The sequence below is a fragment of the Pholcus phalangioides genome, unplaced genomic scaffold (assembly GCF_987345545.1).
Source record: "Pholcus phalangioides strain wild (caught in Gottingen) unplaced genomic scaffold, Ppha-v1.0 ptg000003l_1, whole genome shotgun sequence".
NCBI classification, from domain to species: Eukaryota; Metazoa; Arthropoda; class Arachnida; order Araneae; family Pholcidae; genus Pholcus; species Pholcus phalangioides.
In genome coordinates this window covers 47,437,084-47,543,454 of record NW_028301596.1, presented here as the reverse complement: position 1 = coordinate 47,543,454, position 106,371 = coordinate 47,437,084, and the positions used below count along the sequence as shown (strand labels likewise).

At 37.9% G+C, this 106,371-nt stretch overlaps 1 protein-coding gene and 1 non-coding gene across 2 annotated transcripts; both read right to left on the bottom strand.

Annotated features, from left to right (window-relative positions):
* Window positions 1-251: 251 nt before the first annotated feature.
* On the bottom strand, window positions 252-93,835 carry LOC149088722 (reversion-inducing cysteine-rich protein with Kazal motifs-like). Its single transcript, XM_089249301.1, has 22 exons — window positions 93,333-93,835; window positions 70,920-70,972; window positions 48,585-48,671; window positions 25,050-25,086; window positions 20,583-20,665; window positions 17,265-17,346; window positions 14,303-14,497; window positions 13,275-13,408; window positions 12,276-12,428; window positions 11,964-12,060; window positions 10,825-11,098; window positions 10,065-10,201; window positions 8,645-8,782; window positions 8,357-8,542; window positions 7,055-7,141; window positions 6,267-6,348; window positions 5,966-6,055; window positions 3,417-3,481; window positions 2,389-2,516; window positions 1,225-1,351; window positions 994-1,092; window positions 252-898 (listed from the first exon to the last, which is right to left on the bottom strand). Exons 1-22 carry the CDS (start codon window positions 93,412-93,414, stop codon window positions 468-470), a joined length of 2,847 nt encoding a protein of 948 aa, XP_089105427.1. The 5' UTR covers window positions 93,415-93,835; the 3' UTR covers window positions 252-467.
* On the bottom strand, window positions 6,625-6,696 carry TRNAA-GGC (transfer RNA alanine (anticodon GGC)). Its single transcript has one exon. It is a non-coding gene; the product is annotated as a tRNA-Ala (tRNA).
* Window positions 93,836-106,371: the final 12,536 nt, after the last annotated feature.

Sequence of the window (106,371 nt, the reverse complement as noted above, 5' to 3'; positions counted from 1 at the left end):
GAGTCACCCACCATTATTCCGCAACAAAGATGGGACTCTTTTGACAGATCTTCGTCCCTCCTTTTTTCTCCTCATGAGGGGGGAAAAAAAAGTTGCCATACAGATAATAATCACCAAAGCAACCCCCCTCCCAATCTTGCACATGTAAACGGGGCTTATGTACTAATTTGTTAGAAGTTCCTCAGACGAATATGTCCGAAGTGCATGTGTGGTTTAATGGTAGATGCTAAAAAAAAAAAAATTAATACAAATTGCAAACAAACATGTTTTTCTTTAATAATAATAAAAACGGCAGACTAGTATAAAAGAAAATTGTCAAGCAGAAGATTGCTCTTTAAAAAAAAACAAACATTCGATTATCACGCACATGCCAAGAAACAATTATTTACAATTAAATTTCTTTTTTGACATATTTACAGTATTTACAAAAAAAATTTATACAAATAAAATTAAATAACCAACACTCATCATAAAGATGATAATAATCTGTTTGCGAAGAATGCTATAGACATGTACACAATACATAGATGGATTTTGAATACTGATTGGACAGAAGCACTGCCGAAAACCGGTTTGATTACAGTCGCTGTCGTCATGAAAGAAAGCGGCAGTTCAGTTAGTAAAGTCGGACTGTGCTGCACAAGAAGCGCTTGAATTTTCTCAGCTTCCCGTATACAGGCCTCAATCTGCAGACGTGTTGGACTATCTGGGATGGTGGTGAACAGCACGATAATTTCTGATTCTAAACTTAGGTATGCAAAAACTTCACATTCAGTCACTTTTACGTGTTCCCGGATTTGTTCGGCTATAGTCTGGACAACGACTGGATTAACATCTCGCACTGCTTCTACGGACCATTCCGATAACTTCCTGCTGTAGAGCAATCTCAAAGCCGCACCTGAATGAGAAACAAAAATGAATTTTAGCAATAGGATATATACGGTAAAATGATGCAACAACAGTTTGGATTCAACATGTCTGACTAATATTTACCACAGATAGGGCAACAGCCACCTGGTGGGAAAACTTTTGGGCAGTATTCAGATGGAAGTGGTGCACATTTGATGCCATAACATTTCGATTCAGCGCTGTCTGAAATTTTATGACACATAATGCAATAGTTAATTAAGAGTATAATTTTGGAAAAACTTCAAAAACATCTTCAGTTAATCATCCAATTAAACTCTAGACCAGAAAAAGGAACAGGCAATCGACTGAACTCACAAGAAGAGCCGACAGCGGCACAGGCTCCTTTATAATCGACTGACACACGCTCAGCCCATGCAGCACATTCAGTTGCGTATGTCTCTCCATTATGACCACAGACCAAGCCATTCGCTCGACAGTGAGGCTGGAAAATAGATTGAGAGAAAAAAATATCATTATTGTTCATGGCTTTCCTGCAACTTACTTTAGATGAATAAAAATTAAAACAAATTTACGTATGCTATGTCTAACATGGTGAATTCGTTGCTTTTTTCAGGCAAATACTTCAAGGTTCTCGAGACAAATGGCTCTAATCGGTATGAGTCAAGTTCCTTTAATGACATATCAAGTTGAATTACTGGACACTGAATTTAAAGATTGGTTTCTAACCACAAGTTCAAGACTTTCCAACAGTTGACAGACTAAATGATCGTAGTACATGTCCTGCTTTGTTCTGATTGGTTGTTGTGCATTTTGAATTCCCATGAGTGTCATCACCATGTCTAGACCCTATTTTCCCAAACTTTTTGTTCCATCGCCCCCTTATTAGAATTTTTTCTCTCTCGTCGTTCTCCAGCTCAAGTGAGCCCATAGGATCCTATGTTAAGTCTGTAGGTTCTATCCCCCCCCTGGACCATTCCATTGTCTATCCGGGGCAATAATATTGCCCACTCTGGGGGCACTGGTCTAGACGGACATGATTGGACAAGAGGTGTGTGCCAAACAATCCAATCGGTTGTGTCTAAGATTTCATTGTTAAAGATCCACGTCTTTCTGAGCTTTCTCTCCTCAGTGAGACTACCAGTTAGATTGCTCATTGTACAACCAAAAACATTCTTCTAGACATGGATGACAATCACATGAGACATCAACATTCTCAAAAAAAAAATCAGAACAAAGTGGCACAAGAAAGCATAAGTTGTGATCATTGGTAGGTCAGTTTTTGAAAATTCTTGGACTTACGGCCAGAAATGAATCCTCAAATTCAGAGTATCTGGATATACAGACTCCCAGTAATGCTGACTGTAATATTGGGAAGACATTCAGCAAAAAAACAAAACAAAATTGTACCATTGAAGGCCCTTTGCACCAGAGAAACATTTTTCAACAGACAACAGCGATAAAAATTCCCATTCAATTACTGATGCGATTGAATAGATCTCGGACAAAAAAGAATAATACCATGCATTTTCCATAGTGAGCGATGGTTTTCCCTTTCTGCAACATCCAGCAAATGTTTGGATGTTCGACGTTATCGGTGTCGCATACGGGAGCTTTCGGGTGCTTGTTGCATATCTTCTGCATGTCAACTACAAAAGAGAAATTTGAACATATTCAAAGGAAAAAAATTAAGCAGATTATCATAAATGAACAAAAACGCTGAATGAGAACAAACAGTATAAAACAGTTGAGTCTTTGGTCTTTACGGAATAAGATTATCAGGATTTGAATATCCTAATAATTGTATCATCATTATTATATGTATACCGGCAGAGGGCGTGACGTATCTCAGGACCGCAGATATCGTCATTTGCATAGGTGTCCAAATACTTATTGATAGATAGTGTAGACAGTTTTCATATTTACAAGGGTGAGGGAGGGGGCTTAGTGGGCTAAATAGTCCAGGGGGCAAGTTTGAAGGGGGTGGCAAATTTGAATGGCAGAGAAAATTAGAATGGGAGAAGAGAGTGGAAAGTTTGTACAGTGCACCATAGATTCACCTCTGCCTAGAGAGCAAGGGACTAGGTCAGTGAGTAATCAAATGAGTGACCTAGAGAGTTTGCAAACGTGTGAATGATAAAAGAGTGACCTAGAAATATTGCAAGCATGTTAATGACATGTGAGTGACCAAAATAGTGTGCAAGCATGTCAACTTGACAAATAGGAAATAAAATTGGGGGGGGGGAATGAAATGATGAGTCACTCATGACTCAGTTTGACTGATGTCAGAGCCCGGCAGTTGAGGAAACAATGACATAGAAGGTGTCTGACCACGTGAATGATTTAGTGACAGGCATATTTACAGGGGTGGGACAGAGCAGATTACAGCACAGGGCAGCGAATTAGAGGAATGAGTGATCAAGAAAATTAGACTGGAATGGGGGTAGAAGGGTGGTAAAATTTGTAACCCACAAGTGACAAAATCCCTTAAATCCACCTCTACTTATACGACACATTCATTGTTTCTTTCTTTTTTTTTTCCAACTCACCACAGTCATATTGCTTACAGCTCCTATGAACTATGCTCAAGCAAACTCTTTTTCTCGGGACGCACCTAATAACAAATACATGATACAAAGATTTAATCAATTGATGATCATTAATGAATAACGTATAAGAAACAATATATATATATAATCCAGTTTCAGTGACATGCATAAAATGTTAATCATAACAGCAGTTGAACTCTGATTTAATGAATCAGATAAAACCAACAGCTTTATTCAATGAATCAAAGGAAATAATTTTATCTGGGTTGAAATTAAAACAAACATACAGTGGATCCAGCTTACAACATTCCCACTTGAATGGGTTCCCGCTTTGAGTGACTTATTTTTGTGGTCCTAACTTTTACTAATACTCAAGCTTCCCCCCTGAAAACATTTTCCTGCTTATAACGTTTTTTCCTAACAGTTTTATGAAAAAAGGTTATAAACGGAATCCATCGAACATATTTCTAAAAAGCTGCTAAATTGTGGAATTTCTTTAAATATAAGTCGGTTATGTTAGGGTCTGATGTATATGTTTAAGTCAATGTTTTAATATGCTTAGTGCATGTGCCAAAGGGTTCTTGGGGCGTAAGACAGTGGTTCTCAAAGTATGCATCACAGCTCCTAGAAGTGTTGCCAACCTCAGTCATGGGCGTATTAAAAAGTTGATGTATTGATGTGTGTGCGTTCAATGCTTTGAAATGATTCTTTTTTAGACTGTTCTGGGAAAGCTGCAAATAAACTATGACAAGGCAAAGGGAGTCACAGGTGGAAAAAGTTTGAGAACAACTGGCATAATGCCTTATGTCCTGAGAATTTTTTCTGAGAAGGACGGCGAGAGCCTTTTTGTAGGCTGTTACAAGTTTTCCTGGGATGAACTGGTCCAAGCCTGCGATGCGCGATGGTAAAGCTGTTGTGTACCTCCTGAATCTGAAGTAACTAATTCAATAGTAATTTTCTGGATATTATGCCGACGTGAACTTCGGAAAGAAAAGTTATTTATCTTACTGGGAATTGAGTTCCAGACCTCGTGCAATACAGGCAAGTGCACTGACTATTATATCACAGAAACATGATTTTTCTTCCCTTGTGTCAGTGTTTTAGTCTGGATCGCAAGAGGACTGAGATTTGATTCCCGGCAGAGATAATTTTTTTCACACCTCTGCATAATATCCAGAAAGTCTCTTGATTTGATGTGTTGTGAACAGAAAAAAAACATCTATCTAATTTAATGTTAAGATAAAAGTATTTTTTTGACAACTGCAACTGTAGAGAAAATTTATAACTGATTTTAAAAACAGATAGTTTTCTATGCAGCTCTCATAAGAGATGCATGAAGTACGTTCTAGCTGTAGGACCATCTTAGTGCCATCTCTTCTTCATAAGTAAGTTAACATCTTTTGGTACAATGCTTTCTTTCTTTCGAACTGAGCAAGATTGGTCTCTGTCATCATAGGCAATTTACTGCCGGAAGTATGCATGTTTACCTAATAGCCTAAGCTTGTATTTAGTGTTCATGGTGTCCCTAATGAGTTTCCCTACATTGAAATTAGTATTGTGCCAACAAAGGGAATAATAGATGTCTTGTTATCCAGATAGTCGAGCTATCCATGTGTCGAGTTATCGAGATTCCAATGTAGTACATCGAATGGTCACTTTATTATGGCCACCTCACTGTTTTAAGTAAACGAGCTATGGGGCTCCATAGTTCTGTAATTTTGGGCATGTAAACATAATACTTGAACTCACACTTTTTAATGCAGATTCGGTCATTAATTTTTAAGGGGACTGGCTTTTTAAAGAAAAACAATGTGTTTGACCAACCTTGTACCATAAAAAGCTGCAAATGATTCGTAACTTTCACACAACATTTTACTTGCTCTATGCAAAGCTTGTATGCATTTTTGTGAATATGGCAATGTATATTCACGAAGATGTAAATATTTCTCATAAAATTCCAATTTTTATTGCATGTTTTTTCGTTTAGCATGTTTTTTTTTCTTATAGCATGCAGAGTTTTAACTAACTTTTATGAAACTTACAGAAAAGGGGTCATTCAAGTATTACGTCAACATCGGGGGGGGGGGGGAAGGGGGGTTTGAATTTTCTTTCGTCATTAACCACTCCCCTTTTGAAGATATGAAATATTCTAAGCTGCTGACGAAATTTTACTGACAGGGTGGGGTGGGGGGGGGGGGTCAAAAATGGCTGAAAATCTGCTTACATAATACTTGTGTGAATGGCCCCAAACTGGACACCATACATAAGACATATTGCAAAGAAATTTAAAATGTAGCAATTTAGTATTAGATGAGATGTGAGTATTTTAATTTTTTAATTACGCACGTGCAGGAGTTATGATGTACAAGAACTAAGACATTAAACTATGAATTTCAAAAGCATTTTGCTTATTCAATGACAATGGTGCTCATGTAGTGGCTTCATGAACTGGAAGAAATGTGGCATTCTGCCAGTCAGCAGTTGATCTATACACTGATCTATACTACCCTGAATGTGATTCAGGTTGTAAATGAGATATTATCTCTTACCTATGATAAGGATGGCAGGAATTAGGGCTGCATGGATCCGAGTCATAGCATGCACCAAATTCAAACTGATCTTCTGACAGACCAGAACACCTGCAGAAAACCAAGATAATTATTAGCAATAAAATAGAAGGGATCAATAAAAATAAACTCAAAATCTGTATAAGAAACATTGTTTTGCTTGTCATGTAAGATAAAACACACATCAAAATGAGCAGTTCTAAATAACATTGCATCAAATTTCAAGAATCCGGCAAGAATTACATGCTTGTCACACATAGAAAATGACAAAACTGCTTCTCACTTTGCCAGACAGACACTGGGATATGTTTTTCCATTCGCTCCACAAACAGGAACATAATGGTCAGGACAGTTGCATGGGAGACCTGTTCAAAGACAAAAACAATGGCTTTAGATTATACTAATACATCAGATAAAACCAGCATAACTGGAAGAATTAAATTTTAACACATATAGTAACCCCCTGCTATATCACACATGTTTGGAGACAGAAGGTGCTCGAGCAACCACAGTAATTTTTAGCATGATGCTAAATAACCTCATAATTAATTCACATATTGAAATATCTTTAGTAAGATATACGGAAGACTGGATGTTGTGAAGATATTTATTATTTTTTAAGGAAGGAAAAAACTCATCTCTGCCTCTACCGGGAGTCGAACCCGGGTCCCTCGTTTGCCGGACGAGTGCTCTGACCACTAAGCTACAGAGGAGATAGAGATTTTCCTTCGCTAGAGCGTATATATAATAATAAATATCTTCACAACATCCAGTCTTCCGTATATCTTGTATTAAAAAGTGGAGAGCGACATTCATGTCATCTTTAGTAAGGTTCAAGTCGAATACTCACAGTTTAAAGCACTTCTGACTCTCACGCCTTTGACAACTTTATCTAGTTTCTAATGTTAGTTAAATTTTTAACAACAGTTCCAGTAAAAGGCACAAAATATCTGAATGCACATTATAGCAAAAGGCTCTACTGTATTATGAAATGAGGGTTTTTAATTTTTGAATGCTTGGATATCTAGATACATCAAGTGTAAACAAAAACATGAAAGAAATTTTCTTCACCTGATCCACACTGTTTTTTGGAGCATGTCACTTCTCCAGCATAACAGAAGCAAGTAGCACATCCAGCTGAAAACTGTGTATTGTGATCTGGAAAGGAAGCAAAGTGAAATTAAAACCCATGTTCAGAATCTGATAGAAACTTTCACGAAACATAAAATTTAAAAGAATGTTTTAAAATTTTGACTAAATTTGACATACACAATGTATATTTGTCAAACATTGCATACAATCAGACAATGAGACATCAAATGATACTACTCAGTACAAGGTTTGTTAAAAAAGTATTCAACCATAATTTTTTTGTGCAGAACCAATGAAGCTAGGGAGACTTGGTTTGGTGCATGTAGGCAGTCTTAGAATGCTTGAATTTTTTCCTGCCTGCAGAAGCTGCAAGTCGCAGGTAGATCGCCGATGAGAGAGGAAGTGTAAGTAAATGGCATCACATTTTTGTTTGACAAAGTGGAGAAACTTGAACAACACTACTGCATTTATCGTGATGGAGCTGCAGATTGCAATGCAAAATCTGTTGGTAGTACACCTTGATAATGGTTGTGCTGTGCAGTGCATACTCATGATGAACCACGCCACTGGAGTCATAGAAGGTGGTCAGCATGACTTTGACATTGCATCTCCTGAAGACCAAATTGTCAGTCAAAATGGAATGATTAGATCCAATGTTACTGCTCACCTTGTCTGAAAGTTCTCTGATCGTGACATTCAATGAACCTGCATCACCAGCATCCTCACCTGGTCTATATAGATCTCATTGGATGTTGAGGGCTTACCAGAACTTGCTTCACTTTCCATTGATGTTTGATCATCTGTAAAGCAGATTTAAAACCAGCAGATCTGTAAAGCCACTCCTTTATCGGTGTGGTGCCCATTTCTTCATCTCCTAAGGTCTGTTTAATTTTGCGGATTGTTTCCACTCTCGGGAAACACCAAGCTTCATGCAAAATTTAATGTAGGAGCATTGTTTAAGTTCTTCCTGCCATTCTGTTAGAAAAGAAAATGTGACGGTACTGACTTACACTTCCTCATTCATCTGCTGTCTGCCAGTAACTAGCAGCTTTTGCAGGCAGGTAAAAATTTAGGCATGCACACTAGGATCGCCTATATACATGCACCAAACCTTGCTTCCCTAGCTTCATTGGTTTCTGTATGAAAAATTATGGCGAGACATTTTTTTGAACAAACCTTGTGTTCAACATGACAGTTTATAAAATTAACTTTCTCATACACGAGATAATAAAAATACAAAACCTAACTACTACGACTCAAATTTCATAAATGAGCACTTACTGTATTTTTTACCTTCGTACCAGCAATTATCATTGCTCAAACATTTTTGAGTCACACAGTCTTCTAGAGCTCCATTTTGGTTGCAGTAACAGACCATATGACATTTTGGCCCATGAGTATTGCTAGGGACTCTAACGAAAGAATTCCTTGGTACAACTAGCTGCGATATGTCTCCCATTTTACAACCTATTTATGAAAAAAAAATTTACTTGTGTGCATTTCCATTTTTGAAAAGAAAAAAAAACCAGCTACAACATGTTGGTGAAGAAATAAAAATATTTAACAAACCTGGGACACAAGTGTAAGGCACACATGGTTGACCATATAGGCAACTTCTATTCACCATACAAACATGATTTGGGCTACAACGATTTGGTTTGCATGGATGTGTAACTTCAAGAGCAGTTTCAATATTTTGACTTTCGACTGAAATAAAAAAAAAGTAAAAAAATTTATTTGAAATAACATTTATCGTTGATGAAATATTAATTACCACCAATCGTTATAGAATACTAAATAAAGATGCACACAAATCAGCCCATTCTGAACATATGCTGGGTTTCTGTGAAAATATGCAGCTAATTAAGAAGTCGTTTCTCAATGATAAGCTATAGAACTTTCAAGAGTGTGAAAATATAAGTGTGCAATATTTCTTTAACAAATATTGTTGAAGAAACTTTATGGACAGACATGCGAATTAAAAGGTACTGGAAGAAACTTTATGGACAGACATTTGAGTTAAAAGGTGCTGGAAGAAACTTGCTGTCTATTGAATTATGGGGATGCCATGCTTCACTCCAGATCTCGTATCCCTACAGTCTGCACATTTTCACTGCTGAAAAATTTCAAAAATACATAAATTTTTTTTTAACTCACAAACTATACTTGCCATCTGCAGCGTAAAGAGCAGGTGCTTTAATGACTATCACTAGCATTGCCACCTTTCTTTCAAACAGAAGAGGCAGATCATTAAGGTGATCATTAACTCGAGGAAAAGACATGATATTAAGCCAATCATTGCAAACTTTGGTAATCAATGATTAAAAGAAGGTTTGAAGTAAGAGTGATCTGATTAAATTTTTATTGAATACATTTATTTTGAATTGCCTTAATAAATTTTTGGACCATTTAGATAAAACTATTTAAAAATATTTTTTATGCCTATTTTTACAGTGACTTAGGCTCATTAAAAGCCTATTTACACTAGTTAAGTGATTAAGTAGTTAACTAAATGAAATATTTAGTTAACAACTACATTACTTAATCTTAATTAGTAAACAGCATTAAGAAATTCTTAATGCTCTTAAGTTTTTGATTGGCAAGTCTTTGGAAAAATAAAGCATCTTGAGATATGCAGTAGAACGTTGATTAACTGGGGAATAATAGGTTGAGGGTTATCTCAGATATTGAGAAATGGTTAATGAAGATTGAAAATGTGCAAAATAAGAGTGTACTGAACACCAGAAAATTAACAGATAAATAAAAATCAAACTTCTACACATGATGGCAATTGTAAAAATATTTTCAAATCAAGGGTTTGAATGGTTTTCTCATGCACAGCCTGGTGGTAGTAAAAGGTATTGTGCAAGTTGACCTTGATGTGGTACAGCGCCCCGGTTGATAGATGCTCAGTGAATTGAGGCTCTACTGTAAGTTGTGCCACTTAAGTGTAATTCAAACAGTGAAAATATTTTAAAATGCAAAATACCTAGATATGGGGCAAGAGAAATGCAGTGTGAATCATTTCCAGGAGGAGACAACTCTTCGCAAAGAGTTACTGGAGTTTGTCCTGGACTTAATCTATCCTTGTTTACACATTTACTCAGTATATTGATGCAATCTGATCTGTAAGATAAAGAAAAAAAAAAAAAGAATTATTCTATGATTTATGCTGGATAGGAGAATAGTGTTTTTTTTAAACATATTATGAGACAAATGGGTGCATATGAAGTTTAACTCTATAATGCCCAGATCGCCCGAAGTCGGCCGAGTAGGTTAATGCCCATAACTGCCTCAAGTCGGCCCAGCTCGGGGGTATGGGTATGTTTTGATGGGCTTTTGTCACCAACGGGGAAGAAGATGAAAGCTCTTGTCAGAGGCGGGAACGGAAAAGACAACTGCAACGCCCTATCAATGTGATTTTAAAAGCTGATGTACTAGAATGTTCCTTGAGAATGGACTAAGGGTACTCAATGCATTTTACAAAGAGATAATACTGTGAGGAAAGGGGTATTTTCAATATATATATAGGCAAATTATCTCCCGAAAATCCATTGAAATGAAAGGGTGAACGTCAATGCAAAGGGTGGCATGAATAGAAACTCATAGAGAAAGGGTGGGGAGAGGGAAAGTGGCCGAAATTTGGACGAGTCCACTTCGAACACAAAAAACTTGGTATTTTCATGACCCTCCCAGGTTTTCTATCTCGGCGTTAAAGAGTTAAGCTGCAAATCAAACATGGGACTCACTTGCAAATCAAATTCACATGGGTTTCTTTATGACAAGGCTTGATCTGTAAAGCACACGCTATAGCTTTCCAAACATCTGGATGACATTCTGCTATTTCTCTTACAGGAATTGTCATCATGGGTAATCGGATTTCTCCACCTTCCCATAACTTTATACTCTCCTTGGCTGCTTTATCTGCATGTGGATTGCAACTCCGAAACAATTCAGTAGGTCGATGATTGAAATTCGTGCAATAACTCAGTTCCTGGCAACCGAGCTCACATGGTTCGTCAACTGAAAGTATATAGATAATACATCTTTAAAAAATTATTTTCTCTAATGATATATTCAAAACTTTGTGAAAAAGCATTGAACTGGCAACCCTCAAAGGTATTTGAAAACATAAAATTCAGCAGAACCTCAATTAACGTGTGATGAACCGAGGCACATGAAAAGATCTATGCATGCATCTATTTCATTGATGCTGCGTGGTGAATTGAAAGAAAATCTTGCATTTCAATTACAAATGGGAGAAAAATGTAGAATCAAAGAAAGAAAAAATAGCTATAATTAAAAGTCTAAAATGTAGAATTGCTATAGAATGTGATGTTGGAGAAATAGCACCATGCAGAAATAGAAAAGCTTTGGGCTGAGATAGAATGCAGATAGGCTTTGAGGTAAAAAAACATGTTATGTATAAGAAAGAAACCGAATTTGACAAACTTTATGAAGCTCTTTTTGTTTGGTTTATATAGCAACATGCCCAAGGAGTTATCTCATCCTGGTGCCATTTAATAGGAGAAGGTGCTGTGAATGGTCTTCAAGTGAAAAAAATTGGTGGTGATGAGTTGTTTTGGGCAAATCAAGATTGGCTAAACAAATTTGAGAGAAGTAGTGTAAGATTAGACAGCTGTATATGTGCAGAGAGAAAAGACGTTTTTAGGAAAATCCCCCCCTCCATTAATAAAGGTGACCCTTGACCCCCATTCCCTTTGATTAATAAAGGTTTTACTGAACATCACTTTATGTGGAGAATAATTAAATTTATAAAAAAAAACTAAAATAATTTCATAACCATTTTTTACATCAATAAAGATTCACAATAAATCAACTATTTCATAAAATGACATGAAAAGGTATGGGGAAGCGTAGATCCTACCTTCTGCTAAGCATCTGCTCATTTCAGACTCTGCCAGCTGATACCTGCATAATCGGTGAAAGTCATTCCAATGATTGATCCACTGGTAACTGAAAGCCTGCAAAGTTCATAACAAGCATCTGATACATTATTTCCACCCAAAAACTATCATGTAAAAGAATATAGGTGATGCTTAAAATTTATTGCAGATTTCAATCATCATCACAAAAGCTAAAACAACCATCAGGGAGCTTATAGATATAGCATAATTCAATGATTGTACCGCGTTACTTTATGAAGTTAAAGAATTATCTGATTTAATCAGAGTTTTACCTCTTCACATAACCTCTGACAGTTGACCGTGACAGCTCTGTAACAGCACTGAAGCTTTGCACTGTCCATTCCCATCTTTTCAGACTGGATAAGAGATCCTCCAGGTTCATTTACAGATGCAGAATTCGCTAGAAAACACTGCCACAACTTATCCTGAAAAACACATTTTGAATTCAATGATTGTGATACATGAATATAAGCAAGTAAAAATTGAAATGAATTTTATTTTTCTGATTACAGTAGGACTCCAACTAACTGACTTAGGAGGTATCCAAGGTTCTTTTCATGAACTCATTTAAAAAAAATTAGGTGCAGTAAAATGATGTGCTAAACACATTGTGACAAGCTCGTTCAGAGAATGTCACAGTTTATAAAAGAGCTCCATACATTGTAAAGGCACAAATGTTTCTAATGGATGATACAATTGACTGGTATTTAATGATACGAACATACATGGCATAATGAATGCATGAAAACAGGTGCTACGGCATGGTGCGAACTGACAAAAAAGTCCATAGTGGTGACACAAATACAATGGCACAAAAGTGCCATCTATCAGACATAAACACAACCAATACAACATGAGATCTTATGTGTTAGCTTAGCTGTGTGTGGGGGCAATAATTTGAAGGAGTACAATTACAAATATAAATTTAGAGCTCTTGAATAGATAAACATCTTAAGCCTATCGCTTGTGAACACCATGGTAGTGCTTAATGACAGAAGACATTAAAAGACTATTTTTCAAAGCACAGTGTACAAAGGTATATATAGGGAAGGGCACATGCCCCCCACCAAAGACCATAAAAAATTCAAAATATTTTTTAATATCTTTGCAAAATGATTTAAAACATGAAATGTATATATATTTATATGCTATTTTATAATCAATTTATTTTAATTCAAAATTAACCAGACCACCAAGCCCCCCCCCCTCCCCCGCTACGCCCTTGGGTCATAATATACCTCAATATACCTCAAAAACAAAACTATACTTACATCTAACCTAGGCAAGCCACAGCCTCCTTTGCCAATGTTATCGATGATATCCTGAGTTATTGTGCCAGTTTTTAAAACCTCTTTACACGTTTCACGGCACTGGGGATCCGGGGATTCATCACAGCAATGCATGTCTATATAACATAGAATAAACAAATTGTAAAAATTATATAATTAATTTTTCTTGTAAATATTAATTTCATTTGGTTTAATAGCTTTAGTTAGTGAAGCAACTAATTCATTGGAAATATGTCGGGAGGAGAAAATGTGACTCTCAATGTGGGGGTCCATGGGGGGGGGGGATAATATGATTTTTAAGGGGGAAATTAGTTTGTTAAAAGGAACAATTATTATTTATGAAAATTCATATTTGGCGGAAAAAGTAATTTCAGAATTAATGAAAAGCCATATTTAATGAAAAAATTTCTGAATTAAAGAAATTCATATCCAATGAAAAAAATAATACACAAATTAATGAAATGCCATATATTTAATGAGGAAATAATTTAAGTGTCATTGAACATCCATATTTAATGAAGAAAAAAATGATCTCAAAATAAGTAAAATTCTCCAATAATGCCCTGCTGGGTTTACACGTTAAGACACTACTGTGAGAATCAAGATACCCCAGTACAACTTACTGACCATTGGGCTTCGTGGGAAATTTTTTTCTGGCCTGCACTGTCTCAAAGATTGAAAACTCTACCAATTCAAGTTTTAAGTGACTAATTATAAGCTACTTAATACATACATTGCACCTTGCATAAACATTCCTCTGAGGAATTTTTGATTCCTCTGAACCAATTTCAATGAGTTGCGTGTATGATTATTCAGTAGCAATCAAACCCATAACTTTAGTTCTGATTAAATTAATTTTATGATCACACACAGAATTGACATTAATTTTCATGACCACATGTTGATAAACAATTCAATGGAGCATTTTTCTCTTGGGAGGGGAAAAATATGAGATTATCTAAAAATTTTGAAAAAAAAAATGCAAATAGTTTCAGCAAAAACGGCTTTACTTCGAAATGGATGATCTGCGGGAGTAACTTGAATGTAAATTCGAAGGCACTGGAAGACTTGAGGACTGTCCTGAGTACAATGTTTGTTAACAGCATCCCGAAGTTGCTTGGAAGGCGTGAAAGGTCCCGAAAATACCTCTTTGCAAACTTGATGGCATGAGCTAGTCTGAGCACTGCGACAGCATCTTTCACCAGCTATATACAAGTATGAGAAAGTTATTTTTAAGAGCTGGAGCCAGAACTTGCAAAAAATTTCACTAAAGCAACAAAACAAAATAAAACAAGACAAAACAAACTATATTTTCAAAATAATCCACACTCAACAGATGAAAGAATGTAAAATGATATTGCAAATTTTGATTCAGATTCGAACTTGATGCTGAATATCTGGAAATACAAGTGACTTGATTTTCGAGTGCCTCTGACAGCTTTATTGGCTGATATTATGTAGAGATGGAATGAAAATATTTGGTTACAATTCCGTATTCAACCTATTTGCCAAATAATAGGTTCAATCAAATACAGTAAAACCCTGATAGGTCATCACCTCATGTTATCAAAAAATTATGACGGCTTAAGAGGAGTGACGACTTATCATTTCCATCTGTGTGTGTGTGTGAGAGAGAAATGAGCTGACTAATATCACATAGCACATCACCTCATATCATAGGCGCGGAACCTGGGTCCTTCCAAAATTTATTGGAAGGGCCATTTGATCCACTTCCCAATAAACTTTGCGGTGTGGGGGGGGGGCTGAATTCCCCAAAAAATTCATGAATATACAATGGAAAGCAACATTTCACCTGCATATGGGCTTGAGTCCCATATATATATATATATATAATAATAATTCAATGAATGGCGGTTTTAAACCCCCCCCCCCCATGTTTACTTCATGTCAGAGCCTCTGCCTCACATTTTTTTTTTTATCACTATGGCTAACAAACTCAACTGCTTAGTGCACATAGCGTATAATAGAAAGATGCTCAGTTTTTATCATTCAATTACCATTTATTTAATTGTGAAGTTGTTTATCTCAGCCTTCATTAGTATTTGTCTTTTTAACAGTGCTTCTTAGTGTTTTATGAAAGTTACTTTGAAATTTTGGGAATTTCCTAGAACAAATTAAAATATTTTCCAAAGAAACCTATAGAAAATTGTTTTTTGGCTAACGAATGTGATTCTGGAACAAATTATAATTTGTGATACCTCAGCTAACAAAGGTATACCTTTGTTAGCTGAAATATCATTGTATTAAGCTACTGAAAGGGGCAAAGATCTGAAGGGGGAAAACAAGAAAATGCATCGTAAATTTTATGATGCTTTACTAGTTGGGAGTAAATAAGTTAATGGTTGACATTTTCTTTTAATCAGATGTAAAATTGTAACAAGTGTTGGAAAAAAAAATTGATTCAATTAAATCAAAATAAGTAATATCAAAATACAATATATCGTTGCTAAATTTAATTGTCAGTATCATGGCAATAAAAATCTTTCAATTATTTGTTTTTTAATATTTATTCAAATAATAAATTGTATAATTAAAATTCAATTTCAATTGTTTAAAGTTATCAATAACGTTATTTACAATTGAAAACACCAATTTTATTTTACTAATTCTGATGTATTTTTAGTAAATTGATTATCGACTGTCAAATATTTGGCCAGTACATTAACCAAAAATTTGATATTCGGAGAAATCACTTTATCTGTCCCCCATCCCCAGTACTATGCACTACAACTTTACATGAATCTTATAAACATTCCTATGCAGAATTTCTTATGACATGCCGCAATGTGTGGTCCCCTAATATAGTTATGTTTTTAGAGTTGGGCTTGATTCGTATTCTCACTGGTGCTGCCACCTGTTTTCCACATTTTGAAATGAAGATAGTAAAAACGCTTGAATTTTTGTGATATGTATGTCATGATGTTGGTCTGCCTTGCACTCTGCGGAGAGACTTCTTCAACACTATGTACTACTACTTAACCGAACATGCTCCTCGTACACATGCCTTTATGGAATTTCTAATGATTCGGCACATACCAGAATGTGTGTTCTGAGTGTATGCTTGGCCCCCCCCTAACATATTTATATTGTCGAGTTGCACTTGTTTCGTGTTCATGCTGCCATCTGGCTTCCATTTTCGGAAGTAATTTCCATCTTCACTTCATATTCTTACTTCAGAGAATATACTGTCATACAACCCGTGTCTAAGTTAACAAATATGGTGACTTCCTGCACAAATCATGAAATAAACAAACCTAGATTTGAAGAAACATAGAAATGAATATTTTTTCCCCTTTTTAAAGGGCACTAGGTATTTCCCCCCTGAACTTCAAGTTATCCATCTGCCTATTTCTGCTTCAAAAAATGCTTAGTTTAAAGCTGTGGATTTTCTTCGATATACTTTACGGGCCCATAATTAATTTTAAAACAACCTAAACTATATCAATTTATGCAGTTGAATACTAAAAGACAATACGGAGACATTAATTTTCATGCTTGAGGAGATATAACTAAAAAGTTGAAATTAATGTTATTGCATGGATATCTAAATCAAAAGTAGGTCCGGCTAATTACTTTCATATCTAATTTTCTGGGGGCTTCGTATCTCTAAGTGAACTCAATATTTCAAAAATTGAGAATTCAATACAATTTTTAAAGTTATTGATGTGGTGGAAAACCCCACCAAATTTCTGCATTTCTACAGTAAAATCGTCAATTTCAACACTGATTTCTATGGGGATCATCCTTAGCCTGATCCTCAAAGAGATGCTGATGATGATTCTGACGTCCATTCAAAAAGCCTCTCATTACTGGTAGAACCCCTTTATGTACGTATGTGAAGGCGTCTTAATTATTGGGAGGATGGCAAACCATTATAAAGGCATAAACTATTATACATATATATACTGGCAGCATTAGAGAAGTGATAGATCCCCAAAAAAATCGTCATACCTTCCTGTTTCTCAATACATGTATAGAATGCTATTTCATCACTTTTGCGGCAAGAGTCAGTCAGGTCTAGCATCGATTGCGCCTTCATAAAAATAACAATAATGAAACATCACTCACTGTTTCTAAAAACCAGAAATTGTAAAAACATTTTTTTTGTGTGAAAACTCATGAGGGGATTATAAAGAATAATTTTTTAAAGAATTATGTTGATCACAAATCTGTGACTATCAATTAACTCATAGACAATGCATATATGTGTAAGTGATAACATATGACCAGTAATTACCACTGTATGAGTGAACCAGTCACTGAGTAAGTGAGTGAGCCAGTGACAATTTGAGTGAGCCAGTGACAATTTGAGTGACCATACAAATTCATAGCTGAAAAAAATTCATGACAACAATTTATCAACTCAATGCCTCAACCACGAGAGTGGCGAGAGATCACTGAGGTGAGATTGCTGCACACATTCCACATGCAGTTCACCAAAAGGGAAATTCAGACAAATAATTCATCTATGAAAAAACCACCACTGGGAAGATACACAGACAAACAATTCATGGATAACAGTTCACCACCAGTGAACAAATGAGTGAATGTGTGAGAGGGAAATGAGTGGGTGAAGTAGAAATTCCATAGAGGAATGTGAATAAGTTACTACTACTACTTAACTGTACCACACCTCGTACGCATTCCCCTAATGGTTTTCTAATGAATTAGCACATGCTGGAATGTACATTTATGTGTTGTGAATATAACATGAAGTTTGTTTCTGTGTAATGCTTGTGATGTATAGTGCTGCCATCAATTTTTGTTTTCCGTTTTCAGTGAATAAGCTAGTAAGTGACTATATGAGTAATGGAGTGACTAACTGCATGAACAGGCCGCAACTAGAAACCAAAACTAAATCAGTTGCCTGAGGCAAGTGTTGATTTTGATGCCTCATGGAAAAAAAGTAAACACAGCGTACCAACCCCACACTGTCCTTTTCTAGTTGTGGCCCTGCATATGAATGATCGATGAAGTGACTATGAATGAGTGGGTGAGTGAGTCAGCGACCACATATGAGTGAATGAAAGAGTAAGCAATTGAGCAAAGTCAGTGATCATATGAGTGGGAAAGTGGCAGTATGAGTGATTCGCTCATTTGCTGCTGCTCACTCACTCCCTGACTCCCTTGATCAATCACCCACTTGCTCATCCACTCACCGTCAATGGATGTTTGTCTGTGAATTCGTGAACTGCGAGGCAATGAATTGTTGGCGATGAATTTTCCGCACACATAGAGGATGAGCTTATATTCTTTATACATAGACGATAGGCCTTATGTATACATCAATGCCAGGCATCTTCAACCCGTTGCTCATGAGCACCACAGTGCTCCCTGAAACACCCAGGATGCTCGATGCTCCTGTCCGATTTTGTGCTCGTGAGCACTTGATCAATAATTCCAATTAAACAACTTGTACACATTGCATTGAAGGATTGAAATCATCCTAATTTCATGCATCAGTATGCCAAACTTGTCATAAGGGTGCTCTTCTTTTGATGATAGGTCCAGGCAGAGTGCTCGCGACTAGGTTGAAAGACCTCTGATTTACGCTATAGGGAAGAAAGCATGAAATTTTTCTCTTGATATAGAACTCCAACTATTTGCACATCTGTCATAGAAATATGGAAAACTAACAACGCATTTTGAAATTGAAGAAAAAAAATGAAATTAGTTAACCAAAGTTAACTGCAGTTATTGTCTTTCCCCCCCCCCCCATGCTAAAAGTTTACTATACAGGAGCCCATGAAAAGTATAGCCTGGGGCCCCGTTGCAGGATGTGGGGGGGGGGGGTCCACAATTTTGTTAGTCACTCTTGCATATCTGCTGCTCACATTTGAGATTACAAAAAATGATCTTTTACCAATTTCTTTTAGCTCAGTTCTTGAAAATTTAATTTATAAACATTGAAATCTCTGGTGCCATCTATTGACACAATGGGAAACATTATAAGCAAAATGAAACCAATCACGTAACAGCTGCTGCCATTTGATATTTATAAAAAAAGAACAAACCTTATATCTAGAATCATCCTTGAAAACTAGATGGCAGTAAACCTTTCATCAAGGAAATATTTTTCATATTATGAGGGCCAAAACCGTACCCCCCTTCAGGAGGAACTCCAGTAAGTCAAGACCGACAATATTTATAACATCCACCTCTATGGTTGCCTGTATCAGCGATATCGTCAGGAACATTCTTGGACTGGCTGCAAATTTAACATTGACATTAAACGTTTTTTTTACACCAGCCAAGGATATTTAATGTCAATGTCGAATTTGCAGTAAATTGAATATGCGCGCCACCATATTTGTTGACAGATAAAAATTCGGACGGCTTTAACCATAAGTGGGAAAAAAGAACCCCCCGAAATATGAATTTGCTGCTATCTACAGTTTTGAAATATTGCTACTTACGATTTTTCGTTCGCTTTCTAAATAATAGATGACAGCCATGGAGGAAAGAATAACGTAATAAAAGGAAAAGTAATGTATTCTTTCCTCCATTGATACCAGCATAATTTTCCTTTTCGTGATTCACAAATGAAGTTTTTAAATTTTTGAATAGATGGCAGCATAAGTTCTGTTTTCTGTTTGATTCATTAATGAAGTTTTCTAATTTCTAGATAGATGGCAGCAACACATGCAGTATCAAGTCATGGACTTCAAATCGAATTAGCACAAAACTGACCATATTTTCGCGGAAAACGAGCGGAATTCGGAATCCCAAATATGTAAAAACACGAATAATTGCTAAATATAGACAAAAACGATGCCAAAAAAGTGATCAAAATCCCTAATTACAACATAACTTACTGAAAAATTGCCAAATGGTGGGAAATGAAGCGTTCGTAGGGAAAGGGGAATGCGAGGGGGGGGGGCACAAGTGGATAAAAAAACAAAAAAACGCACCAGCTAATAGGAGGAGGTAGACTTGAAAGTCTGGGGGGGGGCACGGTGATTGCTGGGGGCATAATGATGATGACGATGTCAATTCATAAATACGCAAATACGTTAGATCCGTCGGTTTTACCTTTGACGCTGCTCCCCCCCCCATGGCCCCGTATCTCCTCCGCCCATGTCATAGGCTGAGATGTTCTCAGATGCAGTCACCCCTCTTTTACAGCCAAATAATAACTTCCCATAATAAAAGTATGCATTTCAAACCCCCAATTAGCGATCACTCTTCTTTTACAGATGATTTTTTTTCAACTGCCCATGTCCGCAAAATAGAGGTTTTACTGTACATAATTTATATCGATTAACTTACTTGTAAGCAAGCCATTTTACATTTTTCTGATTGAGGCATATGACAACATGGCCGTCCAACCCATCCAACACCCCTGTCGATTTCTACAACAGAACAAACATTATTACCAGAGAGAGAGAAAAAAACAACACACATACATTTCATAGCGTTAGTTTCAATGAAACAACAGTTCACGTTGCAGAAGACACACTTTTTTTTATTATTAGAAAAACAGTAAAAAGTCTGAGTAGCATTAGAACCTGGATAAAGTTATGGGTATATCAAAGATAGTTTTCTGAGATGCACAATACAGGGCGATTCAGAAAATATAGGAAAAACTGTAAAGCCCCGTTCACATGTGCAAATTATTGCGATAGCATTGGGAGTTCTAGTACCCGCTTGACGACTTTCTTCCTTCGTAAGGCAAGCAGTAAGGACAGCAGTTATTTTGGTGAAAATTCAGGAAGCTGGTTTTAAACCCGCTTTTTCCATTTCCCATATGAACGGGGCTTAAGAGGTGATAGTACACACCAATACACGCAATTGTCATTAAAGAATGCATGGTCTAACCAGGGCCTTCGTGATGTTAGTTTGTTTCTCTCTTACACCGGGCCTAGAACAGAATCTCCTAGAGATAGAAGGTCTCCGCACTCAGCTTGTGACGTCAGTAAGCAGTCCACCATTTTCCCTCAGAATATTCAGGGCAAAAAAAATTCCCTGCTCAAGACAGTATCATCGTTGTGAGGAAAAGAAATGATCGGGTTCAGAATTGGCGATTTTTATGCACCATATCCAATCACTATGCGGTATTTGTGAGCCAATCAGAAAGATTCTACGCCAAAATAAGAAGAAACGAAATAGGATGCTGTGTTTCAAAATGTGGCAAACTTGCTAGGTAGTGTGAATGACGTTTATGGCAAACAGTGCAGAGGCCTTCGAAACGTCCGAATAGCGTGTTTCGAAACGTCCGCTCCGCAAACGTTAAAACGGCATCCCTGTTGAAATTTATCGGGAGAAAAAGAACACCATGCATGCAAATGTAACCTGGGGAAGAAGGAGAAGAAACCGTATGCAAATCTGCGTCACAGTGAATAAAAGGAGCGGACGCCAGCCCTGTGAAGTTATTCCAGCGTGCAACCGTACCAACAGTTGCAACGTACGGGATAATGGCGCACTCTAGTAATACTGAGTCCGCGCATTTTATTCACTGTGACGCAGATTTTCATACGCATAGGTGCCAATTCCCATACTTGAAAAATCTGTAGTTTATCATGTGATGACACACTTCGGCATCAAAGGAAACTTACTTTGGGATTGTAACGGGTGACCCATGTATAAATCCCATTTTCGCGGGATGCATCATATTTGGCAACAATTATCGATTTTTCGTTCTTGAAATCCTGAGATTTTTCATATTTTTCTCAAGGAAACGTGGTCAGCCTAGACTGAAGGAATACTTTCTTTAGGGATTTTCCATTCAAACGAAAAACAATTGGAGGACTTATAGGGATCTTTCCACGAAGATACGAAAAATCGGAAGAATCTGATATTTCCGACCGGAAGATTTTAATAATGCTGAAAAATCGGAAGGCTTCCGGGTAAATCGGAAGCATTACGGGTTCTTCTTCTTCCCCCAGGTTACATTTTTTCATAACCAGGTTACATGAATTTCAACAGGAATGCCGTTTTAACGTTTGCGGAGCGGCCGTTTCGAAACGCGTTGGCGTTTCATGTTAGACCATGCATTCTTTGATGACTATTGTTTGTATTGGTATGTACTATCTGATCAACCTGTATAATGGCGGGCGTTACTGTAATTTGAAAATAACAACTTTTACTGCTTCAAAACCGTACCAACGGTTGTGTCTGTTTTGACAAACACGTTCAAAAATAGCATAATGCCAATGTTTAGGACTATGAGTCGATTTTCAGTTAAACTGTGCCTTCTGTCTGGCTGCAGTTACATGTAGCCAAAACAAAGGTTGGTGATACTGATAATGAACCCAGCCTTACTATTACGAATGTGAGCTGAGTGAGCAGGCATACCTTCAACACAATACTTAAATAACATGAAAATTCAGAGGTTTGCCATTTCACTAAAAATACGGAAGACCGGTGGCACAACTCTCTGACAACATAAATACGTTAGGGGCCACAACACATTCCTGCATGTATGAATTTGAAATGTTACAAATTATTCAGGGAATGGTTACGAGGTGCGTATACAATTGAGTTGCAAATTAAATTAGTGATTCTCACGTATTCCTAAGAGGTCCGTAAGATCTGTCCAAGGAATTTGTTAGTGTTAGTAGATACCCAGTGTGTGGTCCGCTGGTTCCTAGACCCACCGATTAAATAAAAAAATCGCGGTGGTCCGCGAGACCAGTATAGCGCTGGTACCCCTCCTCCTTTAAAACTTCGCCCCCTCCCCGCATGATACATTGATGTCCGCAGTCATTTTATACTGTCTCAGCCGTTTAAATGTCCAATGATGTCATAATGTTTGCAGACCAGTAGTTCTCGTATTCAGTAGATAGTGACTTGTGTTTCTCAAAATTCTAATGCTGACACAGACATGCCCGAACAGGGATTCAATCCCAGACCTGCTTAGTCAGAGGCTAGCTCCATAACCCCTGGATTGCCAGGTGGCAAAATACGTACATGATTATTATTACTATTACAGCTCAATTTAATTCAAAATGGCATAACTTGCAATCATGGCTTCCACATCCTAAAGCGAGGCCCAATAGTCTGGGATCTTTTGCGAGCCCCTTCTGTAGTTAATTTATAGCGCAAAAAGGCAAAAAAATGACAAGAACTGTCCTTGGCCCCATTGCTAGAGCCCCTGTCAGCCCTTCCTTTGTGGGGCCATGCTTGTAATGTAATATTAACAACATAATACTAATAATATTGCGGTGTGTCTAGAAAGTACAATTTTCTGCTTTCTAACACATTATTTGGTCCGAATTTCCTTTTGAAAATTTTATAAATATCGCCAATAGACATTTCAACTCCGGTACTTTTTTCTTTCTTTCAAACCGAGCACAATTAAGGTCTATCGCCACGGGCAATTTACTACCTAGTGCCGGAATTGTAAGTGTGTGTGCACCTAACAGGCTGAATGCGTATCTAGTGTTGTGTTTGCTTTTTCAGTGCTGCCATCTATATTTCAGAAGTGAAGTGTAATTACTGAATATTTGTACCGTTTGTAGGCCTGTTGCTCTCTGCGGTGAGACTTTCTAACGGGGGGGGGGATCGGCTTGCATTTGCGCCTCGAAGTTGGGAACCACAAAAAATCAACTTCAGCCGATCACCACTGTGGCGGGGACGGTGGGGCTCGAACCCGATGCGAGTCCGCCACTATGACTACTCGACCACCACATCGGCAGTGTACTAGACAACAAATCCACATCTAGTACTAGACAACAAATTTTGAAACATTTTCTGTGTCCTGAATAAAAACAGCCGTAATTTGGCGTAATTCTGCGTTATTTGGCGTACTGAACACGAATCTGACCCATGAAAAGCTGGATTGGTTCAGGACCTCCTCGAGATAGAAGGCCTCCGCAGTTTGCTTGTGATGTCAGTAAGTAGCCCGTTTTCCTTCAGAATATTCAGGGAAAAAAAATTTTTCCTGCTCGTGCCAGTATCATCGTTGTGAGGAACAGAAATGATCGGGTTCAGAATTGGCGATTTCTATGCCCGACATCCAATTACTATGCGGTATTTGTAAGCCAACCAGGAAGATTCTACGCCAAAATAACAAGAGACGAAATAAGATGCTGTGTTTCTTCAAAATGTGGCAAACTTGCTAGGTAGTTTGAATGACATTTATAGCAAACAGTGCAGAGGCCTTCTATCTCTAGGAGGTGCTGATTGGCTCCGGCTTTCTTTCTAATTGCATATCTAACACATACATTGAAGGGTCAAAAGTCACGGGACACCTCTTAATATTGCTGCACTTCGCCGGGTAAAAGAAGGTCCCACACGATATTAAGAGGTATCCCATGACTTTAGGCACTTCAGTGTATATTGTAGTGCAATGCGAATACATCGAAGCAGAATAGAAAAAGTAATAAATGTGCAGACGGGGGTTTGAGTCCCAATGAGCGCAGATATGAATTTTCTTCCCTGTAATCATCATCTCCAAAAATAAACCAGTCTTTCGATGAATCTTGTATTAACATGTGGAGAAGAGGACATTTCTACATAAACAGAGAAGTATTTGCCAGGGCCATCTTAAAAGCATCATGGTCCCCCCCCCCCCCCCGCCAGGATCAAAAGTGATTTTTTGAGGCCTTAAATGGCAATTTTACATGCTTGCTCTTGAAAATTTCAAGCAGATATAATTTTTGTGTGAGCACCACCTCTTTTTTTGAGGGCCTGGGTCTGGGTGAGCCCCTATGCCCCCATGCCTTAAGATGGAACTGGTATTTACATGCATAAAAATTAAAATTATATTTTTTTGGAGAAATAGAAACTACATACCATTGAGGGTTTCATTGAGACAACTCCAGAAAGGGAACTAAAAGCAAAAAAAAGAGAAGAGGATAAAGTAATTACCATTTCATTTTTGGAGAGAAACCAATAAAATAACAGCAACATTCAAATACAAATACAAATACAACGCCACAACAGGCAAATTGCCCAACGAGGTGGCTGACTTAAGAACATCATGGATCCCCGAGCCATTTTTTGGAGGCCCTACCTACTACTGCTACACCACACATGCCCCCCCCCCCCGCGGAACCCCCCAACGAATCGGTACATGCGGGAATGTGCATGTACGTGTAGTGCAACCTGACGTAAAGTTTGTTTCTGTGTAATGCTTGCTATGTGTAGTGCTGTCATCTGCCCCCAGTTTTTCTAACTATGAGTGAAGTGTTATGGTTGAATGATTTACCGTTGTAGGACTGTTGCTCTCTGTGGCGAGACTTTTTAACGGGGAGATCGGCTCGCATTTGCGCCTTGAAGTTGGGAACCACAGAAAACCAACTTCAGCCGACCACCACTGTGGGGTTCGAACCCGGATCCTCGCATCACGAGTCCAGCACTATAACCACTCGACCACCACAGCGACACCCGGGACCTCTCGCATTCATAATAGTAGTACTACCATCTTGATTAAGTGATGTCCATGACAGCAGTAGACAAGAATGCTCATTCACGCTAAACCTGACGTGAATGGTAACCTAACACCTAGGAATGGTGTTGATTGAGTCAAACGGCAGTGGGGTTTATGATTTATCCACCACCATCCTTTCCCCATTCTAGTCCAATTTTCTTGGCCACCATTTCTCAAATTCATCGTCTTGGGCGGGGCCAGTATACAATTGCTTTCGTGGCCCCGGGGGATTTGAGGGGTATACACTCATACTTCCGGCACAACTCAATCAGTAGTAAATTGCCTATGGCGATAGACCGGAGTTGTGCTTGGTTGGAAGGAATGAATGAATGCCTTCTTCTCTAGGTGGCGTTGGTATAAGCCAACACCCACAGTATAGAGGGAAAAAAAACAAAAACTTAATGCTTACGTCATCAATCACCCTTTATGAAAATATGAGCTGGATTCATAGGGGCAGAGCTGATGATGAAATTTTGCTAACAAGGGGGGGGGGGTCAAAAATGGCCAAAAATTTGCTTACGTAATACTTGAACGGCCCCTAATAAAGATAAATGAACTTGGTTTACTATGGTTGTAAACCCCTTGTATATAGGTCATGAAAGTCAGCATCAAAATAAAGCCATAACATTAATGAGGTCCGTAACTAGGATTTTTACCACCAACTTTAAAATTCGATAATTTCATAACGGTGTTCTTTGCTCCCACGTACATTTGCATACCCTTTCCGCCCGGGGCAGTTGCACCCATCCCCCCCCCCCGCTCTAGTCCTGGCCCTGCATTAATTAAAATATAAAGTATGGGTATATATGCTGAAAAATATCTATTAAAATACCGTGTATAAAAAACGTGAATAAATAAAAATAATAAAAAATCAGGATTGATGAAAATTAGAAATTAACGAATAATGATTATTTTGATGAATTTTATTCCTTGATTGATGAAATATCATAATATTAATGAAAATTATCCCGTAATTAAAAAATAACAACTAAAAGGTAGATTTACATAAATTAGTGAAAATTGAAGGTTGATAAAAAATTAATACAAATTCAGAGTTTATGAAAACTAATGGAAATTCACACAGAATTTACGAAAATTCAAAGTTTAGAATGAATCACACAGTTACTAAAATGAAATAAATATTATTATACATTAGCATTGTACAGAGAGAGAGAGAGGGTGTTTCAAAAAGAATCACCCGATTTGAAATGCGTACATTACGAAAAATATTGAGCATCGACACTTAAGATTAATTTTATATTACATGGCTAATCAAAGTTTTTTTTACAAACCAAAGTAAAGGTGCTCAATGTGTCCACCTTGGGATGCACGACATATGTGTATACGGTAGTCAAATTCGTTCCAAATTTTTGCGAGCATGTTTGTGCATCTACTGCTGCTACTGGAGGTACATAAACGTAGTCTTTTATAACCCCCCCCCCCCCCCACAAGAAGAAACCGCACACAGCAATCTTGGAGGCCAGTGATGCTTACCTGGATCGACAGGTCTCGTACGGCCGATCCATCGTTTAGGAATGCGATTGTTCAAAAATTCCCGAACGTCCAAGCTCCAGTGTGGTGCTGCCCCGTCCTGCAGAAAAATGAAGTCATCCGAATCGGTTTCTAACTGTGAGAAAAGCCAATATTGACAAGCACTGAAGTGGCGGCCGATGGAAGAGCGTTAGCTCTACCTGTCGGCAACTGCGTTGTCGGCAACAACCTCTTTCTACCTATACGTTATTCGATCAAAACGGATTAAAAGCTGAAGATTTTTTTTAAATCGGATGATTCTATTTTTGAAGCACCCTGTATAATTGTGTGTGCGTGTGTATGTGTTTTTTTAATATTTCGTTTTTCCGTTTTAGTTTGTTGATGTTGTTTACTAATAAGTAACCGTGTTCCTTATTATTCATTATAAATTTGCAATGTATCATTTAGTATGGGTCTCTAGACCACTTGGCTGATTTTTTGTTTCATCTTGTATTTATGTAAAAAATTAAAACAATAACAATAACAATAAAAAAAAATTAAATAGAAATTGGAATGAATGAAAATTCCGAAATTAATGGAAAATAATCCCATAATGAATGAAACTTTGGAACTGATGAAAAGTCGCCCTGGGTTATAACCAATTAAGCCCCCCCCCCCTTAAATAAGCATCTGTATATACAGTGTCGTGTGTTTTGGTGCTGGAACGTCTTTTACACTGGAACGTCTTCCACGGGTCGGATATAATCCCTTGCTGGCTGTATTCGGCCTTCGGGCCGTAGTTTGTGCGCTCTTGCTAAAGTGTGACGCGGAGAGACCTTTTTTAAGCATAAAACCGAACATTCCATTCATTTATTTTTCGATTACCACAGGGTAAGGTTCAGAAAACCTAAGCCGCTCATCAATGAACATTCCCAAACCAAGACCAGTGACATCCGGAATAGTTTTACCATTACCTTAACGTGGAATGCTGCTGGAATCAAAACGATCAACCATGCATCAACACTAATGTAACTCACGCTTCATTCATCTGGTCGCGATTCCATCATTTTTATTTTTTTAAAGTCGACACCATTAATTTTAAGTCACACACATCACACGCCGACTTCTATCACGAGGCTTGAAAATTGAGATTATAATCGCACAACAGGGAAGAATTTTTAATTGAAAAAAACGAGAGAAAAAAGTTATAAGTATTTATCCGTGGAACATGATAAATTGGGGATTCCTGGAATTTAAAATAAAGAGGAAATTGACGATCCTTATCGTTGTTCCGAGTAAATAGATCGATGCGTTGTTTTCCTTCGAGAAGGTCGCTTCACACGATCTATTCAATTATTGGAGCACTGGGAAGTAAGTCCCCACTTTTTTTTTTAGTCTTTTCACACTTCAAAATGCGTCTAGCGAGTCATTACTTCTAACACTTTATCGGTGAGGAAGATCTTCCAGCAGCTCTTCTTGGGGTGTCCCTGTGCGTCAAAATAAGACTCTCTCTCTTAAAGAAAAAGAAAAGAAAGTGAGAAGAGAGAAACGACATGTAGCCCACCCCGAAACTAATACTAGTAGTTGTTATCAGGTCGAGCATTTCCATCATTTGTCATTGCTTTTGCAGTTAAAACCAATAAAACATCGAGACAAGATGGAATGAATTTGCTGAAAAAATACATATCTACATTTTTGCTTCTCTCTCTCTCTCTTTCCCCCCCCCCCCAGTCTCTCGTATTATCTGTGCTCGGCAAGACATTTTTTTTTTCCTGTTCTGACATTTTGTTCTAGATCTTTCCTTCCAAGGAAAGTTTGTTTTTTCTTGTTTCCGTATCTGTACTATATGAACCCATTCATATGATTTCGATCTAGTCCTGAAAAAAAACATGAAAATCGCTACAAAAAAATTAGAAACTCGAAACGTAGAATTTTCCAGGTTTTCAATACGGATCGGAAAGAAAAAATAATTAAGGGATACACAGTAAAAAATTTCTCAAACGCCATTACTCATGTAATGACCGAAATATATATAAAATGCTCTTACAGTGATTATTATTGACATAAAAAATACACAGAACTTTTAAACAGTTATCTGGCAACGACGGTATAGAATAGGCATCTTCAACCCGTTACTCGCGAGCATCCCGGTGCTTGCTCCCTGAGGAACCCAGCGTGCTCAATGTTCGTGTCCGATTTCGTGCTCGCGAGCACTTGATCTCATTGTCCAATTATACACGTTGTACTAATTGCATTCGAAGATTGAAATCATCCTGATTTCCTGCATTAGTACGTCAAACTTGCCGTAATGGTGCTCTTCTTTTGATGATAGATACAAGTAGTGCTCAGGACTCTAGAAAAAGGTTGAAGACCTCTGGTATAGGCAGTCGTGCCGATTTCCGGTATAATTACTGTATTTCAGTTTTTTTTAAAAAATAATTGGTAATTATTTTAATTATTATAATTTTTTTTATTGTTGGTGATTTAGTTAGATGATTAATTGATGATGATGATGATGATGACAAAGTTAAGAATATACAGTTTCAATGTATTCATAAAACATTTTAATCAGGAAAACGTATTTCATATTAGCTTCAAACTTTTAAAAAATGGAAAAGAAGGAGAAATCAATTGCCAGATGACTGGTTATGGAGGTGTCAAATTCGATTTTTCAGAAATGACATTAAAAAAAATTCTACTTTCCGACGCAAATTAAATGCAGAAAAATTCATATCAATCATCAATTTTTTCTTTTAAAATCGAAAAGAAATGAATTACAGTGTAAATATATATCTACTCTATAATATAAAATCACAAACTCGAAAAGGGCCTGTTGCTAAGCAACCGAGTGACGGAAGTGGGTGAAGTTTTTGAGTGACGGAAATCTGTTACGTTTTTGTGTTACGGAAGTCGGTTACGATTTTGGGGCAAGTATTCATTTAACTCTAGCACATATTGGGACCCATTTGACCCATCGGGATCATGTTATGTGCATGTACCGAGAGGCTCCCATATCCTACAGCAGGGCCCTTAGGCTGGAATTTAGATGGTGAGCCCGCAAACCAGCTTTTCAGGGGCCCCTCTGTGGTTAATTTATAGTGTGAAAAATCAAAAAGTGATAAGAATCGTTCTGGTCCTGTCAGCCCTGCTTTTGTGGGGGGGGGGGGTCATGCCGAGAGGTATGTATATGTATAATATACATATAACAACAGTGCTCCTAACACACAGGGTCGGGGTACCCGGGGGGGGATTGTACGTATACCTTCATAGGAAAGTTAAAAGTTTTCATTTCCAGGGGCCCTTGATGGATCTCATTGTTTTCTTGCTGCTTTAACGTTGAAAAATTTGCGATAGCGGAAGCACAAGATATATCCAGTCTGGGGGCTCCAAAAAATTTGCGAATTCGGTCACGGGTAGTTGTATGGGTGGTCCTGGATTTTATTCGTTGGTAAAACGAATACAAATGAAAATGTTTCACGGCAATCGCAGCGGGGATGACCGACAAGCTTCCAAGTCGGGGGCCCCATGTTTACAGGTTTCATTTTGGGGGCCCTGGATGAATCTCATTATTTTCTGTTGCAGAATTTGCAACAGCGGATGCCCGAGGTAAAGACAGTCTGGGGTCCCACTAAAAGTATGCGAATACAACGGGCAACTGATTGGGGGCCCTAGCTTTTATTCATTGGTAAAACGAATACAAATGAAAATTTTTCATGGCACTCGCAGTGGGGGATGACCGACAAGCTTCCAAGTCGGGGGCTCCATGTTTACAGGTTTCATTTTGGGGCTCTAGATGAATCTGATTCTTTTTGTTTTTTAACATTATACAATTTGCAACAGCGGAAGACCGAGATAAATCCAGTCTGGATTCCCCACTAAAAATCTGCGTATTGTGTTCCGGCTACTGGATGTGGGGCCCTGGATTTTATTCGTTGCAAAATTGAAAAAAATGAAAAATTTTCGTGGCCCCCTTACAGGGGTGTGTCCGACAAGCTTCCAGGTCAGTGCTTCATGGGAATGTTGATAGGTTCTAATTCGGGGCCCCTGGATGTATCTCATTGATTTTTTTGTTTAACGTTGTAAAATTTGCAACACATCGGTAGCCCGAGATATATCCAGTGTGGGCCCCACTAAAATTCAGCGAATTGAATCTGGGGCCCCAGTTTCTGGGGATGCTTGATGAATCTCATTTGTTTTTTGTTGCTTTATCATTAGTTTTATTAATATTCGCTTCTTCAGTAAGCTGGTGCTTTCACACGTCTCTTTCCATAGCACGCTGATGAAGTGGGACGAAATAAACAAGATATGTTGTGAAAAGAAGTGGGGGGGGGGGGGGGGTTGGCCGCCAAAGGCGGCAGGGGGGCAGAGCCTCCCTAGTAAAAAATATATTTACAGTGTAAATACATTTAAAACGCGATTTTTGATATAAGTTTCAAAAAAAAAAGAAAACAAAATTTCGGGAGTTAATTTCACTAACAAGTCGAATGAACATTCCTGCAAAATTACGAAATTTTTGGTGCAGTATTTTTTTTTTTTCAATTTCACGGATGACCTGTAAAAACTCAGATATTCCATCTGAGAAAAACAAGTTTGTTTCTTGGATACTTTTACATTCTCTCTCTCTGTCCACCATTTCACTTCTTTCTCTCATTAAAAAAAACCAATTAACCGATTGAAACGGATTTTTTTTTTGCAATCGAATGAATATTTTTTAAAGTAATTTTTGAAATCAATATTTTTAAGCCTCAGAAATCACGAAACGCCTCAAATTCTTTCCAGTTTTCACGCTGTACGGTATTTTATTACGTCGTTTACGTGATTTGTAACTTTTACGGAAAATTTACCATCGTGCAATTCACCGCTAGGAAAGTTCACCGACCAATAATTCATCGACAACAGTTCGTCATGAAGCTACCGAGTTCATGAACGAGCGAAATATTGAGTGACGGAGCGAGTGAGAGAACTACCGAGTCCGTGAGCGAATGAACGGGTGAGTTTGTGGGTGAAAGTGGGAGAGCGAGCTACTGAGACCGTGAGAGGGTAAGCGAAGGAGTTATCGAGCGAGCTACTGAGTGCGTGAGAGTGTAACTGAAGGAGTGATCGAGCGAGCTACTGAGTCCGTGAATGAGTGAGGGAGTGGGCAAGTGAGCGAATGAACGAGCGAGTGGGTATGCGAATGAGTGGGCGAGCGAGCTACTGAGTCCCTTGAGTGGGTAAATGAGCAAGTGGGTGGGTAAATAAACGAGCGAGTGGATGGGTGGTTGGGGGAGTGAACGGACGAGTTTGTGGGCGAATGAGTGGGGGAGCGGGTGAGAGTGAGTAGGCAAGTGGGTGGACGAGGGAAATAGTGAGTCAGGGAGCGAGCGAGTGGGCGGGCGAGAGAGCTACCGAGTCTGTGAGCATATTCCCGACAGGTCAAAATCCCAACAGGTTTAAAATACCGACAGGGTCGAATTGAAAATTTTAGTTTCATCGTATACGCCACACTTCGCAATTTCTGTCGAGATTTGCATTTCTCGCGGCGAGGGACGTTGAGGGGCGCCGATCAAGGTAAATTGCGATCAAGTAAATTTTGAAGTTTTAATTTTCATCACAATAAACATCACTTTGCCGTATCTGCCGCCATCACCCATATCCTACTATTGATGCTGGAATCAGTAGTAGGATATGCTTTTTAAAAAGAAATTAATGGAATAAAGGGGAATATACTGTATAAAGATAAGTTTCATTTTCTCCAATCAGCTCGACAGGGAATAGCCTCAGCTTCTTATTGGTTAAAGCCATGCTTGAGTTCAAAAATTTTGTAAATTTTTCTCGTTTCAAACATCCAAATTGTTGCACATAAAACCTCTTGGGTGACAAAAAACATTTTTGGAAACTGGCTCACGAAACTACAGTAGTTTCAAAAAATAGCACTCCTTTTCGAGAAATGTTACAGGAGAAATGTTATAATTTCCGACAAACTTTTCCTAACATTGTTTAATTGGTATAACTTTTATTCAAAACATACAGTACTTAGTTAATAATTTGACATAATTTTCATTACTTACATATTTATAATTGAAGGGCTCCTCGCTCACTCATGCCCTCACTATTTCGCTCGCTCACCCACTCGCCCACTTACTCACCCGCTCATGGACTCGGTAGCTCTCTCGCCCACTCTCTCACTCGTCCAACCATTCGCTCACTTATTTGCTCCCTCACTCATCCAAGCACGGACTCAGTAGCTCGCTCGCCCACCCACTCCCCGTTCACTTACTCGCTCGCCCAGTCACTCATTCGCGCACTTACCCACGTTGTCGGTGAATTTTCTGTAGATGAATTGTTAATCGGTGAATTTTCCTAGCGGTGAATTGCATGGCGGTGAATAGTTATCAGTGGATTAGTAATGCAATCATAATGCACCCGCTAATAAAAATATCTTTGTATATTCCATGCATATTTTAGCACCTATTTCATAACAGCATACACCTGAAAAATTTCATTTTCATGAGCTTATGTTTCTTCTTCTTTGGGATAGACCAATTTTTGTAACGACTTTTTTAAAATTTTTTCCTGGACTGCCTTGAAGAAAATAGACTGAAATGTTCTTGCGGTAGCAAATCAAAGCGTTCATTGACTTGCCATACACACAGAAAAATACACACAGCAAACGAATGGCTCCAGCTAGCTTTCATTCCTTCAAACCATATGTTAGGAAGTTTATGATAGTTTTCAACCATAAAACTCTTTCACATGCGTATTTTTTCTGTAAATCTTTATAATTATAATACGTCTCCAAATAGCACTTATGGGAAAAGTGAATTCGAGAGGGGCGTGGGTACACACACAACCGCCATATTTAAAAAAATAGTATAATCTTATTACTATTCAAGTTCTCTACTCCTTCTTCCTGTTTAATCCACATATGTTATTCTATTTTTGAAGTTAGGGGTGGATTTATGGAACACAGACGCGCGTAGCAGCATACCACATAAACGGCTGGTGTGGAAAATGGCAGCGAAAATGGTAGGAAAAACGCACGCGCCACATGGTACTGAATGGCCTCAGCACTGTTTTGTGTGTGGATATGTTATTTAAAAAGACATTTCCTCCAAGAACATGGGTATGGCCGATTGGTTTCGGCAGAAAAGAAGCCGGGAGTGGAAAATTGAGAACGCCGCGAATCATTAGGACTAGGGGGAAGAGGAATCCTCTCCATCTTAAGAAGGAATTTCGGGATTCCTCATACTCTTAATTTACTTCAAAACTAGGAGAGGGATTAATATAGGGCTTGAATTTCACCTTAATTACCTTCAACTGTAAGCATTCCTCCCGAGCTGAACGCTGTTATATGAAGAAAACTGCTAAATATGTAATTATACTAAGTCAATGCAATCATTGAAAACAGTGAAAGAAAAAAAAAACCCTTTTGTAATACGTATATTTCCTTAAATTGTCAAAAATACTGCAAAAAAAAGAGAAAATTTTGAAATTAAAAAGTGAGCGATAAATATCTATAAAATTTTCAAGTAATATAAGAAATCTTCCAAATATGAAAATTTTTATAAAACATGGAAAAAATAAAGGAAATGAAAATGCAAAAGATTTTCTGAAAGCATGTGAGAAATCCTTGCAAGAAGAAAAATATAAAAAAAATGATCAATATAAAAAAATATAAAAAAATCATGCATTTTTTTTTATTAAACATATTTTTTTTTCAAAAATATTTCCTATACAAAAAATATGTTTTCTTGAACTATGAAAATTTCTTAAAAAAAGTTTCTAAAACGAATAATTATTTTCTGAGAATTACTATTTTTTAAACATTTTCATTTTTACTCCAAATTTTTAATATAAAAAAGCAGCAGAGATAAAATGAACAGTGGTCTGTGGACACAGGGTTCGTGAATATCATGATAATTTGATAAACGAATATCCATCCAGCTTATATTACCCTTGATACATAATATAATCTCGATGAGTATATCCAATATTCGCGTGAATAGAATAGACAACCTATTGTTGATTATACATTTTTTTAAGCATATATACAGTGGAACTTCGGTTAACAAGCTTAATTCATTCCGCCAGCGTGCTCGTTATACGAATAGCTTGTTATTCGAATCAAACTTTTTCATAGGAAATAATGGAAACTCTTATGATTCGTTCCACAATTATTCATTCACATAAAAATGACTAATAAAAACGACATTCAATAAAGAATAAGTAATACAACACAATAATAACAAAATATAATACAATAAAATATATAATATGAATAACATCATAAATAAACATACAATTTTCTCAGCCACCTTGTTGGGCATTTTGCCTGTTGTGGTGGTGTATTTGTATTATGTTTACAAACATTATTGACTATTAACATACTCTAAACGACCAGAGAGAGAGAGAGGAGGACTATCGTTTATAGGTCGATTTACAGACTCACTGTTGTTTGCAAACTTATCCTTTTTGCGTGACTTTCAAAAAGAGCCTATGTAATCACACTATTGCTTTTGTTTTCTTTTTAGGATTTCTGGGAAATGGGCAGTGTTCGTTGGACAGATTCATTGCTCGCACACAGCTTTATTTGAATGGTTCTTTTCTACAGAGTTTTGCACAGATTCTCACACATTCTACACATCTCTCTATTCTCATTTTATGTGAGGGATTTCCCCTTTTTTTGTGATATATTTTTTTTTCAACTTTTTCTTACTTCTCTCTTCCTCAGATGAGATACCATTGATAAACTCTTGCTGGTGCGTGCAAAATAAATTCATTACTTCATCTACCGTCAACTCCTAGACATTTTTCACCACTAGTTCTTGAATGCCCTCCTCATGCATCTCTAGTCCATGGTCTTCCCCAAGCACACAATCTCTTCGACAAGTACTGACTCCTGTTCATGAGCTAGCCCCCTCAAAGTCCCGTTCAGTAATGCAAATCAGCCTACAGTTTTCTCCAAGCAGAACTTGAAGAAAACGTCATGTGCATGTACGCATGCCTACAATCTAGTTTCATATCGTAAATATTCACACTGTGTGTTAATTTTCCGAGTGAGGCACGCTTACCAGAGACTTTAGGGGAGAATATTATTCGAAATTCCATAACACGGGTGTGGGCGAAAGCAAAAAACCATCAGCTCAGTTGTGATAAGGTGAAAATAAATAAACAAAAGCGCTTTGCTCGTAATGCGAATCATCACTTGTTAAACGAATTTAATTTCTTCAAAATTTTTGCTCGTTATGCGAATTGCTGGTTAACCGAACCGCTTGTGAACCGAAGTTTTACTTATGTAGACTGAAAATTTACATCTACATTTCACTTAATGTAGAAACTTTCACGTTTGATGTTAATTAATAACAAAATATTTTAATTCTTTTCACTTGCGATATTTTGATTATATCCGATATTTTCGACAACCTGTTGTTAATTATAAATGTTTTCAAGCATATATTGTGATATTTGTGAATTAACTGTTATCTAAAAAAATATAAATCTTAAAGTAGAAATATTGTGATTATAAATGAAATATTTTCATCTACTTATCTATTCATTTACAAGTGAGCTAATTTTTCTCTCGTAACTTTGATTTATACATATACAGGATGTTTCATATAGAATCATCCGATTTTAAAAAATCGTAACTATTCAGCTTTTAATCCGTTTTGATCGAATAATTTATAGGTAGAAAGAGGGAAATCTCGAGTTTCATGCAGTTTCCGACAGATAGTGACAAAATCGGGCCGCACAAAATCACTTCACGGTCCAACAGCTGGCCCGTGAAGTGATTTTGTGCGTCCCGCGACAAGGTACAGTGAAAAAATTAAATTTGTGATCATTATTTGAACTATCGGTTCCAACAGCAGATTTCTTGATTAACAAACTGCTTACAAACTTATTTATAGTGACGAAATTAATTTAGTAACTAACTAATTAATTCAATTAATAATGGGGCGGCTTATACACCGAAGTTGCACCACTGATGCGGCCCGCGACTCTATAGCTGACCATTATGTTGGTCCGCGAACAGAAAGAAGTTGTCCACGCCTGGTAAAAACAATGCCGAGACACGGGATGCCTGCGTAAAAGAAAATCCCCTGGCCGTCCCCGCATGTCAGACGAAGATGTGGAGTAGAATCCGACAGAGTTTCGCCCGTAATCCACAGAAATCCACTCGCAGTGGATGCAAACATGCTCGCAAAAGTTTGGGACGAATTTACTGAGACTGTATAGACATATTCTGTGCATCCCAAGGTGGAAACATTGAGCACCTTTAATTTGGTTTGTAAAAAAATTTATGATTAGCCATGTAATATAAAATTAATCTTAAATGTCTATGTTCAATATTTTTTGTAATATACGCATTTCAAATCGGGTGATTCTTTTTGAAACACCCTGTATATTTAGACATATTTCAGATCAATTAATTAATAATTGGACATAATTGCCATTGCTGCATTTTACTGACGAACCATTGATCGTAGAGGCATACTTCCAATTAGAAAAAAATTAGTATCCAAATAACGTGCATCACTCAGATATATTATTCATGTTGCAAGGGGTTGTATAGTTATTAAAATATAGAAATTAAACTTTCATAGGAACAGAAAACAAAGTGTCTTCAAAAACCTAATTAGAAAGTGTTGTTGTTGTTACCCTGTCTTTCCTGACGTGTGTGCACGTATGTATGTATATATGCGCGGCCCTAACGTATTTACGATGTCAAAAACGTATTTTTTTCTTGTTCTTGCTGCCATCTGTTTTACATATTTCGAAATTAAGATTCGAAATTAAGATGCCAAATGCGTGAATTTTTCATACTACGTAAGTATCGTGTTGGAGGTACGAACAAAACGAAGTTCACGTGTAACGAATATTTTTATTGTTTTTTCCGACTTAGTCCGACTGTATTTGTACATCTGTAATGATCTGGAAATTGAATGCACAGGCCGTCTTAACAGCATCACGTTGAACCACAGGCAAAAATTATGTTCTAGGGGGCCCCCCACTCAGCTAGAAATTTAACATGCCAACTTAAATACTTTCGAAAATTGTTTCCAGATCTGATTATCACGAGACCCTCATGCGATTGAGGCTCTCGGGGGATAATACTATACTGGCCCTATATACAGCGTGAGTAGATTCATTTGCGTCATAAGCAACTTAACCTTCCAAATTCTTAGATGATATATTTTACTCGTTTAAAGTTTGTAGGAAATTTTATTAGTCTATTTTGTTTACATGCAAGAAAAAAAAGGTATCATGTATTGCCCGCCTGTCCAACCCCAAGTGAATAATAAGGAGGAAGGCGTCCCGTGTCTCAATTTTTTTTCTCCTTCAAATAGCAAGGGGGAAAAAGTGTTAAGACAAAATTTAGTGCCCGACTTACCCCCTTGTGTCACCGGAGCTCGTGTGTCATGAAATTCGAGTGTCACATCAGACATGTCATTCAACGAGATCTGGAGCGGGGGGAGAGTGACAGACAGCAGCCGGATGAAGTTACTGAAATGTGTTTTGTTTAGACTGACTTTTTTTTCCAGAGCAAAAGATTTGATGATGGTGATGATGATTATGAGGAAGAGTGCTTTCTCCTTAATCCTGTCAGGAGGGAGGAGATCGGGGCTGTGATTTTTTTTACCACCCCTCAACCAGCTCACAAAACGTCATAAAGTTACAGGAAGTGTTTCGGAAAGAATTTGAAACTACATACGCGTCTTTTAAATATTTTTCGGGACCTGATATGAGAGGATATGCAGGCTATTTAAGTTTATCCTCCCCCTCTCAAATATTTATAGCGTTTCTTATTTCCATTATTTTTCTCTATATTTCCCCCCCTCTCTTCTTATAGAGTCCAATTATACCTCCGTTAACCGACTTACGTTCACGTTGAGAGAACGTTAAACGACGAGGCAACGAAATTATTTCACTCAGGGTCAAAGTTCCCGCAGGACTTCAAAAGAAATTTGTGATAGGGATAACTCCCCCCCCCCCCCGCACTCAAAAGTTAATTATGTGTGTTGGGATTGATTTTTTCTTCCTTCTCCTCGAACGAGAGTACTTTCATCAAGAAGTTCTTTGAATCACTGAGAATAAGAAAGTCTCCCTCGGCTTTTCAGCGATATGCAAGAATTCTACGCCTTTCTAATAGTATACACACACCTCTCACGCATTACTTGAGAGTTTCAAGCAACTGGGGTTTTTTAAGAATTTCGCACGACGTCTATGCGTCGTATATTCACAGTTCTCACGCGGCTCTAAGGATGTACAAGACTCTTACGCATTTCAAGGATACCGCGCATCATCCCCCGCATTTCCAGGATAACGCACATCACAATTTTAGGCAGTATAGGAAAGCCTCCTATGAATTGCAAGAGGAACACGCACACACATATAAAGAATTGCTAGGGCAGTGATTCTGAAACTTTCGTCACCCACGGTTCCCTTGCCCAATTCATGGTTCATCTGAGGCTCCTCAGAATAGTTTGGTAGATATTTATCCACATGAAAGAACCATTTCAAAGCATAAATAGATAAACTAATCAATGTATTTAGCTCGGCGCGACGCCCCTAGGAGACACGACGCACATTTTGAGAAACACTATACTGGAAAGGGGGCTTTTCAAGCAAGAGGGATTATCAAAGCTTCTGCGCATTTCCAGGGATACGCACTCAGTTTTAGGGCTGCACAAGCCTCCTACGCACTTCAAGGATAACGCAAAATGTCAATTTTTAAGGAGTGTACGAAAACTTCCTACATTGCAAGAGGAACGCACACATCTGCGCATTTTCAAGAGTACGCACATGGTCCGAGCATTCCCTTGAGGGGGGGGGGGGGTTTCAAGCAAATAAAGGATTTCCAAGGATATGCGAGTATTGTCCGCATTTCTAGGCGTACGCACATATCACATGCATTTCCAGGGGTGTATGCGCACTTCGCACGCATTTCGAAAGACTTTCAAGCCTCCTACGCGTTTCAAGGATAATGTAAATTATCCAAAATTATCCACACATAAGGAGTGCGTTATCCATTTTCAGGAATAACGTACATCACCCACGTATTTTAAAGACAACGCACATCGCTTACTCATTTCAAATAGGTATATGAAAACCTCGTGTACATTGAGTACGCACGCAACAAACCCTTTCACTCTTTTTCTAAGGGCGTGCAAGCCTGTCACATATTTGCAGGGGATACTCGTAGCATGAAATCCCGAGAACTGCTGATCAAAGTCAATTCAAGAGCTGATTTGAACCTCTACAAAGACATCCATGCCCGAATCTGCACTGATACAAAAACTAGCAAAGCCAGAGCTCATATGTGGGCGAAACAGCTATTAGACACAACGGAACTTTCATTGTGTCTTCATTGTCAAGAAATATCGAATTATCTTCCATAACCAAAATCTGTTAATGTAAACCCATCAAAGCTCATCTTTAGATGTTTGCCGCAACAATCGCGATACGATTACTGAACCTCCTCCGTATGAACTATCAAGTTAAATGTTAAAAAGAATCATCCAACCGATAATAACAGATCAAAGTCTTCGTGGTCCTCCATGAACTTCATTGAAAGAAAACAAAATCAAAGCAAACTTTACGGGAACGATTACAAGCAACATTCCAAATGTTTTTCCAATAGCTCCTCAGAAGCTTAGGCTAAAACTCAGCTCACTGGTAGAAGGTTACTAGAAGATCAAAGAGAAAAAGCCGCCGTCACAGATATTTTCTCATCCATTGCAAGTTCAAGTTTACAAACTACTAAAAAAACCAAAATGGACGACTATAATAACCTTCGAAAGTTTTCTTGTTTGCTTCATTGTCCCCCCCCCTCCCCAAATGCTGACATTGCACAAAGAACTTTAAAGATTCATTCGATGACTTAAATGCCGCTAAATATTCGCTTTGTCTGGAACATTTTCACAGCTACCTCTCCTCACATAAGGATTTTCCTGTTTTACCTCAGAAAAAATTCTTTCTTCTGTTTCCAGATAAAAGAAAATGTCGCGAGAGAAGACACGCGTGACTTTTAACTATTCTTCTCACATTTATCATTTAACGAGAAATGTCCTCCTCATGGATGCGTGGGATGTTCAAGAGCAAAAAAAAAAAAGTATAAGGGATGATGCCTCGTGATTTACAAACGAGATTCATGTGCCTAGACGGAAGAAAACAGATGTTGCAAAAAGCACTAAAAATAAATGGCCATCTTTCCTTTCTGTATATGTGTGTATGTTGGAATGAGAGAAAACTAGGGAAAAAAATTGGATTGTTGAAGATGTGGAACGGAAAAGATGGCTTCCCTCCTAAGTTTTTCTAACTAGTTCTGTTTTTAGCTGAAATTTTCAACCCAAGAAAGTCTATTTCTAAAAAATGTGATCCAAGTTTTCTCCCTCTTGTCAAGCTAAGGGAAAGAATTTACAATTAAAAAATCCATTTTTAGAATATTTTTAGGGTAGTTTAAATGCAACCGGGAAAAATATTCCATTAATTTTAGTTGGAAGGAATGTTGCTGAATGGAGGAGAGAGGATGGAAAAAAAATGGCTCTTGAAGAGAATGACTTTTCGATCTACAATCTTAACAGATAGAAACTGTGAAATGTGTTGATAAAATCTGTACGTTCACTCTTGACAATGGTCATGATTGTTTCAAGAACAATGCTGACGTGTATATACTAGGTTTTTATTCCAACAATACCAAGTTTCTTTTCTTTTTTTCATTACGTACGTTACACAGATGGTATTCTTAGACTTAGTATGTAGACAATTTTTCTGTGACCTCACATACAATAACCAACATTTGGTAGAAGTGAAGCATGGAAAGCATTGCATCATAAATCTCAGTTACTTCAGAAATCACGTTCCATTCAGTTGAAACACTGAGAGAGACTGCCTTTTTCAAGTAGATCATAATTTTGAAAACGCTGGTTCCTGCGGATAACTACCGTAACTATATCAGAAACGATGCTTCATTCATATCAAAAGAGTTCCAGAAACTCCCGCTTCATCATCATCAACTAACTCTGCTTGATCCGTAATCATTTAACTCTGCTTGATGTGATAATCATTTAACTCTGCTTGATGTGATAATCATTTAACTCTGCTTGATGTGATAATCATTGAACTCTGCTTGATGTGATAATCATTGAACTCCGCTTGATCATAATCAACTAACTCTGCTCTGATCATAATCATATAACTCTGCTTGATCATAATCAACTAACTCTGCTCGACCACAACCAACTATGCTTGTTGGCAATCAACATATTCTGTTTGATCACAATCACATAATATGCTACATGCATATAAAAATAATTCCAGAAAACTATGGTTGACCACAATCTTTAATACAGAGTTAACCACTTCACGTACAAGCTTTTGGCAAAAAAATTGTATTATCTCTATTCGAAGAATCAGCAATAAATCTGGTAACCTCGTCCTAATCTAACCGCACGTTAGAAAAAAAAAGGGGGAAAGGGGGAGAGAATATAAAAAAAGGAAATAAATGTGATAGATAAGGGAAGTTTTTAGAGTCCTCTTTTTACCTTCACCCTTCGTGTTCGCTTTCGCTCTTACATGTATATAGTAGAAAGATACATTATACGTGTGAAAAAAAAATCATTTACAGGAGTATAGAAAGAAAGGAAAGAAAAAACCACTTCAGTTGAGATAGGGGTTACTATAAAGCTTCGTGACGGTGGAGAGAGAGAGAGAAAAAGAGGAACGAAAACACAGAGAACTTGTTTGAATTTATTCCACTGGAGTTTGGATGCAATATTATGGTCATGATCGTAAAGGACTTAACTAACTCTCCTTGATTAGAATCAACTAACTTTGCTTGATTACAATCAGAGTTAAGGCGCGTATACACATTAGCGTGCGGATCATGCAATGTAAGCAAATACAAATACAAGGCCACAATAGGCAAAATACCCAACGAGGTGGCTGAGAAAAAGATGCCCATAGCCTTCACAATTGGTTGTTCAGTTAATTTGTACATTGTTGCGAACGATTCTTGAGCTGTTTGAACTGAATCCACCTGGAATCGGTTTTTTTTCAACGAACACAAAGAAAGTTCGTCTATGCGGATTAGAACGGATTCAAATCGCTGCAGGGGGTCGTACGTTACAAGATCGCGCGCTAATATATAAGCGCCTTTAGTTAACTCTGCTTAACATAATACTTCATACATATCGAAATAATTCCAGAAAACTATGGTTGACCACAATATTTATTACAGAGTTTACTAGCTCTGCTCGATCACAATCAACAAACCCGGCCTGATCACAATCAACTAACTGCTAAATCATAATTTCATAACCTCTGCTCAGTCACTATTTCAGAAATACTTCGCAATTTTAGAAATTATGTAAGTAGAGATAAGCTTTTAATATACTGATCGAAAAAAAGAAATTATGTTTAATAATGATCAAAAAAAATTTCAGGATCTCCCATTTACACACACACACGTACAGATCACAATATCAAAAACTGTGGATATTACTGGGTGTCACGTGTTGTGTCTACCTCAACTGGCAACTCTGTCAGAATGCACACACTCACTCGCATGGTACACGTTTATTTCCTGAGAGTCGGGTGTTTAACGTACCATGGACGTTAGCAGGTGCAGATGCGAATATTGCGAAAATTGTTGACTTCACAGGAATACCCTCTATTGATGGTTGAGAAGTGTTGTGCAATTCCTACGTGTGGGATTATAGATCCCCAGCTTTTATTAATTGTACCGACACAATTAACGATATCCTGACGACATTTAAACATACGCAGCAACTGCACGTCCGATATCATCTGGTCAATTCGGGTGTAGTAGAATGTTGCGAAAATGAACCGTTTATAATTTTTCGACATTACTGAGCTATCGAAGTGTGTACTTAAATACTAGGAGAATGAAAGTTCTAAACAGTACTATATAAAGTCCTAAGGATTCAGAGGATTCAAAAATATAAGGGTCAAAGTTGACTCATTTTTGTTTCAATAGGTGTCTCGGTAATTCATGCGTAACATCGCAAGTACTGAACGTTGAACTAATGTTGAAGAAAGCAAAGCCCATGTTTCATGTATGCAGATGTCACGAAATAAATAAATAAAACTGCGTTGGCAACTGCTGAAGATAAGAAAAATTCATATATATATATTTTAGAAGTATATTATCCTAACATTTGTATGAATCTTCCGTAATTTTAGCCTCACACAAAGAAATTTATTATGGTTTAAAAAGAATCAAAACAAACTCAACCCAGCTTTAATTAACACGTTATTATACATTTCTTCATGACACTATCTTACAGGTAATAAATTTGGAATACTAATAGCGACAATAACTCATGCCATGCATTTACCCCTCCCATCAACATTAATGAAAGCATTTCCTATTCCAAAAAAAACAACAAAATAAAACATGTTTTACAACCAACATCTATCATAATAAACATGCAAATCATACAACTCCGATAGTGACATAAATTCTCTCCAGCAACGTCTCGATTACAAGCGATATCGGGGAACAAATCCGCCGGTACGTGCTAAGATTACATTTTTTTATTCAATAAATAACAATTTAACCATTAATTTTTCTTACGGATTGTTACGTCCGTCTTTAAAGGCCAAAAAAAAAAGGTGGGAAACGTATATTATCTGAGAAAAAGATGATGTGTGTATATAGCAGCTAGTTCAACTCGTATAAATACAATGTCTGGTTTAAGGTGGGGTGATGAGGCACTAAAAAGCATGTGGTGGAGAGAAAAAGACGGGACGCGAAATACCACAATCTCACCACTACCAAACTACCACGCACACGTTCGAGACAAGATCAGACTTGCTAAAGGTATATAGAACTTGTTTTATTATTATTATTAGTAGGAAGCAAAACGTGGTGGCCACAGGGGTCAGAATCTGAATATATATGTACATGAGTATAAAACAAACTGCCTAGGACTAGACGGACCACCGTCAAAGCCGATTGCAGAAGTCACAGTAAATCTCCCGTGAAAGACGACTACGACCCCCGTCAACAAAATGTCGTAGTCGTTGTGTGGGGAGCGCCCCCCCCCCCCGTACCAACTCTTAAAATATAATAATATTCTCTGGGGGGCCCTCCATGGTTTAAAAAAAAATGAGTTATTTAGCTCGATAATTCCGATTATGTATGTTTTATCCGAAATATACGCGTACAATGTTTGGATTTGTTCCTGCTGTAGATTGCCGGCAGAATACAAGATGGCCGATAGTGTTTTTTTGAGACAAGGAGGTATAGGTCTTTGCTCTTTTTCTTTGGTGCTTGACGGAATAGGGTGCTTCGAGAAGGGTCGACGTAATTTATGGTCCGGGGACCCCCTGAAATTTTATCGGTTTCTTTTTTTTTTCGGACGGCGACACCTGCTACGCTGCTTGAAGTATTATTGTGACCACATGAATGCCGTGATGAATGGACATCGTAGGGAAGTAATAAAAGTTGAAGTAACATAAGTTCTGAACGAAATAAGGTTTGTTTTTCTATTTTTTTTGTCTACCAATGATAAAAATAATAAATGCCAGGTTTTTAAGCACTTGTACAGGTCGTAGGAGAGGCGAAATCACTGCTGAAATTTCTGAAGGGTGTCCCCTATTCACGTACGCTGATCGGCACGCCGTCTTCTTACAGCATTGGAACTCATTACAAAAGGGACGTCCAGCTTATTATCGCAAATAAGTACAGTGATTTCCAAATGGTTATAGGGTGACAAAGGTTCAACCAGAGGTGTGCTATGAGACAATTTAGGAGTTTAGAATTTAGAGAGGAGCAATCAAGAGACTGTTATTCCAAACAGATTCGCGATTATGGTAGAGGTTTCTCCAACGTAAAAGTTTGGTACGTTGAGCTAAAGGGTTTCACAGTTTAGGAACAATTGATAGTTAACGAGTCTTAGGGGCCATTCAAGTATTACGTAAGCAGATTTTCAGCCATTTTTGACCCCTCCCTCCTTGTCAGCAAAAGTCAGCAAAACACTGACGCCCCTCCCCTCTGTCAGCAAAATTTCGTCAGCAGCTTAGAACATTTCATATCTTCAAAAAGGGATGGTTGATAACGTAAGCAACCTTCAAACCCCCTCCCCCCCGTCATCAAAAGTCAGCAAATCCGAACCCCCCCCCCGATGCTGACGTAATACTTAAATGACCCTTTATCTGCTATTTACCCTTGCCGATGGGACCGTAAAAGCGGGTAGATGATTTCTCTCTTTCGAGGCGAGTGAACATTTTTTGGTATCCACTTTCTGTAATTTTGAACTGACAAAAAGTTTATTTTCTCTAGTCCGGAGGACACCACATCCACTCGCCATTCCCGCATAATACAACAAGCTATGTACCTCCCGAGATGCTCTTGCCTACCTTCCTCACTCGGAAGACAGGTGGGAGCACTTCTTGCTGGCATAACAGCAGAAATAAACTTCACGTTAGTTACAGAACACTTACAGGACACAAAATACACGGCATGCCCCAATCCATTAGAAGTATCTTTACAGGAATGTTTTTACAAAGGGCATTGTGCGGTTTAGTAGTAGTAGTTACCGCCAAGAGATCGGATAAGAGCTGACACTAGATATTTGAAATTATACCCTCATTACTGTAGGCACTCATTACTGTTATGATAGCGTGTTTGTGTGGTTGAGGCGTCAGGTTCGTACGGTCGGGGTTCAAATCTTCAGGGTTCATCCTTTTCATCCCCTCCCCCATGGGCAGTCCCCGTAAACGTCTGGAGACCGTGATTTCGAATTTTTTCTATTTACTCTAGTATGTTTTATCAGAACATATTTCTTTGGATGACGATCATAGATAACCAGAAATTATTTCACAAAAATGTGCCAAATGATTTTCTCTATGTAATAACATTTAAAGGAATAACTATACAGATTAGAACGAAAAGCAATCCGATATTATAAGAAAGATGTTATATTTAAAAAAAGAAAGTTTTTTTCCATGGAACTACGGAAACCATAACGCCCATCTCCATAGAATAAACCCCTCCCACCATTAACTGACCTAAAAAAAATGTTATGAAATGAAGACCTCGGGGGTTCAATTACTCATAAAATAACAGGTTACATCTCCAACACTATACAGCTTTCATGAATGAAGGAGGGGGAGCTGGAGAAAATAATTTAAAATTGCAGTGTTGCAACAACACACACACACACACACAACCCAGCAGCATCAAGAACTCTCATTGTTATTCAAGTGAAGGCGCTTAGTTTCCTCCAAAAAAAAAAAGGGGGAGTGGAATTATCCCTATTAGTATCAAGTTTTTTAATGTCTTCATCCGGGTGTTCGTTGAACATCTAGAACACAACACAACACACGTGCTAAATTAATATTATTATTTTTTCATTTTCAGGAACGCCCGTGTGCATCGTAAGTGCCCCGTTTTTTTTCGTTCCTTCCTACAATATACACGTAACTGAATGATACTCGTGATAAATAATTAATACATACTCACAGAGGCTTGCCCAAAAAAGAACTGTTTTAATAGTTTTTTTTTCTCTCTTTTGATCATGATCTAATTCAATAATGTCGATGCTATCAGTGAGACAGTTACTGAATTCGGAATCACAAAATGTATGAAAAGGTATTGCCGACACAGGGCTGGCTCTTCAACAATTTACATGCCCAGTCGGGTATATAACTTGAAATTATTGATGCCCCCAAACCAATATTTTGCATGTCCGAAAAAAATATCCCCGAACTTTTAAAACAAAATTGATTTATTTGCATAAAAAACATCGAAAGTGCTATAATTTTTATTCAAACCACTAATTATAATTTTCTGCGCTGTTGGTATTGGAAAAGAGGTCACGAAAAGAGTCATGTTACAATTTACCACTTAAGTGATGTGAAACTGCACTGCTGGTTAATTAATGATCTGTAAATGTGCCACAGGTCACTTAAGTGCTCTGGAATTATGACACGGATCACTCAAGTGATCTGTAAATCTGCCGCGGGGCCTTTAAGTGATCTGGAACTGTTATGCTGGTCCCTTGAGTGATCTGTAAATGTTCCGCGGGTCACTTGAATGATGTGGAACTTCACTTTAGGTTACTTAAGTCATCTGTAAATGTGCCGCTTAGTTCATTTTTACAAAATTAGGTTTGAGGTCGCGAGCCACATCAAATGAATTCAAGGCCTGCATTTGGCCCGCAGGACATGGATTGAGCATGTGTGCCATAGGGTACCTCAATTGGTATGTAGAGTCAGGTACATGTAGATTAGTAAAGTGATAGAAATAGTGATCGAAACAAGCATTTTGATATGTAATTCTCTCGTTTTGCTGCACGGCGTTTGTTTTAGTTTGATAAAAAGACAGATCACCTGCTGAAACATGTGAAGCAAGCAAAACGCTCAGACCTTTCGGGATGATAATACACACATATTGTTAGAAGAAAATAGATCCTTACCATGAAAGCTTTATGGCACAGATCACTGAGAACTTGAAGTTGGTTCTGAAGTTCGTCCGGGTTCGTTACAACTGACGCCAGAGAAATCTGCAATCAAATAAGAACGCACTATAGTAAAGAGCATATAATTTTATGAAAAAATTCGTTAATTAATTATTATTATTTCCAGTATTGGAATTTTCTAGAAAAGAGAAAAGTATTGTAAAATATAATGTTGAGAGAGAAAGAGACACCTCGGTAAATATTAATGCGATTATTGTGCATTGTATTATTGCATCACGCGCTGCACACTAACTGGCCTCATCTATAACTAGGGCCGTCTTAACAAGTTATGGGACTCGGGGCTCAAGAAATTTTTGGGGGCCCTTGAGAGAGTCCAATTTATGCATATAAAAATATTGAATATGCATATTAATAAAAAATCTTCAAGAATTTTATAATGCTTCAGAAACTCCCACTGTCATGGGAAACCACTGAAATGCCCCTTGTCTTCAAATGAAATAACAGCTATTTGATTCCATCGTTACTTGTTTAATTTCATCGCAAAAGATTTGAAAAAAAATACTCATTGTTTAGTGATTGATTTCATCACAACAGGTTTGAAATACTCATTGTTGGATGATTGATTTCATTGCAACAGATTTGAAACACTCATTGTTTGATTTCATCGCAACAGGTCCGAAACACTCAAACAATGAGTGTTTCGGACCTGAAATCGAACCCAGGACCTCTTGCATTTCGGACAAGTGCGCTCGCCCGGTGTAGAAAGCCTATTCATGTATCTTTAGCTGCAAAAAATCATCATCCATCTCTACTATTTCATTAAACTCGATAGGGTTATCACTACACATCAAAAGTGTAGTTTTAAAATACTATTACTTTAAATACTGTATTGCTAAAGTAACTTATCCTGTTTTCGTTAAAAAATTTGAAATTTTGAAGAATTATTGACTGCCATCCACTCTATAGCTAAAAAAAACCCTTTATTGTTACAGATGCCCATCGCAAGTAAAGTTAGGATTTTTTGAAGATAATAATGATTTATAGAACTATGGAATTATGTATATTGTGAAAGAAAGCCAGAGAGATTTTCGTTTAAGAGTATTTTTTCCACACGAAAAGAAATGGATATTTCAGAACCGAGAAATGATAAATGGACCAGAATTTTAATGAGATGATTCTTACAAAACAAAATTAAATGACCGTAATCAGTGTTTGATGGGAAATAACTGTCATTGAGAATGAACTTCCGGGACATCCCCAGTCATCAAGAAACACTCATTTAGAGGTTATAACAACATAAATGTCCACACCCATATAATTCACATTCAATCATGGCCACATTTTCATCCTAAGGCTCTTCTCATCGGTGTTTTCTCATTTAAAAAGTGATCTATAGCAATTATTATCTTTAAAGAAACAGCCTACAGGCTCTTTTCTTTTAATATACCTCAAAGATGATTCAGGTGCTACAGACTGTAAATAGCCCTTTAAATAGAACCTAGGTCAAGAGAGAGAGAGAGGGAGAAGAAATCTTGGTGTATTAGGTGGAGGAGAAAAAGACGCTCAATTAATTAAAACGTCAAGCAATTAATAAGTCCTAACATTATTAAGTAACAGATGAGATCGGAAGTGATCCTGTAATCATCTCATCAGCGCCCGTGTTCTTCCGCTAGGGTGCTACAAGGCCCTATATTTTTTTTATAGTTCTTGCACTAGTTATATGAGGTGTTAACAATGTGTTTAGTATGACGACGTGGATCCGATTTACGTTGGACTGACCATAGAAATCGAAGTTGTGCGCTGTGAACGCGAAAAATTTTAGGTTTCACTGTATTACAGGGACGGTATACTTGTTGAAATATGGTAATTCTGAAGTAGCGGCAGTGTCGTCTTAACATATGGGCTTACCCGGCACTGCCCAGGGGGGGGGGGGGCCCTCATTATCATGAGATCTAGCTACAATTTTCGTGAGTAAGTACTTGATTGATTGATTGTCAGGTACTTATGAAACTAAATAAGGATTAGTATAGAGTAGTAGTCGTGGTTTAAGATTCTATCAATTTATAAATTTACTATGAAAACAATTTAATGCGAAAGTGTCTCACTCCAGTATGAGGGGACCTTGGATGATACTGGGGGAGGAAAGACGACAAAAGAATGAAATAGGGTCTATGGCCGCAAAAAAATATCAGAAAAATTGTATTAGAGTACCGCCAAATAACTGAGCATGGCCCTGGCAATACAGCAAGGCAATATTTGTCGGTTTCGTCTTCTTTGGTGGTCATGGTCACTCATCATGGCTTTATTTTTCATCGGTTTTGTTCTATAAGATATTACTGCATTAGCACCCGATTCCTTGAATCCCGGTTTCGAACTACCAGCAACGCTAGTTCGTGACCAAAATTTACAATAGTATGGGAATGAAACAAAAAAATCCGAAGATATAAAATAACCACTGACATTTATAATAACTCTCAAGCAGGGTTGACCTGATGTCAATGTAAAAGAAAACGAGACATCTACCCGATTCTCACCACAAATATGCGTAATTCTTGCCCAGATATATCTCAAAATTCTATACATAATTATTTATATTATACATATCTAGAATTATTTATACATCAGATATTCATTTATGACCGGTATAGTAAGACCAAATATGTGCTCTGGGATCACAGGGCCAGCCTATTCACAAAAATCATGAGGTAAGTTTCTTTGATCTCTGATACCTGAATGATAGCAAATAGATTTAATTTTTCCTAAGAAATCATTAACATGAGAACTTTTCAGTGATTCCTCCCAAATCTTCAAAGGAAGCGAAACAATTTCATCCTGATAGATAACATTCCCCTTTAGTGTGATTCTCCAATTTGACGTCGTTTTGGGTTTCAAGAACCCTGAGTCGTCGGTACCTTGTCATCATCACAATCATCATTATCAATGGTGGAAAGCTAAAAATAATCTTTCCCGTCAATCTCACTCCATCTATTTCTTTATTTTTCTGTTTCTATAAAACCTCCCTCTGGAACGGAAAACATATTTTTAGCCACTGCTGCCGTACGACAGAAAACTCCATGTCGGAGTATCACGTGTGCAACTCATTAAATTCTCATGGGTAGAGAGCGAGAGAGGAAGAGAAATGAAGTACTTGCAATGTATGTGGCCGAACTGAGAAAGCCTACACGAAATTTATGAGTTTGTTTATGAGAAGAGAAAACGATTACGTCATTTTTGGGTTATGAGTAAACAAATATCATGTACAAGGAAAAGAACGGTTTCGTGAGCTTTCTTGGAAAAAAGAAAAGGATTTATATTAAGATATTTTCTTTTGGGCTGACTTGATATATTAAAAGTCCATGTATATAATCCGACGCTTACTGGGTTTCCCCTCAAATATGCCGAAGCATGGGTTGAAGGAAAAAGGGACCTTCTGCGGCTGCCATATCTGGGCAATTACTTTGACATGAGGAGGCTCTGGAAAAAGCGGAGATTAGGGGCTTCTTGCGACTGGATCAAAGAATCAGTGAATATTTGTATTCCAATATATATTGTTCAATTTTTTTTGAACAATATATATATATATATATGTTCACTGGGTGGCCTGAGAGATGCCCAACTTACCAATGAGAAAATCGGGCCCAGGCCATACCTTGTAAGGTCGACCTGTCACTAGTTCTCTTGTGTTAGTTAAAATAGTACCTTCGACCAAAAGAGAATTTAACCAAATTTGAATTTTCAGTCATGAAACCACATAGACCTTTGTTTCATTCAAGGTAGGCCTGTGTTACTGGTGGGAACATGTAGTGGAAACATGTCGGGATTTTTGGTATCGAATCAAGACATCGAGTGACAAAAACGTCTACAAAAGTCATGGTTAATCTAAAATTCACCGTATTTTCCTGCGTGTAAGGAATGGATTATGTGTTAAAACAATACATTGGAATTTCTAAGTGCGGATTATATACTACTGCGCATTATCTTCCGATTTTTTTTTTCCTGAGATGTTGGAAACTTGTGGAAATGAGAGTTAGATATATGTTGTACGACACTTAATGCTGGTACATAGCCAAGTTTGGGTTCACTTGTACTTAAAGCCGATAATTAGCGTCCTGACATCCATGAAGGAGTGCGGGATGATGATGCATTTGCTGCGCGGGGTGGGATCAGCGCGAGAAGCGAGCCATCATGAAAAAAAAAAAAAAAAAAACACGAAACCCCACCCATCCATTATTGGCCCTAAATCACACCGTTTAGCGAAGTCAAAAATGGTCAAAGGCACAATACACTCTAGTACCAATTTCCAATCTATATAATTTCTATTCTTTTATTTTTAAATTTTTCATTTGGTGATATTTTAGTCAGGGCAATGTTTCGACGTAGAACTCGGTTGTTTTTAATGATTGTTTTGTCAGCCACACACTACTTCAGTCGCCCGTCAGGCTTTGATCCAAAATGATCCGGGATAGGCAATCCTCGATGAGCAGTGGAATGTCCACATGCCACGGACGATTTGAAAGGAACCTATTCGATGTGTCAACAACAGGAAGAGTCTCAGGAGCCACTACCTCGTCTAGCTTGTCATCCCATCCACAGTACTCACGAGCTCAGCAAATCATATGCGAACAAGCCTGAACCATGAGTATACGTATAGTGTGAACTTTCACCTTTTTTCCCCAACCTGACTTATATCAGTCTATCAACTCTTGTGTGATGTCATCATAACTCGAATGGATATGTTGAGGGGAAGATGCCTTTTTCCCACAGATGAAGACGAGCTTTTACTCATTCAAGAAGCCTGAAGTGTGTGGTATAATACAAAATGTGACTGCCTCTTTTATTATTTTATAACTACCGGAACAAATGTTTCCTTATACCCCCCTTCCCCCTTCTCGAGTATGTCGACTCAGACACCATTGCTGCCAAGACTGGCTCTAGATCTTGGTAAGTAAGTGAGCATTCCTTAATTCCAACTTCCTGCAAGGATAGGGAAGTCGAACGAATAAGCAAAAAAAAAAAAAAAATTGTGGAGAAGAAACAAACAAAACTGGTCATCCATCTTCATCAATGACAGTTGCTGTCAAAACCCAGTTATGACCTTTTCTTCGCACATAAATAGAAAAGAAAAAGCCTAGTCAAAATAAATAAATACAGTGCATCAGCTGAGTAAAACGAAAAGGAGAAAGAACAAAGCGTGGTCACGTGTTCGTTGGTGGTCGCCATTGAGTGTTGAGAGTTCGTTATCCCGTTCCTCCAACTGACCAGTCGAGATGGAACTCTCCACTGATCAATAAGTATGAGGGTTCGAATTCAGCATCGTCTGTGCCACGAATTTTAAGGCTTGGGACGTTTTGTATTAGAAATAGGGATTTTGTATTTGTACCACCCACTTTCAACGAATTTCGACACATACATTATGGCCCATAACTTAACCATTCGCTTTTAATTTCTCACTTACCACGGACCCACATTACGTACTCTCCAGATTTTGCGGACGTACAAGATCTATGCCTGCCATCCATCCCGTGGAAGTGGAGCATACCAGCAATACAACTGCTTCCCCTACACGTGCGATTAGCAACTGCACGGTTTTGGTAATATTTCGTGGAAATAGTCAACGTATCAATTTGTGAAAAATTCCTTATACATTCAGCTATTTTCGTCAAGTAACTGAAACTACTGCTCATTGTGTCGCCGATATCTTTCTGAATTTTCACGACGTTCAACTGGAATTTTTGTATTAGTTACACTATATCTATCGCAACAAAATTATAAAACATAAAATTGATATTCCCTGCACATGCGTGATTAAAAATATCCTTTAAAATGCTAATACTTATTTCATTGAATATTGAATTGTAACATTGAAATTTCTTTTACAGTGCGTCTCATGTATAGAGTCGAATTTTCTGTAAGTTTCGTAGAAAATGGTCGAAAACTCCGCATATTATAAGCAAAATATATGCGATGAAAATTGGAATTTTTATGCGAAACATTTATATCTTCGTGAATATACGTGATATTTTCACGAAGACGCATACAAGTATTGCAAAAGGTAAGTGAGTAAAATATTCTGTAAAAGGTACAAATCATTTGCAGCTTTTTATGATATAAAATTGATCAAAAACATTTTTGTTAATTTTTAATTTTTATTCGGTCCCTTAAAAACATTCGTGACCGCATCTGTTCTGGAAAGTTTGAGCTCAAGCATTTTGTCCAAATTCCCGAAACTACAGAATAATTCGTCCAGTAGTTTTTTCTAGAAATTCGAAAAAAAAAAAAATAATAATAATTCCAACTCCAGAGTATTCACTGGCTTATGGCTATATAGCGCACTTTATTATGAAAAATATAATTGTCAGGAGTCTTCCCGGGAAAAAGTTTTAATTAAAATTTTCCTTTCAAAGGCATTATTGCCTATCAATCAATATGCTGTGCATACATAAAAGAATTTAAGGAATTCATTATAATAAACCAGCCCGAAGCCATTAAGTTCATCGTCCACAGTTGGAGGATTCCGACATTAATTTCAAGCAGATGAACTGGGAAGTGACTCTTTTCTTTCCCCCCCGGTCACTTTTGACATGATGGCTGAACACGTCAGTAAAAGGGTTAAAAGCATTTGAAAAAAAAAGAGGAAAACCATAAATATAGTCGTATAAAGAAGAAAGAAAGGAATTCCTTGGCAAAAAGAAGAGCAACAGTTATATATGAATGCATGAGAAAAAAGATTAGTTTATTTTTTGAGCCTAATAGAAGAAATATAAATGGATGATCTAGGAAATGAGATGTTAGAACTGGATCCTGTAAAGAAAATTTAACATATCTCCAGGCAGTTCTTTCCTCTCTTTCTTCACATTATATAGTACATCAATTACGACCAAACCTTTCTTTTATATAAATCTTCTTCCAACGTTTGAAAAAAAAAACAAAACTTACAAGAAATTTGAGTGATTATCTTTGACTTCCTGAAGTTTTATCAGAATGATTAATTTTTATGCCATCTCATTTGATTCTATCTTTGATGTCGAGAGGAGACTTTTGATAGAGACTCGACGAGCGCTTAACATATGTACAAAAGTTTTTTGGTTTTTTTGAAAATGCAGATAAGGTCTAGAGGACACTGAATATGGATAAGAAACTGACAGCTGGTGGATGAATGGTCTAGCTGACCAGCCACTGTTTCCGTGTACGATGTTATCAGAACACGAACGTCTGAGGCCGTTTATTTTATTTGAAATATTTCGGACACGGCTATCTATGGTGGTCTTTTCGGTCTTTTCGAATATTCTAGAAGTCCGTTATCTGGGGAAAATAGATGTCTGTTGAGAAACCTCACACATCTTTACCATGAATGTATATATATATATATATATATATATATATATATTTTCTAACGTTTTTTTCCCCGTGTTTTCCAGAAATAGGGCCTCCTCATTCGGAGATTATATGAACCACCAACCTTGAAGGAGGGTAAGTAAGTAAGGTTATCATTGTGTTTGTATAGAAGGTTGTCATCTTGAATAAACAAACGTGATATGGTTTCTCACCGTGGCATGATAGAAACCATTTCTTACTTGAGCTTATAGGCGTGATACTAGGTCAAATTGGGATTCAAGAAGTTCCATCCGAACCACTTTTTGTTGATTCCACTGTAAGAATCGTTCTCTCAGGGATTTCTCACACACAAATGGGACATTGCTACATTTTTCAACACAAGGATCAGTACAATGTTTGAAAAAATTCAGTAAACCATAGCCGCCCTTAGGGGTGTGTGACAAGTGCTGTCGCACCAAGCCCCGTACTTACGGTAATACTGGCCCGTCATTTCAAATTTCTCCGGGGAGGGGGGGGGACAAAGAATATATACTCAATGTATGTATATATACAGGGTACATAGCAAACAAATGGGTATGGCATCTTACTGGTGAATCGTTGATCCTAGAGGTATACTTCCAATTAGAAAAAGTTTCCAACTTACGTGTAGTACTCGGATATGCCATTCATGTTTCAAGGGATTGTATAGTTATTAGAATGAAAAAAATTAACTTTTTATACAATCCCCTCGTGACCTACAATCCAGTTAGAAAGTTTTTGCATTGTCTCTTCTGATGCAAAAAGAAAAAAAAAAAATTTCTACGTTTCTAAGTGCAATATTCACTGAGATGAACCAGAGCAACAACTTTCTAACTGGGTTGGGGGGCACACGGGGGGGACTGTACGAAAAATTAATTTTATTTTAATAACTATACAACCACTTGAAACATGAATGACATACTACACGTTTTTTGGAAACTTTTTCTGACTGGAAGTATAGCTTTAGGATCAACAGTTTGCCAGTAAAATGACATGCTGCTCCTTGTTATCTATGCACCCTGTATGTTTCACAATGTTTGTCTATTTCTATTTCTTTTTTAAAGCCGGGGGGGGGGGAGACAGTCCCCCCTAAAAGGACGGGATTGCGGTAATACTAGAAGTGAAAAAAAATATACGTACATATACTGTATCAAATACATTTTCATTCTTTTGGCCGCTCATGTACTTTGAAACCCTCTAGGTCATTCTTTTGAATCACATGCTTGCACACTCTCTAGGTCACGCTCCCTGACGTGATCCCCCTTGCTCTCTAGCATGGACGGCTCGAGCTTATCTGTCACCCGGTGGCGAAGCCTCACGTGCCGCTCTAAAGAAGACTTTTGCGGAAGGCTGACAGAGCTTTGTCATAGTGCAGAGCTGCATGCAATCGATTACCAATCGTAAAATTCGTGACCATACGTCCCGCTGGTGGGGGTGCACCACGCCCCTTGCACCCTCGCTTAAGTCGCCCCTACTATCTAAGCGCAGGCTACGCAATGGTTACGCCGCCTTTATCGAATTCTACTTCAATTTTCTTGACCGCTGATTATTTAAATTTTGCCCCCCTTCCGAAATTGCCACTTTGGGCTATGGTTCGTTTAGCCCTCCTGTAAATACGCTTCTGCTTATCGAGAAAAATTGGAATATTAATGGAATGAGAGAAAATAAATGAATAATAGTGGAACTAAACAGTGAGGAACAGCGAAGGTAATGTGACAAACTATTCAGAACATAACCATCATTTTATTTACCAGATGCCTTACGTTCAGGCGATGTTTTCCCAAGGATCTTCAATTGCTGGGAATTTTTGTATTCTTTTTGTGTACTGAAATGGAAGAATTTCTTAGAAAGCACCACATTAAATTTCTTTTTTGTTTTGGTATTTGTATAAAAGTATTTTTCTCGTTTTCTCGAGATATTCAGCAACGAGGTACGTATTTTTTGTTTTTTTTCCCCCCATCTCGGGTACAAGTGGTGTGAAACGGTAACGAGTCATTAATCGCTCTGCCTCAGCGTAACGGAACGCTTGGACAAGACACTGAGATGGGCGTATCGAATGACATTTAAAGACTCATCAGACATTTTTTCTTTACCCTCTATTCTTTAACCCACCATTTCCTCCATCTTCTCTTTCCCATAAGAAGAATGATTGTCTCAGAGACACAAGGAAAAAAAAAAGAAAGATTACATATAGGTATCTTATATAACAAGAACTCTTCCACAAGAAGAATGGTAATTGACCTTTGGTAACGAAACCTGATATATTTATGGACATCTTTAATTTTCATCAATATCATTGGTCCGTCCTGAAAACCCCTGAGCGTTTTTCTCATAATTAAACAAAGGTAAATATTTTAGAACTTCTATTTCTGTCGAAACAACATATAAATGTAAATAAATAACTAAATAATAAATAAATAAATAACATGTCAAAATTTTCAGTATCTTTTGGGTTGTACCTGTATGACTCCCGAGGAAAGTGTCGGAAGGTGTCATCCTCAAAAAGTTATGGAAAAATTCAAGTATATTCATTTTACCCAGAAACACATAAAAAAAAAAAAAAAATTAGCGGGGAGTTCAATTATTAAAGCCGCAAAAACTATAAAAAATTACAACATTCGGCTACTTATCGCCTCTCAATCTTCTTGGCGATATCTATGAAGAACTTATTTTCCAGGTTGAAGTCGGATACTTTTTGAACAAACCACCCTATGGCTTCTCACGGCATCTACATCAGCAGGGGATTTTCGATACAAACGCGATTTCGAGGAAACGATACCAGTTGAAGCACGACGGTCTAGTCCAAGGATACTCTCCCTGTAGGAGAGTGCGGGCCACTTTATTGGTTTGGAAACGTGTCGCGGGTCACTTAATTGATCTAGAAATGTGCCGCTGGCCGCTTGAGTGGTCAAGCGTGGTCAAGAGTGGTCACTGTGCCACGTGTAACGTAAGTTTGGAACTGCAAAGTCACTTGAATGCTCTGAAACTGTGTCGCCGGTCACTTAAGGGATTTTGAATACATCGTGGGTTATATACGTCAATGATTTAAAATGTGATTTTTGAATATGTCGCGCGAGCTGTTTGAGTGATCTTTAAATGGGTGACCTGGAACTGTGCCTCGGGTAACTTGAGTGGTATGGAACTGTCCACGACCGCTTAAGTGCTCTGTAAATATGTCACGATCCACCGAAGTGGTGTGGAAATATGCCGCGAATTCTTTACGTGAGTGGTTCCCAAAGTGTGGTTAATGGACTACGGGGGTCGCGAGAGATTCTCTAAAATGAAAACGCACTAATAAAAAATTTACTTTTGTTATTCTCAAAGAAAGTAAAAATATGACAGAACTAAAATAAATGTCTCAACTCCCAGCTGAACAGCTACTTACCTACTTACCTTACATATATCATTTATAATGTAATTATATCAAATTCTATGCATGTACCACAATCAATAGATAAAGTAAATATTTTTTGCAGGGGGGACTCAGAAAGAGTTATCCGATTTCGAAATATTTTTAATAATTAAAAACACAAAATAAGTAATATGTGAATACACATTTATATATAGAATGTACAGGGAAAATTTCTACATTTCAGATTGCAATTTATTATTATTAATATTTTTGATCCCTTTCGATATTTTCAATAACTTCACTTCCTCATCAAAAGAGCTGTATAAACAAATACAAATACAAAAACAACGCCACAACAGGCAAAACGCCCAACGAGGTGGCTGAGAAAAAGATGCCCATAAAAATATGGATGTCATATATTTCAAAAATACAGCAACCCAATTAAAAATGCAAATAACAAAAATTATAAACAATATATACACAAGATAAAATATTATACAATGCCCATAAAGAATACTTATGGTTGTCTTATTCTAAGAATGGATAGCTTCTCGATTTACCCCAACATGTTTATCGTATTTCTTTTTAAACGTGTCAATTGTGTTACAATTTACTACCTCCGGGGGTAAGCTATTCCATTTATTAGCAACCATATTAGAGAAAAATTCCCTGCGACACCATAACCTTGCATTGTCCCTCACCAATCGATACTGGTGTCCCCTTGTAAAAGCAGTCGATTGGCGGTGTACTAAAAGTTCATGGTCCATCCTATCCATCCCATTGAAAATTTTGAACACTTCGATCGTATCTCCTTGACACCTGCGTTCATCCAATGTAAACATATTCAAAAAATGAAGTCTCTCTTCATAACTCAAGCCCCGTGTGCCAATAAGGACACGCGTAGCTCTTCTCTGCACCCCTTCAACCAAGTCTATGTCCCTCTGTAGGTATGGTCTTCAAAACCTTACAGCATACTCCAGTCCAGGACGAACTAAGCCTCGATAAAGCGGAGGAATGACTTTAGGAGAACGCGAAGAGACCTTTTTGAAAATGAGACCGAGCATTGTATTCGCTTTTTGACCACCGCTGAACAATGTTCAGAAAACCTAAGCCGCTGGTCAATGAGAATTCCCAAATTGGTGACCCTGGTTGCATCCGGGATAGTGACACCATTCAACTCGTAACCATTCAACAGAGAACCGTGGGTTGTTCGAACCAAAATGAGCGACCATGCACTTATCAACGCTAAACGTCACGCTCCATTCATTTGCCCATGCTGCAATCCTGTTTAGATTGGTCTGGAGCGACTCCCTATCGCTTTGATTCCCGATTACTCCCATTAGCTTCACATCATCTGCGAATTTGCTAGTAATCCCATCGATATCCTGATCGAGTTTATCGATAAAAAGTGAAAAAAGTATGGAGCCAAGGACACTTCCTTGAGGAACTCCACTTGTGACGCCTGTCCAACCAGAGAATTCCCCATTCACCATAACTCGTTGTGACCTATCTCTCTTAACCACGATTCTATCCAATTCAGCAAGTTGCCCCCAATTCCAATCTCGTGTAAACGCTTCAAGAGTTTACCATGTTGGACTCGATCGAATGCCTTCTGGAAATCAAGGTAAACAACATCTACATTTTTGCTCTTACCCAAAGCCTTGGTCACGTGATCATAGAAGCAAAGGAGGTTAGTTACACATGACTTCCCCTCCCTGAACCCATGCTGATTATCCGACAATACATTATTCTCGTCTATCCACTTCACAAACTGAAACGACACACTAGCATTATTAATTAATAAGTCCCGTCGTCATCTCTGGACAGGTCATCAACTCCAAAACTCGAAAACTCTTCGAAATCGATGGAATTTCGATTCAGATGCAGCATCATCTTCATGAACTTCGTAAATACTTATAAAGGTTTAAGCAACATTACCTTCATCAAAAATAACACTAAAAAAAATGTAACCACTTTATATCAATGACGTATCTGATCTGTCGTTATATGGGTACTTTTTATAATTGGAAATATGCCTCTAGGATCAACAGTTCACCTGTAATTTCCGATGCGTGCTATTAACTATGCACCCTGTAGAATGCTAACATGACGTGGCATGCACCAAAAAAAAAAAAAAAAAAAAAAAATTGCACAGAACTTTCGGGACGGGCTAATATTTTTAAAAATTACAAAAGAATCACGTCAATTTTAGCCATAATTTGTCGAAATTAACGTCCTCGTCATTCTGTGCTTCATCCATCTTTGAAATCTCATAAGATTACGCCCACGGGAAGATATTTCATGGTCTTAAAGGACACGCATTGGACGCTGATAGGATAGAAAAGACTTCGTCAATCACTCGAAAATAGATAACAAAACTGAGGATTGTGACAATTCTCAATACAAATTCCAGTACTCGGACACTACTTATGCTGTCAGCCTGTTGTATAAAGTCAGTTCGAGAAAAATCTCATCACCTAGCGTGACACTTTTGTCCCCGTGTATTGATAGAGAGTTCAAGTAATTGCCAATTTCCCATTATTTCAATGCGAATTTTTTTTTTTTTAATGCTGATTGTCTGTGAAAAGTTCTGTTATACGTCAGGTCAGTTCATAGACTGTATATTGAGCGGACTAAAAGAAAATAAAAACTTGTTTCAATTCTGAAGGACGCAAAAAGAAGAAAAAAAACACATTCTTCCCATGAATAGAAATATATTTTTTTTTAGTTTCGAGCAAATCTTGACACGAAACAAGTGCTGTTATTTTTTTTAACGCACACACTATAATGAGTAATAAGTGTATATAATTTAACGATTCGGGGACCACATGGACTGACGACACAGCCCTATGATTGAAACCAAAATTGAACAGCATCGGGAGATGTACGGATAGATAAGTCTTCGAGAATGATGCTATACGGGCTGTGTTCTTGGTATGATGATGAATCGCTCAAATATTATCGAGTAATACCAACGATGTGACAGTTGAATACTCATCTATTCGCCTCCAGCGGAACAAAATTATCAAGATCATCGCCACTATAAAATTATGTGCCTATGAAAAAAACAACATTGATGACAAGTTCTGTCATCACCAGTGCGATAGCGACTATTCATTGTGCCTGTGGAGTCGGGAGCATTTTGAATGATGTTTGCCTTTTTTTTTTTTTGAAGATTTTTTGCCCCTTATTATCGTCGAGAAACGAAGATATAATAGAAATATCTCCAATAAATATGAATAATTAGGTGTATATGTACGATTGACATTGGACGTCCTGAAAACTCTTGAGAAAAGATCGAAATGTCATCAGCAAGATTGTGGAAAAAACTTGAGGAGGGAAAATCACCTTGAACTTTGAAGTCTTTTTTTTGAAGACTTCAAGATGTGGCGGCCACAGTACAATTCTGTAATACGCTTAAATATGCCACTGAATCGGGTTTACGTACCTAGTAACAAGTAGGGACAATTCTAGTTTTGATAATGGCTACTACTATTACTTAACCGTACATGCATCTCGTTCACATTCCTCGGCGGAATTTCTGAGGAATCGGTGTACGCCCGAACATGGGCGGAGATACGGGGGAGGGGGGGGGGCAGAGTCAAAGGTAAAACCGACTGATCTAATGCATTTGAAATATATAAAATATATAAATTGACATCATCATGCCCCCCACCAGACTTTTAAGTCTATCTCCACCTATGCGCCGGAACACGCTTTGCGTGCGTGCGTGCGTGTATGTAAGGTATTCATGTTCTCAGAGTTATGATTGTTTCGTGTTATATATAATGGTGCTGCCATCTTTTTTTTTTTCCATGACGCGATCCTCACGTAGTTCCAAGCGATCCATATGATCTGACCAGGGAATTTGTTTTCGTTAGGCCGGGATTATACTATAAAAGTTTGATAAAATATCTTTTACAAAACTTGAAAAATGCAGCCAATAAGCGTATCGGTTACATTCGAGCGAATAGAGAATATTGGTTGTTTTTTTTTCAAGTTTTGTGAAATATATTTTATCAAACTTTTGTAGTGTAATCCCAGCCTTAGTAGACCTCCGTGCCAGAACGGGGGGATTCGAACTCACACCTGCACAGTCAGAGGCCAGTTCCCTAATCACTCTCGACTGCCAAGCGGAAATACATTTTTCATGTTTTGCATTCCATATTTTGTCACCACAATAAGCTTATGATAATTCAACGGGAAAAGAACTATAGAAACTACTAATAATAGTTTCGGCCAATATTTTTATAGGGAGTTAATTTATTTTCAATGAATATAAATATCATCATAGAAATGTAGAACTCTGCATACGTATGCCGGCATGTGCATGTCCGAAATTCGGTAATACCAGACAGTCGTGTTGATAACGTGTTATTATCTTTGCGATTTCGATTTGTCTCTCATGTTTAGAATCGATAATCAGGTGTCACGTGTCATAGTTTATTTCACCGTGTGATGCGTCTATTATTTTAAAGATGAAGACACGAAACTCCACCTCTTGTTAGTTTTGACTTTTAACTAATCAAAAAAAAAACCCCAGCAAACGAATTTTAAGGTATGTTGAGAATTCAGATCTTGAGAAAGAGGGGGGAGGGGCGGTTAGAAGATATTTTCCATCAAGCCAAGAGTGTTTTTAACTCTTGTTGTTTCTCTAGTTCAACCAGAATTTGAGATGGATATTCTCATCTCTAATGTGCTGAAAATAGATCACAATCCTGGTTTTGTTTTGGTTCCCCTTTCGTGTATCGAAACAATGACAAATGTTTTCTCTCTTGAATTAGAACGTTAAGATATTTGAATGTCTTGACAGAAGCTCACAATCGTCATTAATTAACGATTCCGGCGTTCCTATCCAGTGAATACGAAATTTCTACACGAATTAATGACTAGTCCAAAAAAAGAAACGAGAATGATTTTTACTAATCTCAAACTATTGAATTAGTTGGAGTGTAGCTTGGTACGACTTGGTTTGAAATCATCATAATTGAGTTTTTGCATTTGGCCTAACGTTTTTGCTGCTCTTGAAATGAATCCCAAAACTCCATCTATTGATTATTGTCTTGAAATCACGATACAAATTTTCCAAGAGAACCACGTTCATGAGAGAAATCGTTGGCCCCGCATCACACAACACACACACAACTGATTTCACTCCAGCTAGGGGGTCATTCAAGTATTACGTCAGCATCGAGGGGGGAGGGGGTTTTGGATTTGCTGGCCTTTGATGACAAGGGGGGGGGGGCTTGAAAGTTGCTTACGTCATCAGCCACCTCTTTTTGATGATATGAAATATTCTAAGCTGCTGACGAAATTTTGCTGACGGGGGGAGGAGGAGGAGGAGGGAGGGAGGCCAGTGTTTCGCTGACTTTTGCTGACAAGGGGGGAGGGTCAAAAAATGGCTAAAAATCTGCTTACGTAATAGTTGAATGACCCGTAGCGCTCTTTGCAGTTTACTACTATTACTACTTTTAACCGTAAATACACCTCGTATACATTTCTCTGTGGAATTTCTAATTCTATGGGGTCTGTAGTGTTCTGAAGCCAAATATTGAGCACAACATTTGTAACACACACACACACGCGCGCGCGCTAGTGTCCATAGTTCCAACCAGGACCACTACGAAAATTTTAAGCAGTCCTACTCAAGATTAGTGTTTTTTTTAAATTTTTTCCCCCCATGGCCCCTTTGGACTATAATTTTTCATGGACCCTTTTTGTACTTATTGAATTTATTTTTCAGTAAATTTTTAGAATGAACAGAAATTTTATTACGGAATTCAGTCTATGGACTCGTCGGTAAGAGTTTGGTGACTTTCCTTATGTCCTGCTTCTATGCAAATCCGTCTCAATATCCAGGCCTCCGGGCTAAGTTATATTCTGGAGGGGGGAGTACTTGGCTGAAAGTTAACAGTTTAAATATTTACATACTTATTCTCGTAAATCATACTCAGGATCTTACTATGTAACCCCCCCCCCCCCCGGACACGAGGCCTCCATGCCCATGCTTCAAGATGACCCAGGTTGTAAAGGCAGCTCTGTTGGATTCTGTGAAAGTAGTGCGTTACTTTTTCCCACTATTATTTTTCACTAAAACGCTCTATTTCATCACAGTTTTCTGTGGCCTCCCCGAAATGCTCGTGATGGCTTGTCCTCTACTTGATTTTTCCTCCGTGGCTTCCTTAGAACATCCCAGGACCACAAAGTGACCATATGGTGCACAGGCGTACGCAGAATTTTCTCGAGGGGGGTTTTTCAGATTTTTTTTCTTCTGGCGGGGGGGGGGGGGGTTACGTTTTTTCCTGTAAAATAACACAATAATCTTGGCTCAATGGGGGGGGGGGGGTTAGAGAAGAAGGGGGGGGAGTTAGAACCCCAACCCCCCTTTGCGTACGCCAATGATATGGTCCCAGGTTGAGAACCACCTGATCTAGATCAGTGGTTCTCTACCTTTTTAAGCCCGCGGCCCGGTTTCATTCATTTTTGTGAGTCGAAGGCCCGGTCAAACACACGACCAATGGAAAATGACTAAGGAAAAATGAAACGGCTGATCACTCGCGGCCCGGTATGATTGATATCGGGGCTCGGCGGTTCAGAAACGCTGTTCTAGATGACAGGGCATAAAACTGAAAAAAGCCTGCGGAAGAAAACCTTGTTTTGCAGATCTGGGTAGGTCTATTCTCCTTTAATCGCATGATTTAAGATAATAAATCATAACATTCTGAATTATGAATATCACTCATGAAGGTAATACACTTCAAGCTAGCGTTTCGCAGAAAGTTTTGCCCAAGCGGAATCCTTGAAATGATTTGTGAACTCTAGGAAATTCCTGCATTGTAAATCATTGTAGATCAATGTAATTTGTAATTCAAAACCACAGTAATTAAAATAACTATGACTCGAAAAAACAGGGATTTCAAAACTTAACACGTTGCCGGATAGGGTTAACCGGATCTATGCGGGGGATGACCAGCCGCCCTGCACACGTTTTATTACTTTTCGCATAATAAAATGAAAGTATTTGAGGTTTTGTGATTGTGTTGCGGAGAGTTATTTTTCTCATTTTTCACAAACGCAACGCATTCGGGAGTGTAAAATGCCTTAATCCGAATCTCACAAAGTCAGTGGTTCCCTCCACTTCTTGAACAAGCATCGTTTTCCCTCCGTGCGTTCGGAGAAACCCAAAGAATCATCCGAAGAAGTAAAGTAAGAGAGGAGGGAAAAATATTTCTGGCGGGATTCGAACCATGAGTTCTCGGACGCCTTCAATTCTGTGTCGCCGTCGTATCAACTGCTTAACAGTTGCTGCTAGCCGTTCGCAATTAAATACAGTTGAATCCCGTTATAGAGACCGGAGAAATCGCTTCGTTATAACGAAATTTCGTTATAAAGGTTATCAGGTTTTTGCATTGTGCCTATGTAAACTTATCTGAAGGATTAAAAGAAAATGTTCGTTAAAACGGGATTCGACTGTATATCAATTCTGGAACATCTATTTGTCTCTAATGTGCATGCGCTCTCAGCATGTTCCCTTGCCTTGGGGCCTGGGACGATTTTCATCATTTTTTTTTGTTCTTTTACGCTATAAATCCATCATAAAGGGGGCCCGTAAAAGATCCCAGCGTAGAGCCCTGCTTTAGGATGTGGGGGGGGGGGGTCATGGCTCTCAGAATGGCCACCTATAGTAATCACGAGCGCTAGACGTCAGTTTCTCTCGGATATACTTTCATAACTAAGTGAAGGGAGATGGTAGGGCCCCAGATTCTGTAATTTAGAAATGGGCGAAACGTTCGCAGGCATGATATCAATTATATATTTTCACAACAGATGGCGCATCTGTCAACAAAGGACAGCAGTTGTTTTCCAATCGGAACAGAGACTCATTTCATACATATAAAGTATTTTTTATTTTGGGGGAGGAGGTACAGCTCTGGGTTCCCTCAAAGAGTATAAATATGCATGAGAAACACACGCTGATAAACAGGTATTTGTTTATCAGCAGTTATACTCGCGGCACCCTTAGAAATTTCAAATTTCTCGTGGCACCCCTGCCCGATCTCGAAGGACTTTGCATAGATAAAAAGTTACCCTTTTTAGTAAAACCGTACATGGAAATCGCAATACAATAATTCAACGAGTAGAAAAAAAAGAATATTATCAAGTTTTAGATAGAAAAATACTTGTTATAAGTTGAAAATAAATAGGGGGAAAAAAAATAAACCCTAAGAAAAGATAAAAATGATAAAGTAGAGAAGTCGTCTTTTTACCTGAAAAAAAGGTAAAGAAATCTCTAATGTATTATTTATTATGCGTGTGTAATGATACACATCCCTCTTATCTGAACTATAAAGAAGCTTCACGAATCCATTTGCAGAACTACTACCGTCTACTTTTTATGGGAAGCACGCCAAATAAAAGGGATTAACGGCATCGCATTACTCGGACATGACGTGTTAAAGTAATTTTCTTTCATGCGTTTCAACATGAATACAATCCATTATGATCGAATTTCACATAACAAATATACAAGGATGGCTTGCGTGATGATTATGAGAAAGAGAAAGCTTCTATGCCATATTTTTCGTCGTTACCAATCTCATCCATGTAAGAATCAAATAGAATAATGGATGGAAATACACTTCTTTTACAAAATAAATGTCTTTTATCCACTTTTTCACACATCATAACATAGAAAATTCTTTGAAATTTATATGAGATACTGTACTACAGCTTAGGGGCCGTTCAAGTATTATGTAAGCAAATTTTTAGCCATTTTTGACCCCCCCCCCCTTGTCAGCAAAATTTTGTCATCAGCTCTGCACCTCTGAATCCTAACTCATATTTTCATAAAGGGTGGTTGATGACGTAAGCATTATCCAAACCCCCCCCCCCCCCTTGTCATCAAAAGTCAGCAAATCGGAAACCCCCTCCTCCCCCCTATCGATGATGACGTAATACTTGAACGGCCCCTTAGTGTTTTCTAATGATGTATTAAAAAAAGGATATGCTGAATTTTACGGTGAAATTGGAATTCGGAGGAGTGTTAATGATGTTGTGATTTTGTTTCTCCTGTCAATATCGCGGATTTGCTCCATTTTCATCAAATAAATAACAAAAGTAGGAAATTAATTCCGTGAAACGATTTGACGTTTCTGAAGAATAAATGCAAATACAGTATTTATATCCGTATAGTATTATAAGGAAGATGAACCGAAAAATCTGGCCAAATATCACCAGTTATTGCTGAATATTTTCAAGTATTTACCAACCAAAAACTGCAAAAGCATTGGGAATAATATGCAATATTGATAAGATTTAAATTGTTCGAAAGAACCACTAGATTATTTTCCATTCCCCCGGGAAAATTCGAAATCATCCAGAATAGTTGTCCATGAAATTCATGGGACAAACTTTAAGAGGTGATATAAGACACCTGAACAAGCATTTTGGTTCTTAGAATGTGCAGTGAAATCACAATAGCAAAGACGGTAGAGGATATTTTTAGAGAGCGCATAACAGCACTTCACCAATAACAAATATCATGTTTTTCCGATGGATTTGCAGTGATATGTGCTATCAACCACTCGAGAAGCGTGTGCACCTTCGGATTGGATTGGAATTTGTTTTGTGTCGGTGCAAAGACCATCAAGGTTATGCTCTGCCAAACAATGATCAAGCGGTATAACGACTAGTGGTTGAATTTGCGTTACCTAGGTTGCAACATGTAAGCCAACCACATTGCAACTCCCTGAATGGCTGATTGCACTTATCGTGGCAAATTCGTCAGAAAAATATGATATATGCTTTGTTGAAGTACTGTTGAGGACTCGCTAAAAACACTCTAGGTACTGAATTTCTTATTGCGATACGCCGGCACATTCTGTGACTAAAACTGCTTGTTTAGGAGTCTTATATCACCTCTTAAAGTTGGCACCATGAATTTAGAATCACCCTGCATACAGAAAGGTTTAAAAAAATTCACAAAGAGGTAAAAAATTCTAAATTTGTATTTACTTGTAAAAAAAAACTTCACGCTGAAGATATATAGGGCTTTATCGCCAACCGGTGGAATATTGTGACTTGTTTTCGGTGAGAGGCAACCTATTAAGCCAGTGGTTCTCAAATTTTCGCCGTCCACGGCTCCGTTGTCTCAGTCATAGTTTATTCGAGGATCACCAGATCACATAGTCTGGAAAATAACCACTTCAAAGCTCTGAACACGCACGCATCAATATTCCCAGTTCACCACCATCCGCCACTGACAATGGTTGGCGACGTTCCTAGCAGCCACGACGAACACTCAGAGAGCTATTGCACAGGGGCTATCTCAAAATTAAACCCCACCCAAATTAAAAGGTCAAAAATTATCATGCTTCCCTCTTAAGTTTGCATTGTAAGTACAGTAAAATATATATTTTTTATTTTTTTTGAAAGAGAGTTTATTTGGTTTTTTAAAAATTCTTCAGATTAATGTTTACAAGCTGTATGTGCAATTAAGTAGTAATGTATTTGGTTCTCCCAAGTTTGTTGTAACAACGTTTTAGCCTACTGTGTATGTATAAAACAGAGAAACTGTGATTAGTATCAATGATTGTGCCATTTTAAAGAAAAACCATAAGTCATTCTAAAAAGTTCTTGTGTCAAGATATATATTTTATTCATTTATATCATAAAATTTCTGATAAACTAGATCTCATTCAGAAAGGAAGGAAGTCATCAACTGATAGTTTGTCTTTGACTCAGTCACCTGTGTCTGAAAAAGTGTTTGTAGACTCCTATGTGCAAACAGAAGTAGGTTTTATGATGTTTATTTCTGAAATAATTCAATATTTGTTCATAAATTAAGATGTTTTGTATTTTTCAATGTTATCAATTCTTTTTATCTACTGCATTGTTTCCCAAAGTGGGCAATATCGCCCCCTGGTGGGCGATGGAATGGTCCAGGGGGGCGATAAAAGCTACAGGTTTAACATAGGATCCTATGGGTTCACTTGAGTAAGGGGGCGATGAGAGAGAAAAAATTCTGAAAAAGGGGGCGATGGAACAAAAAGTTTGGAAAACTATGATCTACTGCCTTATATCAGGGTTGTTAATAAATGGAATAGCTTATCGCCTGGTGCAGTAAATTCTAACACAATTGGCATGTTCAAAAAGAAATGCAATAACATGTTGGTGTAAATCGAGAAGCTATCTATACTTACAATAAGCCAACCATAAATATATTTTATGGGCATTGTATAATGTTTTATCGTGTATATATAGTCTTTAGTTTTATAATTGAATTTTTAATTAGGTGGCTGTATTTTAGAAATGTATGACATCCACATTTGTTATGGGCATCTTTTTCATCAGCCATTTTGTTGGGCATTTTGCCTGTTGTGGCGTTGTATTTGTATTTGTATTGTATTTGTATCTGGAAGATGTTCTACCGGACAAAGTGACACCAAATCCGACCAAAAGACACTTTCTATTATAAGCTCACTATTTTTAAATAAAAAGTACAAAAACGTTCACCGATAGAATGGGCACCGTCGCTTAAAAACTATTCCATAATATTTCAGAATCTAGTAATTGCAATGTAAAAGGATTACAAAACGATAGAAAATAAAATGAACGTTCTTATTTACCTTTTCGCATGATGACCGGCACGAACCGTTAGCCAAGACACAACATCGGATTGCTGGGGGGAAAAAGAGTATAAAATTGAATCACTTTCGAGACAGTTTAAAATATAAAATCATAAAATCTTTGTTAGAAAATTTTCTGTTATAAAAATATGCATTTCTGGAAGATAGATGGCAGTAAGAAAAACATACAAGCATATAGTTACCACGCAGTGCCCAAAGTTCTCGGTGCGACACATGGAAGGAATAGCATTCAAAATCAGCTATAAATTGTAAGTTCTGGTCTGATTAGTTCTTTTATGGTCACGATATATATTTTGGTGAGACGATAAATTTATGGATCCAACTCTTACAATTGAAAGGCTGAAATACCTGATTGGTGGTTTTGAATAGCAAATGAATAGTTCGCAGCCGAGTGACATCGAGGTGATCAGCAACTTGCATCCAAACAGACGGCTTTTTGCAGCTCTAGCTCGTGAAGTAATAAGATGATGGAAATTTGTTACGTTTATCTAGACAGGTGATTCCCAATGTGGTGCCCACTCCCAAAACCTTCTAGATACTACTAAGAGACTTTGTCACGCCCCACTAGAGAGCAATTCGATTTTTAAGGGGTGAATTTGAGAACAAGTTTTTCTATTAAGGCTTTTTAGAATCGTTTCAGAAATCCATAAATTTTTTTATATCATTTAAAATTTATATTTTTTAAGCAATTTCTCGATGACTTCTTTTGTTTCTCTTTCAGTGTTTCCTTTGGAAGGAGGTGTGACTAAGGGCTGTTAACGTTTTCTGTTCTGAAGTCCACGAACCCCTTTACAAAATAATATTCTATACATAGCAATTTAAAAACATGGAAGACAGATGGCAGCATCAGGATGCACAAAAAACAAGCAAAACTCTGACAACATAATTCGTCAGGAGAAAATCCTGTGAATGCCTATGGTTAAGAAGCCAGAAAGTATTTTTTCATTTTATTATCCAAGAAATTAATTTTTTTTCATAAGTGCTCTTCGATGCAATCAGTATTCATATAACTTTTTTCAATCTTTTTCATTGTCAAAAATTTTGAAAAGTGAAAAAACATCGTAAAAATGCCCCAAAATTGAACAAAATACCCTAACATTGCAAAAAGCAAAAAATGCAAAAAAAAAAAAAAAAAAAAAAATGCAAATGCCATCATCATCCGGGCTCTGGTTATCACAACAACATGACTCGACTGCACGTGTATATCAATTTAAATCCCAGCGCAAACAGTACAATCAACTTCAATCCAAAACCGTGAAATTCCGACGATAACAAACAGCGATAACGGCACAAAAATAATTATCTTACATCAAAGGTGCCTCCAAAAGTACATTCATGCCATAATCATACCGATTGAATCGACATGGAAAACAAAGAGGAGACACCACGAATACTCATCATTATCCAGTAGAGTGAGATCGCGAAACCTATCATCATCACCATTTTTATTCACGCATTTATTCAATATTTATTTTGCAATATCAATAAATAAGTAAATAAAAACGGGAATTAGAATTCGGTTTCCGTGCGAGACGTCAGGACAACGGTCAATGTTGCGGTGATGCATCATCCGATGACACAACGGTCCGTTAGATGAACCCGTAATTAGCGGACATGCAGGCCATAGCAGACGTAAGAAGATTGCTCGTGGATCTGTTAAGGAAATCATTGAGTGCCGTCATTAAATTTGAAAGACGTTTAAATTTTCTTTCTTCTCGAATCATGTTACTTTAAGAAAAAAATAAGGACCACAGGCAATATATGGGAAACCCCGTTATGAAAATCCAAATGACGGATATGATGCTGCCAAGGGGACTTTGACTTGAGGAAGCTAAACATTTGAGGGCCTTCATGAGACTGTAAAGCAGTTGTTCTCAAATGTTCTCGACGGCTCTCAGAGAGGTGCCCCCCCCCCCCACAGACCTTTTCTGCAAACATGTCGAATGGAGTTGAGAATATTAATGTGCGGTTTGCATTATGAGACAAAATTCATGTTGTGAGGATCGGGCGAATTTTTCAATCAATTAACCAAAAATCCCTGATCCATTAATCAACCGCTTAATTGGATTTTTATAAATTATCAAATATTCATGTTAATTTTCCCAGCCCTTGTTCCTACGCGAAAAAATAATAACATATCTGCTAACTTTGGAGAGTTAGAGTTAGGGAGGTTTTTACGCATATCCAAATTCTGTATAAGAATTAATATAAAAGGGACTTTTTAAAAAATAATGCAGAGGGATTTTTCATTAATGAAGAGATTTTACCCTTTTGCAAAAACGTGACATCGTGCAAAAACGTCACCCAAGAGTGCCAAGGCGCCGATCATCGCCAACCAGTAGGTTAAATTACCTGTCTTTACTACTTTCCAATCACACCACGCCAACAAAAAAATTGCTCCAAACGGGACACACAGACTTAACAGGACATATAGTGAAAGCAAATGCAAGTCATCTCGCCAATTCTGGATGTCACGAGGTCAAATTGACGCTGGCTGTTTGGCGAATTTTGTTTCCCCCCCCCCCAAAGGATCACTCCGAAAATGAAACACTTTCTTTGTTATTTGACGCAATGATGAAAATTTACATTACGCTTGTACGTCGTTTCGGAGGATTGAAAACGAAAGCATGTCTCTCCTTCTTCCAAGTAAATTCTTTGGGAATAATTTTTCCCTGAACTTAGGGATTTTTTACAATCAAGGCCGAAATTTAGGAGATATAAGAATTATTCGGGAGATCGGGAGATAGAGCGTAGAAATTCTGGAGACTCCCGGAAAATCCGGGAGATTTGGCAGCTATGTGATAAATAAGCAATACGAAATACATTTGTATTGTACGTACAGTATCAAGTTTTTTTAACGTTATTTCAATGATATGGAGAAACTGGCTGTATGAAGAGAGATATCGATGTTTCGCTCACGGGGGGGGGGGGGGACTCGAATCCGGGCCTCTCGTCTGTGGGACGAGTGCTCTACCTCTAAGCTATGAAAGCAGATAAAATATTCCCTCCTTAAAGCGTACATATGCGTTGAATGGCTCCGTGCGATGGACGGTGGCAACATTCTACGTTAATACTCATTAAAATCACCAACGAAAAAGGCGAATACATTGAAAATGCAAAACTCCTAATGCATTTTCAGTGTATTCGCATTTTTCGTTGGTGATTTTTCTGAGTATAAAAAAGTCTTCTGATAATAAAAATATCACGCTGATTGAGGATCCCACTGGGATTGGTTAACAAATCGTAACTCTCTCTGTTGTTCACTGGAAAGAAAAAATAAACGATACGTCTGTTCAAGTCAAACGTCGCGACCAGAAATGGTTACACAGAAATGGCCAAATGTTTGACTTGTACAGACGTATGTTTTTTCTCTCGACTGAGCAACCGAGAGTTAAGATTCGGCAGCCAATCTAAGTGGGATCCTCGATCAGCGCGATATTTTTTATAATCTGAAAGCGACACCCATAGCGTGTCGTAATGCATTAGGAGTTTAGTATTTTCTGTGTATTTGCCTTTTTTGTTGCTAATTTTTTTGAGTATTATTAGGCAAAAAGTTCACCAACTATTCCATATTTTGCTATCAACTCACATGCGGCGACGCATATGTGTAGAGAAAAATGTCCTCTGTCCCTTGTAATAAGATATATATGTTACTGCCAAAGCTCGAAATCGGCCGCTTCGCGTTAGCCAAAATCCGAATCATTCCTGCCGGACTTTGGCAAAAACTCTTGGCCAATTCGCGAAGTGGCCGGCGCCGTCGTGAATTGGACTTTGGCAGTAACACACACACACACACCACTCTGTGCAATTCTGTAAATTATTCAGAAATTCATTTCTTGGATAAGAGAATCAATGAGAAAGTGAAAAAATATTATCAAAGTTTATATGTATGAAATTAGAAGGAATTACTGAGAGAAAATATCAAAGGTATATAGATTACGCTAAAAAAAACGAAACCAATTTAATTTAGTACGCATAAAATCAAAACTGAAACTGTCTTGGAAAATTGTTATGCTTTCTTATTCTTTTAATTCCTTCAAAATTTCTCTACAATTAAGCTTAACGCTGATAAATTTCATCAAAGCAATAACTTACAGAAAAATTTCTCCAAAGAAAGAAATAACCATATTGTTAAAATACGCATCAATTCAGAAAATTATTGCTTGAAGTGAACAGCAGATGACGCTAGTAAAAACGAAATTGTTTGGCATGCGAAAACAAAACAAACTGTTTAATGTGTTTAGATACTTTGCCCAATGATTCGTGATATATTTGGTTGCATGTTTGAAAAAAAAACATAGCATGAACACTAGAATTTTCTGGGCAAACACTTCGTAATGGTGAATGTCTGAACCGATTGAAGAGGTCAACAAAGTTTTCTCAAAATCTAACGTGGACAATAGACAATTAATACACAATTCAGAATTATCTGGAGTTATTTCCTCTGTGAGAGAGACAACAAAAAACATTAAAAATTAAATACGAAAAAAAAAATAAATAAAACATTCCTCTCCCCGTCATCACCTGTAATCACCAAAATCAGAAAATCGACCTGCAGCCGGAACTCGTTGAAGAATGGAACCCTTCCATTTCTTGGGCAATGAATGCACTGAGCCCCGTAATACAGACGTATATCGTTTTTTTTGTTCATAGCCAAAAACAATCGATTGAGAAGCGAAGACTGTTTGACAAGCATACCGAATTCACTTCTTATATATGCTGTGCAAAAAACTTCTACTTTAAACACTTGCATAGCTCAGTGATGACACGAATTATGACACTTGAGACGCATCTCAGTTGACTGTTACTTTCCTGAAGGTAGGTACATTCCGACATTGTTTGAAAACAACGAGGAATCTCCACGCAATGATTCAATACCACTTGCGTCTTGTCCACATTAAATCAAAAAAACACAGACACGCACACACCCAAGTGACACGCATTTGTTTGCCATCTGGCCACAGGCTACAAGGACGTGTTCTGGCCAACAGAAACGAGTCTCGGGTCCTATTGACAAAGCATATAGAGAAAAATACCCACGAGGGACCAATATTTCATTCAAAATAAAATACTAACATTTTTGATACGAGAAACTGATGGTCAACATCCAGTGGTTCTTATCCTTTTTTTCCCAACCAGCAGCTCCCAGTGCGATGCGATTTGCCTTCCCGCACCCTCTCGGATAATGCGTTTTCTGGGGTTTTTTTTTGTAGAATCTAGTTTTTTTTGTAATTAATTATCGATTGATAAATATTTATAAATTATTTTATATATTTTTAAATTTCATTTTTGGCTTAAAATTGATTCAAGACTAAAGTAAAAATTATTATCACTTTTTGACATTTTTTGGAATTCGAGAGGGAAAGATTCACAAAGAATTGTTATTTACTCATTGAGAAAAAAACAATATTATACAGGGTGTCCTGTAAATACTAATTTGACCTTAATCTCATCAACCGTTCGTAGTAGAGGACGGTTCAATTTACAAAATTCTCAAAATGTGTTCAAGTTTTGAGAGTGAAAATATACAAAATTAAAAACTCTAATTTTTCATACGGTCTACTGTTTTTTAATTTGCAGTAAGAAAGCTATTGTCATGTAACTTTAACCCCCCTCCAAAAATCCATATTTCTAAGTTCAATATTCGCAGAGCTATTTGAATTCAAATATCGGAGAAAATTTGGAAAAGAACAGCATAAATAAGTATCATGCTGGATTGAAGGAGAGCATAATACTTATTTATGTAAAAAGAAAGAAGCATTGTCCGTTTGCATGATACATTTCTGGGAAAAGGAAAGATTTACACTTAAGGAAAGCTTAAAAATTCAGGTGTCAAAATGTCGGTATGATTCATATTTTTCAAAAAATTAAAAAGACAATTTAATTCTTCTCATCATTTCAATTTTCCCGAAAAATCAGCCACAACATGTTACAATTTTTTATTCCCATCTCGCATCGTTCGAAAATGCTTTGCCGGTCATCTTATGGGTTTACGGTTAAGAACAGGGCATTATTAAGCATTAAGCAAAATAAGCACGTGATTAGGGCATCAGCAGAAAAGGGAGCAGCCCCACACAGTGGTCAAATAGTACATTTTTATTTAATTTCTGCCCCCCCCCCCAGGCCCAGCATCAACTATCCGGTGGGAAACCCTAATATTTGAGAGCACTCTTGATTGAACAGTTGAAGACCTTTATAGAAAGGTTGACCAGGCTGCAACTGAAGGAGGGCGGGGGGGGGGTGGCTGGTGTCCCGTGGCACTGGACCAGAAAGGGCGCTGGGTTTATTCTTTTTCCATTGAAATATACAGGGAAGGGGAGGGCACCAAAATGGATACGGATCTACAAGTTACAGAGTAAATTTTCGTTTCCAGTTGCGCCTTGAGGGTGACACAAAAGCAGAGAAACTAAGTTAATTGCGAACAAGAACTTGTATTAAAATACATTGTACTCAGTTTTTGCATTAAGATTTATCTGAATTTCCATAAAGTAACCCCAGATCCGTCTCAACTGCATCATGCCCCCTGCCTGGCAAACAGTGTTTTCTGAGTCTTCCCCCCCTCCCCCATCTAGCTATAAATACCTGCCTACCAACCAATTTGCATGCTTACTCTCTCTCTCCAAAATTTTAGCCAGATAAAATTGTCACGAGGTCTCACCGGCACTTGATATTCTGGAGCCACAGAACCATAGGCCTTTGAGCAAAATGATTTTTCTGAAACCCCTTGCCCACGCTTAAAAATGCTTACCAATTTACATACTCATTCTAGGAAAATCGTAAATAGATCTACTAATTGTCATAAGGCCCCGGGACATGCGTTAAGGTAAAAAGTAAAGGGGGTACTGGAGGGGGCACCATATGGGTTAATAGGGCCTTCATACGGGTTAATCCGGTCCTGGTTAAGAACCATTGGTCTACTTCATGGTCAATAGAAATAAAAAAAACATCGACAAAATATATAAAACTTCTGACTTTTTTTCAGCAGGATTGTTTGAATTCCACGAGTTGCAGAACTGGCGACGTTGCGTCGTTGTTCAGCATTCAATTTGTTTGCTTTCTTGTCACCATACGGTGACGGCAGTCCCATTGTGTGACAGATGCATCTTAAAAAGCGAGGTCATAGCACTACTTGTTCATCTGGGGGTGACGTTTTAGATTCGGTGTATAGACTTTCAGATGTTGATTCGATTCCAGCAGCACCTGCGTGTGATGTTAATATGAAACAAAACGGGAGAGGAGACATAACATCCCTTGGCACACATGTCGTTGATTGACATTTTGGATGAGATCAAATAAAAAAAAAAACAAAGATAATGTTAAGCTCAATCTGCTACTCACATAGTGAAACAAAGCGCCAAGAAACATACGGAAAGATTTAGGAGAGACTAAAAACAAAAAAATTAGATGATGGCATGAAGCCAATTGGCCGCTCTTTCTGACAGCTCGAACGTTTAAAATCCTATATAGCTGCTTGAGATTCCTTCAAGATGTTGGCACTTTTTTTTTCTTTTCCCATGCTCGTCTTCAGCTCGAAAACATTACGGGAATCTTGTTTTGGATCGTGTTTATTCGTTGGTTCAGGGGTATATGGCGACGAAAATAACCGATCATGAGAAATCGAGCACAAAATGAATCACGGTTCCGGAATTCTGAACCTTCTCCGTGAATGGCACGTGAGACTAATCCATCTAAATCATAGCTGGACAGAAGATTCTGGTGGCAAGACAATGGAGGGCAGAGGAATCCACTCACGTGACATCTGCTGTCATCAAACCTTATACATTGTCTATGCTGCGTCCTATGCTCAGCTATCTCCAACTGAAAGTGACTGACTTCATCAACAGACAGACATTCAAGACTTTCATTTTGACAGATCAGTATCATCTGCTATGTCTGAAGTTTGAACGGTCCGTGAAGCAGCCGGATATTCTGAGAAATGTCCAGACTTCAGACATCTGCCATGGAATTACATAGATTCTATGAAAAGGAAGTGCTTCTAAAATACATATCGCAAACATCCTGCAACATGTCTGAGAATGTTCGGGGTGTTTACTCTCATGAGCATTTCAAATAGGAAATACTTTCCTAGTAGCACCAGGGCCGTCCTTATCAGAAGCGGGGCCCGGTGCGAAAATAATTTCGGGGCTCCAGAACATACAGGAATATTGAAAAATATCAACTTATCAATCAAAATTCAGAATTAACGAGAGAAAAAAAAATTCCAGAATTGATAAAAACTAAGAATTAATAAGAGGAAAAAATCCTAGAATTGAAAATATATTTGATATATATATATATGTATATTTTTTCACTTCTATTACCGTAATCGCGAGGACCGGAGCAACCACAAGCGTCACACACCCCGAAGGGCGGCTATGAGTAGCACCCTCTCACACGCGTCGATGACGGTGGCGGTGCTGCTTATCCGTCTTAACAGTACCATGGACCTCTGGGCGAAGAGATGCTCCGCCTCCCCCCGTAGCTGAAGCTACGTGCCTGCTCTCAAAAATCGTTTTACCGGATTTGATTATTATGAGGTCACCTATGCAGTTGAGGCTACCGAGTCGTGCGCGTGCTTTAATACGGATCTGGTGGCATGAACTCTATAAGGAAGCAGGAGCATTGGGGGTATCATCAGTGCCGTAACTAGGCAGCTGCAACAGGTGCACCACGCAGAGCCCACATGGAAGGGAGAGGGGGGGGGGCTATAATGGGCCATTCTGGGCCCAAGAATGGACCAGAAGGGGCCTAAATGCAAATTCTTGCATAGGGCGCAGGAATGGCTAGTTACTAGCACTGCACAGACTCCCACGATATACGTCACAGTATGTCTACAGGAGGCTTTTTCAACTTTTTTGTTCAGCAGAACCTCTGTGCCCATGAAGTGAAAACCACGGACATATTTCACAAAATAATATTCAGAATATGTAGCAATGTGAAAACAATGAGTTAATTGTTTTCTCACTCAAGTTCATGGACCCCCTCCCCAAAATTCCCATGAAGAGCCGCAAGAAGTCCTTGGATCCCTGGTTAAGAACCACTGCTCTTCGGAAGCCCGCGGCCTGGTTTCATTTATTTTTGTAAGTGGAAGGCCCGGTCAAACACATGATTAACGGAACATGAATGGGGGAAAAGGAAACGGCAGATCAGTCGCGGCCCTGCATGAATGATGTGTCACGGCCCACTACCGGGCCGCGGCCTGGTGGTTGACAAACACTGCTCTAGACCATATCTCTTTCTCAAGGTGGCATTTCAGATGTTGACATGAACAGGATTGAGATCAGGGAAATTTGTCAGGATTCTCATGTCCGAAGAATATTCATCCAGCCAATCGGCCTGAATTCGAGAACAATGAGTTGGAGCATTGTCCTTCTGCAGGTACATGTCTCCTATAGAGTGCTGTAGGAGCTGAAACGAGTGTACGTGATTCTGACAGCTGATATGAATGCCGATGTATTTCATACCATGGAGGCATTTCATTTCCAAGAACGGCTCCCCTTATACGAGAACACCATTACCACTTCATGTGCAACACACTCGTACCCTGTTATTAGTATGTTTCAACACCAAATCTCCAAAAATTTACATGCCTCTGGTCCGGAATGTAATTTAAAATCATAGATGCCCGAATGAAAATATTTTACACGCACGAAAAATATTATTGCTAGATTTGCTTACTTACAAAATTTGAAAAACCAATTTATTTATATGCATATAAAAAATATCGAAAGTGATATAATTTTTCTTCAAATAATTGAAATTTTGAAAGAAATATGAAAATTTGTGTGAAAGGAAAACCTAAAAATTAGTCAAACCGCTAATTACAATTTTCCGTGCTGTTGGTATCGGAAAAGAAGTCACCAAGTTAAAATTCACCTCGCTTATAGTAGAATCATGGCTGTTTTGCAGCCAACGGGAATCAAAAGGACAGCGCAAATCGGGACACTTCACTAATCGCGTGTACGCGCGCACTCGTTGGCGCTTCCGCTGAGCCAAAACCAGTTAATTTAGCCAGCTTATTTTTTTAAATAGCCTACGAAATAATTTTCATTAAATTTCTGAATTCTGCTTTAATTCCGAGTATTCATTAACTATGATATTTCATCGGTCGATGGAGGAATTATTTTTCATTAAATCTTAAAATTAATAATTTCACTAATTCTGGTGTTTCATTAATCAAGTGGTTTTTCATTAAATATAGATTTTTAGTTTTGGAATTGTTTATCAATTTTAAATTTAAAAAGTTATAAAAAGTTACGGCCTTGCAGCATATGGGGGAGATTATTTAACTAACATTAGTGAAATAACCCGGACCCAAAACAAATTTATAAAAATTCTTTCAAATCAGACTGAAAGCTAACTTTACTCATTATAACAATTTAAACATTTTACCAATCACTTATATTTCTATAAAGTATGTCTGACTGTTTATAAAAATTTTAACTTGTGTGAAAAACGTACAGTAGTTAATCCAAGGAGACCAAACCAGATATTAGCGAATGCCAAACCTCACAAAAACATTTTATGAAAAAGTTTCATTTACCTAGACCCTAAACAAAAAAATATAATAGTTTACCAGTAAATTTACAAAGCATTCAAAATGAGTATACCTTTAAAAAATCTTTGAAAAAGTTTATACTCTCAATATCTGATATAGAAAATTGCTACTGAACCAGGGAATTAATTCACTACCTTCTATGCATACGTAAGCATTTGTACCAGGAAAACTGTGTATGATGTTTTTTTCTCCACCCTTTCTTTATTTGTATGTATATATATATATATATTTTTTTTTGATTTCTCTTAAAATAAGCTCCTCGATGACTGAAAATATTTATTTACACTACGATCTGACACTTCTGTTCGCCACCCCATGTATTACGGAATATCAAAATTAATTTTTTTTAAGAATATTACTTAAATGTTTAAATGTTACCCCCCCCTCTCAAATTACAGTGATTAGTTAATCATCAAATAAAATGAACTGTTCAATATTCGTTATTTCAAATACGCAATTTATTATAGCTCTTTTAAACATATTAAGTGAAAGCTGTTGTCTCTATTAATACCATTAAACTCATTGCATAACTTTGGAGCACGAAAACATAAATATTTTTTTATAAATTGTTTTTCTTGGTAATGGTATATGATATAGATTTTCTGTTCGCATAGTACTTGTTTGTGTTATAATTGCTCTGTTGGGATACCAGTCAGGATTTTTGTACATGAACAGCAATACTTTTATATAAATAAGGTTGACGTACGTTAAAATGAATTAGTGATGCATCGCATTGCGAGAAATTATTGCTAATGTGTAGAATATCTCATCGAACAAAATCATATAAACGGCTTAAAGATAGAATAGAATTTTTGTATGATCCTTCCCAGATAGTTAATCCATATAATATATGTGGGAATACCCATTCATAGAACACTTCTCTCAAACTGTTGTATGAAATAATAGATTTTAGTTTAAACATCAAACTCATAATTGCTCTTAGTTTATTGACAATTAAAGTAGTATGATCTTTCCATTTCCAGTTGGACAAAATAACTAATCCAAGATATTTATTATTTATTACTCTTTCTATATATATGAGCACAATTACAAATAGTATCAGAATGAAAATCATCACATTCATGAAATTTAATTTCAGTCGTCTGTGTATTTAAATTCATTAAATTAAAATGCATCCATTTGGTTTTACTTGCGTTAAGCTGTAGTCGAAGGGTCTTGATTCGTTTATTTATGGTGTAAATGTCATTTTATAAATTGTTTATCAAATTAACATTATGTATTTCATTTATATAAATTAAGAAAAGTATTGGTCCCAAAACCGATCCCTGGGGTACACCTGTATTTATTATTTTAGAATCACTTACACTGTTATTAATTCTTACCGACTGTTTCCTATTTGTAATAAAAGATCAAAACCAGTCAAGGGGGGGGGGGGGGCACGTCATCTGTCCCGTGTCCCAATACTGTACGTGGTTTTCCTCCAACCACGATAATCGTTGTCTTGTGACTTGGGGTGAGCAATGGTTGTTGTCCTGCGCTGAATACAGAACCGCCCTCAGGGGTGTGCGACAGGTGCGATCACACCAGGTCCCCACACTTACGGTGATGAAAATGTCTTTCTTGAATTCTAAATTGTCGTGAATTCTGAATTGTCATAATTTCTTGAATTCCGAAATTTCATCAGTCCTGGAATTATTTGTTTCATTTGTGTTTAGAATTTTCATCAATTCTCTAGAAGTATTTCTTTCTTCAATTCTTGAATTCTGAATTTTCATCAATTCTCTAGAAGTATTTCTTTCTTCAATTCTTGAATTCTGAATTTTCATCAATTCTCTAGAAGTATTTCTTTCTTCAATTCTTGAATTCTGAATTTTCATCAATTCTCTAGAAGTATTTCTTTCTTCAATTCTTGAATTCTGAATTTTCATCAATTCTGGAAGTATTCCTTTGACTTATTCTGTTTATTCTAAAAAATGTCCATCAAAGAGAAAAAGCTGGAAATATTTCTTCCATTTATTCTGAATCTTCATGGACGCTGGGATATCTTTGTTAATCATTTTTGTCATTTTTGATTCATCGATTCTGAATTTGCATTGGTTGTCAGAAAATTTCTTTCATTAGGTCCCAATTTTAATTGGTGTTTCGCAGTTATTTATTTCATCACTTTAAAATTTTTTCAGTAGAATTTTTTTCATTAATTTGTTTTTTGTTAATTCAAATGTAATTGTGCATATATTTTTTGTATGGAAATTTTTCAGCATTTTAATTGTGCCGATTCCTACTCTTTTCACAGAATATATAAAAATCTGGGATAAGAGGGGGGGGGGGGACCCTGAAACTATTAGGATGTCGCTGGCCCCGCAATTATTTTCGCAATGTTTCCCGCGTCTGGTGAGGGCGGCCCTGACCGAATATGCAAGTGCTCTGCTGCTGCTGTGCTGTGACACTAGAAAAGCCCAGTCCCTGAACGATTTCAGAGATACGACTATTATGCCACAACGAATTCTTTGAGTTCTCTCAATTTTTTACTTAATTGCCACAGATGAGTAGCACTGGTCTGCCACAATATCCTACAAGTACCGTGTAGTACTACGTTCACCATTGACCACAGCATCACTTCGCCATCGAGGTCGGTACCTCTAATTGCTCACGAAATGAGCAATTAGAGGTATTTCATTTAACCTATATTTTTGAATTTTTCTTCCAATTCCCATAAGGTACATTCCCCCTCTATGGCACAGCAGTAGAGGTGAAAATTACGGTTCTAGTCAGAGAGGTGATACAATCCACCAGCCTACATTACTCCGATATCATTAAAGGATGCCGCACAGATACACACGCACATCTTCCAATGTGCGGATCGAGTATTGCTCAATCTGTTCGGCAACACTCTTCAGATAATAACTCTTCCTTTACTGGATCATTCATAAATACCATAAATACATTTATTGATATACATATTCTCTCGCTATTCTTTTTTTCCTTTCGAAGATTCTTTTACATATGCAGAGAAAGAGAGGGAAGCAGAGTGTCTCGGTCGGAAATTCGTCATTCAGGTACTTGAGGTTGACATTGAAAGATTAGGCGAAGAATGGATAGGTTGGGTGTTGACCGGCTGACCCTTGAGAGCAAGATAAAGGAAAAAAAGAGTGATGGTACATATGCCAGGCTGCATAAGTGAGAGAGAGAGTAAAAAAGGCGGAAACGCTGGTGATGACGAAAAGTGCAAAGTTCTGTCATCCTTCGCCCTGAAACATCTTGATCTTAACCAAACATGAGCAGTTTCAACAGCAGATAAGATTACACTCTATCTCTCTCTCTCGTTATATGAACACACGAGCAGCTCTATATACCCCCATGAGGCTAAACTAACTACTGAGGTTTTTCCCGTCAAAATTCTACCGAATTTTTCACTTATTTTCGTGAACCATTTTGTTAAGCCTCCAACACTAGTTTTATTTTGGAGTACTCCCGAGTTGCATAGAAACTGGAATTTTATTACGGATACGTGACTCTTGAAATTCAAATCTTACTCATCATATCATGACACTTTTTAACTTAAGGAGTGTGTTACCTTTTAATATGGAGAAAAAACTGCTCCAGTAGAAATGCCATTAAAAATGTTGTCGAACGGAACGTATGAAAACGGAGCAACCGAGTTTTTCCTTTAGAATTAACTACTTCCGAAATTGTTCAATCGTGCCGTTTTATTTTTTCATATTGTGTCCTAAGGCCGGGATTACACTACAAAAGTTTCATAAAAATTCATTTACAAAAATTGAAAAATTCACCCAATAAGCGCATTTGTTACATTCGAACAAATGTAACCAGTAGGTTTATTGGATGTTTTTTTCAAGTTCTATAAAAGATCTTTTATACTACTTTTATAGTATAATACTGGCCTAAAGCCGGGATTACACACTAAAGAAGTTTTATAAAACTCTTTTATTTGGCAAATACAACGAATAAGCTTATCGGTTGCATTTGCTCGAATGTAACAGATAAGCATATTGGTAGAATTTTCAAGTTTTATAAAAGAACTTTCATAAAACTTTTATAGTGTAACATCGGCTTGAAATAGGATATTTCTTTACGTCGGGTCAAAATCCGATTTATTACTTATTATTACAGTGGGACCCCGTTTATACGACTTCCAAGAGACCACAGAAGAAGAAAAAGAATTTTAAAATCGCATTTTTTTCAAATCGCCGAGAGAAACAAAATAAGCAGAAAATTACTTTTGCTTAAATAATCTCGATTATTAATATATAGAATTATTCCTTTGAATATGAAAGAAAAACATTAGTTCAAACTTTTTTGACCAGCCAGCAAGCAAAGCACAACAACGAAAATTCCAATGGGAATGATTGGAAAAACTGATACCTTGTGGTGTGTGTACCATATATATCTCTAATTAGCAGAGATGCAGCCAGTGCCGTCTTAACACATACTCATATGTGATGATAGATGCTGGTGTTGACACGGTCCGGGGACCTCAAGTGCATAAGGGGGCCCCAGTGATAATCAAATTCGGTGATATAATTTTTGAAAGAAAAAATATAAAAATTTATAAGCAGGTACTTTTTCAGCTAATTACACTGCTGGCCACCCAAATTGCAACACCAAGAAAGACAAGAGATATCGCAACAATATTTATTTTGTAGATAACATGTTGACCAAGCATCAAATGATTAAATTTATAGACTTCTGTGAAGTGTGGTTCCTGCCAAAATCAGTAGCCAGAGTAGCCGCCATTGTTGGAGATCACCGCTGCCACACGCCTCGGCATTGATTCAAAGAGACTTTGGATGTGTTCTTGGGGTACAGCAGACCAAGAAGCTTCCACGCGTTGCCAAAGTTGATCTGGTGTGGCAGCTGGGGATGTAATCTGGGTCAATCGTTGAGCAACCATGGACCACATGTTTTCTATCGGCGAAAGATCCGGAGAGCGAGCTGGCCAGGGAAGCAATTCAATCTGGCGATTGACGAAGAACCTTTGGACAATGCGTGCCACGTGTGGTCGCGCATTATCCTGTTGAAATATGGCTGTGGGCAAGCCCTGAAGGTAAGGAAGGACAACTGGCTCCAACACCTCGGAGATGTAGCGCTGACTTTTTAAAGTACCGGCAATGCGTACTAGAGGAGTGCGAGAGTGATATCCAATACCGCCCCATACCATAATACCCGGTGCAGGACCAGTGTGGCGGTGCATAACGCAGCTGTTCAGCATCCTCTCTCCACGGTGTCTCCAGACTCGAATCCGACCATCGTGGTGTTGCAGACAGAAGCGTGACTCGTCAGTAAAGACAATTTCATTCCATTGTGCCGTCCACATCCTTCTTTCATCGCACCATTGGCGGCGGAGATGTCTGTGGTTCTGCGTCAAGGGTAGACGAAGCAATGGACGTCTTGCGGACAGACCACTCTGCTGTAAACGGCGTCGAATGGTACGCGCAGACACTGGATGATGCGGTACAGACTGAATGTGCTGTGCTATGGTTCGTGATGTGGCTGAGCGATCCGTCACTGCCATACGCACAATACGCCTGTCATCACGCGAAGTGGTGCACTGAGGTGGATGCGATCGAACACGTCGGTCCGTCGTACCATCCTGCATCCAACGATCACATATCCGCATTACAGTTGTTTGGTTTCGTCCAACACGACTACCGATTTCCCTGAAAGATAATCCACAATCTCGGTAGGTCCCTATCCTTCCTCTGTCGAACTCCGATACTTGGTCAAAAGATGATCGCTGTTTTCTACGAGGCATAATTGATCGTTTTTTTGAAAAAACCACAAGAAAAACACAATTGCCGTACTTCAAATCGTCAAAATCTCCAAGCCTTAAATAGCGCTTTGAAGTGGCGCCACAGGCGCGCGTGATGTGCGTCTGCGCTGAAATTCTAATCATTTGCATATCTCACCTCCGCTAGTGCATGTTGTAAATTTCATATTATTTGCATGTTTCCTTCAGGGTGTTGCATTTACGGTGGCCAGCAGTGTATTTCCTTGCATGGACGGTATCGTTAAGACGGCCCTGCCTGTCTGTACCTTCCAAATTGCTTATACAGGGGAATATTTCCCCACTTCAAAAATTTCAGTTTTAGATAATGCAAATTGCAAAAAGAAAAAAAAATAAATTATTATTATTTAGCGTCATCTCTGCTGTTGACCTAAAACGCTCATGATTTCTGGAAATATTTTTTACCTGTGTTCTTCTGGATGAAATCATATTGTAAGTTATTTATTTTGATAAAATTCATTACAGTTGAGCCTCATTACAGAGAAGTTTGATGCAGTAACACGTGTAGTACGTACATTCGGGTAATATGGAATATGTCACTTTTATTTTTTTCCGATTATTCCAATTTGAAACATGGAAGAAAACTGAAAAAAATATGTATTTCTATAAAATTTAGTACTTGCGTTTGCACTGACAAGTGCATCGTATTTAAAAATAAGTATTGTAATTATGAAAAAAGGCATTTATAGAAAAATGATTTTTGTTTAGTAACATGGAGTAGAGAGAGAGAGAGAGAGTGTTGGGTAATAAGGCGTAGGGGTTGAAAATGAAGAAAACTAATTCGAATTGATCAAAACAAAAGATTTAATGAGTCTATGGCAATGAAAAATTAAAAATGCATCGCATGTTTCTTTTGTAGCTGATGATGGGAGGGGGGAGAAGGGGGTGGTGTCATAGTCTATTTACAAGAGTCACAAATACGTTATTCATAATCTGTCCCTAAACCGTCAAGGTGGGCCCTTGAGAACAGGACATACATTATTTCGAGACCCTTCCCCTTCTATCTTACTAAACTTTACATTTTGAAGAGATATCCTATCCCAACTAGAGTAAAGTTATAGTACTGCATTATTATCCGAAACACTATCTGCAACTCGATGCACGCAAAACATGATAATTCAATCATTTCCATCTCTACGTCAGAAAATGGAAGCCAGATGGCAGCGTGAACACGAAACAAGCGCAACTCTACAACATAAATACGTTAGGGCCAAGCATAAGTTCAGACCGCACATTCCGGCATGTGCCGATTCGTTAGAAATTCCGTAGACGAATGTGTACGAGGTGCATGTTCTGTTAAAAGTAGTAGCATTTATCATACGTGACAAAATAAATTAGTTTCGCTTTTATCATCATCGCTTGGCCTTTGAAAACTACTTTCTAGTTTCTTTTTTTTTTACGCAAAAAATTTGTTTGGTCACAGCCATGAGCGGAGATACGGGGGGGGGGCATCCCCCAGCGTCAAAGTGGAGTCGACTGATCTAATGTATATATGCATATATAAATTGTCATCATCATCATAGTGCCCCCCCCCAGCAATAATGACCGTGCGACCCCCACCTCCCCAGACATCCAGGTCTATCTCCGCCTATGGTCATACCTTTTCTTTTCTATCGTTTTTTTTATCCAAGAAATCAATGTCCTTCAGACTTATAGATTACTTGATTATTTCGATAAGTTATGCCAATTTATAAAATAATCAGATACACACAGTGAAAAATGTCGGTTAATACGATACATCTTCTGCCTTCACGAACCTGAACCATAAATTAAGGCTTGACAACTTGATTCCCTTTTCCAATACCGTACCGTATAGTAATTTCGTGGTACCATAATACAAATACTATGTGTATCATTTAAAATATTTTCGCAACTGGAAGTTTTTGTGTACGACCAACGGTTGAGAAACGGATAACATTCATCAAGAGACTTTCCTGGACACGCTGTGCATTCAAAATATAAAGCTTTTGATACACTATACAACTGTATTTCATAGTCAATAAACGTTTCATAAAAAATCCATTATCGAATATAGACTTTGTCGTTACACTATCAGTGGCATAACGAAAATAAAATCTAAGTGTCTTCAAAGGATGACTCACAAATTCTTCAAAGCTAAACCAGCATCAAAAGTACATATAAGAAGAAAGGATATCATTTACCTTTTTACGATTTTTTTTGTTCTTATACGATATAAGAAAAAAACGTAGTCACCATGTTTGTGTGCATGCATATGTATCCACATACAATATCCGAAAATGCAGTCAAGTGATCGAGATTTACGACGTTTTTCTCTCTTTTGTCTTTATTTCTCCCGCCCATTTTTCTTTCTTTGGATAACAAAAAAAAAAAAAAACGTCAGATGGATATATAACGTATATTTTCTCATTCATTACAATTTTTTTCTTTTCCCATGTTACATTTTGACCCAGCGTAATATCAGTTTACGTAACTATTTATGTCCTTTTGTTTCGGATCTGAAAGATGGTAGCAGCACATGTCTTTCCCGACTTCAGATGACATCATGGAGATTGTAGAGAAAAGAAAAGAATATGACATCCCTTTATTACCTCGAATCACTTTGATTCCTCAAGGAATGGGGGGAAAAATATTTTTTTTGGGAAAACATTTCTGTGATCATTGGTCCGTATAAAATCTACGTATTAGTATTAATCCTCTGTGCATTTTTTATCTACTTAAATTGCGACATCACAAATGTTTAATAAATTCCGTTACTTTCGTTTAGGGGCCGTTTAAGTATTACGTCAGCAGATTTTTACCCATTTTTGACACCCTACCCCCCTTGTGAGCAAAAGCCAGGAAAACTCTGATCCCCCCCCTCCTCCTTGTCAGAAAAATTTCGCCAGCTCTGCCTTCCCACCTCCTAACGCATATTGGGATCAAAGATGTACGCGAGGGGGAGAGGGCAATTTTTTTCTGCAAAAAAATATTTTAAATTAAAATATCGGAAGAAAATGCCTTCATCTATATGTTATTATAATCAATTTCTCTGTGTGTTGATTTCAATGCTATTTGAAGGCTAAGAAACTCAAATTTTCTTTCTAAGAACGTCATTGCGACCCACCTTCTAAGGTCGGCATTACACTATAAAAGTTTGATAAAAGTTCGTTTATAAAACTTGAAAAATGCAACCAATAGGCGAATTAGTTGTGTTCTCGAATGCAACAGATATGCTTATTGGTTACATTTTTCAAGTTTTAAAATAAAATTTTTATCAAAATTTTATAGTGTAATACCGTCTTAAGCCATATATGCTAAACCCGTGGTCCGCGGACCAAATGGGGGTTATCTGATGGGACTCGCCAAGTTAAACCTAAATTTTTAAAAATGGATTAAGCGGCACATTTGCAGATCGCTTAAGTGACCCGTAGCACAACTCCAGAGCACTTAAGCGGCCCGTTGCACATTTTCAAATCACTCAGCTAGGCCCGATTATTTATTCGATTTCATCAATTGTAAATTACTAGAGCACAGTAATCGTTTCTAAGAGTGTCTCTCTCGTATCATGAAAAACTCATGTATCATGGAAATCTAGAAGCAAACTTTCCTAACATTCAGCGTATCGCAAATGGGGAACCGAGTTCTCAGTCCAACTTTGACTGACTGGAATTTAACACTTCTTGTGCAGAAGATTTTCAGTTGTAATGGTGAAAGTGATTTATCGTCTCTCTCTTTTAAGCCGGGTTTTCCTATTAGCAGGTTACCTGCACACCGTGTGCAGCGTGAAAACGCTGAGCGCACAGTAGAAGACCTTTTCCTAGGAAAACCCGGCTTTAGGGTCAACCCTGGTGCGATATTGCGCAAAATCCCGCGTCACTCTTTTTTGATTTTTTTCCCTTTCTCTCATCAGCGGGCCAAGGTAAGGAAAAAAAAGGTCTATTCGAACACTGTTTCATTCATCCATGGGATTCCACACTCGGAAACTTTCTGTAGCTGAAGAAAGAGATTTAAATTCCAGTCAGCCAGGTTGGACTTTCAGTTGCAGAAAATTGTCGAGTTTGTAATCCACACCATTTCCAGAAATGAATGGGCAGCTTGCTTGCTCTCAGACAAGTCTATGAAGCTTGCGTGAACAATGAAATGCTTAGGAGGCTTGCGCATCTTCCCTGCATAGGAAGTTTGCTTACTCCAAGATATGTGTATATAAAGCTTGTGTGTACTGAGAGATACGCATGAAGCTTGGGTATATCGAGAAATGCGTATGAAGCTTGGGTATACTGAGAGATGAGTTTTACTTGCGTATATTGAGGAAATGCGTAGGAGGCTAGATTACCCCTTATAAATGCGTTAGAAGTTTGCGTTTCCTTGCAAATGGTTAGGAGGCTTGTATTTCCTTGCAAATAGTGAGGAGACTTGTGTATTCTCAGAAATGGTTAGCAGTCATGCGTATCCTTAGAAATAGTTCGTTGCTTTGTAGTTTTAGAATTTCTAATGAAACAGGCCGTGTATGCCTAAATCTCTTCAATGGATAGGATGCTTACTTAACGCCCTAGAAATTCATGAGATTCTCATTATCACAAATGGGTAGAAGGCTTGTTCACTCCTAGAAATGCGTATGAGACTTGATTATCCCCTAAAAATGAGTATTACACCTGAATTGTCTATAACGTTCCCCCTAGGAGTGCGCGTATCGCAGGTTTGATTGATCAGCTATAATTCTTTTATAGATTCCCATGTCTATTATTATATCAGAGACGATGCGATTCTGCCATGAGGAAAGTATGCATTATAGTATAATTTTCTATGTCACAGTACTTAATTGTAACATCGCAAATGGAAATTAAACTGAATCTAATTCTATAAAATTGGATAAAATTCATGGAGTGCCACAAGGTGAAGGTATCTTGCTGGTATTATTTCTGGTACCAAGTTACACACGGAAATGAAATTGATGGAAATTATCATTTCATGTGGAAATATAAATTACTTTTTTTGTTATCAAGTCTAGTTTCAAATCAACGCCATACGTTCGATCTGATTTTATTCTAAAAATATCGCGCCTACCAGTGATCAATCTCACGGAGGCAGGGCCGCCCTACTCAGATGCGGGGCCCGGTGCGAAAATAATTTCGGGTCACTTGGCCCAATTTTATTCACTGTATTTTGTGCGGGAGAGAAATCGGCATCTAAAGAGAGCTTCATTTGTTATCACAGAATATATAGGAATGCTAAGAAATATTCACTCAAAAATACACAGACATAATTAAATGTAATACAAAAATTTATGAAAATTTTAAATCGATGAATATTCAAAACTAAAGAGAATCTTAAATTAATGAAAGAAGTAATTTCAAAACCAATGAAAATTAGGAACTAACGATCTGATAACTAATCAAAATTTAGAATTGATGATTAAAAGATGAGACACAATAGGAAGATATAATTCCAGAACCAATTAAAATTCAGACGTAATGAAAGAAAATATCCCAGATCAAAAATTAAGATTTAATGAGAGAAGTAATTCTAAAATTGATGGAAATTTAGAATTCATGAAAGAAATAATTTCAGAATTTACGAAAGAAATAATTCCAGAGTTTATGAAAGAAACAATCTCTCAGAATTTAGGAAAATTCAGATTTAATGGAAAAAAAGTCCCAGAATTGATAACAACTAAGATTTAATGGAAGAAAAAAATCCAAGAATTGATGGAAATTACAAATTTATGAAAGAAATAATTTTAGAACTGATGAAAGTTCCAGAATCAAATCAGTTGAAGCTCAGACACCTTGTTTACTCTACAAAAACATACTTGATATATTTATATATTTTTTCTTCTATTACTGTAAGTGCGGAGGAGAGGGGCCAAATCACGGGACCTGGTGCAACCGCACCTGTCGCACACCTCCCCAAGGTCGGTTCTGCACGGAGGAACCCTTTGGAAAACACTGCGCTAAATTTTCGTTAAAATCTGATAGCATTGGGTCTTAACTAATTAAACTACCGGAAAAGATTTGGGATGCAGCTATCGAAAAGAGTGTCGTAGGATAAAAATAGAATTCAATTTCAATTAGCGAGAATAAGGAAGGTGATAAAAGATCGCACGTACCTTGAGAGTTTACAGTGGACGGAAGCACGTGCAAGAAGAGCCATAAACACAAATAGTACGAGTAACAGTTTCTCGGGATCATCGCTTGGAAGTTGCTCACCCCGTCGTCGACTCCTCCTCACGCGTCCAGCACAACAACAAGCCACGAGAACCGAACTTATTATTATTATTATCCTCCTCCTTCATGAAGGAATGATGTATGTGCTTCTCCAGCATCTGCCAGAGAAGTGAATGTCCCAAGAAGAACGTCTTTCAAGAAGGAGAAAAATCTGTTAGAGAGAAAAGCAGCGCGCGGAAAAGCTACAAACACAACACCCCGCGTGGTTCTTTTTCTCTGACTTCTATAAAAACTACATACATTCACATTTACGGAGATATACGACTTGGCGACGAAGTTTTGGCGAAGAAAATTTGCTCTCGTCTTCTTCCAAGAAGAAGGAAGCAAAAGCAGTAAATAAAATGAATAACATCTTGAAACTGTTATGATGATTCTTTTCCACCTACTTGATGGGATTGAAAATATTAAACGGCGTGATTATGCACTTCTACACCAGAGCTGCCCATAGGCGGAAATTGACTTGGAAGTCTGGGGGGGGGGGAGCAAAGTCATTATTGCTGGGGGGGCACGATGATGATGATGTCAGCTCATATATACATATATACATTAGATCAGTCGACTCCACCTGTGACGCTGGGGGGGGGGGCCCGTATCCCTGCCCATGGAGCTGCCCTTGAGGGAGTTATGTGATTGGTGCGGTCACGCCAGGCCCCCGCCATCAACGGTAATAGGAGTGAAAAATATATCAATTAAAATTAAAAAAAAAATCCATTTTTGTTTCTCATTCTGGACCAAAGAGACCCAGATCCACGAAACAAACAGGAAGGGAGCAAATTATAGAAAGCTTTCAGAGCAATCAATTCTTACATTGTTCTTTCATTAATTCTGAATTTCCAACAATTCTCTGATTATTTCTTTCATTGATTTTGAATTTCCAACAATTCTCTGATTATTTCTTTCTCATTGATTCTAAATTTTCATGTGCTCTTATATAAATAAATATATATAGAGGTACATTAGTTATTTTTCTTATTTTTAATTCATTAATATTCTAAATTTTCATTATTTCTCAGATTATTTCTTATATTACCTTAATTACCAGCCTAATTTTCATTAGTTTTGGAATCATTTCTTTCTCTTATTAGTTTTCGAATTATTCTCTTCATAAGGTTGAAATTTTCTTTGATTTTCTTCAAGTCGAAATGTTCATTAATTTTTTGTGGCAAATTGTATTCAAATTTCATGTTTATATTTTTTTTGTACTGATAATTTTCAGTGTTTCTGTAATTCTGTATGAATTTTTGGATGACGATTCTCCCCCCCCCCACCAAAAAGAACAAAAAAATTCAAATATTCCTGGAACAGTAATTACCCTGTTGTCCGTGAAAATGGGAAGAATCTTAGCTTAGCTTCGAAATTATTTCAGTTTTGTCTCTTTAGATTAGGGCCACCCTTACCAGACACGGGGCCCAGTGCGAAAAAAAAAAATAATAGGGCTAGGTGCATCTCAACAATTTCGGGGCACCCTTTGCTTCGATTGTATACATTTTGTTGGGGAAAGGAATTCGACATCCATTATTTCGCAATGCTGCGAAATAAATATCCATAGAGAATATTTAAACATGAATGTCGTTAAAAAAAATTTAAACACACAACTGCAATAAATATGAATTAACACAAAAATTGATGAAAATTTCAGCAATGAAGGTAATTTTGAAGTAATGAAAGAAACAATTGCCGAAGCTAATGAAAATTTCAGAATTGGTGAATTTTTATAAACTCTAGAGAATTATTTCTTTCAGTAGTAAATTAATTTTTTTCAGTTATGAATATTCATCGATTCTGAAATTTTTATTATTATATGCGTTAATTTTTTTAATTAGTGTATTTGTTCGTATTTTTGTGTGTGGGCAGGATTACCGGCAAAATCTGCTTAATCATCAATGACTTTCCAAAGACCAAGATTAAAAAATTTCCCATCTAAGATTCACTAATTTTCCTGATCAAAACTCAAAAAATTCTCTGGGACTAAGACTCGAAAAATTCCCTGACGGAGACTTAAATTCTCTGACCGACTCAAGACTTTCTGCGATCAAGTTTAATGATTTTTTTTTCTGACCAAGACCAAAAAATTTCCTAGAGAGAGACCAAGACTCCAGAATTTCCCTGACCAAGATCAATACATTTCTGTGACCAAGACTCAGACCAGACCAGACCAGACTCAAAATTTTTCGATGGTGACTGGCCCTATGGGAATGGGCCATTAGCCAACATAAAGACTGGGGCCCCTTGGGGACCCCCGGTGAAGAGAAGGACAAGTGAGTAATGTATGTGTAGTTGTGAAAGTGCATGTATGAGAAAGGAAAGTTTGGGAATAAATCCTCTTTTGAAAAAACAATGGTCACAATGGTCTGTCGACTATTATTATTAAAATTAAAGAATTTTTTGCCGGAAAAATGCCACCACTGCCTTACGTTATTAGTATTATTATTATTAGCTTCGCTTGTGAAGAAGCCCGGTCGGGCAACGCTTTGATGTTGACCAGGGCGTCTCTCATTGGGTTAGACGCCTCCTCGATTCCGTATTGGCTGGAATCTGCAAGTAAAACATAGGGTACAAGAAAACAAAAAAAAATATTAGTGGCAAGGAGTGGGAAAAAAGAGATAGAGTTAATACGGTTATTTTTTCAAAGTCAAGAAAAGATAGCACTTTCGATGACAAGAAAGTTTAAAACACGATTTTTTTTTTTTTTTTTTTCACAAGATTTTTTCAAAGTTTTTTTGGAGAATTTTTTTTTTTTTTTTGACAGAAGAAAGTAGTGGAAAGGAAAAAGAAAAAAGAATAGTATACTTCCGATTATATGTTGAGAAAGGTTTTTTCGATTTTTGGACGAGGCTTAGGTTTCCGAGATGATGTTCCCGGCCTCGTACATGAATTTGTCGAAAACTGCTCGACGTTCTTTTTTCGAGTTCAGCTTTAGAATGTCCTCGAAGCAGAGCTTCGCATATTCAAACATGTAGAGTGTTGAATTTGGGCAGCTATCGTCGTCAGTTCCAGAGTCGGAGCCGATTTTTTCAGCTTTTTTGTTCGCCGGTGGAGCCGGGTTTGGATCGGCTGCTTTCTTGCCTTTTTGGGCGGCCTTGCTGCTCGAAGTCTGCTGCTTCTTGGCTTTTTCTAAGTTTTTTGTCAAGTCCGTAGATGGAGTGACCGTGGCGAAGTCCGTAGAGATGGAACTTTGCTTAGGATTGGCTCCTAGGGTCTCTTTTGACTTGGGTTTTTTGGTCGCTGCGATGTCCGGACTTGGTTTTTTTGTCGATTCCTTGGGTTTGGTAGATATTTCGGGAAGAAGTACTTCTTTAGAATTTTTAGGACGTGATGCATTGATGTTTTGCCAAACACTTCTCGGGAGAAAGGGAAGGCGTTTCGGCGATTTTGAAGGGGCAAAGTCAATAACTGTTGAAGGGTGTCCCGTATTTTCCGGTTTTTTGGATCCGGCTTTTAGCTTTTTAAGTTCGGCTAGAAAAGAGCTGCATTTTTTATAGCTCGCTGGGTGGCCTTCTTTTTTACAGTTAACGCACTCCGGTTGGTGTGTTCCACGGATTTTACTGCACGGGGAGCCGATATGGTTTTCCGTGCATTTGATGCATCTTGCGGTGAAGTTGCACGTCTCAGCTGTATGCGTCCATCTTTGACACTTTGTGCAGCGCTGCGGAAGATTGCGGCTCGGGTGTCGTTTGTAGCGCACGACACTGATGGGCACAAACTTTAGATGGTGCAGTTGGAAGATGTCTTTCGACTTTTCGTTTCGGGGAAGAACGATTTTCCATAGGGGAAGTTTACGTTTTTTAGAACGTTTGCGGTAAGAGGAAAGCTGTTGGATGCCTAAGATTTCGTGACCGAGTTGGGCAAGCTCGTCTTTGATCTCCCCGGTTGGTGTCTGGGGGTCTAAGCCTTTAAGGAGAACGGCTGTCGACTCGCTTGCTTGCGTCGTGTGGTGAAGAATTTCGAAGCTATTGTCACGAAGGAACCTTAAGACGTTCCGATGGTCAACTTCGCTATGGAGAGAAATTTTGTAAAAGTCCTTTTTGAAGGTTACATCGAAGGGTTGTGCGCAAATGTCACCGACGGGTTGGGCGAATTTGAACCAGCGGCCGTTGCCGATGAAAGTTACGGCGTGGCGAATGTTGGCTGCCGTTGAGGTTGGCGAGCTGTCACTCACTGCCATGGGCGTAGTGGTTATCGCTATGGGTCGTTCTGATTGGTTCGCTGGAAGGTGGTCGCTCTTGGGGGTCGGTGGGCGGTTTGGCGATTTCGATGCTGATCTCTCTCTCTGAGAATCGCTTCGGGGAGCCTGGGGCTGGATAATCGATGATATCGACGGGATTATCGTATCGATTTGGGCCGATCTCACAAAGGTTACTGTGGGTATTGGTAGATCACCGGAGTCGCCATCTGGTGGGATAGATTGGAGGCCCAGGTTCGTTGGTTTGGGCTTTGCTCGTAGAGCATCACCGGTGATTTCCTGTAAGTGGGAGACCGCTTGTGGTGGGTCCCTTACAGCTTCCTTGGAGATGGGTTGCTCCCTTCCAGTGTTTTCCAGGTTCTTCAGGATCTCAGACCGTTTCATCCGGGCTAGACCAGGATATTCATCGTAGTAGCAGGGGGAAGGATAGTTCAGGAGAAACTTAAGTCCTCCTTCGATGAGGCTGGTAAGACGTGAGCTCTCTTTCCTGTCCTGCGTGATTTGAATCTTTTCATAGTCTGCCAGGGCTGTACGAAATGTGTGACCGCTCTTGCAGGCCTTGTCGGAGGTGTTGTCAGCTTCGATTAGGTGGTAGTGATTTTCGACGACGTCTTCGAAGAGAAGTCTCGTTTTCCTCATCTTGACGAGTACAGGTGCGTCCCGTTTATGCGTCGCAGCTAGTTCATTCCAGCACTCGTTGTTGGGCCGGTTCACAATGTCGTGGAAGAAGCATGCGGGTATTTCGGCGGGGCTTGCCATATTTCTTGTCAAGGATGAAGCACGATTCTTCACTGTTTCGGGAAAAGATTATTGCATGGGCCCGACTGGGTACGGGTCGTGGCTAATTTTAAGGGTTAGCATCGGAGCAATTTTTTCCGTGACCGTTCCCTACGGTGGCTGGGAACCCATTTTGTTGATTAAATGTTGACCAAGACTCAGAAGTTTCCCTGACCAAGACCAAGACTCAAAAGTTTCCCTGACCAAGACTCACGAATTTTCCTGACCAATACTCAAATTCTTCTTTGACCGACTCATACATAGGCGGAGATAGACTTGAAAGTCTGGGGGGGGGGTGCACGATGATTGCTGGGGGGGGGCGTGATGATGATGATGCCATTTCATATATACGCAAATACATTAGATTAGCCGGCTTTACCTTTGACTTTGGGGGGGGGGGGACACAATACCCTCCATGCCCTCCGTATTTCCGCCCATGCAACTCAATAATTTTCGTGACCAAGACCGACTCGAGACTTTCCATGAAAGAAGAATCAAGAATTTTCCTGACCAAAACTCAAAAACTCCCCTGACAAAAGCTCTCCTGAAGAAAAATATAATTCAGAATCACCCCCCCCCAAAAAAAAAAATGTTTTTCGCTCTGTTCAGTTTTCTTCCTTCACCGAATTGTTCCTTGAATTTCATCCAGTTGAGTGCATTCTACTTATAACGTTTTTCAAAAAAACAAAAAAACACCATTGTGGAAAAAATGTGGTACACGGGAAAACGCTTTAAACGGGAAATCTAGATGACTATTAGCGAGAGTTGGGACCACGAAAATTAGTCACACTGAGCGAGAAAATGTCCCAAAGGAATGTTGTAAGCGAGATCCACTGTATTTGCATATTTTCATGCTTTGCCAAACACATATTTTACATTTTCTCCAACTTCCCATGTCCTTATATTCTGTTTTTATGTATGAGTTTTCCTTCCTCACAAAATGTATGAAATCGGGGCTTACGAGGCTTTAAACATGTTTAGGAGCCCCGAAGTTGTTAAGACGCCAGGGCCCCCACATCTAATAAGGGAATCAGGTCATCTCTGAAATATCATTCAATACATGTGAAACTATCGAAACAAAATTTCATCTGGTAATTTCAGTACAATCGAGAGCACTCGTAACATACCCTGGGTATGACACAGACGGTGGATATAAACCATTACGGTTTTTTATTAATTTGATATTTGTTTCATTCCCTTTTATCTATTTTACCTCTGTTATAACACACTCTGCTTACACTGGATATAACGTACCGAAAAAATTCTCTCAAGCTAGAAAATAATTTGGATATAACGTGTTGCAGGAACAAATCTGGGATAACGCAGTCAACAAAAAGACATATTGTAATATTCTTTGCGTACGGGTGATATCTTAACTTTTTTTTCACTAAAAGACATTGAAACATTTTCATTTCCTAGAAGTTTTAGCTAAAATAGTTGAATGTTTTTTATCGACATAGAACACCACGAAAAGTTTTTATATTTAGCGCAAGCTGTCGACAATATATGTAACAATTTTGACAGTGAAATTTTTATTATTAATTGAAATCCTGCCTTTTTTGTGCGAACTGCTTCATTTATGTTTTTAAAATTATTGAATTTTTTCTTTTTTTTTCGCTAATTTCTGATCATCTAGTACAGTGGTTCTCAACCGGGGGCCATATGGCCCCAAGGGAGCCCTAGGATATTCCAGGGGGCTGGCCATGGAGGAAAATATCGCAAAAGGGGAGCCATGGCTGCTGATAATGGGGCCACGAAGAAATTTATTAATAGAGTGACTAAAAAAATTTAATTTCAAACAAAATGCATGGAATATTTTTTCACAATTTTTCCCCTATTTAAGTAACATTAACATAAAGATTTCATTGATTTTTCAACGCCGCAGGATATTTCAACACCGAGCATAAGGATTTGAGTAGTTGAAAGATGAAATTTAGTACTTGAAATATAAAATATTTTAAGAGTTTCACGAAAACAAGCACAATGACATTTTTGTGTGTGTTCATCCAATTTTTCATAAGTAGGGCTCTGATTTTTATGACCTAAAGATGAAACATCGTTGCTGTTATTAGCTACTACGTTTCTTCTTATGGTTGTGTTACCAATAATTATAAGGTTTCGAGATGAATGTATTTATATATACAGTGTCACTTTAATGACAGTGATTGACAGTAACATTTATTTGAAGACAACCAACCAAAAAACTGCGTTAAATGCGGATAAAACAGTTTTGTTGGCATCAGGAGAGACACGGCTACACACTACAGACTACACTTTTCAGCACACGGTGTCCATATAAAAAGTTAACATTTTTATTTTAATAACTACGCAACCCCTCGCAACATGAATGGCATATCTGAGTTATCTACACGTTATCTGAGTTATCTACATATTATCTACACGTTATTTGGATAATTTTTCTAATAGAAAGTATTCCTCTAGGGTGAACGGTTTGCCAGTAAAATACCATACGTCTTGTTACCTATGTACCCTGTACATTACATATAGTAATGTCTGTTATGTGAAATATTGCATTGTGTTTAAGCCAACACACACATTGGTTGGTCGCCTGCGAGAGAGAGGCCACATTATGAACCAAAGAATCCACTTGGAGATAGCTAGTCATCCAACGAGACATCAGATTTTCACGATGAATGTAAATCTCACCGTATCGAAATTATAATCGATAAACCAATAGTGCTTTTATTTGAAATCTGATTGTTTATAATTTCTGATTAGTTTGAAACTCTGATTTATCCAAATTCACATTTACCCATGAAAAACCAATTTGTAAATAATTCAAACTTCATCCTGCACAGTAACTTGATGACATTATGACGTCTTCAAGCGCAAAGGGGTCATTCAAACATAACGTCAGCAAATTTTTAGCCATTTTTGACCCCTTTGTCAGCAAAAGTCAGCATAACACTGACTCCCTTGTCAACAAAATTCCGTCAGCAGCTTAGAATATTTCATATCTTATCGTAACAACCATCAAACCCCCTCCTCCCTGTCATCAAAAGTCAGCAAATCAGAAACCTCCTTTCTTCCCATATGCTGACGTAATACTTGAATGACCCCAAAGTTTACACATTGATTGAAAATAATTTATTATATTTTTTTACTGTGTTGTATTATGGTTTTGCTTTCACGTTATTTTCATAAATTAAAAATTAATTAAATTCAAACATATATTTATACTTCAAACAATATTTGAATGAGTCTTTTAACGGGAAAACGGGGAGGGGGGGTAGGAAATTAATCATGGTCGCAGCAAGGGGGCCACAGGAATGAAAAATGGTTGAAAGGGGGCCATGGGCAAAAAAAAGATTGAGAACCACTGATCTGGTAGACGAATATTTGGGGGGGGGGGGGAGGGGCATGCAGATTTCCAAAATATACTGCCATCTATCGGTGAAGATATGCAGTCAAGTAAATGTACTATTTACAATTAGTAGAACACTCAAAATCTAAATTTTTCTCATATTATCTGCATATCTATACATCGCAAAAATAATAATGCTCTATCAACGCAACATTTATGTAAATAGTTTGTGAGTGAGCATAAAATCGATATCTTAAAACAACGTTAAAAATCATCATTTAAGTTAAGTAGTTGCCATCGGCAATGGTTTTTACAAATTGTGAAAAAATTCAAACTCTTCCTCCAATATCAGGGGTCTGCTTCGCCAAAATTTGGGCTCCGCGTTTTCCGGATCCCTCGCAAAATTCCGGATCTAAAAAATTGACCCTTTACAAAATTCTGGACCAGAAAAACGGACCATCACAAAATAAAAATTAATGGAACCATAAATTTGGAATTTCATTTTTTTGTGATAGATGAACTTCGCTTCCCACAAAATTACTTATTTTTCAAAAAATTACTGATCTTTTTCACAAAAATAAGGAAACTTTTCACAAAAACAGGATCCTACTAAAAAGGTCTGGACAGACCCCCTGAATAGTATACTCTAGTTTGAAATGTGTATAAAATTCTATGATAAAGTCATAAAATATATACATTTTCTACTCGAATATATTCTAATTTAAAAAATACAACAAATTTAAAAAATAGAAAGTAGATGGCAACATGAATATCCACGGCGCGTTTTCAGCGCGGCCAAAAACCGGGTTTTCCTAGGAGCAGGTTTCTTCAGCACGCGCAGCGTAAAAATGCTGATTGGTAAAAAAAAAAACCTGAATTTCAGGTTTTTAACCAATCAGCGTTTTCACGCTGCACAAAGCTCAAAAGTTTCACTCCTAGGAAAACCCGGCTAAAAGCATAATAACCTTTGCTAATTATCTCACTTTTCTCTTATGCCCGACGGAAAGCGCCTGAAGAGGAAATAAGAATACTCTATGGAAAGCTCTGCCGAACCTTGACCATATGAACTGCACTTACGGGACTTATTTTTTATCAATGCTTCAAAAAATATTTCTTTTCTAATGTATCAAATTCGTTAAAAAAAACAAAAGAAATTCAATGTTTATTGGTATCAAAAATCCATTTGAAGAAATAAATTAATAACTTATAATTTTCATTGGGGCGCGCGCGTGTCTACGCGCCTCCTTCACGAGCCGCCCCCGGTAAAAACTAATGAATATCTTTATTCAGATGAGCTAATTACCATTTATCATACATTGTAATTTTATCAAATTCTACTTGCACAATAATCAATATATCGGCTGCTTCCTGCCAGAATTACGCAAGTGCAATGCCCTTGCAAAACAACAACAACAACGTGGAAAATGAAGTTTGAATGATTTACAGGGTGATTAAGAAAGAATAATCCGCTTTAAAAATTATTCTACATTTTAAATCTACCATTAACAAAAATTTTCCATAAAAAACGTAGACACTTTCCCACCCGTATATTCACATATTACTTATCACATTCTATTCTGTGTTTTTAATTTTCAAGAAATATACAATTTTGAAATCGGGTGATTCTCTCTCTAAGTCACCCTGTAAAAGTATCAACTTGATATCGTCCGTCGCATGGGAGCCATTCAAGTATTACGTAAGCAGATTTTCAGCCATTTTTGAACCCCCCCCCCCTCCGTCAGCAGCTTACAATATTTCATATCTTCAAAAAGGGGTGGTTGATGACGTAAGCAACCTTCAAACCCCCCTCCCCCCTTGTCATCAAAAGTCAGCAAATCCGAAACCCCCTCCCCCCTCGATGCTGATGCTGACGTAATACTTGAATGACTCCATGCCAGAAACACGAATGTTCCTTTTTTTATCAGCTGTTTGGACACCTTGTTTTGCTATCCAAGTTGTGCCTGAAGCGGAATGTGTATCCCTATTGAGACACACTTTACAAAACATTTTAGGTAAACAACTTCCATAGAGTAACATGAGCAGAGTAAACATTCAAACGTTATTTCCCACGTTCTTTTTTTTCTGTTTCGTAAGGACATTGCACTTGCGTGATTTTGGCAGGACGGAGACGATAATATTGATTATTGCGCAAGTCGAATTTGATAACATTACATTGTATGATACGCGGTAATTAGATCAGCTGAATAAAGGCATTCTTCAATTTTTACATATTTTTAAATAAAAATAAATTTCGTATTTGGAAGTTTTTATTTTGGAGAATCTTTCACTACTCCCCATAGTTCATTGACGCAACCCCTCGGGGTGTCGTGCCCACGGTTTACGCACCACTGATTTAGAGCATAGTTTGTTCCATCGCCCCCTTCTTCAGAAATTTCTTCTCTCATCGCCCCCCCCCGCATCATACGATCCCATAGGATCCTATGTTATTATGTTATATTCGTAGCTTCTATCGCCCCCAGGACCATTCCATCGCCCACCAGGGGGTGATACCGCCCACTTTGGGAAACACTGATCTAGAGCATGTGTAAACGTGTAAATGATCAAAAGAGAGACCCAGCGGGGGAACTATGTCAGTGAGAAACCAAAAGAGTCACGGAAAGGGTGTGAAGCATGTGAATGACCAAAACAGTGTGCAAGCAAGTGAATGACTAAAAGAGTGATTTATAGAGTTTATGACCATGGAGTGACCAAGAGTGACTTAGAAACACCGGCGTACTTACAGGAGTGGAGGGAGGCCAAGCGGGTTACAGCACAGGGTGGCGTATTCGAGGAAAGAGTAGTCAAGAAAATTTGATTAGAATGGAGAAAAAGGCGGCAAAATTCATGTAGTCCGCAGGCGGCAGAACCATAAATGCACCCCCGCCTACATGTATGCATGTATAGAATTTATAAACCTTATGATATCATCATCGATGATTGATATCGATGGCGGTATGGCAACGGTGGCAAAAACTATCCATTGCCAGTGTTTCTGAAGTATACCAAAGAGGATAATAGTGGCAAAAAAAAAAGTATCTTCATTGGAACACAAAGAAGCCAACTCTGAGCTCATTCACATGAAAAAAAAGAAGAAAAGGGTTGAAAGCAACTGTGAAAAATCGTCTTGTCACTAAAACCAATTAGACATCCTAACCAATGAACTCATTTTTCACCATTTCTCTTCTTCCTCCTCAATTCAGCACGTACTCAATGATTAATAATGAATTTACGGCAGAATAGGAACATGTGTGGCCAACTTCTTCTCTTTTGTCCGTTGGTCCTAAAGTTCACCCACCAAAGTTGGTCTTTTTTTTTTTTAATCCATAAAAAAATGGCAACCCTTTCCTTGACTCTTGCTGTTTTACGATGACTTTCCCCCCTCCCGGCAATAACAATAATAATAATGATGTTAATACGCACATAAGAGAATAAAAAAGAAAATCTCGATAATGAGGTGTGTTGGTCTTTGGTAGGCCATGTGTGTGCGATGTTTAAAATAATGGGTGCATTCGGGCACGGCCCTTAGACCCTACGTATGAGAGGGGAGAAAGCATAATAACATAAACTTGCGTTGCAAGAAACACCGATTGTCGAAAGTTTGTATGAGTCTCCATACATAGCGCATTGCCCAATGGCCATGGTGATATTAACATGACTCCAGTATCTACTAAACCATACATGCAACTTCTAAACATTCCCCTGAGAAATTTCTAATCAATTGGTGAATGCTGGAACCTGTTGTGGACCTAACACATAATATTTATGTTTTGAGAGTTATGCATGTTTGGTGTTCTAGAGGGGTGCTGCCATTCCCAACTTCGAGGCCCGAATGCGAGCCTATCTCCTCGTTAAAAAGTCTCGCTACAGAGAGCAAACAGTCCTACAACGGTACAATTATTCAATCCTTACACTTCACTCATAGTTTGAGAAAGTAATGGCAGATGGCAGCACTCTTTAAGTGCCTCATTTAGTCATTCACATGCTTGCACACTGTTCTGGTCACTCACATGCTTGCACACTGTTTTGATCACTCACGTGCTTTCACTCTACTTTGGTCACTCATGTGCTTTCACTCTACTTTGGTAACTCACGTGCATTTACTCTACTCTGGTCACTCACGTGCTTTCACTATACTTTTGTCACTCACATGCTCCGGGTCTCTTTTAATTGCTTACTGACATGGCTCCTTGCTGGGTCACTCTTCTGACCATTTACACGTTTATACATGCTCTCGATCATTCTTATGGTCATTCACAATTGCTTGATCATTCACTTCATGCTTGCACACGCTCTAGAGCACACTTTTTGGTCATTGAAATGCTTTCACACTCTTTATTTATTATTATAATGGCCATTATTTTTGGCCATTTATAAGCTTGTTTACTCTCTAGATCACACTTTTGGTGATTCACATGCTTTCACACTTTTTTGGTCATTAACATGCTTGCACACTCTCTAGGTCCCTCGCTCTGAAGGACATTCTATAATATGCATTACTTATATTATATTATTCATATTGTTACGAACTATCGACGATAGATGGCGCGATTTCTTCTGCTGGCTCTCAAAATGTCGAAATTAGTTGATACCGGTTTCGGTCTAGCGCATAGGCATGTGATTGGCGGGAACATTCTAG

Coding starts and splice junctions, on each gene's coding strand:
- LOC149088722 (XM_089249301.1), bottom strand. CDS start 93,414: ATGATCCCGAGAAACTGTTACTCGTACTATTTGTGTTTATGGCTCTTC. Junction 20,666..25,049: donor TCTCAATGAAACCCTCAATG/GTATGTAGTTTC, acceptor GTTCTGTTGTAG/AAATCGACAGGGGTGTTGGA. Junction 12,061..12,275: donor GTCAGAGGTTATGTGAAGAG/GTAAAACTCTGA, acceptor TGAACTTTGCAG/GCTTTCAGTTACCAGTGGAT.